This window comes from Protopterus annectens, chromosome 3.part1 (genome assembly GCF_019279795.1).
Source record: "Protopterus annectens isolate FY-2018-M chromosome 3.part1, PAN1.0, whole genome shotgun sequence".
Classification (NCBI taxonomy): Eukaryota; Metazoa; Chordata; order Ceratodontiformes; family Protopteridae; genus Protopterus; species Protopterus annectens.
The window spans coordinates 1,777,593,324-1,777,737,502 of NC_056732.1; positions in this window are offsets into that span (position 1 = coordinate 1,777,593,324).

A 144,179-nucleotide genomic window follows, 5' to 3' on the forward strand; every position below is an offset into this window, starting at 1 on the left:
ATTGTTATATGTTGCCCATATATATGTCTGCAAATCACATGCAACAGATGCAATTATATCACATATGGGCCACCTACTGCTAGCTGAGGGTAATCTTGTCTGAAGGGTGTGGGTACAGACAGTTAAGGTGTACATAGCTGTTTGTATGCTAAGACATATATGCACAATACAGTTATATAGTCCGATGTGTTGTTAGACATGGACTGTAATTCTCTAAGTGTAAGAACATGCCCAGTATGACCTTCTATAGTAAGAGTGGGACTCCATTCCAGAGATAGTTGTACTCTGGTCAGGGTTTTGTGTGCTACACTCATACCTCTCAACCTGTTAGTGCAAAAAACTGGACATAGCCTGCCAAAATGGGGGGACAATCACCCAAACATAGGGAGATACTGTAAATATTGCTCTTATAAATGCAGAAAATTGCTACAGTAACAGGGTTTGTTTTAGCAGACATTTTCTGACATATATGGCATCTGACACCAAAATGTATTGTGTCATTTCTTACTGACAGAAATCCTCAGATCATCACAGTGATTTACCTGAGAAATACAAGTTGTCTGATGCACAGACCAAAATTATGAGACAGACTATAGACATTCTCGCCCAATCCAGCCAGTTGAGAGGTGTGGCTATAGTCCATCTCCTCAGAGATATACTGGCTGGGGATCTCCTGCTTGTGTGGTATTCTTCTTAACTGAAAAGTCATATCCTGCTGTGGGTACAGAGTGCATTCTACTGAGCAGAGATGTCCATTATATGTGCGGTATATTCCACATAGCACTGTGATTTCCAGATATGTCAGTGGCAGAGCAGTATAGAGTAATGCAGTGAACCACTGACAGACATTTGTTTATAGGTTCATAGATTAAAAGGAGGTTACTAGGGTATTGGTCCTGAAGCCCTTATAACCCTAGCAGTTGAGAATGTAGCCCATGTTATGACATGTTAGCACCCAGAGACCCTGTCCAGCAAGGACAGAGGTGGAATCACAGGACTGTGTTTCCTGTTTCCCATGCACTTATACAGGGATCACTTCACAAGGGGTATTGAGGCACTTGACTTAATGTGGACAGGGAGTGTATTTCACAGATCGGGGAGTCTGTGGGGCACATATCTCTCACACCAACAAGCCCTGTTGATATCACAGACCAGGTGGATGCTGTGCCTACAGGTTGAGCGAGTGGGCCTTGACTTCCAGATGTGCAACACTCCCATCAAGGCAGGATCTGGATTGCTTTGTATGCCAGACAGAGGTCACCTCTGAGGAGTCTGTATGGAACTGAGTAGAGAGACAGTGCTTGTAACCTATCTGTGTATGATAGGTGTATGAGGTCCTGGTTTCTCCTGGTGAGGAACCTCTGCGTTCTCTCCTGCTTCTGCATGTGGTTTGTGAGGTACATACCAAAGGGGGCATTGTACAAAATAATTGTCCTTAAAAGGTTATAATACATGGATCTTGTGACTTCTTTGCCCCTGGATGAGATTCATTTACTTTTGAGTTTGCCCATCTATGAAGCTTTCTGTACAACAGAAGTTACATAGTGCTCAGAATTAAGGTTTCTATCAACCTGGATGGCCAAATGCCTCACTACTGATTGTGTATGTAAAACATTGTTGTTAATGTGATAATATATGGGGGCGTCAGTCTCCCCAAAGGGGATGATGATGATGATGCATCTGCAGGTGCTTGAGGCCATGTTTCTGATATCAGTCATTTGTTTTGGTGAAACCCTGTTGTAGTATGTCCATATCACTTTGGGTATTGATGACTGTTCCCAGCTTGCAGTCATCTGCCCACTTGGTCAGCCATAGGCTAGTGTTTTTGGTCTGCACCTCAGGGAAGTATATCCTGGACACCAGAGGCCCCAAGACCGATCCCTGGGGTATGCCACTCATTACAGGTGTACTGCTTGAGTTGGCTACCCCTATTATGATTATGGTTGATGATGATGGTATGATTAGGTTAAAAAATTTGGATGGTAATATTAATAATACAATTATAGGTTTGTTATGAAATTTATTTGGAAACCTTCTATACTATTTTTATATTATTATTATTATTATTAATATTTTTAATTCATTTTGTTTAGAGTGGTAGTATATTGTAACTTAAAAATTCAAAATTTTGGGATAAGTTAGTAGCTAAAAGTGTATATGCACTAAGGAGACATTACTAATCAACAAATAAATAAATTAATAAATTTGATACCCTTTTAATGGTAATTAAATAGTCACATATTTTTACATAATATATATGTTTTTATATATATATATATATATATATATATATATATATATAGTATATAGTTTATTGTTACCTATACTAATGTTTTTAAGGATATATTTATTAAATATTTATTAAAAACGTGAAATACGAATTTTTTATGAATTTTCTATGTATTAAGAACAACCTTATATATATATATTTTATATTTTAATCTTAATGTTTGAGATATGTAGTTACTATGTATCTTTAAGACACTAATTGGTTAATGAATGTTGATTAAGGCTACATTATATATGTGGCCAATTGATGCTGTTTTTGAGTTTCTGAAGAAGTTAAAGTACTTGACTTTGACGAAAAGTGTACGATATTTTAACGCACTTAAAGATTAAAATCCTATTTGAATTGATACAGCGGTGTGAACTGGGAACCTGTGTTTTTGTTTTTTCAAAAGTTTGTTACAGTTTTTATCGGTTGGTTTATGTTTTAACATGGACCCAGAATCATCACCGAACATTAATCCTACACCTAATCACAATGCGAGTGATGGGAACCTAACAGCATTAATAGAATTGTTGTCCCAGAAAGTGGACAACTTATCGCAGAGATTTGATGAAGCTACTAACATACAGGACCAGCGGAGTCACAATGTAGCTGATAACATACAACAAGACCCGCGTGGTCAGACTGCAGCTAGTAGGGTAGCGTTTGGTTCAGCAAACGCTAATCCGGTAACTCGAACTGAAAGGATTTCATTAAGAGAAGAGCCGGGTTTACCAACGGGGGCGAGTGTTCGTAGAAGCGATACTGCTGACGTAACCAGCCCAGGACATACAGCAAGTGTGAACTCCCAGCGAGATGGAGGTTCGGGAAGGACTGTAACTTTGAATACTTGGGTCCACAGGGCTTTCTCGTTTACTGGCGTGCAACCGGAGAACTTTGTAGAAGCTGAACAAGAGGTAAGCCTGGATTTAGCTTCTAAATTGAACAAATTTGATGAGAAACTAATTAAAGTGTGGAAATTACAACTGGAGATAGTGTATTTCTGTGAATGTATTAACCTCAAAGTAATACCGAAGGGGCTTAGACAATGGCAGTTCCCTACGGGGCTGGTGGATGGCTCCGTTTTCCATAAAGCATTGATTACGTTGTTTGACAAACATGGACTAGAACTGTTGGATCTTTTTTGTATCCACTATCAGGTTATGGTGGATGATTTATTGATGGAAATTGAGGAACTTGATTCTTCAATAAAGAGTGATACCAGCTTCTCCAGGTATCGTTTCGAATACGATAGGATTTTTGTTAGCATTGATGATTATTTGACTAAATTAAACGTTACTAAGATTAAAAAAATAAAACGCGACCTCAAAGTTTATGGGGAAGGTAAAGCATACCCCAGTCCACCTAATTCCCAAAAAATAATGACTGGTGGTAATATTACTAAAGGTAACTCAATTGCTAACAATAGGGTTTATAACTCAGAGGGAGAGACTGAGACTTTCATACCCTCTAGTACCAATATGGTCCATACTGGGGCTAACCAACAAGAAGGCCCTAGTAATGCCCGTTTAAGTGAAAGACTAGTACAGGGTAACGATTTCGCTACCACGAGTACTCCAGTACAAAATAAAACGGGGGGTGTTTCGAATGAAAGAAATTTTCGAGCTCGAGCCTCGAAACCCACCATGCAGAACAACAGAACAACAAGGAACAAGAAGAAAAAATGGTAGAAGATGGGGATATGGTCAATTTGTGTGACGACCAATTTTCTTGCAATGTACTTTCTAACCCAAGCCAAGACTTTAAAATTTTCAACTACACTGATATGTTTATCTGTCCAGAAACAATAAATTTATTATCGAAAGGGTACACCTTTGTACCCTCTGTTCAGTTTGATGTGGCTAACACCCTGTTAGATCTTAAGATTTTTATTAGGAAACTTAATTTATTGGCCTTAATGGGGGAGAACTTGAACAACAAATCTGATTTTTATGTTTCTAGTGTATATAACCCGCCTCTACATCCTCTTTTATTACTTTTTGAAAAAGTCAATGAAGTTGATTTAAGGAATTTAGAAAAAGTTAGAACTACAACTAGTATTGCTAACAGTTACAAGTACAATATAAGCAAAGAGGAGAGGGAAATTTTGGGTTTCCTAAGGCAAGTACCAATCCGTATTATGAAACCGGACAAAGGTGGGGGCATTGCCATAATGACTACTGATGACTATAATGCTAGGATGCTAAAGATTTTGGATAGTGACACCTACGAGAAGGCCTCTATGAATGAAATGAATGGGGCCTATAGGAAGGTTAAAGCTTTCATAGAAGAATTGTACATTGAGGCAAGAATAGATAAAAATTTGTACATATACTTACAGCAATTGGCACCAAGGACCCCAGTCCTTTTTGGAATTCCAAAAGTGCATAAAAATATGAATGACCCACCCATGAGACCCCTCGTGGATGGGAGAGATAGTATTACATATAATTGTGCTAAAGTACTGGATAAAATTTTACAAAAATATATCCAAAACGAGAACCAAATTTCGAAGGATTCTTGGTCCTTTCTACAAGCTATTAATAATTTGGATTTTTGTGCTGAAAGTTTTTTCGTCACAGTTGATGTTAGAGATCTTTATTCATCCATCCCACACACGATTGGTATTGAATGGGTGTCGTACATGTTAAGAATTTTGGATGCACCCACTAGTGAAATTAAACTAGTGGAGGAATTGATAGACACAGTCCTTTCCTATAATTATATAATGTTTAATAATGACATCTTCCATCAGAAAATTGGAGTAGCAATGGGCTCCCCATGTGGAGCAGGTTTGGCAAACCTAGTAATGGCATACTGGGAAAGGTCATTTGTCCTTGGCAACTCTGATTTTAAGGAAAATATACTGTTTTATACATGGTTTCTGGACGATATATTTATTTTATTTCAAGGAACAGAAGCTAAATTAAAGAGCTTATTAGAAATGTTCAATGAGAGTACCAACTTCCTAAGTTTTACATCTAGTTACAGTAGAGATAAAATAGTATACCTGGATGTTGACTTAAGGAAGGACTATAGTGAGAAAGCCTTTGTTTCTAAAATATACCGGAAAGAGACACACTCGAATATGTATTTGCATTTTACTAGTTGCCACCCAACTTACCATAAAAAATCAGTAGTTAAAGGGCAGCTAGTTAGGGCAGCCAGGATGACGACAAGAGATGAAGAGTTTATAAATGAATGTACCCTAATGTTTAATTTTTTCATGGAAAGAGGGTACCCATCATACTTCATCCAAGAGATTATTAGTGAAGTTCAGTATAAAAGACTAATAGGTGATTATGTCCCAATCTTGAAAAAAGGAAAAGTTAGTGGTCCGGGGCTGAATAACAATAATAAAGTATTGACCAACACCAGTGGGTTTATATGTACTTTTAACATGGATTCCCGTAATATAGCGAACATTATTACGAAAAATTGGGAGCTTTTAATTATTGATAAATACTTCAGAGATTTGCTCCCAGAAAGACCAAAAATAGTGTACAGGCGTGGGAGCAATCTAAAGGAAATTTTGGAAAGTTTTAGCCGACCATTTACTAATAGAGAAGGCATGTACAAATGTAATATGTGCAATTGTTGTAAATACATTGACGAAGGCTGTAATTTTACAATAGGCAATACGAAGTATAGGACTAAAGGGAGATTTAATTGTAGCAGTAAACAAGTAGTATACCTAACAACGTGTAAATACTGCCCAGCTTTCTATATCGGGAAAACCGACAGAAAGCTTAGTGAGAGAATATATGAACATATTTACAGTATTAACAGGAATAAAATGGAAAACGCATTAGCTAGGCATATAAATGAGTATACCGGACATGAATTTAAATTCAGAGCCATTGATCAGTTAATAAATGATAGAAGAGGAGGGCATGAGTCTTTGAAACTGGAGAAGAAAGAATTGTTATGGCAGCTTAGAACGAATGCTTGCCAAATGCCAGGGATTAATGAAATGAGTTCCATCATGTGTATTTTGAGGTTAAAAAATTTGGAAAGGTAATATTAATAATACAATTATAGGTTTGTTATGAAATTTATTTGGAAACCTTCTATACTATTTTTATATCATTATTATTATTATTATTAATATTTTTAATTCATTTTGTTTAGAGTGGTAGTATATTGTAACTTAAAAATTCAAAATTTTGGGATAAGTTAGTAGCTAAAAGTGTATATGCACTAAGGAGACATTACTAATCAACACATAAATAAATTAATAAATTTGATACCCTTTTAATGGTAATTAAATAGTCACATATTTTTACATAATATATATGTTTTTATTTATATATATATATATATATATATATATATATATATATATATAGTATATAGTTTATTGTTACCTATACTAATGTTTTTAAGGATATATTTATTAAATATTTATTAAAAACGTGAAATACGAATTTTTTATGAATTTTCTATGTATTAAGAACAACCTTATATATATATATTTTATATTTTAATCTTAATGTTTGAGATATGTAGTTACTATGTATCTTTAAGACACTAATTGGTTAATGAATGTTGATTAAGGCTACATTATATATGTGGCTAATTGATGCTGTTTTTGAGTTTCTGAAGAAGTTAAAGTACTTGACTTTGACGAAAAATGTACGATATTTTAACGCACTTAAAGATTAAAATCCTATTTGAATTGATACAGCGGTGTGAACTGGGAACCTGTGTTTTTGTTTTTTCAAAACATATGGATTGATACCTAGTTGACAGAGTTCATGTGCTATGGCCAAGTGGGGAATAGTGTGTAAGGCTTTGGCCAAGTCAAAGTGGCCAGTGTGGACCATATTTCCCTCATCTGGGCCTTTGTTGTCTGTCTCTGGAAAGTCAATCAGATTTCACTGACATACCTCCCCTTGAGAAAGGCAGGCTGTGTGGGGTCAAGTATTTGGAATTTGCTAATGTCCCTGTTAATGAGGTCCATGACAATCCATTGCATGGCCTTATAGATTAGGCTAGTTTGGCTGATGGGTCTTTAATTTCCTAGATCGGTGAATACTCCACCTTTGTGTAAAGGGTTGACAGTGGCTGTCTGCCTCATGGTTGTGACAACAGCAGTACTCAGGCTTTGGTTGAGCAGAGTGCATAATTGTGCTACCAGTTCATGCCTAAGTTCATGTAGGTTGCAGCCTAGGATATATTCAGGTCTCATGGAGGATGTCTTCTTGGCTTTGAGAGGGCAGTGATGCCCTGTTCCCTAGTGATAAGGGTTGGGTGGTCAGGTACTGGGGATGTCCTGCTTTACTGATGGGGGGGCAGATGGGAGTCATTTCCACTGAATCTGTCAGCCAGTAGATTGGCTATAAATAGAGCATTTGTGTATGTGGTGTCCTTGATCACCACTTCTGCACAGATCAGGGAGCTTCCTTTGGGAATGCAGACATATGTGAGGAAGGCTTTATGATTGTCTGTCTTAGATCTGGGTAATTTGGACTCAAAGTTTCCTTTAGTGGGTTTCACTGGTGTTCATTTGTTTGTTCAGGCTAAGGGGTGATTACTTTCAATTGTGCACCTGCTTCTTCTCGGTCCTGGACAGCAATGTTATCTTTTTGTTATATAGTTCCTTTATTGTAGAGGTTTCCAGACAGGTTTTACTCTCCCTTGCAGATGATGATGCTGTCCTGTCAGGTATTCTTGATTTCATGCATCTCTCTATATATGCTGGTATAGTACTTTTGTGTACATTTGGACATTAATTCCTGTCCCTCCAGTGGGATAGGGGGCTGTTCATCTGTTTATAACATCCCGCTGGTGGTTGTGATCAGCTTGGGAGACATTTTCATTTTACCATGGCTAGAGGCAGGGTCAGGAGACATGGTAATATCGAATGCGACCACTTTTTTCGGATCTTGTCAGGGAGGATGATATCCTAGGGGTACTGCAGTGGTTACTCATGTATCACATCTTGTGGAGGTATCAAGTAGCTGTCCTAAGGATTTAGCATTGATAAGTTGGAGGAATCTCTGTGCATGTCTGTTCTGGCATGGTTGGTTTTCCAATCAATGGTTGGGTAATATAAGTCAGCCAGAATCAGGGTAAAGGGTTGAATCTTGATAGATTTGTTGATGGCCAGATAGGTGGGGTGAGTATCCTGAGTCAGATATGTTGGCCTGTAGTTACCTATAATTTGCATAGGGGTCCTGTCAATGGTTAGCTGCACTTGGAGTGTCTCATGTGTATCAGACTGACCAGCCTGGAGGTGTGTCTGTGTAATATATATTTATACTCCACCTCCTTCGGTTTTGCTGCCCACATTTTGGGGTCTGGCTGTGTGATAGGATGAGTGATCAAGTAAGGATGGGTTGCTCTCTGCAGCTGTGGCTCAGGTTTCTGTGAATGCACAAATTTCACCATCTTTCAGGGTTATGAATGCTTGCAATAAGTGCATTTTCCCATTCAGACTCCTAGTGTTTAGTGACATGGCCATTAATTTGCATTTTGTTGAGTGTTTTATGTTAGCAGCATGGGCCCCATGATTTTCCCTAAAAAGGCACTATGGGGGAGGTAAGGGCCTTTGCCAGAAGCCTGAAGGCCAAGTGAGACAATCTCTAGCAAGGCAGTGTGGTCTGTCGATCATATGTTCCCAGGCTGCCAGGCAGTGGATCCCCCTGAGATGACACCAGTAACTAAGCCAATTGTTACTGACAATCATTTTCTATTTCTATTGAAACATCATTCTGGGTGATGGTAGAATGCTGCTTAAGGCTAGGAACATACCCACATGGGACATATATTCAGCAAGCTGAATCAAGTCTGTCTCCCTATAGTCCAGGGAGGTACATCGGATGTCATTCACACTACCATGGACTAGGACAAAGTCATAACAGTACCTGTTGTGGAGTGACTTGCGTGACTGTGTGATATGGTGGATTTTGGCACCTGACAAATAAGTAAGCATGACTTTCTCCTTATCCAGCCTGGTGAGAGGCACATTTGTGTGTCTCACAATAGAGTCTCCTATGAGTAATATGTTGGGTTTATGGTAAGCCCTTCCTGGTTGCAAGATGCTGGTGTGTGGACTATGCATGGTCTGTGGTATGTAGATTTGTGGAGTTCTCATGGGTTTTTGCTTCTGAGGTGTCCTTTGTTTGGGTTTTTGTTTTCTTGAGGACCACCACTTACATGGGTGTGTGTTGTGTAGTTGTGGGTGATGTTTACTGACTCTATACACTGCAGGGAACCTATGTTACTGCACAATTTGTTCTAATGTGCACATTCTCCATTTGTCTGGCCAGTGGTTCCCTTTCCCTTATGTGTATCTCTTTGTCTTTCTGTAGTCCAGTCATGGTCTTTGCCCACAGTGGCTGCTATTATGTATTTGTATTTCTGCTGTGAGTGAGGTAGACACCTTAACATCACACACAGAGTTATGGACTTCACACCCTTGAGTGTACCTTTTTTGCAGGTTGTCCATCATTGCACCACTACATCTACTGTGGGCCTCAGGCGGTTTGTGTTGCTATGTTATTATGAGGCTACATGTTGGCCCAAGCTATCAAACCATCACAGACTGACATATGGACAGGCTCATATATGACAGTCAGACACAGACCCACACATGGGGGCAGGGTGTTAATAATGCTCTGCCAAACATAGAAAGTTGGGAGACTGGTTTGGTATTTGCTTGCTTTTTCTTATGGGTATGATGTCTGCTTCTCCACTGTCTGCCATTGATGTTTTGACATGAACATTTTTGTTTTGCAAATAGTTTGGCAGGTAAATGCAATGTTAGGACAGGCAGAACAGATATATCAGGCATACGTGTGGTCCTTCTGTGACAGACTGTCATTCCCGGAGTATAAATGGTGGCCAGTGACTTGTCAGTGCTGACACAGTAAGGTGGCAGCCATTTATAACCTGGCAGTGCACTGACTTTCAGGTACCTGCTGTCCTACTAGGCACTGTGTAGGTTACTCCGAAATGTGTACTGTTCATATGTGTAGTCTCCTGTCCCTGACTTGTCCAGCTTTCCTGCAGTAATGGATATTGACTTCTGGACAGTGTGTACAACTCCTAGCGTAGGTGTAGCTGACATGCAAAATAGTTGGCACAGAAAGTCTTGGAACATGGACCCTGTCAACCACAGCAGTGTACCTTGGCCACTAAGACACAATAGTCAAGAGTAAGTGCTGCCCACTTCCTGACAGTATTGACCACACATATACATAGCTCATTGACCCCTGCATATTGTGGACATGCAACAAGTTATCAAGTTGATTGGGACAGCCCTGGGAATGTGTGCTCTGCTGCTATTACTCTACAAACATAAATGTTACTGCATTTCTATGGGAACACAGGTGTATTGGGGGGGCATACCTGTCAACTGTACACATTTGCAAAGACTGTGCAGACGTTGGCTAAGACCGAAGGTTAGAATGTAATGGCAGACATTTGAGTTTCAGACTTCCTACCCTTTAGAGACAATGCAACTGCAAGACCTGCTGTGATATCACTGTGTAAGTCCATAAGAGGAATACTTCATCATTGTCCCAATTTGTGGGTCTTTGAACCACAAGTAGATAATAAAAGCAACATTAGTTTATCTGAGTGGGCTTTACAGATTGACTCCATGAACACTGACAATTTGGTTGTGCTAACTAAAAGATTGTTAGCTAATGAAACCTTGTTTGGAACTGAGCAAAGTAAGCCTGCAACTAGAACTGTACAATTACCTGCAAACACACAGAAAATATCAGTAACTGAAATAGTACATAAAATGTAAGAAGAAATTGTATATTGCTAAAATTAACTAATAATGTTGCACCCAATGAAATGTGATTTTAGCCAAGCAGCTAGCAAAAAGAATACAAATGCCATGACTTTCAAAATGTAATTTCTAAGCAATGTGTCAATGATAAACTGTCCCAATAAAACGTGAAAAATTTACTGCAAAACAGTAAATCATCATATTGTCTCTGTGCCACTATTAAATTACCTAAATATAAAATATTGATTGATGGAAAGGAATTGAAAAGAGCTACCCCAAACCATGAACAAGGTCACACTTATTAAATAAACATGTCTGAAAATATAAAAACTATGATAAAAGAGCAGTAGAAGTGATACATGTTAACTGAAATATGAAAAAGTATACTATAACACACACAATTCAGGCATTGTTTGAAAATGCATTGCATTTCTATTGCTTTAGTGCCTAATCTAACAAATGATATAACAAGTCAGGACTCATGACTTTCCATAGTACAAAACAAAGTTGAAGCTAAAGGTTGAGCATATTAAAACAGTTTGTGACCTGAATAAACCCCATGTAAAATGGATGGGGCAGCAGCCTAAGGCACTACTCAGAGCACATCATTCTCAGTTCTTAACACATTCCTATAAGAATGGAGTGGGGAATTGCAACCTGCCACACTTTTAAAAATACAGACTTTTAAAGAAGAAAATTTGGATAGAGAGTTGGAAAAAGCATGAAAGGAACTAAAATCTAACAGTAGAAAATTGTTGTTAACTTAGTGAAGGAAAATGATTCAGAGACAAAAAGGAAAAAAATCCATAGTGTGTGATAATATATCCTGTCAAAAGACTCCAGCTACTAAAAAGCACTGAAAGATGCCTGTGAGGAGACATAAAAGGAAAGATGTATAGCAATAAATGTGCTCATTGAAGAAAAATACACTGAAAAGAGTTCCAGGTTTAGCTCAATAAACTCAAAACAAAGGGTTAATCAAACATAACTCACCAACAGGTATGTAGACAAATGTAATTTATTAAGGACATCCATCCATCCTCAAACCCTTTCCCAGTTTGCACATGGGGTTGGGGTGTCACTTCCACAGTGACAATCATCTCTCTCTCTCGAGGCACTCCTAAAAATGGAGAACATCGATATCTGTGCAGTAACTGAGACCTGGTTCAAGGCTCCAGAGAGCACCCCTGCAATACCAGGCTACAACTGTTACCACACTTTTTGGCCACTGAAGCAGGACCGAAACACTAAAGGTGGAGGAGTGTCAATATTCACCAAGGATATTCACGCCACCAGGCTAGTTGCCCAACACAATGCGTCTGAAATTCTCCAGGTGCAACTAACACTAGGTAAGACTGCAATCCAAATTGTAGCTTGCTACAGATCCCCCACCATACCCCAAGATTCTCACTACACCTTTCCAAACATACTGGAAAATATTAAGATAGAACCAAACACCCTAATACTGGGTGATTTTAACTACCCTGCCATTAACTGGGAAAGCTACTCATGTACCAACACCTTTGCCCAATGGTTCTTGGAATTCATAAATTCCAACGCCCTGGATCAACTAATCCATAGTCCCACCAGGGCTCCAATATCCTAGACCTGGTCATTACCAACATGGGAAATCGATGCTCCACACCTATGGTCACCCCTCGTTAGTCACGCCTGACCATAAGCTAATCACCCTTAACATCCACATCCCACCCCACCCCCAGTAAGGAAACCTCCATAAAAAACTTCTCCAAAACCAACTTCATGCTACTCAAGTCAGAAGTGACAAACTTCATGACACCCATGCAGACGGGAGCTGAAAGTTCAACTGCTGAATCCTACACTAAGGCACTGTACGAGCACATCCACTCATGCATAAATCATGCCATCCCAAATAGAACCAAGATGCTCTCATCCAAAAAAAGAAGCCAATCTGGTGGTCCCCTGCCATAAACAAACTTTACAACAAAAGGAAGAAACTGTTGCAGAAAAGAGGAAAATCCCAGGATGCAAAAAACATCCTTACCAGTCTCAGTAAGAAACTGAGATCCCTCATAAAATCCTCCAAAGCTAGTTACGAAAATAAAATTGCCAAAGATTCCAAAGACAACAACAAGGCATTCTATAACTATGTCAAGAATCTAAATGGCAATGCTCAGATATGCTCTGAGCTAAAACAGAATGGCATTAAATATACTGATCCCAAGGATATTGCTAATATCATGGCAGATCGATTCAGTGCCAACTTCACCCCCCTCTCACCCCCTAAATGGCCCATCTCAATACCGGAAGATTGCCAAATTCCGGTAATAACGGCCACACAGGTATAAAACGCACTCTCCAAAGCTAAGAATACAGCATCCATGGGACCAGATGACATCCCAGGCTGTGTACTACATGAACTACAATATGAACTGGCACCTCACCTAAGTGTCATGTTTAATCATAGCCTCACCTCAGGTTTCGTGCCCACTGAGTGGCGCACAGCTACAGTTATCCCACTCCACAAGGGGGGATCCACCTTGGATCCTGGAAACTACCGTCCCATCAGCCTGACAAGCCTTATATGCAAGGCCATAGAGCGTATTATCATGGAACTTATAAACAAAGACATTGGCAACCTTCAAACACTGGACCCCACCCAGTTTGGGTTCGTGAAGGGCCAATCTTGTCTCCTGAACTTGATTGACTTCTTCGAATCAGTCTCCAGAGCCATGGACAAGGGTAAGGTGGTCCACACAGCCTATCTAGACCTTGCCAAGGCCTTTGACACCATCCCCCATTCTGGAATCACAGATAAACTTACTAAGCTGGGCATTAATCCCTACATCACCCAATGGGTTGCTAACTGGCTTACTGATAGAACCCACACTGTAAAAGTAGCCGACTCCAAATCCAGCTCCAGACAAGTGACAAGTGGAGTACCTCAGGGTTCAGTCCTGGGACCGCTCTTGTTTGGCATCTACTTCTCTGAAGTACAGGCCAACACTAAGGGACTCTGGATAACAAAGTTTGCAGATGACTGCAAACTGGGAGCCATTATTGAATCCCCAAATAATGTGGATACTCTACAAAAGGGCTTTACAGAAACAGATGCTTGGTGCCAGAACCATGGGCTCAAGCTCAATGCCAAGAAATGTATAGTTATCCCCTTTGGGAAAAAACATGTATCCGTGAATTACCATATAGGTGGCAGTACACTAAACACCAAAAGTTTGATAAGAGACTTAGGGACACAGGTGGACAGTGGTCTCACCTTCGATAACCACATCGCCACAACAGTCAGGAAATCCTTCTATGTGGCACACCTCATCACTAAGGGCTTTTCATCCAGAAAAAAGGAGGTCATTGTCCCACTGTACTCATCCCTCATTAGACCCATTATATAATACAATGCTTCGGTTGGTATGTACCTCTCAAGACATCTGCAACAACTGGAAAGGCCACAGAAATACCTCACTAAAAGAATCACAGGCCTAAAGCAGATGCCCTATGCTGACCGCCTTAAAAAACTCCAGCTATACTCTGTCGCATATCGTCTACTCAGAGGCGATCTTTGCTTAACATACAAGGCCATGTCAAACCCAGAGCTGTTGGACATGCTACACTTAAAGAAATCCCAATCCCTCAGAGCCACACGCTCCAGGGATCTAAACCTTGTCATCACAATAAACAAAACATGCTGGAGGGATAGGTTCCTGACCCAGAGACTCCCCAGACTCAGGAATAGATTGCCCATACATGTCAAGCAGAGTGCCTCTTTGGTCCTCTTCAAAAGGAACCTTGATGATTGGATGGGAGAAAGGAAATTCACCCCGGGGATCACGTCAGTCGCCCTGTTAGACAGGGGTCCAGGGAAGTAAATAGTGTGGGAAGAAATAGCAAGGGAATTGTTATGGCTAGGCTTGTATAGGCCCTAGGGCTGATAGCCTAGTACCAACCTATGAACCTATGAAGCTATGAGCCAAGGTTTACACCACCAGGTGGCTAGCCCTGCCATTGTACTTCATTCACGCCACTCTCTTGCACACACACTCTCACCTTGGGCCAATTTAGTATACAATCCACCTACTGTATTTTTTTTGGAATGTTGGAGGAGACCAGAGGACACAGAGGAAACAAACGTGACCCCAGGGAAGACATGCAGACTCCACACAGAAGGCATCCCAGCTGAGAACCGAACCATAAAACCTCTTGCTGTGAGGCAACAATGCTAACTGCTGAACCACTGCAACCACTTAAAAATTAAGGAGATGCCAAAACTAAAAGCAGAAATAATTATAGTGAATTACCCTTTGTAGATGGAAAAAGACCTGTCTCTGTATTCTGAGTTGAAGAGCATACTCCCTCCACTGTATGTCTTTGGATTTCTGAAAGTGTTCCTGATTTGGCAAATTTTCAGTTAAGGAATGACAATTTAAAAAAAAAGGAAGAATGAGAGGATAGTATGTTAGGTCAGGCCAGAGAAAATATCATCAGAGAAAAAGGAGGAGAGACTGATAAACACCGAAGTCCTCTCCTATGCACATGCTGTGAATTGAAGAAAGGTGTATTATACAAGGCAAATAAAGACAAAGAAGATAGATTACACTATCTGTGAGTCACAAAACTTTTTAGAGCAGTTGTGATAAAAATGGGATGTAGTCATATTTCTGAAGGACACTTAAGGATGGACAAAGCTAAAGTTAAAATTTTATCTTGATTTTATTGTCCTCATGTAATGAAATGCATTTGAGAATATTTTGTACAGAATGTCTGGAGTATGTCAAAAACTGAAAGACTTTGTCACATTTTAGGTTCATAAGTTCAGTGATGCCATGCCTATTATTAAGGTCCTATTGGAGTAGCTAACCATGAATGTTGGAGATGTTTAGATAAAGTCTAATAATGGCTACCAGTGCATTCTAGTAATTATTTATGATGATGATGCTGTATTGCCTGAATTAGAATTTTTTTTGAGAATCCAATGCTATGTCAATAGACAGAAGAGCTAATGTGACTTTTTTTCCAGCATAGGGATACTCAAAGAAATATTCAGGTCAGGTAATTGCATTAATGTCTGGAGCAATTTACCAAATGTATAATTGTTTTAAAGGAACACTGTTAATATATTTAGTGCAGTACCCTCAAACTGATTATTTTTGGAGCAGCTAAATAAAAGTCTGAAGTCTTTGCAAAGGAAGGAGAAAGAACAAAGTGATACTTCTTTACCTTCTTTTTGCTATAAGTGAGGTGATCTTTGCTAAGTGAGGATTTACTTTATCTGATTTACTACATGGGAGACATCCCCCATGGCTTACTGAACTGAGAGCAAGGCAGACTTGGGAGGAAGAGAAACTCAGTACATAAAAGATTAATATACTTTACAAAACCACATGATACTGCTAGTGTTAGTGTCAGGGTGTTAATGTTAGTGTCAGTGTCAGTGTTGGTGCTAGTGTTAGTGTCAGGGTGTTAACGTTAGCGTTAGTGTCATTGCTAGGTTAGTCTCAGTGTCACTGTTAGTGTCAGTTAGCATCAATGTCAGTGTTAGTGTCAGTTCTCATATCAGCATTAGTGTCAGGGCTAGGATCAGTATTAATGTCAGTGTTAGTGTTAGTGTCCATGTTGGTGTAAGCATTAGTGGCAGATTCTGTGTCAGTATAATTGTTAGTGTCAGTGTTAGTGTCAGGGCTAGGATCAGTGTTAGTGTCAGTGTTGGTGTAAGCATTAGTGTCAGTATAATTGTTAGTGTCAGTGATGGTGCCAGCATTAGTGTCAGTGTTAGGTCAGTCTTAGCGTCAGTGTTAGTGTCCATGTTGGTGTAAGCATTAGTGTCAGTTAGTGTCACTGCTGTTGTCAGCATTAGTGTCAGTGTTAGTGTCAGGGCTAGGATCAGTGTTAGTGTCAGGTCAGTCTCAGTAATAGTGTTAGTGTCAGTGTTAGTGTTAGAGTTAGTATCAGTGTCAGTTCTCATATCAGCATTAGTGTCAGGGTTAGGATCAGTGTTAGTGTCAGTGTTAGGTCAGTCTCAGTGATAGTGTCAGTGTCAGTGTCCATGTTGGTGTAAGCATTAGTGTCAGAGTCACTGTCAGTATAATTGTTAGTGTCAGTGTATGTGTCAGCATTAGTGTCAGTGTTGGTGTCAGCATTAGTGTCAGAGTCAGTGTCAGTTTAATTGTTAGTGCCAGTGCTGGTGTCAGTGTTAGTGTCAGGGCTAGGATCAGTGTTAATGTCAGTGTTAGGTCAGTCTCAGTCTCAGTGATAGTGTCAGTGTTAGTGCCCATGTTGGTGTAAGCATTAGTTCAGAGTCAGTATCAGTATAATTGCTAGTATCAGTGCTGGTGTCAGCATTATTTATTTATTTATTTATTTATTTAAATTTGTTGACCGGGAGTGTTAGTGTCAGGGTGTTAACGTTAGTATCAGTGTTAGTGCCAGGGCTAGGATCAGTGTTAATGTCAGTGTTAGGTCAGTCTCAGTAATAGCGTTAGTGTCAGTGTTAGTGTCAGAGTTAGTATCAGTGTCAGTGTCAGTTCTCATATCAGTGTTAGGATCAGTGTTAGTTTTAGTGTTAGGTTAGTCTCAGTCTCAGTAATAGCATTAGTGTTAGTGTCAGACTTAGGTCTCAGTGATAGCGTCAGTGTCAAAGTGAGTGTTAGGGTCAGTGCTGGTGTTAGCGTTAGTGTCAGTGTTAGGATCAGTGTCAGTGTTAGGTCATTCCCAGTCTCTGTGATAGCATCAGTGTCAGTGCTAGTGTTAGTGTCAGAGTTAGTATCAGTGTCAGTGTTAGTGTCAGTGCTCGTGTCAGTATTAGATCGTTCCCAATCTTAGTGATAGCATCAGTGTCAGAGTTAGTGTTAGTGTCAGTGCTCGTGTCAGTGTTAGTGCCAGTGTTAGGTCATTCCCAGTCTCATTGATAGCGTCAGTGTCAGAGTTAGTGTTAGTGTCAGTGGTGGTGTCACCATTAGTGTCAGTGTTAGTGTCAGGGTTAGGATCAGTGTTAGTGTCAGTGTTAGGTCAGTTTCAGTCTCAGTGATAGTGTCAGTCTTACTGTTAGTGTCCATGCTGGTGTAAGCATTAGTGTCAGTCTTACTGTCAGCATTAGTGTCAGAGACAGTGTCAGTATAATTGTTAGAGCCAGTGTCAGTGTTAGTCTCCTCTGTTGGAAACAAATGCTTAGTAAGATGGCAAATACCCTCTGAGATGATAGAAAAAAATAAAGAAATGAGCTACAGAATATGACAGATGAGAAAGAGAAGACCAGAAAAGATATATCTCATAAATGTGCTAAACAGATGGATGGAAACCACGGCTTCTATAATCAGTTTAGGAGATGGATTAGATATTTATATTATGTTGCTATTTCTGTTATTCAAATAGCGAACGCTCATATTTGAACTATCATATTGAAAACATAAATTTGAAATTGTGTAGGTGCTTGAGTCACATTGAAATGCAGTAAGTGAATACAGTGGACAATATGCTTAAACTGGGAATTAATGAGGAGTCTCAGAATGAATGAACGAGTCCAGTTATGCTGGTATCTGTGCTAGACACCTTCATAAAATATTGTAGTGATTTCTGTAAACTGATTATGATTTTCTATGGCTGACTTGCTGGGAGAGGCTGAGGGGTGAGTATGGGAGCCCAATATTGAAATCTATGCATGTGACCTATGATCTCCCCAGTTTATTTGCCCCCCACATACACTGCAGTTAGTTTTGTCACCTATGGGTCTACTGCATACTTTGGGGAAGCCGGTATTGGGTGGACATTTCCTGTTGTCCCACATAGCTGTCAGTTCTCTGCTACTATCCCAGTAGGCCACCCCATTTCCTTACATACATACAGTGATACCTTAGATATGTCACTAAAATGTACTACTCCATTTATTGATTGTTAAGAAGAGTGACTTACCTTGTGCCTGCGGCAGTTGTGAGGATGGTGCTTCAGGGCTGACTATGTCAGATGCATGCAGTACACAGCCTATACATGGCAAGGTACAGGTAGTGTGATGTGTGTGGCATCCATTTTAAAGTGTGTGCGAGTCGGAGAGATGTGTCAGTCCCTGGGTCCCTAGGGTGTCAGTGTATGTGTTGCCTCTTTGCCAAGGCCAGGGCATACTGAGCATGCCTACATCTACCTACAGGGGCAGACTCAGGGGTTTCCTCCTCCGAGTCACCCTGTATCTGTGGAGACCTTGGCAATGGTGGGGAGCTGAGTGCCCCTTTCCTGTGATGCTTATGCTGCAGCTGTTTCTGCAAGATCATATTGTGTAGCATGGCACAACCTATGAACATGTGTGCTCATGTAGCTGGAGAGTACTGCAGGGCTCCACCAGATATGTCAAGGCAGCAGAACCGTGACTTGAGCAGCCCAAACACATGCTCTACAATGTTCCTAGTTTGTACATGTGCCTCATTATGGCATTCTTCAGTGGGTGTGTGTGCATTTCTGATGGGTGTCATCATCTGCGGTTCCAGTGCATACCCAGCATCTCCCATGAGATGGCCATATGGGATGCCCCCCCTGACAACTGCCTGGTACAGTTGTAAGGCATGCCAGATGTGGGAGCCATGATAACTGCCGGGGCTGCCGGCACACACATTCATGATAATAACCTGGGCATTGCATGTAACCTGATAGTTGATGGAGTGATAGCCCTTGTGGTTGACATACACCCTGCTATCTTCAACGGGTGGTGCTTTGATGTGGATGTGAGTGCAGTCTATGGCACCCAGTACCTCTGGGTACTGTACTACACAGTGGAAGAGACTTATATTGATGGTCCTCTCCTCAGGGGTACTGGGGAAATAAATGTGCTCATGGCATATCTTAGCATGACATCCAGGAACTGGTGGAGTACCCTGGATGCAGATGCCTGTGAGACCCCCCCCCCATGATGTCTCACATTTCCACCCTTTTTAAGCCCCACAGCTTGTCACACAAACAGTGTAAACATTGCTGAACAAAAAGGGCCCTCCCTTGAACATGAACAGATTCATCATTTCTTGAACCAGCTAAGTACAGCTAGTCAGCCCAAGACACACCCCCTTGCTTAGCTGTGCTTAGCTGAGTGCAAATAGAAGCTGCGGAACTCCAATGTGCTTAAACAAAGCATGACACACCCCCTTTTTTATGTCAGCTGCTTCTTCTTGCTTACACCACCACATTATGGCTTCTACACAATTAAGTACCCATCGACACAATCTCCCATTTTGCTATTCAATAACTTTAGCTCATTTACATACCTCTACTGGCTTATTCCCTAGTTACACCACTGCACCAGCGTCTATGTCCTTAGTAATAACTGTTACCTGTGATTGTTATGAGTCTGCATGCTGCCCAGTAAAATGGCAAAATTAATATTTCACATTTAATTGCCTTTTTACTAATTTTTTTTTTATTTTCTGCAGGATTGCATTTGCTCACTGCTGCCCTCCACTTAAACAGCCCCATATATACAAAAAAAAGTTTTGATTTTTACAATTTTTCAACACTTTGGCATGCTAATGACCATAGTTTTGGCCGTTGGCATGCCTAATGAACATAATGCATACTTTACTTTGAGTTGTCATGCCCCCGTTTTTATTTTTGCAGTAATGTATGCAGTTACTAACCGCATACATTTCTGCTGCAGACACGGTTCCGACACGAATGCTTGTCTGCTTCCTGGATCACAAATTCACCTCATTTGCATGGTTTTCATCAACAAATGAAGTGATGTGCATTAGTCCATCGCATCCATGCCAGAATAGTGCTGGGAGGCTCATACACACCCCCAGCCTTGTTTCCAGGATCGCACAGGCTCCAAACTCTATGTTTGAGGCATGCCACTATGCCTACACATTGTGAAGACTTTATTGAATCCTGGGGTTTGTTTTGTTAATGAGTTTTTTCACAGCTAAATACTTTCTGCAATGTGCATTACATTCTCCAATATATCATTTATATTCTATATAGTCCCACCGTTAGCTGTTTGATGTATGTAACACTTGTTGCCTGTTGCCTCTACAACATTGCCCTGTCAGCAAACAGTATGTGTATTTACAGCATATACAGCAAACAGCATATCTCTCTCTCTCACTCTCTCTCTATATATATATATATATATATACTGTAGATAGATAGATATGATACAGATATATAGATATAAGGGTCTACTTCACATGACTGAAATCTCAAAATACTGAAAACTAATTTGACTGAGTCTCATTATACTGAAAGCTTACAATGCTGAATGTCAAAATACTGAATTGCAAGCCACAGACATGCACACTTACAACACTAAAGACAAAGTCTTTCCAAAACATAAAAACTACTTATTTACCTTTTAACAGAAACTGGATAACACAAAACCAAACTATGTGGGGGGCTGCACACCCACCTATATATACTAACTCCAGGATGGCACTATAGTGGGAAAAAGGGCATATACCGTTGACTTACCTTACAGTATTGTACACAGTGCCACTACTGCCAGAAGTGCATGAAACATACACCATATTACTTTAGATACTTCCCATACAAATGTACAGAGACATACCCGCATTTAGAAAAACTACACCACTACTTCCTACACTACTATTGGTATTCTGACAGTTGGCACTTTAAGTTACAGTAATTTTTTTTTTATCACAAGCAAACACATTTCATGTCTATGGCTTAAAATTCAGTATTTTGAAAATTCAGAATTGTAAGCATTCCGTGTAATGAGACTCAGTCAAATGAGTTTTCAGTATTTTGAAATTTAGATATTGTGGTCTCACTCAAATGAAATTCAGTAGCTTGAGATTTCAGTCATGTGTCGACCCATATATAGATATGTTTATATATATATATATGTACATGGGTGATGCTGACTGGTTTCCATAATATAAATATGATTGTCTCCAAAACAATGAATTAATCTTTAAGCTCGACTGCTTCATTCACTTGGTTTAGTAGTTGTTCAAGTATTATGTGTCAGCCTTCCTAAACATTTCATATATTCAGTAAAGTGTATCATCTCCACATCTAATCTGACTGCACAAGGGTAATTTGATTTGGTTGCATTTTGTAAAACCACCATCTGAAGAATCTGTCCAATCAAATATGTTTAAATCTATAACCTTTTCTTAGATGGGGAGGAGCAAAATTTCCACAAACCATTTGCATGGGCTTTATTGCCTCTGCCCTTTTGACTAAGATAACAAACTGTGAGTTTATGAAATCTTGAAGTACTTTATGAAGTTGCAGGTTTGAGGAATATGGTTGTTGGATCACTGTTAAATGAAAAGCTGCCTGGTTAGCTGTCCTCTATATTTAGAAATGGTAATCACAGTACATCTCTGTATTCCTGTCATATCATTTTTTGCCATTTAAGATTTAATACTACTTTTAAGAAACAGGAATAATTTACATATTTACTTTATCTCTGTCTCTCTCTTACACACACACACACACACACACACACACACACACACACACACACACACACACACACACACACACACACATAAACCAATCTAACATAGTAACCTACCTGTCCGTATCCACTTTTCCACATAATTGCACTGTCATTAATTCTGATTCTTACACCCCCATGGGTATGGGTGTCAATTTTACCTACAGATACACACTGTATTGTACCATCTGACATTATCTGCTGACTTTCAAGTTCAAAAATTCCTGGGGGATCTCCATTGGCATCAAAAAGCACTTCTTCACCAGCTTTATTGTTGAAGTGTACTTTTTTTACATAGTGAAGCAACTAAAGGAAAAGAAATAGTCAAATCAGACTAAAAAAATTTGAATTAAACAAGTGCTCAAATTTAATCCGAGTACCCCATACTCTAATGTACCACTGAGGTTTGACAACGTTATTGCATATTCTATTTATATTTTGGAAATACATAATGACACATTTGTCATGTTTATTTATTTATTTATTTATTACTTAAGTTGTTAAAAGTTAAGCTAAATACAATCAAAAGCCTTAAAAATGCATTTTATAGCATTATAATTGCACATTAAAGCAATTTACTTAAACAAAAGCAGACCCCCAAACTGGATTTAAATACATTTACCTAAATAACATTTCAAGGATTTCCTAAAGAAGGACTCAAAGATCCATACATAAACCAGGGAACATAGCTAATTCCAAAAGAACAGGGCAAAATAAGCAAGGGGTAATTTATCTGAAGTCTCTAACTAATTCCTGGAACAGCCATCAGCAATTCTACTGATGATCTAAAGTATGTAAGTGTAGCAAAGAACACCACATACTCATTTTACAAAAACAACATCATAATGTCAACATATATTGCTTAACTGCTATAAATCCAGTGGATGTCATTGATGGAAATATTATGAAATGGACCTGTATTTTGCAAGCAAAAGACAAATTATATACAGCCCCCACAACTTCTGTACCTCTGCTCAGTTCTTGTACTCTCAATTGCCTTAGTCATGCTGTTCTTCAACTGTAAGATTGACCAGCCCACCAAAGCTTTAAACAAATTCAAAGCCATTTGAACAATATGCCTTTAAACTATAATATTAAATATTAAGTGATTTGATTTCAGAACACTCTTTCAAATCTCGTTCTTTTTCAATCACTGGGAAGCAACATACAATATTTTGCAGTGGACGTTTTTTCTGTTGCTACCACAACTCACTAATTTACAATCATCTCATCTCTGATGCCATAAAAGGACTCAGTAAACATAAAAATTGGATTTGAAAAATAACAGTTAAAAGTCATTCATCTCCATTAAATTCTAGTGCATTAAGTAATGTGAGAAAAGTATAGTGTTTTTGTTCATTTGAGTTATAGTATTTTCGCTAATTTTGCAATGAATGCATTTATAGTAGTTTTAACATGTACCTTTTGTCACTGTAAATAAATATATTATATTAAAAGTTTTTAATCTTTATTAGAGATTTATGTAAGTTGTTGTCTTTTTGGCTTTTCCTGGTTAAGGGTCGCCACGGCGGAACTCCGGTCCGCTAATGGTTGGCAGTAGATTTTTATGGTGCCGAGTTGCCAGCCCGATGCCCAACCTTCAGCAAAGGCACACCCATTCACACATGTCTTTCAGAGGCCACTCAACCAGACTCCACACAGAAGGCACTCCAGCCGAGAATCGAAAAGGAGAACTTCTTGCTGGAAAATTACACCCTCAAAAGACTGGGAGCCCAGTGCCTTAAAAATACTGATACTATCTAATATGGAAAACTAAATAAGTGAACAGCTATAAATATGGTGACATAACTTTCCTATAGCCATCTTTATTCCTCATCTTCCTAGGTAATAATTTTTGCTTTATGATCACCCGATCTTTTTTAATTGATGGAATGTCTGCCACATTCATGAACCTCTCAAATGCAATCAGTATCCCCTTTCCAGAAACTCCAGTTTAAGTATCTACTTAGGAAACATTTATTGTTACTTTCAAATAGTATTACTGCTCTCAACCTGACAATCATAACAGCATTTTTAAATAGCTCATTGCTCATCATAATGAATGACAAAAAGTAAAAAGTGATACTGGCATGCATATTTGTAGGACAAAAGAGTGAAGTAAGAAACAGAAGCACAGTAAGTCTTTGGCTAAAGATTAGAAAAAAAGTTTTCCAGAAACCAGCTATAGGCCATACACAAGGGTATTTGCAGAGGATACAAGCCCTCTGCAATCCCATTATGGGATAGTCTCTACTCCATCACCTTAAATGTACCAACTTCAATCCTACATGAAGTAATCCAAAACAACTGAAGAAATTAACAATTTATTTAAAAAATATATACTTTGGTGTACATAGTGCTTGCCTGGCTATGAACTTGCAGACAGAAGAAAAACCGGTGAACAGAAGTCCATTCATCTTAGTTGCTGATGCAGCTATATATGCACCTCATTCATGTCATGTGGAAACTTCCATCATCACCACGTGATAGCCACAGAGACTTCCATTCAGGTTAAAGAAGGATGAATGCCTGAAATCTGTCTCTGTTATTCAGTTTGATACTGGGTTGAGCCCTAGTCTTAGTGAGGAAAGACAGATGTCATAATGATCTTCATTTCCCAGGCAGCCCTTTGCTAAAACAGATGTTTTCCTTAATGTATGTTTCCTATGTCACATACAAACTACATACATGATACTGAAACAGAACCCCAACATGTCAACATTTAGCAGAAACATGTATACCATTACTTACCTGCCATGGTTGAAAATTGTGACTATCAACACATGATTGATTCACAAAGGGCCCCTCTCTAGGTTGGCATGTAATCATACTATGTAAGGCATGTGCCAGAGCATATACTGCATTATAAACCCGATATGCATATCTCATGTTTGATATATGAAATATGGTAGGATCTAACATTATCATCTTCTCTTCACCAGTACAAAATATATTGCCAGTCTCATCTCTGTCAGGCATTGCTGATCGATTGTTGTAGCTCACTGACCATTTGCAACTGAATGCCTTCTCCCAGAAAGTTGTAATAAAATTGTCATTTGAGAATGTGGATGGCTGAATGCTATAAAGGAAATCCTGAAACCCAGGCATTTCTCTCTCATTGAAAGCAATCCCTATTGTACCATTCACTACAGGCCAAATGTCTTTCTTAAAAACTTCTTTTGAAACAGTACATGATCTGGCTGTTGTAAAGAATATTTTTCCATGTATGTCATGCTTACTGAGTTCTTCCGTTAAAGGTGACCACATAGCAATGTTCACGTAAACCACAATAACATTCACTGAGTATTTCTTTATTTGCACCAGTATAGCAGAAACCTTATTCTGGAAACTGACAGTCGGAACGGTTTCCATGAAAGCAACACATCCACCAGCCATGATAATCTCTGCTTTCAGGTTTTGGATTCCCTCTTGGCTATAATCATCTTCAGAGGCTATGATTCCAATCCAGGACCAACCAAAATACATCAGGAGCCTAGCAGTAGCAGCTGTCTCTACCTTTCCATTAGGAATAGTTCGGAGGTATGATGGAAATTGAACCTTGTCACTGAGTGTGTATGACCGCCCTCCTGGTCCAATCTATAATACAAGTTCAGTTTTTTTTTTTAACACCTTTATTGAATTATTACTTGTGATGTAGACAAATTTACATTTATACAAAATTAATCAAACTGTATTAACAAATTAAAATCAACAAACATTATACTTCACATATATTGTTGTATATCATATAACGGGTCTATGTCATTTAATCGACCGTTCAGAATTTCTAATAACAGAAGTTCGAATGGGGAAGTTTGAAAAATAAAAATGTCGAATCCGCGGAAATACATATTCTTTCACAGGGAAAGAATTCGGTTGGCTGTTTCTATGGCTTCAACATTTTCTCCACTGTGGTGTGAAAGTTACGGATTGGGTTAAGGTAAGTGTGTGAGTGGGACAGACGTTGGGGTTAGCAAGCTGGTAAGGTAAGTGTGCAATAGTGACGGACGTTAGAGTTAGGGTGCGGGTAAGGTAAGTGTGCGAAAGTGACAGACTTTAGGGTTAGAGTGCAGGTAAGGTAGGCGTGTGACAGTGACTGTAAGTGTGTGACAGTGACTGACTTTAGGGTTAGGGGGCGGGTGAGGTAAGTGTGCGATAGTGACAGACCTTAGGGTTAGGGTGTGGGTAAGGTAAGTGTGCGATAGTGACGGACCTTTGAGTTAGGGTTTGGGTTAAGGTTAGTGCATAGATAGTTGTGTTATGTAAGGTTTAGTGTAGGTTTATTAGGTTTTTGGTGTGCTTGTGTTGTTTGTGTTATTCAGAACAGCATTTTTTTTTCCCTGGGAAATAATTGCTGTTCTGAGGATTTGATGTTGTCACATTTCACACTTCTAAGTTCAAACATATGGTGTTTGAAATTTTGGAAGTTTGATTATATGACATAGACCCTATATAACCTAAGCAATGTTATGAATGCACTGTCAGAGATGCTGGGTGGGTGGATTGGTGTGACAAGGGAGATCATTTTTCTGAGCTATGATACAGATTTGGAATTATTGCCTAGACATGGTAAGGCCTTGCTGCATCTAATTATGGTGGCTGCCAAAAAAGCAATTACTAAAAAATGTAAATCAAAATCTAAGTCAACTATATCAGAAGTAGTGAATATAGTTAACAGAAATAAAACAACTGAGATCTTCAGATAAATGTAGAAGCAAACTATATGGGAAAAAATGGGACTTGTGGGAATGAGACATACAGGGGAGGAATGAGGTTTAAAAGAAGGCAGGACTTAACTGAGCTACGTGATGTTTGAAAAGGACTGGGTAGATTATAAGTGATATATAATGTTTGCAAATGGGAGTGTGTCAGTATGGTTTGTGATGTAAAATGCTTGTAACTGGGATTGTGTCTCTGTGGTTTGTTTTCATTTATATAAAAGTATGATTGCTTATGTCGTAAGTGATGGTTTGATAAAGATGTTTCTTGTTTTTTTTTAAAAAAAGGGGCAAGAACTGAACAATTTAAGTTCAGTTTTATCAACTGTCTTATGGACCAAAAAAGTGTAACTGAACAAAATATTAGATAAAATAATAAGTATTTTATTCAGGCATGTTTAACACAAGGAATCTGACCCAAGAGCTTGATATAGAGTTTTGACTCAAGTTCACTGCATTTAATACATTTATTTCATTTATAATATTTAATTATCAAATTTAAAGTTTCTTTTCCCAGGCTTGCAATCCAACAAAATTATTTTAACACCTTTATTTAATTATCATTTAAGACATAGGCAAGCATACATTTATATAAAAGAAACAAACTAGTTAACATGTTCAAATCAAGCCAACATTACATACAGTGATCAATTTCTGCCTTCCCTTAAACCTTACCCCTCCTCAAAAACATGATTCTGTATGTATTGTTCCCACAATTTCCATTTTTTTTCTATGTAACTTGCTCCTATCCATTTCTAAAGATCCCTCTTCCAGTTCTCTTATCTCTAGTACATCATTCAATACTTCAAATACAGCTGGTCCAGACTTTGATTTCCATTTTCTAGTAATTGCTTTTTTGGCAGCCAACAGAATTAACAAGGCCTTACTATGCCTATACAATTTAGATCCTGTGTCCTAGCTCAAAAAAAAAAATAATAATTTCCTTAGTTACACCCATTTTCTCTCCAAATATTTTTCACAGAGTACTATGAAAGCAGTTTTTAAATTCTGCTAATTCATTGTACTCCCAAAACATATGTTCCCAGTTACCTCTATCTTTTCCATCACATCTTCAACAGTTGCCATCTACCTGAGGAAAAATTCTAAATCTTCTAGACTTTGTTGGATATTTGGTACCCATATATTTGCCCTCCAATTCTTTCATTGTGAATTGCTTATTCGATCTTTCTTAAAAATCTTTTCTAACCTCCTCCGATTAATTACTATAGTTAACATACAATATTTTATATTTTATATGCCCTACTAATTATCCTTTTTTAACAACAGCTTCTATTCTAGATTTAACAAAAAACTCTACCAGAGTAGTTCTTTCACTTAGGATTCTCCTATTAATTTATCTTTGCCTGACGTCAATCCCTAGTAGAGCAGGCAGTCGCTAGTTTACAGTTCAAATGTCTTCTTGGCCTCTTCTCACTCTGTTACCGTTTTCTTTCTCTAGTTATTTGCTCCCAATACATTGGTTCATTTTCCAGTTTCTCCAGTAAATTTCATCCCCATCTTGCCTATTGTCTGTAACCCTAATTGCATTCAAATCTATCTGCAGAATCTCCTTTCTCCATTCTTCTGATGGCTTAGTTCTTAGAATACATTCTGCTACTTTATAAATATAATATATTTTATACTTTATAAATATAATAATATTCTGCATGGTGACTTTTCTTCTCTTTAAGGATCTGCATCCAAAATCCCACTCTCTCCTTATTTCTTAAATTCACTAGCTTCATCATTATCCCTTTCTACTTTGAATTATAACTTTCTGTTTGTGTTATGTATATGAGCCTGAACCGTGTAGCTCTAAAATATCTCTTTAAATCATGTTATCCTAAACCAACTTTGTCTATCGGTAGGATCAACTTATCCCATTTGACCCTTGCCCCCTTCCCCTCCCAGATATAATTCTTCAACTCCACAACTTCTCTTCAAGTTGATAAATATGCCTGACCTGTACATAAAACTAAGGGGAATAAAATATTTTCATTGCTTTAATCTTGCTATCCATACCCTTAGGCAAGAGCTTCCAGAGTCTCAGTTTTTATATTATATATATTCCCACATATCCCTAGCTGTGGTAACATAATCCTAAATATTTCATTTTATCATGTCCCCATAAGTATGGGTGTTGCTGATCCAATTCTTGCGTGGTTACGTAGTTTACAGCTATAGCCTTTATTGTGTCTGCATTCATTGTATATCCCAAAAAGACATGAAACTATCCCAGAATGTTGCACAACACTAAGATGTCATATTTTGGTATTACCAGGTACAAAATAATGCCATCTGCAAATAAAGCCAGCTCTTCTTGATTACTATATCAGTTGTATCCTTGAATTTCTGAGTACCTTATTTTCTTTGCAAATGGTTCTAAATATAGCACAAATAACCAAGGAAAAATAAGAAAGTCCTGCCTTGTTTCTCTGTTCAGACACAATGTATCAGACAGGAAAACTCCCACTTTAATTTTTGCTTATGATCCCTCATATATCCTCCTAGTTAACCTTATTATTGGCCCAGGGAATGCACATGCTTCCATTTTCCTTCTAAATCCCATCTTACTCTATTGAATGTTTGCTCTGCATCAAGACCCACCAACAGCAGCAGTGTTTTCTTACTTTCTGCTTCTCTTTTGATCATCATTGTTCTATTACTGGTCTCAAATGTTTGCCTTAGCCCCACAAAACCACATTGATCCATATATCTCCATTTTCTCAACATCTTTTCCATTATTATAGCTATTATAGACATAAACACATTATGATCATGATTTAAAATTGAAATGGACCTATATAAAGCTGGGAATGATGGGTCTTTACCATCTTAGATATTACTGCCACCATAGCTTTCTTCCAGGATGTCAGTGCTTCCCCAACTTTTAAAATGCTGTTAAACAAAAACCTTCAATGTCTATCACTTTCTTCTCACCTAGCTTCCATACTTCCACAAGAATATCATCTATTCCTAGAGACTTTCCTGTAGATTAACTATAGATCACTGGGTCTACTTCACAAATCCAAAATTCCACTTACCCTTTCATATAACCGAGACAACAAAGCCGAAAATCCATAATACCGACATCCCAAAACACCGACATTTCACTGTATGTAAGTAACTGCTTTGCCACCATGGTGAACTTTACCCCTAACCCCCATGGTAGTGCGATCTCAGAGTTGGCATATTTAGTTAGGAGGGGTGTGGGGTGTAGCCCCCCACATAGGGGATGTGGGTTGGTGAAGCCCCACACATGGGTGGGGTTACTTACCTGGGGGTTGAAAGTCAGTGTTCGGGGAGGTCGGTCTTCTGAGTTTGTTGGCTTTGTCTTCTCAGTTATATGAAAGTCAGTTAAGTGGGATTTCGGGTTTGTTCATCTCATATGCTAACAGTTAATTATTGAGCCTCATCCACCACTAATCTTATCATAGCTAAGCTTTCCATAAATACTTCCATTGGTGCTTTAGCTGCTTTATATAAATTTTCATAAAATTTCTGAAATATCCTTTCTTTTTTCTGTTGCCTAAATTGTTGTAGTAAACGTTTTTGTCTTCTGAAGTTATTATCAAAAACAGTTAGTTAACAGCAATCTTTTGAAGCTCATGCAAATTATCCATATAATCCCTCATTTTCTCTTTTGAACTCTGTGTTTGTGCCTCTTCTTGTTCTCTGAAATCCCCCTTATTCTCCGAGAATTTAACCTTTGTCAACCCTTCTAAATAATTTTTGTTGCTGCCTAACCATATTTCTTTTACTTTTATTTCTACCCTATTTTTAAACTATTTTTAAACTCCACTCTCATTTTATCCTACTCACTAGTTAAAATTTCTGAAGAAAGTTCTTAATTTCCCCAAAAACTCTTGAATAATTTCCACCACCCAATTCCTTAAATTCTTCAATTAACAAGTAGACGGGAAAGCACCATTGTCTCCTTTGTACTTTATTACACTGCATTTTTGTCTTAGTTGTTACTAGTGCATAACCTGAAATAGTTACTGGATTTGTGTTGGAGCTTTCGACTCAATGCACATATCCCTATGAAATATAATTTCTGTCTAGCGTAGTCCAGTTATCGTACCTTGGGGAATAATATGTACATTCCCTCTGAGTTCCTACTACTAAATTCACAACTTCCATACCAAATATTTATACAGATTTCTTCAGAAATCTATCCCCTTTTGTTATATTTTCCTTTCTGGGTTACCCAGATACATCCTGATGGTGCAGATCAAGTTCCATTCCCCACTTATATGTAATATTCTCTGATGAAAGCTGAATATTTCTCCCACAATTTTCTCCATAATAGCAATTTTGGGTGGAATAAAATACATGCCAGTGTAATCATCTTCACTTACCAGCAGCCCTTTTCTACCACAAATCTATCATCATGATCTTTTGTCCTCTTCTATCACTATTGGAGATCCTCTAGTATTAGTATTACTACTCCCCTTTCCTTTTCTCTGATACACTGATGAAGTTCCCTCCTGAAATCCTTTTTATATCAAATTCGCATACTCATTTCTTTCCAATTGTGTTTCCTGTTGTATTGTTATTTGCACTCTGCATTTTTAAATAGAATTCAGTATTCTTTCTTGCTTTTTGTCTATTCCTGTGAGGCCATTCAGATCACAAAATAATATGTTTAGTTTAGCCATTTTGATAAGATGTTATTCCCACTCATATGATAGCTTATTTAAATATCCATTTCCAGGTTTTGTGTTGCATGTATCCACTAATGTTTGACAGGTTGATCTTTTATGCAGTTTTTTTTTGTCATCTCCATTTAAACCTATGGGACATTTTACAATATTTTTTAGATTAACAAAAAGTCTCAAAAAAACACATGCCAGAAGAGCCCCCCCCCCATAACCTATTAACCTAAAACAAACAAGCAAAACTCTCTACATCTTCAAATGATGAAGTTTAACCCTCCCAAAAGGAACAATTGCCCAAATCAACAGCTGCTCATAGAAGCAAAACCTAACCTAAAATTAGGATTATCCATGCTAACTCGCATGTTACAGCCCACGTTTCTATTTACACTGCTTGCTGTCTGATCTTGTTTCATCTTTATTCCCCTCTTAGATGTGAAAAACAACTCGTTTGTTTTCAGAAAACATTAACTTTTAGCCTTATTAAACATGTACTGGATATCTTCAAAAGAAATTAAATTATACACTGTTCTTTTAAATGCATTTAACTATTTAGTTATCAGAAAAGCTGCTGTCTCCTATTCACGCCCAGTAATTTTAAACTTTATTTTTTAATGAACTGCTTGCCCATGTATATTTTAATGTTATGTTTTTCTCAGTAAACGATACTCATCTTTAGTCAACTTGTTTCCATGGAAACATAAAATCGAAATGCATTTCAAAACCCATTTACATTCACAAAAGGAATGCAATTAGATTATACCAAGGGCATTAATCCAAACATTCACCTATGAAACAAAAGTAAAAGGAAAGCATTTCAACTCTCTCTCTCTCTCTATATATATATATATATATATATATATATATATATATATATATATATATATATATATATATATATATATATATTATAATCAGTGTTCTTTTATACCCAATCCCCCACCTTAACACCCCAAGATTAAAATCTATTAACTTAAATGTGCTTTTGCCCAGCGTTTCTTCTTTTTTTTACATTGTAATACCTACATTTCTTAAAACTGAAAAAGAGAGAAGAAAAGCATCTGTTTACTTTAGTATCTTTATAGCCTATAGCATCACTGAAAATACTTTTCTACGTGACATCCAATTTATATCATAAAATGTTTTATATAAATATTAAGAACAGAAGAATAAAATGCTTTACATTCTGTCACTTTTCTCCTCCTTTTCCATCCTTATGTCCTTTTAGTGTCCTTTCAAAGATTAATGACATGAAGGCATATGCCTGTCAGTCTCCCAACAAGTTTCAACAAATCAATAAAAATCCAGTCTTTCTCAGGCACTTTTTCTTGTAAAGTTGTATTTCACAAATGTGATTGATGCTTTATTGTTTTGCATTTATTCATTAATTTTTGTATTGCTGGTCTTGTTCATCTCCATCTCACATATCCAGACCAAGATACTCCTGATTGTTTTGTGCTTTTTTCTGTCTCTCAAACATTTTTCTTTAGAACTTTGTAAAAAAAGCTTAACTGGCAAAGTCTCTCAATCAGGCTTAAAATCATAAGACTGAGAAAGAGTCCCATCCAGTTTGATGGCTCATCTTGGGTCTATATTAAAACCTTGAAAGCCCATTTCAGCAAATACGTAAACGTCGACACATTGCGCGAACTGCGAATACACCAAACTCCATAAACCGCAAAATTCAAAATCTTGAATCGGTATAGTTGGCCCTTCTGCGGTATAGCTCTGTAAGGCAAGTGTGCAATAGTTATGGACCTTAGGGTTAGGGTGCGGGTTAAGTTAAGCGCATAGATAGCAATGTATGTAAGGTTTAGTGTAGGGTTAGAAGTAGGGTTTACTTATTTATGCTTTCATAACATTGGTAAAGTCTGTTCCTTCCATTTTCTCTGGTACAGCAGAAAATATGAGTTGTTTTCTAATTGTTCTGGCCTCTAATGCTACCATTTTTTGAAACATCTCCCCTTGAGCTGTCTCATACTTAGCCAGCCTTTTCCTCATTTTATGCTCTGAGGTTTGCAGTTTTATTAGTTCATCTGAATAGCTAGTCAGAACTTCTTCTATTGTTCCATCCTTTTGTTATTTGTGTTCAAATTTTTATTTAATTAATCAGCTCTGAGTACATTTGATGTATTTTCCTCTATTTCTTGTACCAAAGCTGGAGCTTGAACTTTTGCTGAACAGCTGCAGGACTCTTCCCAGATAGTGTTTTTTCTTCACCATTTCTGGTTAATTTTCTTTCATGTTCTCTAAATTTCTTCTTTGCTGGCATCCAGGCAGTATAGGCAGTATACTAGTGTACTTATTCATCCCTAACCACATTTTAATCTCTCTGAGAGCATCTTGGAAAACTCCCCAATAAAAATTATTTTAAGTTTGAGGTACAAGGCAGAATGTAGTCTTCTGTACCTCAGGATGTCAAAGTCACATTGCATCACTGTAGTTACTGCTAATCCCTCCTATTTGCATGTGTTTAGGCCTGGATTCTGTCTCCTCCCACATTTGACAAACATAAGGTAACCATTTTGTTACAGGACCTAAACTGGGACACTTGAGGGCCGCTACTAGAAACCAGGTCTGCAATCCCATTCTTCTGGCCCCCATGGGAGTGGAAATAGGGCTGCCATTTCATCTCACACTGGTGCCGGCAGGTTGGCCTTCCATCCTTCACCCGACACTGTGGGGATGCCACTCTGTGAACAGCACCACCCAGGCGGCAAGAGGCCAGATGCCAGGAGGCTCAAAGTGATGGATATTCATTGGCGCCTAGCACCATGGGAGAGAGAGACTGAAGTGTGCTGCAAAATGCACAGAGATGGGGAGACCCAGGACTATCTCTCCTGTGAGTTTGAAAGCCCTAGGTGCAGGGCAAAGGGGAGAGCCAGTGCCACAGAAGTCTGGATGAGGGACTGTCTGAGGTTTTGCAGCCCAGCAAAGTTCCATGAGGCTGGGAAGTTTCCCTGAGAGGCTCCAAGAGCACTTGTGACACTGCATGATTTGGCAGCAGTCAGGAGGTATGTAACCCTGGATAAGAGCTCTCTCTCCTGAGTAGAAGTTTAAGCCTGGAGGGGTCTAGCCTGATGGAAGTCTGGAAGGGAGACAGAGGTTGAAAGTGGCTAGGACAAGACAGCTCCTGCTTGGGTGAGGAGGTATGGACCATGCACCCTTGGGAAGGAAGTCTGGAAGGGATAAAGAGGCAGATAGTGGCAGGGTTTCGTGAGGGAGTCAGGCAGAGCTCCCCACAATGGAAGACCTTAAGGGAGTGACTGGTGGACAGCAGCAGAGCCTGGAGAGCTCCTGCCTGGGTGAAACAGATCAGGCAGAGCTCCCTATGATGGAAGTCCTTGAAAAAGCACCAGGGCAGATGGCGGAGGGGCCTGGAGAGCTCCTGGCAAAGCGGAGGCATCCAACTTCACCCCATAACCAACGGCATCCTTGAAAGATCTCAAATTCCCCAGAGCTGCTCTGGATGGGAAAGCAGCAGGATGGTGAAGCCTTCATGAGAGTGGATCTGCCCCTCAGTGGCTGAAGGGAGTTCTGGAAGGGCAGACAGGATAAGAGGGAAGCTTCCCTGAGAAGGTCCGAGGGCATGAGTGATCTGGCATGATTTGACAGCCTGCAGGAGACATGGAGGCAGGTCAAAGGGGAGGCTTGTAGGGGTTGGCCCTGACAGAGGTCAATAAGTGTGCGCCAAGCAGATGGGTGTGGTGCATGGAAAACTCTTAGCTGAGAGAGTGGGATCAGCCAGAGCACCACATGACAGAAGTCCTGGAGGAAGTGACTGTCAGATGGTGGCAGACCATGGAAGGCTCCTGCCAGGGTGAAGGCATCTGACCTTACCTCATAGCCAATGACCTCCCCAAAAAATCACAGAGTCCACAGAGCTGCTCTGGATGGGAAAGCAGTGGGACTGGCTGCCCTGGGAAGTCAGGTCACCATTCAGACTGAGCAGTCTAAACTGGGACATTTCTGTGTCCCAAAGACAATGTTCAGGATTCCAGGACAGAGACTTCCAAACCGGGACTGTCTAAGAAAAATGGTTACTGTTGGTCACCTTGGACAAACATGAAGCATCATGCATACAAACTATTGCACAAGTCAAAAGAATTAAGCATACCAAAGTGTATTATAACATAAACTGGAAAATGCACAATACAGGTAAGCTTTGTAAATTCTACAAAGATATGTCAAGATACATCAAGGTCAGTCAGCATTGTGTCATGAGGGATAAAGCTATGACTAGCAGGTGATCCAAGTTTTTATTAGTGGTTTGGGCACCTGTAGGCACTGGATGGGTAGATGACAGCAAGCAGCTGTTGCTGTTTCAGTCCTCTTGAAGGGAAAGAGGAGACTTTTGTTTCCTACTAGGGTGACATTTATCAAGCATACTAGGTTTCATGAGAGGGGTAAGATCCTAGGTAATACATGCTACTATTCTGCAGGAGCTTGTGACATAGCTCAAAACTGTCTGTGCACTTGTAATTCCATCTCAGAGGTTATTTCCATACTCTGTTGTCTGAATATCATTCAATTAACTATTTTTTTGTTCCACTGCTTGAATTTGCCTGTAGCAGACTGTGCACTTGTGTGGCTGTTGTTAATGCCTTTCTGGAGGCATGTCCCACATGTCAGACCATGTTCTATTTAGTTGAATGTCCCCTACTTAGAGTGTTTTTTTGCTCCTGTTGTCTTCACCTTGTTTAAGCTAGCGACTACCACAGCTAGCTCTTAGACTTTGTTTTCCAATGTGCTTTATCCTAAACTTATGTACATTCCCTTTACTTTTAGTGTTTTTCCTTCCACATGTTTTGCACTAGGAAGCCAGTCAGCTGATTTGTATTTTCCCTGTATTGCCTAACTGTGTTTCTGATGCTGAACTAAGCTTGTTTTACCAGATTTATGTCCTAAATGCACATGCATGTAGGAAGCTGAATTCCTTGTGAACACTGATAAACAAACCAAGTGGAAAACACTTGAAAATCACTAATAAAATCCGAAGAAATGCTGTGATAACAGAGACTGCAGGCACAAACTGGATAACATCTACACTTTATTCAGCACAAAATAACAACCACATGAATGCCTTGAATACAACCATGCGTTTTCGTCCACACAATTCAGACTTCATCAGATTAATCAATTAATTGTCTTAATTGCGTTTATACTGCTTTTAAAATGTTAAACCAATGAAATCCCTTAATTTCATTTTAAGTACACAAATCATTCCCTACATGGGCTCATAAATATTCATCACTACATTACATTCTATTCTTGTGGATTCAACTAATAAATACTAACTTTAAAATTATTTTTTAAAAAAACATCATAATGCATTTTATTCCATAAATACTTTAAAAACATCAATCCTAAATATTAATTAAAATATAATATAAATTATAATCTTTTAAGAAATAAGGTGCTTACAAATGCAATGTTAAAATAATTCCTTTCTTTACCGATACAAAATGTGAGGAAACACCACCATCTATTGTCACAAAAAATATTGCACTAGTTTTTTTTTCTCTTCTTTACATTTTTGTAGCCCTTATCTTTAATAGTGGCAAAATAGAAAGATAATCATTTAACCCTGGGAATTTTCCTGCTTCCAGGGTTACTTGCCACAATAATTCTTTACACTCTATTCTTTCTTCCCATGGGCCACCCCTAATATCATTCTTAATCTGTTCCAAAACCAAAAAGAAGAATTTATAACCTACACATACTTTAGAATGTTTAAATAATGCATTTGTTTCTTTACCTTTAGATATATCATAAATGTGTTCATATATTCTTATTTTTAGTGTTCTCTCTATTTTCCCCACATAAAAAGCATTACATTGTCCAGAGAAGGCAAGGTATACTAACCCCTTAGTGTCACAGTTATAATATCCTTTGCTTCTAATCCACCTATTTCTACTTTCCAAAAATATATCCCCCTTATTGATAATAAATTCACACTGATTACACCTTCCACACTGGAAGGTGCCTAATTTCCTTTCACCATTCCTGCAGGAGTTGGAATTATGATTATTCTTATTTTCTAATATATTCCTTATACTTCTTGAATTTTTATAAACTGCCTTAGGTATTATTTTAGGCACATTCTCCAAGTCAGTGAGGGAGATACATTTTTCCACTCTTTTTAAAAATCCCTCTTATGTTATAATTAGTTGCATTAAATTCCAAAACTAGTGCTTGTTGAAATTCACCTCTATTTTCCATCTCTTTACACTCATTATAATTATGTATTAAATCAGGATTATTAACAACCCCTTTAATAGGTTTAAATTTATTTTCTCTACCCTTTTCTACCTCCTTTCTAATAACATTAATAAATTCCCTAGGATACCCCCTATCTATGAACATATTTTCAAGAAAATTACATTCTTTAATAAAGTCACTATCAAAACTTGTCATTCTGCTACCTCTAACATATTGTCCCTTCACTATATTCCTTTTACAGTGTGCTGGATGTGCACTATTGTAGTGAAGGAAAGAATTACAAAAGGTTGGCTTTCTATGTATTCTAGTTTCCAATTTATTATTGTCAGTCTTATAAATTTCCAAATCTAGATATTGCAAGGTTTCATAAGACATATTATAGGTAAATTTTAGAAAGTTAGTACTATTATTTATATATTCTATAAATTCCTCAAATTCTGTGTTACTTCCTGTCCAAAATATGACTATATCGTCTAGAAATCTGCGATATAGCGTCCAATAGGAATTGAACTTTCAATGTAAAATAAATGTTTCCTCCCACTTTGACAAAATTATATTAGCAAATGTAGGAGCACAGGCAGCTCCCATGGCTACCCCCTGAATTTGCTGAAAAAATTCACCATTGAAAACTAAAAAAATATTCTGTAGAATCAAATCCATGAGGCCTGCACTTGCTACCTTTTCCATGTGGGATACATTTTTGTCATGGAAAACTACCTCTTCAAACATTTTCATACCTGTCTCATATGGTATACATGAAAAAAGATCAATAATGTCATTAGTAACAAATAATAAGTTGTCAGAATATAATTCTGGTGAAATTTCTCTTAATAAATCCCAAGAATCCTTTAGTATTATTTTATTACTAACCCAGATATGTTTAACCTTAGTATCCACAAATTTAGCTAAAGGCAATGTGTTTGAGCCATCCGCAGATACTATAGGTCTAAGTGGAGGGTCTTCAGAAGTTTTATGAATTTTGGGTATTCCAAAAATAATAGGGATTTTGGGTTTCTCTACATTCAAATAGGCATACATTTTTTTATCAATAACACATTTGTATAACATATCTTTTAATACTATTTCAATTTTATTTTATGCCAAAAACACTTCATTTTTAGAAACACAATTGTATTTATTTTCATCCCTTAATATTTGGTTCATTTTTCCCTCATAATGTATTATATCCATAATCACAATCCCCCCACCTTTATCTGGTTTCATAACACGTATTCTGGGGTTAATAGTCATATTATCCAGAATTATTTTCTCATCTATACTAAGATTTGCTTTATATTTAACTTTCTTGTCCATATTTCTCACTTCTTTTTCTAACATAAGTTCAAAATGTTTTAGTTGGGGGTGTATTGGGGGGTTATATATAGATCTACGTACTAATTCTTGATGATTGTAAGTAGTGTTATTAGTTATATGTTTGGAAAATATCATTTCTAAATTAATTTTTTTTTAAAAACATTTTTATATCTAAAATAGTCCTAGTTAGGTCACCCTTAACATATGGAATATATCTGAGTCCCTTACTCAAAAGACTGAAATGTTCCTTAGTCAATGGAATGTTACTAAAACTGCATATGGAAAAACCATCATAGGTTTTTCTAAATCCCTCTACCAATATTTCTTGTTGAGGGTTGGATTGACTAGGGACAGGGGTATATATATTTAATATCTCCCCCTCCCTCTTCTCCCCCCCACTTGAAAATTTCCCCTCCCATTGACTTCCCTGTAAATGGTATTCTCTTCCCTAACTAATAGTGGGAAGTCTAGGTCATACTCATCATTATTCCATGTGTCAAATCTTTTTTCAACATAATTATTGTTATTCACCCTTTTGTTCGATCCATAACCAACCCTATTGGAAAAAGGTGGTTTAGGATAACTCATGTTATTTTCATATTCTTGTATATCTCTCTTTAATTTATTTACTTTCTTATCAATTAAACCATTGCATTTAATATCTATTTCATTTCTTATTTTATAATATTTTCCCTCTATTCCCTTATACTAAAAATTAAATCTTCCTTAATGTATTTATCTAATTCATTAATTTCTTTCTGTAACAAATCCTGATTTCTATTATTCTCCTTAATAATTAATTTTAATACATCTAATCCACAATTATTAAAAGCTTCCAATAATTGCTTATGGAAGTCCGAGCCCAGTTGCACATTGTTGGGATATTTGTACACTCTAAGTCCCTTTGGGACAATATTCTTATTAATACACTCTAAAAGATATGCATTTTCTATACATAGAGTCCTATATTTCAACATCAATTTTGAATCCATTTTTATAGAAAAAGAATCAGTGTTTGGAGGTCCCTGAGGAGCTCCATTGTCTATTTTAAAACAATAGTTAACTTTAAGCCATTCAGTCGTCTCTTTATGTTGTTTATCAAACAAAGTACCTGAGTTAACCAAGTGCAAATTCGATCAATTAGAAAAAGAACCAGTATGGGCACCATCCATTGTTTCAGCACCCAATATTTCACCAGCGTTGTTGCACAAAATCCTTGGTGTGTCCTCTGGGTTAAAAGTTCCACCATTCGGTTCATTCGGGTCGCCGGCTTCAAAATGACTGCCAATAAGCTCCCTTTTCCTTTTATGCTTATGCATAGAGCACCTTTCGGTTCCGCTTCCTTTCGCTTCCAAAATGTTAGAATTTGACCCCACCAAGGTATGGCACAACGGAGTAAACAAATCTATAAGCTCAGTTAACTGGCCAATGAGCTTGTGCGATTGGCCCAGTTCGTCCTGCCCCTTAACGTTCATCGGGGAAACTCTCTCCATAATCTCTCCACAGTAAAAACTGATAAACAAACCAAGTTGAAAACACTTGAAAATCACTAATAAAATCCGAAGAAATGCTGTGATAACGGAGACTGCAGGCACGAACTGGATAACATCTACACTTTATTCAGCACAAAATAACAACCACATGAACGCCTTGAATACAACCATGCGTTTTCGTCCACACAATTCAGACTTCATCAGATGAATCAATTAATTGTCTTAATTGCATTTATACTGCTTTTAAAATGTTAAACCAATGAAATCCCTTAATTTCATTTTAAATACACAAATCATTCCCTACATGGGCTCATAAATATTCATCACTACATTACATTCTATTCTTGTGGATTCAACTAATAAATACTAAGTTTAAAATTATTTTTTAAAAAAACATCATAATGCATTTTATTCCATAAATACTTTAAAAACATCAATCCTAAATATTAATTAAAATATAATATAAATTCTAATCTTTTAAGAAATAAGGTGCTTACAAATGCAATGTTAAAATAATTCCTTTCTTTACCAATACAAAATGTGAGGAAACACCACCATCTATTGTCACAAAAAAATATCGCACTAGTTTTTTTTCTCTTCTTTACATTTTTGTAGCCCTTATCTTTAATAGTGGCAAAATAGAAAGATAATCATTTAACCCTGGGAATTTTCCTGCGTCCAGGGTTACTTGCCACCATAATTCTTGAATTCCTTGTGAGCTATGCCTGGTTTTAACTGCTGACTAACTCTGTATACTATTTTGGTCCATTGAATGCTCATAATCTGCTGTCTAAACCTGATGCATTTGTACATAATTTCCTACACTGTATTCTTCAATATGAATTTAAGCAATGCATATGCACATGCTTTAGCTATGTACTATTGTACCCTTAGATTACTGTTTATTTTCTCTGCATAGTTTTTGTGTTTTCTCTTTTTTTTTTACACTTAGCTAGCTGCCTTATTATGAATTATTGTACTGTTTTATTGCATTGTCTTTCCTCTATATCTCCCTAAATGCTGTAACTCCTATATCTCCCTACTCATTCTCCAGTCATCATTTTCAACCCTCAAACTCAAACCTGCACTCCTTCCCCTTCACCCAAACCACCCAGAGGTACCCTCCTTACTCTCTCTTATCTCACCTGCAACCACTTCCCTCATACTCTAAAATCACAGTACATTCTATAACCCGCTCCATCTCTACCAATCACTAGCCTAGTCTTATTGCTCTTGCTAAGATTACTGCTCTTACTAAGATTACTCCTCACCCTAACCCCTTCATCTCACTTTTATCTTCTTTTTTTAGGTTAGTAAGCTACCTCCGCAGTGTCAAAGCCCACTGAGCCACCCTGCCTGGAACTACCTGCAGTCAAGTCCCTTCATGGGAGCTTCCCTCCAAATTTGAGACTGTTTAAGTATGTCCTGCTTAATCTGTAAAAGGTTGTAGTTGCTACCTGAACTGTACGGTTGCTCCCATAGTGGCTATTCTCTTGCAAATCTGCAGGCCTCTTCCTGTTTTTTCTCCTTCATATCCTGCTCTCCCACTCTTCATACCTCCCTCTATTTTCTGCTCTCTGAAAGCACTCTTGCTTGTTGGGTCCCCTCCTCTCACAATATGTCTCTCCTCCTCTTCCCTGCTTTACCTGCCTATCCTTCCTGACCATCTCCAGTTACTAGATTTCTGTACCATTGCCTACAATCATACAGACCTATTCAGTCAATCTGTTGCTTGTGTTATCACTTGCCCCCCCCCTCCTCTCCTGCTCACATATCTGACAAAATTACCTGCTTTATCTAATTGTTTTCTGTGGTTTCTCCGTGGTTGTAGCCCCTGTCCGCTCCCCTACCCTAATCCCATTCCCACAGACCCCATTACAATTTCCTTTATACCAACACTCCCACCCCTTCCTTTCTTATCATCCACTCACTGCCAACTTTCTGGCATTAACCACTCCCACCCTAACATCTGTCATACTTAATCAAAATCACTTCCTAACTTCAACTATTATACCCACTCTACAAGCCCTCTACACATCACTCTAATATGCAACATTTCTCATTTCTACTACACTCATCCTACTTCTCTCTGCTCTAACCTCTTATCACTCCCGCCTTTTCTACCCACTCATCTATTCTTCTACCTCCAACACATATAATACTTATCCAACTACTTCCTCCTTTATTATTTCCCCAGGTCTGTTCAACTTCTCCACCACATGTCTTCAAAATGGTCTATACTTCAAATCCCCCCACCTACATGCTAATCTAAACCAAAGCTACACAAACGTCACTTACCTATTACTATACTCTCTCTTCTCACAAAAAACCTATGCTGCTCAGGAGACATCCACCCCAACCCAGACCCCTCTCCCTCTTCCCACAGTCACACACCCCTCAAGCCTGTCCCACCTCTTCCTCTCCACACACTTCTCACCATCCCCATCCTCATACACAAAACACATCCCTATCCAAGCACCTAACTATATACTCACTAAATATTCAAAGCCTAGCAAACAAAATCACTGAGCTGCACACCTGGATAGCCCATACCACCCCCTCATATTCTTTCCTTATCTGAAACTTGGCTCAAGCCACACATCATTAACAACAAGATACTCACACTGTGCTATAATATCTTTTGCTCTAACAGAGTTCCCAAAAAAGGGAGTGGTGTAGCCATCCTCTACTCCTATAGCCTCAAACTCTCACCATTCACCACACCTATTCCTGACTTCCACCCAGGTGATGTTATCATCCTAAACTGCCACCTAAGTCCTCACAAGAAATTTGCTGTCACTTCCATCTACAGTATATCCCCCTGGAAATAATCTGCCCATCCTAGAGAACATCCTATTCTGGTTTTCCCACAATATACCCTATGAAACTCTCATCTTAGGAGATGTCAAAATAGACTCGTCCAAACCTACAACTGACTCTCCTCAACTCAGTATCAACCTACACGGTTTCCACCAACTGATCTCATCCCCCACCCAACTCCATAAAAACTCATCTTCCAGCTCCACAATTGACTGGATTCTCACTAACTCCCCCCACCACTACCACAGCCCCAGTACCTTGCCAGACTCTCTTAGTGATCATCTCCCCACCTCTGTCATAAGCCTCTCCACCCAACCTTCCAAACCCCACTTTTACAGAGATTGTCACAAACTCTCTAACTTTAATATCTTCTAATTCAACTCCATTCTTTCCAGTACAGAATGGTCCATCCTTAAACAAATCCCTCTAAATGATGCTGTCAGTATGTTCATTTGCATCTTCCTGAATACCCTAAACTCCCTTGCTCCCTCTAGGAAGAGTAGAATGAAATCAAACTATGCTCCCCAGCTTTCCAGGGAAACTAGGTCTCTTATGCAAGAAAGAGAAAGTGCTTGGAAAGCCTGTACCAAAATAAAAGAACTACCCCTGCTACTCAGATACAAACAACTAAGGAATCTTGCTAAGAAACAAATTAATAAAGACAAAAAGTCCTACTATAACTCTGCTCAGTTCAATAGCAAATCCAACCCTTGGAAGTTTTGGTCTACTCTTAACAACATTCTTTAAGCTCCAGGCTGTCCCTCCAAACACTCCCCTTACCCACATACACCCCCTCAGGAAACTAGGAAACTGCTACGCTCCTCAATAAACACTTCATTGACAACATCCAAAAACGCATACCCTCCAACTCTAGCACAACTTCTCTACCAACCACTCCCAACCCTCCAAGCACAACTCTCTTCTCCTTTCACCCTTTTCCTACTTCCTACATCAAATATCTTCTTCTTAAGCTCAAACCCTGCTTTCCCTCAACTGACAATCTACCTCCTACCTTCCTCAAACTTGCTGCTGACTCCATTGCCTATCCTATATCTATTCTTATCAATAGAGCAATTCAAGTATCCACTGTTCCTACCCTATGGAAATCTTCCTTCACTACTACCTTGCATAAAGGGGGAAACTCCACACACTCAGCCATCTACTGACCCTTCACCATCCTATCCCCTCCTCTCTAAGATACTTGAAAAATGCATCCACTCACAGCTTCTTAACCACCTCCTCCAGCCTTCTGACTCCCACTTAACACGGTTTCTGTCCTAAATGCAGCACAACTACTGCCCTCCATCCTTCACGCATACCATCACCAAGGCCCAAGATAACAATAAACTCATATACTGTCTCTTCCTAGACCTTTCCAAAGCTTTCAATACAATCTCTCACCCTTTACTGCTATCTAAACTTGCTGATCTCAACCTATCTTTCATCTCTCCTGCCTGGTTCTCTAGTTACCTATCCTTCAGGCAGCAATCTGTTAAATGGCTCTTATCCATGTGTCCATTCATTCCTGTCCTAACTGGAGTACCACAAGGTTCCATCTTGGGTTCCCTTCTGTTTAATGTCTTCACCAATGATTTTTATACATCTTGTAAACAATCCTTCCTCATCCAATATGCTGACGACTGTACACTCATCTCCATCTCAAACAATATCTCTTAACTCCATGCCCTAACCCAACATTCCTTTCTATACACTAAACAGTGGCTGTCTGATAATCTACTTATCCTTAACCCCAAAAAGACCAAACTCTTCCTCTTTCTACCCATTCTCTTACTCACCATAAATCCACCTTTGCCATTACATCTTCTAACAATACAATAATCCAACCCGATACCCACACAAAGCTCCTATGAGTCATCATTGATGATGAACACAAATTCAACCTGCACATACTTCAATGGATAAAAAAAACACACCAGAAACTAGGGTTACTCTATTGCAATGAAAATAATGCCAGACTCTCCTTAGCACAGGCACTCCTCCTCCCCTCCCTCCTATATGCCACCCCAGTTCATAGCAACATTCAGGCCACAACCCTGAACAAACTTCAACAAACTTACCATAAAACAGCCAGATTTATCACAAACTCTCCATACAATGCACATCACTACATTGCACTAAACTCTCTCCAATGGCTAGAACTCCCCCATCTCCAGCTATCACGATTTCAAATGTTACACTCCATTCTATACAAACCTTCGTCCTGTCCATCTCTGGTCTCTACCTATTCTCCATATTGGACCCTCCATACTTTAAACCAGAAACTACCTGACATCTACCAACCTAAGAAAACAGTAGGCAAACTTCTATATAAATACTCTGCTGCCCATGCTTGGGACGAACTGCCCTTAGACATATGTTTCATCACCAACCCATTACACTTTAAAAATGAATTTAAACTTCATCTACTCAACTCCACAACTTGCCCCTGTCAAAACCCAACTTAAGCTCTCTACATCCCATATACGTATCTAAATAATTTTCTCACCTTTCACCTAGTACCCTATATATTTGGGTACTTAATAAATTCAATCAATCAATGATGATGCACAAAACTCTTATGTAAATTTACATGTCCTCTGTAAAATATTATGTGTATATTGCTTTGTGCATGCATTCCACTTTGTTTCTTCTACTTGCTGTACAACAATTTTTTTGTAATTATTTTTGTCTCAAATATTTTTATTTACAGTAAACTGTTAGTGAATGGAGATTTACTGTAAACTGTTTGTGAATCGGAGCTTTTCTCCGCTGGTCTCCACTAAAAATGGGCCTCAAGCCCAGTTTGACCAACCCAGTTAACAAATGTCAATAAATAAAAAGTAAATAAATAGGAGGACAGCAAGCACAAGAGACTGTGCATGTGGAGGCAAATCTCTCCTTGAAGTCAGCAGATGGTGCACTTCCACAAGCAGCTGAAGGGGAGTGGTGTTGTCATGACTGGTAAGATGGTAGGCTTATGTACAGAGCCAGTACCTAACCCACTTCCTATCAGCTGAATTTTGCTACTGGGGAATGAATGTTCTGATCAGGCTTCCTGGGCCTGAAAGAATGGGTCACAGGGTTCTTGGTTAGCCTGAGATGTCTGTTCAACCACATCAGAGAAAACAACTTACAATTCAGATGCTGGCAGTGGAGCAATTGGGTGAGGTCCAGTTGTGGAAGATACCTCAAGTTTGAGCAGTAGGAGGTAATATAAGACAAAGCAATGGAAATGAGAAGCAGTGCTATGAAAGTGAAAATATCAGCTGCTTATACACAGTTCATGCATGATGTAATTTGATACAAGGTGCAGTGAGACGGGATGAAGAGAATGCTCAGATGTACCAGCAGATAGAAGGAGAGAATGGGGATAGATGGCAGAGCACATCTTATTTATGAATTAGCAGTGGTAATCAGGTGAAACACAGTGGAGATATCTGCTGCACACTGAGACAGGCTGTAACACTGATGGCATTTCTATATGAGGCAGAGCTCTGTTATTCTTCTAAACAAGAGCTTCCTAAGTAGTACTGTGTATGCAGGAACACACAGGTCACCTTCAAAGACATGTGTCATATACACTTTACAACAGCAGGACAGCAGAGGTGCTCCATCTTGCTCAATAATGAATTTTACTTGGTTCTTCAAATCGTAGGCACAAGCAAATTACTGCAGCTTATAAGAGACACACTAAGCATATTCCTTTAATCTGCAACCGGAATAGTAGAGACTGTTTCCACAAAAAAAAAAAAAAAAAAGCTGATACACCGGATTTTATCTATCTATGTAAGCAGTATGCGCTACATAACAGACCATGACCACACTGTAATGTCCACCTTGATGGGTGCTCACATCATGGAACATTTGAATAGAAATATTGGTACCACCCAACTATTCACTGTTATACAATGTAGATAGTAACATCATAAATACATGTAACAAACACATTGGTTGTGGGAACAATGTTGACATTAGGTGTATAAATGTTTAGTACAATGTTGACATTAGGTGTATAAATGTTTAGTACAAGACGTTCTACCAAGGATGCATAGATGGATTCACATATGAGGTACCAAAACACCCAAAGATAATTGTGATATGTTAGCAACATGGTGAGACAATTGCTGCACATTCACAGAGATATCATGTGTGGTTCAGGTATCTATCCACTCATGCTTTATTCCCTTACCAACATGAATAACCACCATTGAGAATGCTGTGCATAGAGCAGGTGCAAATAGACTCATAGCGAAATGACTAGTTATAGAGAGAGTTTAGGGCCACCTGATGAAAAGATTCAGGTGCCTGGAAGTTATTAAATGTGTGCTGTAGTCTCTCCCAGGAAAGAGTGTGTTACAGTTGTTAGTTTGCCTCATGATGCACAATGTCTGTTTGCTGAAGAGTTTCACAACAAGATAGACTACGTTTGTCATAGTGCAGATACACAGCTTGGCTTAAAGATTGCTTGCAGGGTATACCCAGCATAGTTATAGGGTGTGTGTGTGTGTGTGTGTGTGTGTGTGTGTGTGTGTGTGTGTATGTGTGTGTGTGTGTGTGTGTGTGTGTGTACCATTTGACATTTCATCTCCTTTTCACCTTCAGAAAAATATCATTGCCAGCATGATTTGAAAGTTAAATGGCTACTTTTCAAACAAACAGAAGCCTTGAGCCTTGTAAACGTCTTCAAATGGAGTCTTTTTCATTCTTCTCTAGCAGGCTTTAAAATAAGCACTTATAAATGTCCAGATTTTTGCTTCATATTTTTGGTCTTTTTTCCATAAAATGTGAGGTTTTCTAGCAAATTACTGAGGATTGAAGTTACTAGATAATGACATATATTTGAGTTTCAGACTTCATATCATTCAGAAAATGCATGGTAACATAAATCCTGTTATTCTATTAACTTTCTAAGTTTATAAGAACAATATTTAAAATCTGTCCCAATTTTTGGTCCTTTGTCTCCCATTATTTCAGGCTTTGTCTAGATTTTTGTGCTAAGAGGTTGATCTTCAATCAGCTCACCCTACCTCTTCTGCCTTCACGCACTGCATATGAGCCTCTTCTTTAGTAGCAAATTTTTCTGTACTCACCCCCAAACTATGGGAAGCATTCCCCCCTTTATAAAAAGCAATGACTCCTCCCCAAGTTTTCACGATGATTTAAAAAAAAAATACTAAAACTGCCAAAGACAAATGCTACCTATTCTTTATTTTTCTCTCTGTAAGTAGCCACCTCCCACCTCTTCAAGATTTCACATTTTTCTTATATTTATGTGTATTTCTACCTCTTCATGACTAATTTATGCCTATGCCCTCTCATAACTTATTCCTCTTTAAAAGCATTTTCCCTTCTATTTTAAACTGTACATATTGTAAACATTTTCATACTTTTATAGAGAGAGTACTGTAAACAGATTTTGTTTTTTACTGTAGTTACTGGGAGATGAGGTTACTGCAATGTAATTAGGTTCCGCCTACATATCCTCACATTTTGCTGCTGTTTGTGAGCATGCAGTCCTTGTCTTGGTCTAAAATGGTATATTTGTAATAACGTCCAACCCTAGTTAAAAACAAACAAAACAACAATAAATAAATAAACTGAACGAGGGGAAATTTTACCAGTACAATAAGGAAAATTGATTCCTCTTCCTTCAGTAAGTGACATGTGATGTTTAATATCCACCTTACTGGCTACCAGCTCAGATAGACAGGACATCATTTTGATATCTAAACATAAGGACAACCCATCAGGACTACAGAACCCCCTTATTCTACACTGCAGTGTGCGAGTACTTGAATATACTTGTACTATATGAATCTAAGCACACAGTGTGGAGTAGACCTCATAGTCTTCTCTGCTTCTTGACATCAAAGGACAGTATGTTACTTGACATTGAGTTTATTATGGTCAGCCAAGGACCTCTGATGGAGTTGTGCATAGTGTGGCATATGTCAGATGTAGTAAGGTTAAATGCCATTGTCTCTATTTTTCATGGCAGTAATATACAGCTATTAATAGACTTACCTATGTGAACAATTTCTTTGGAATAGCTTAACTGTAGGGTAAGCTGTAATGTTCATAAACTACATAAACTGTACAACAAAGTGTACTTCCGTTATATGTTCAGCACAGAGATAGTGCTCAAGGCTCTATCCCTGTATTCTGTCTTCAACAGGCTTTTGAGAGGAGATCTATGCCTGGCATACAGGGCATTGTTAGAGCCCATTCTGATGGACCTCCTGCATATCCACAAAACAAACAGTACCAGAATTACCCATTCTAAAGACTTAAACCTTGTCTGTGATATAAATAGGACCTGCTGGACAGATAGGTATGTATCCCAGACACTACCCCATCTATGGAACAGGCTCCCTATCCATGTAAAGCACAGTTTTTCTCTAATCCAATTCAAGTGCAACTTGGACAATTAGATGGGAAACTGGAAATTCATCCCTGGTTTGGCACCTATGTCTCTGATGCAAACAGGTAACCTGTAAATGGTTCATCTTCCAGGCCCATGCTTACACTTATCAAGGGTATCAGAACTTGTCAGAGATTTGGGATGCATAGCTAGGCTTAAAAAGGCACTTGTGGTCGTTAGCCTAGTAAACACCTATGAATCTAGTACAACTGCTAGAGATCATATAGCCATTGCTATTTACAGAGGTGTAGCCAATGATACCTACAAAAAAGGTACATGTGAAAATGGTACTGTGGCCACTGATAGCCATATCCATGCAGTGCACTGGTAATGGTAGGGTAGTATGAAGAATGTCCTTCTTCCTCATGCAGACTGCATGAACTGGCAAGTGCTTGTCACTGTGTGAATTCTGTCCACAGCACCATGCAATGGCAAAGGAAGACAATGCATATAGATTATATCAATAAAAGTCATGACTGTGACCTGCGTATGCTGCTGAACAATGGCAATATATATATATATATATATATATAGTATATATAAATATTCTCCAAGTTTCCTAAAATGAAATAAAGAAAAGGAAATACCTGAGGATATTTGTAAATTCCAAGCATTCTTGCAATTGGAATGGTCACTGAAGTCACAACATCACCAACAATCCCAGTAACAAGTGGCCGAAAATGACAATGGTAATTCAGAATAGGAGATATTTGACCTGATAACATCCACAAAACTCCTTGGAGCCCTCGCTCTTCAGAATAGCAGGAGTCATAAATTTGATATCCTAATGTAATATTTGATGATTGGAGCAGATCGATGTTGATCTCATGTATAGCAAATATCATGCAGAGCACTTGTATATAGCGCTCAAGCGACAGTCTGAAAGTAAGTCAGCAAAGCAAATCTTTCAAATACTTTAAATGGAAAGCTGTAGAATCTACATTTAGCATTTTATTTCATAATGTAGGAATCAATACTACAGATTATAGCTATAATCTAAAAAGAGCATAATTTATATAAGGAACAGAATGTTATCACTGAACAGGAATAAGTTGTTCCTTCAAAAATTCCAATTAGATAAAATCCTCTCGTCCATAAAAAAAGTTTCCCCTAGTATCTACTTATGAAATGAATCCTAAGAAGTTAATTATATACCCAATTAACCCCCTGGGACATAAAGAATTTTATTTTGCAGAGGCAAACATTAAAGTGCAATATATGCTGAAATATTTAGGTATAATCTTTAACCTTACACAATCAGATATGTTCAATAACAATATAGTTAAAACCTGGTCCAATATAATAGGTAACATTAACAAATGGGAGAAGCTTAAACTGTCTACCTTATCAAAAGCTTCAATAGTCAAAATGAATATACTGTCTAAGATTTTATACCATTTGAATGCCACCTTCATGAAAATTCCAGCTACTTTCTTCAACAAGATGAAAGTTTGACTAGCAAAATTCATATGGTACCCAAAAAGTACAAGAATTAACTATAATAAACTAATACTATCAAAAGAAAAAGGAGGTCTTAGCCTTCCTGATTTTCAACTGTACTACAAAATTATTAATGCTAGTCACATCATGCAAATAGCAAGCCATGACCCAACAGGCAACGGATGGTATCCACTATGGATTAAATTATTTCACCAAAATATTACAACATCTAAAGTTAACTCAAAAGCGATTCCCTTCTTAAATCAAGATATCCTTTAGACAACAAAAATTCACCCAATCTTAATTAATAGCTGTGAAATTTTCAAGAAATTACTGATATCAATAAATCTTAGACACGATTACTCTGCTACAACCAATACATAACAAACCAGATATAAAACTAGCAAACTCCATAGTAAACCTAGATAAATACCCATTAATAAAAAATATATACAGTATGGGATTTCTACCAAATACAAAACCTCTCAGTGGATAATATAATAAACCTACTCAGAGCAAACAATAAAGTGATAATTAAACAAATCCTATACTTAGTATAATAACCAAAGATATCAATATAATTGAGCAAAATGTCAAATTAGCACAACAAATTCAAAAATTGGTCATAAATAAAAAAGAAAATGCTCTCAAATACATATAAATTTGTAGCAAAAATTAAATATTAAAATATAATACTTTTCTCAAAGTTTTGGGAAGGAAAATGTAATACCACAACAGACAATCAGAAGGAATCAGCTATTAGAAATACTATGACACTGACGCCATATAAAAAAGTAGTATACACCCAGATCATGATTTTTAATAATGCATGCCATACACCTGTACACCTAAGCAAATTCAATTCATCTAAGACACCTTACTATCCCTTCTGTCCTAATAAAGAGGAGGATACCCTATACATCTTCTGGAACTGTGAAACACTTTATAAACTCTGGTGCTCACTAAGATTATTCTTAGAAATCTCAGGCTATTCAAAATTCACTTTGTCACGGGAGACAGCAATACTGCATATATTCAAAAGCAAGAATAATAATTTCTTTACTCACTTAATAATAACACAATGCACCCTATTAAAATCTTACATAGCAAAGAACTGGATAGACAGATCAAGACTAACCTGGTCAGAATACAAAAGCGTGGCCAAAAAACATATATTGGCTAAGAAACTTTATACAAAAAGTCAGAAGAACCAAACATATTATGAGAATTACTGCAAAACACTAACTGATATATTATCATAAATTGCAAGACAAATGCTAATAAAACAAAGATAGTAAACACATCTCGTAGTTGGAAGTAGTAACAGCATTGTCTAAGGCGATAATTCTTTGTAAATATGTATATAAGGTTTAGTAGAGTCGACTGATTTCTTTGTATAGGTTGGTGTTATGCTTTTAAATATGCTCTCATTTGTCACTATAATGTACAAGTGAAATGTTATAATAATATTACCATGACTAACATATAACATAACCATTTCCTTGTGTTTATCCAATACTGTTGTTGTTGTTGTTTGTCTTTCGGCTTTTCCCAGTAAGGGGTCGCCACAGCGGAACTCCGGTCCGCTAATGATTGGCAGTAGATTTTTACGAAATGCTGAGGTGCCAGCTCAATGCCCAACCTTCAAAGAAGGCACGCCCATTTATGCACGCATGTCTTTCAAACGCTACCAAACCGCTGGGAGGACATGCAGACTCCACACAGAAGACACTCCCAAGCCCAGCCGAGAATCAAACGGGAGAACCTCTTGCTGTGAGGTAACAACGCTACCCAATACTATATTCCTAGCTATTTTTAATGTTATTTAGTAAAGTGTGTATTATCTATTGAATAACTTCCTCATGTTAAACATTCTGTAACATTCACCTGTACCACAGTTACATCCTGTTTATCTCTCTACTTGTATTTTATGTGAGACAATATTCATTAAGAAGTTATTTGAAAAAAAGAATTCCAATTAGAATTCCCATTAATGTATTCAGCGAGCAAGGTATGTTCTTATTTGATGCAATATTTTCTCACTAAGTGTGTAAGTTATGTTTTAGTGCTGTTATATATTCTTCTGACTGCATATAGCATAGAAAAACTGTGGGTATTTTGTTTCCATTAGTATACAGTCATATACAAAAGTATACATAATTTACTGTCAAAGAACAGTAGAATGGTCTGGTCATGTTTGTTAATATATACACTGTTACAGAGGGTAACCTATTATTCAACACTATTGCATCTTATGTGTTTTAATCTCTGTGGTCACCTTCCAAAAGTGTTGAGGACATTGCCTACACATCTACTGTTCCATGCAACAGAGTTGCTATAAAGGGATCTGAGTTACAATATTGACTAGCCATAATGTTTCTATTCATAACATCGAGCCTGTATGGATCTGAGTTACAATATTGACTAGCCATAATGTTTCTATTCATAACATCGAGCCTGTATTAGTGAAATTACACTAAATCAATGTGCTGTAAAATCAGAAGTTACAAACAATGCACAGTGCAAGTGGGGGATTCAGATGGTATATATAATTAACAGTAGTAGAAGGTGCATCTCCCCACAGTGATGGAGTGAATGGGACTTGCCCCCTTCAAAAACACATATTTTTCATGTTCTAACTTTCAGTTTTATGGCACTTCAACATTGTTTCATTAATATGACCTTAATGTTTTAAGTGTTAACATTCTGTCTAGTCAATTTTCTAACTTAGACCCTTATAAAGAGTTGGAAATACCCATTAGGAATTAAACAGTTCGGAATTCTTAGAAAATACTAATTTGAGCTACAGTTTACTCAAAATGTTAAGTCAGTACAAATTAAGTATTCAGATGCTACTTTAACCATCACTATCGAGAAGACATTATGTACTAAGATCTACAGAAAGCTCACATCAGCAAGGAATTTCCTCTATGATAAGAACTTTCATTCTGTACACTTGTTGAAATCCCTTTCCTTGTGAGCTAAAAGAGAAGTAGCATTTCTACATACAAGAGGATTAGTACATTCTTCAGATGTTTTTAAACAGCTTTTACAGTTATGATGACGTGACGTCCTCATACTGGGATGGATAGATATGATGCTGTGGGACAAGCAATTACTTGAAATGATAAGCCCAATTATTTCTGAAGGGATGGACCTGAAAATGATAATAATTGTAACATTTTTTAAATTTCCTTTAATATTTTATCAGCAAAAATTGGGTGTAGAGAAAAATGTTAGATCTTCAAACATATTTCCTTTATCAAGCTGGACGCTACCTCTTTTATTTCCTATGGTAAGGGTACAAGAGTTTCAAAGTCTTTTTGGCCCATAGTATATTTATAGGCATGAATAGATCTAGCTCTGCATTTGTATGTATTATTAAATAATTGCTGATGTGTGTGTCTTCGTGCTTTGCCATTTTTTCCAGCTTGGTTGAAATCTTATATGTTCTATGTTAGATGGACAAAATTCAGTGCTGTGAAAGCGCTTACACATTCATTAAACCATTTGCACTTTTCACGTTGGAGTTTGACTCTTCATTGTTCCTGCCATCTACTGGGCTTGTGTTCTACATTGTAAAACTAAGAGACAGTATAAGATTAGGCAACAGGAGAACATCAGGGACACAAAAAAGAAAACAGAAAGCTTGTGAAGCCCAAGGGTGCCAACTTTTTTGAAAAACATTCTAGTTCTGATAAAACCTGAATGGAGCTGTGCTTGAACAACCAAGCTGTGGCATCAGAGGAGGCAAATGTGTTTTATAAATGAAGTATTCTGATGTGAAAATATAGAAACAACAAGGAGCACAGTTTGGTATGGGTACTTGACTGAAATCATTTGTTTAGTGGTTCTTGCCTGATTGCCAGTCTGTAAAATCTACTGTTTTTCTTAATAGGTTGTATTATCCCTGGAAGCTTTTCCAATAAGAAGCTGGGAATTTTTATTATAGATTCATAGATCCATAGGTGTTTACTAGGCTAAGGACCACAATGGCCTTTTTAAGCCTAGCCATGTATCCCAAATCTCTGACAAGTTCTGGTACCCTTGAAAAGTGTAAGTGTGGGCCTGGGAGATGAACCATTTACAGGTCGCCTGTGTCCATTAGAGACATAGGTGCTAAACCAGGGATAAATTTCCGGTTTCCCATCCAATTGTCCAAATTGCACTTTAATTGAGATAGGGAAGAACTCTGCTTCACATGGATGGCGAGTTTCATATTTTAATAAAAAAGAGCTTTGATGTAATGTGATTTTTTTTTTATATAAGTTATAGCTGTTATTAAAAGCATTATTTCTTTATGTGTCAGTCATATGCAGTTTTTTCTCAATTCCATTGCTATTTATTATGTTTTGTAGGATATTCTTCCTCAGTGGTATGGTGCCACATGAATTTTACTATCATAGTCCTTGGCCACCTTGTGGGACACTGCCATTATTACATGTTGTGTCTTTTGGTTTTTCCCGGTTAGGGGTTGCCACAGTAGAACTCCGGTCCACTAATGATTGGTAGGTGATTTTTACATGTCGAGTTACCAGCCCTGATGCACAACCTTCAACGAAGGTACGTCCATTCACACATGTCTCCATGCAGAAGATGCTCTAGGTGAGAATCAAACTGGACAGCATCTTACTTTAAGGCGACAACGCTACCGCAGCACTATCCTTTATTACATGTTGTGCAGTAAAAAACAAACATTTCACTTAGATTTAGCCACACTATACTTTACAGACTGTGTATTCTAGTAATGACAGATGAAAGCTTCAATAAAAGTATTATTTATGATTTACTAAACTCAGCATTCGTTACATGATATTTATTGGTCTTGTACTGTGAGCAATTGAAGGCTAGGAAATAGATGTGTTAAGGCAGCTAAAGGAACACAGTCTTATGTTTGCATTTGAATAGTATACCCTACCAAGCATATATATACTTAACTTGCTTGTTTCTACCTACAATCACAGTACTGCTAGTTTTTGTATCATATATAGATATGATTGTGTCAGTGAAATGCATATGTGTTTTCACTTTGTACTTGTATCTGAGATTGAATCAATATTTGTATCTGTATGTTGTACATGTATTTTACAGTTATTTTTACACGCGGAGCTTTTCTCCCTAGGCCTCTGCTGAAAAATGACATTTTGTCCAGTCGGACTTTCCTTGTATACAAATGTAAAATAAAAATAAATAAAAAAAAATAGTTCTCTTATATATATGTACATGTATATGTATATGTATAAGTACCCATGTGTGTTTGTGTATATGTATGTATGTATGTGCATGTCAGTGTGCAAATGTGTGTTCACGAGTGTGTAAGCATGTCAGTGTGCATGTGTGTGTGTGTGTGTGTGCGTGCGTGCTTGCATGTATGTATATATATATATATATATATATATATATATATGTGTGTGTGCATGTCAGTGTGTATGTGTGTGATTGTGTGTGTATGTGTGTCTGTGTGTGTTTGCGTGTATGTATATATAAGCATGTCAGTGTGCGAGTGTATGTGTATTTGTATGTGTGTGTGTTTGTGAATATGTATGTATGTATGTATGTATGTATGTATGTATGTATGTCTGTATGTGCATTTTAGTGTGCATGTGTGTTGGATTGAACATTCTAAATCATCCCTAGGTGTAAGTATGTGCATGTGTGTGCGCCTTCTGTGGAAGACTGGGCTCTGGGCTGGCAACTTGACACCGTAAAACTCCACTGCCAATTGCTCTGCAGACCATTGTGCCACTGTGGCGCCCCCTAACCATGAAAAAGCTGAAAGGAGAAGTGTGTGTGTGTGCGTGTGTGTGTGTGCGTGTGTGTGCGTGCGTGTGTGTGCGTGCGTGTGTGTGTGTGTGTGTGTGTGTGTGTGTGTGTGGGTGTGTATTCATATATTTGCATATGTGTACATGTGTGTGTGTTTGTGTGTGAGTGCACGCGCGTGTTGGTCTTTTGCTCGCATACCTAGTTGTAAACCTTGTTAAAGACAAGATAACAGTCTTGCATTAGCATCATGGAATTTTTTAATGGCTGGATCCCTTGCAGTAATGAGTTCCTATTTGCTGCAATTCACTGAATTCACATTTCTCCTATGTTATAGCCTGTCTGCATGTCAACTAAATGACATGTTCTATTTTGCCAGAGAGAAAGGCAGTGGCAAGGGTTATTTAGATAAATTATAGTAAGTAGTGGATTTGTCTGATCATGGTTAGATATCCACTATACAAAATATTTGTAGAAATGTGCATGAGGTTAATAAGCTGTATGCATAAAATGTTATTTTTCTTAGAAACCAGAGATGAGATTAAAGCTTATTTTTCTGTGAACATTGATTGTGTGGAGGCCAACACAAAGCCAAAATCCATTTTGCCTGATTGCTACCTTTGAAGTAGCTAAATTGATTAAAACTTTATACTAAGACTTTTTTCAGTGACTGTTGTCTGCTGACAAGGTTCATGAAGCAGGTTCACAGCTGTATGATGACTTGCCATCTGAAATTGCTGATGCAGGAAACAATAGTAGTATAGCAAAATTCCCACCAGAGAATTGCTGACATTCAAAACATAGCTTAGAACTTGCTATATAGTCACAGTCTTAAAGGGCAATGAAATGTGCTCTAGTAAGAAAAATTATAAGTAAAGTTTTAATTGATTATGCAAAGAGGAACAAAAAAAGGCTGGTGATATTGGTATGTGTCTCACCATTTATGCAAAGTCTTGAGCAATTATTATCTATACAAGACTATTGTGTACTCCACAGAGATATTTAACAATGGATTTAGTATGTGTCATATATCAGGATCCTAGTTTCATAGGTTCAAGAGGTCAAATAAAGATAATGTGACTGGGTATAAAGCTTAAATAACCTTGAGAAGAATTTTATTATACAGCATTTGGGAATAAGGTTGCATTATTTGCTAAGAATAGTATGATAACTTTCCCCATGGTGCAGAGGATTAAAATCCTTAAGATTTCACAGAAGACCTGCATTTGACTAACAGCACAGGTGCCTGAGGGACCTATCAGGGGAGGGTGAGAATGAGTCTTCTGCACAGTCACACCCACAGTGGAGGAAAGGAGGCCCACAGTGGAGGAAAGGAGGCCATCCAGGTGTACTGCAATAGCAGCTTTAAGAGCATGATGAGCTCCACACTGCAAGTTGCATACTACTTTGTTGGAAGGTTGTGCATGCCCAGATGTGCACTTGCACCTCATGAAGGCAGCCATTGCAAAGTACACAAAGTTAATGCAGGGTGGTACAGCTTAGGACACACCCGCTGATAGCAATATGACACTGCATCTGTGTCTTCTCCACACCCTCTCCGGATGTGGGTCAGGTTGAACCCAGTGGAGGCTAAGGCAGGTCTGGTAGACCAGGAGAGAAGCTGGTATCAGCTGTTGGTTGGCTATAAGGAGATATAAAAAAAAAGAATGGCATGTTAAAAGAATGTGGCAATAAGGCCAAAACTGTTTGGTTGTATCTACCTTATAAAAGACTATTCCTTGCATGAACATAATTAGTACTAGAATCTAGTTGCATATAAATTGAAGCTTTAACAAGCAATGTAATCATTAAACACCCAAACTTTGGTAAATATAGTTCTATAAACACAATAATGAAATTACAAACTGCTGGGATATTTAAAAGAAATGTAATCACTTTTCCAATAAGGATGTGTTAAATATTCATAAAAATCTTTTTGTTTGAAATTTATATCAGGCTGACACATGATGATTTTGGAATGAGTACATGGCATCACTGAGTTGTGATTAAATGTTCTGTATGAACAATGCAGTATTTTTAGCAATTTAAGGGATTCAATAAATTCTACATGGTAACATTGAGTTTTAGATTCAGTAAGCATCGTTTAGAGGTGCGTACCACCACACTAACAACATAAACTACTAAACATAGTGTCATGCTAATTACAGCATAAGCAGTTAAATTGCATGCTAATCAACCAATCCAACATGGTGGATCTATTCAACAAGCTGTAAAGCAACTGTGTACACTCTGTGCTGTTTTTTCCTGTTAATTCCAAAACTTTGGGAATACAGCCATAGAAGGGAGTATAAGCAGAAAGAATGTTAGGGCCTACTGCTGCTTTAATTCATTTGTATGTGCAACAGGCCAAAGCCAATGCTGCTGCTGCTGACAATAGGCCTAGATCAAGAAGGAGAAGAGTTTTTAGGCCCTGTTTAACTTTTCCAAACTACATACTTGACTTGGAAATTGTGGAGCACTACAGGGTGGATGGGGACACAGTACAGAACTTTGCGATATTTGCAGTCTTCAACTCAGATTCTGGGACAGTTGAGGGGAACTCATCACAATGGAGACAAAGGTATGTGCAGCATTTAGAATCTTAGCTACAGATACCTTACAGAGACCAACAGGGGACATGCTGGGGGTGTCAAAGGCATCAGCATCCAGGATCCTCCATCAGTTCCTGAATGCAATGCTCCGACATGCCAGTGACTGCATACATTTTCCCTGTACTCCTGAGGAGAGGGCTAGAAATATGCAGGAGTTTTACCATGTAGTGCTGGGTGCATTAGACTATACACATATAGAAATTAAGGCACCAGCCAGGGAACAGAATAGGCTGTACATAAACAGAAAGGGTTACCACTCTATCAACTGCCATGTCATATTTAATGCCAAGACAATAATCTTGAATGTATGTGCTGGCAACCCAAAACAATCCAAAAAAATCTGGAATTCTATTACATCACTACTAAATCCAGGCACAAAGAGCAACCCAAATCCACATTCAGACAAACCATATCAAGAAACAGCCACTCTTTTTAATTCTCACTTCATCAACACTATAGCTCACATCACTGTTACCTTTCCCTAGGTCTATAGCAGGATACATCCCGCAGCGCCATCTAACCTATCCTCTTGCTCCTCTTCCACCTCAGCCTCTTACTCATCTCACAATTCCTCCACCCATCCCTTTTAAACCCAGTCCCAACCACCATAATAAAAAGATTACTTCTCAAGCTTAAACTTTTCTCCAACACTCCTGAAAACCTACCATCACAATTCCTAAAACTAGCAGCCAAAGCTATTGCCTACCCTATTGCCATACTTCTAAATAGATTCATCCAACGATCTTATGTCCCTAAGATCTGCAAAAAAGCATTTATTATGCCTCTTCATAAAGGTAGCAAAAATGTGATATCTCAAATTTCAGACCTATAGCCATTCTTTATTCTATCTCAAAAATCTCGGAAAAATGTATGTACAGTCAGATTCAAAACTTTCTACTTCACAATCAATGCACATCTCCCACACAGCACAGATTTAGGCCAGGTTATAGCACCACAACTGCCCTCATATCTATCATGGATACTATCAATACAGCCAGAGACTCTGGCCATATCATCTCATCCCTATTCCTAGACCTCTCAAAAGCTTCCACGCTGTCTCTCATCCCCTTCTACAAACCAAACTTTCCAAAATTTGCTCTTCCACCTCCTCAGTCAACTGGTTCTCAAGCTACCTAACTGATAGACAACAAGCTGTCAAACGGCAAAATTCCCTATCTCCATATATCAACGCCTGCACTGGAGTCCCCCAAGGCTCCATATTATGATCCCTCCTATTCAGCAGTTTCATCAATAATTTCCACTAGGAGGATTACTTATTCAGTATGCAGATGACTAAACTATTATTTGGTCCACCAGCTCCATTTCTGGTCTACAACAAATAACTCAACATGCCTTTACCACTACTGAGACCTGGATGTATAATAATCATCTATCACTCAACCCAAAGAAAGCCAAGCTCATGCTTTTCACCCCAAAAAGGTCAGCCCCTTAAACAAGCCGGATTCACTATGCTCTCTGAAAAACACAGTAATTGAGGTTGTTACCCACAAAAAACTATTAGGTGTAATTATAGATGAACACCTAAAATTTGATTTGCACATACATCATAGTATCAGCAAAACTCACCAAAAATCTCGGTATCCTCTAAGGCATAAAAACTTCCTTCACTCCTCCACAAAACAAGCTCTAGCTTCTACTTACTTATTACCATCTTTGGGGTATGGTGCACCCCTACTTACTAATCTCCAATCCTCCCTAAAAGCTAAACTTGACACTTGTTATAACAAAATCTCCAAATCTGCAACTAACACTAAACACTATATCCATCACTGTACTGCTCTTCATTCTCTCAACTGGCTTGAACGACATCACTACCTCTCCTACCTGCAACTAACAACTGCAGTACACAAACTAGCCTTCAAACCATCACACTGCTTTGCCCTTATTACATTATTCACTTTCTACCATCCTAAAAGGCCTCTGAGATAGAAGAATCAGAACTTTCTACTGGTAAATAAACCAAACCTGACAGCTGGCCAGCTTCTATATTCTTATCAGTCGCCAAATTATGGCATGCCCTACTGTTAACTATTAGAACCACTCAAAATCCTTGTTTTCAAAACCTAGCTACTTACCTTCTCTCTGGAAGTGCACATGCACCTAGTCTCCTCTCAAACCCTGACTATCTCTACCTTTGTTGACTCTGATTTTCAAAATGAACTATGTATTTTTGCTGTGTATTAGCCTATATCTACTACCAGAAATGTCTTTGCATAGCCTATCTTTTTACCTCTGTTGACTCCTTACATTTGTCAGTTTGTTAGTAATACAACCAACTGTTTAAACATGCTACCTTCATTGTATAATGAACTCTTTTCATATGTTAACTTGTAATTGTACTCACTCTATATGTATTTACTCCATGTATAGGTATCCATATGTGTATATGTTTTTTGTTATTTGTGGAGCTTTTCTCCCTGAACCTCCACTGAAAATGAACTCATATTGGCCCAGTGGACTACCCCGGAAAGCAAACATAATTAAATAAATAAATAAGCCCTGGCAATTACAATGACTCACATATGTGGCACACCTCCCAACTGTACCAGATGTTTGGTAAGGAGAATATCCCACAGGGCCATTTACTGGGGTATGCAGGCTATGCACTGGAAGTGTGGCTAATGACACCCATCAGAAATCCACACACACCCATGGAAGAATTGCATAATGAGGCACATGCTCAAACTAGAAATATCATAGAGCATGTGTTTGGGCTACTGAAGTCACTGTTCCCATGCCGAAATGCATCTGGGGCAGCCCTGCAGTACAATCCATGGACATGTACAGAAATATTCACAGTATGTTCCATGCCACAACATCATCAACTTGAACAAACTGCTCCAGCAAGATCTGTAAGTGGAAGGGTTGCACATCCTACCACCAATGCAAAGTCTCAACAGCCACAGGCAGATGAGGAGTCTGAGGGAGAACCACCAGCTGCTGTGGGTGGAGGCAGACATAGGCATGCTCATTATGTCCTTGCTTTGGCTAAGAGACAACACATAGGACACTCACTCACCACCTAAGGGCCGAAAACCTTCCTGCTATGCACGTACATATAGTAAAATTGGTGCCAGGCAACACTCACAACCACATTGTTCACCCCCAAGAAAACCACTCTCCTAACCAAGAATTAATTCATTATTGACTCTCAAATCAAAACAACTATGGAGGTCATTTCCCATACTAAACTACTAGGTGTAATCTTAGACAAAACCTGAAATTTGACCTGCATGTGTATAATAGTATCCAAAAAACCTCATCAAAAGCTAGGTATCCTCTAGAAACATAAACACTTCCTTAGCTGCACCACAAAAACCCTTGCCTTAACCTACCTTCTACCCTCTCTCATATATGGTGCTCCACTACTTACTAATATTCAGTCCTATCTGAAATCCAGGCTTAAGACCTGTTACAATAAAACCAGCCAAGTTTGCAACTAATGCCAAATACTCCTCCCATCACTTTTCCTCCTTACACTTACTGAACTGGCTCAAACTCCCAAAACACCTTACATACTTACAATTAACAGCAGCCCACAAAATTATCTTCCAACCCTCAGACCACCCAGCCCTTACTGTAGATCAAAGTGTGCATGTATCTTCAAGAGCTATTCCAGTCTATGGCCATGTGCATATAAATACAGAGCATGTTAGCAAGAGTGCCATTTTGTAGTGTGTAGCCGAGGTGTAAGCATGTATGTGTGTAGCAGTCAGTCAGTTAGCTAGTTTGTTTTAAGTTTAATGTTTCTATTCTCCATCCTGATATGTTTGTGTGTAATAAATAACTTACATGAACACTCAGCCTCATCATCTTATTTGAGTACACAAGATGAGCAACATGGTGTCAGAATGGGATCCAGTGTAAAACTTCTTCATGAACATGAGTTGAAATTGGAGGAATATACAGGAATGAATCATCTGAAGCTCAAATGACTCACAAATAGGTCAGAAAGATAAATCCACGTACTACAATTCATTCTTTTTTTCTCAACAAATATAAAACAAAGCATTCAAAACATTCAAAATGACTTTCTAATTAAATGAAATGTTTAAACTGAAGATATATTAATAAAAGTACTTGAAATGCTTATAAAAGTGCTTGAAATAAATTTTGAATCACATAAAATGTATAAAAATAGGCAAACAGTATTTTTTCACTATGCGCTTCTTTTTCATATTAGCTAAAGTTATTCAAAGTATCGGAAGTATACTAAGTGTTCGCCATTGTGTGCAGTATTACAGTACAGTTATTTCACAGAAAAGAGTTTATGGTGAAGCTGAATATTTTAAAAATACCTGGTGGCATTTTGTTGGTATTGAAGAAGGATTTTGCAGACCTACACCACGTGTATTTGATAATAATGTGGCTGAAAACTGCATAGTGTTTGAGCAAGACTACAATATTTTCATACAGGCTGCTTTTTCTGACAAAGACACATACAAAGGCATTTATTCTTCTTAATTTAGCTGGTTCAGAAGCCATTGAGAGGCAGCATTCATTTGTGTATGCCGCAGCTCTGTATGCAGGGGAGGGGGAGAACAACTATATTGTAGTACCGGCTGAAACCCTGGAAAACCCTGAGTGCTTGAAACATAAATTTAGAGAAATGTGTAACTCCCAAACAAATATTACAAACGAAAGGCATATATTTTACACAAGAGATCAAAAGGCTGATGAAACTTTTGCAGCATATAAAACTGATTTGAGAAACAAGGCAAAATGTGCAGATCTGGTGATTTAAGAGATGGGTTGATAAAAGACAGGCCTGTGTGTGCTATTAAAGATGATGCAGTGAGAAAGATTTTGCTTTGGTACAGTGATTTAACTTTGAATAAGGCCATAGAGAACTGTCAGATATATCAGCTTACAGAAAAGCACACAAATATGCTTACAAATGAGAAATCCATGCTTCCAGTGTCTTCCATTGCTAATGTTAATAGTATGCAGCATGAGATTAAATGATATAGGCCCAAGATCAAGGTCTCTTCAGCAAAGCCCAGAGCAGTTTCAGGAAAACCCAAGACACACTCAGTAATGTAGAGCGGTGGCTCAACAAAACCTGTGGCAAGCCTCAGTCAACTGTCGAAATTGAGCCGAAGCAAGAGAAGTGCTTAGGTTTTGGTCAGCAGTGCCGCACATGTAAAAAGTGGAATCATTTTAAAAGGTTCTGTACATCTAAATGGGCACACTCTTATTAAAAGAGAACAGTCAAAGGGGCAAATTGATCAACTAAAAAGCTATGACCCGACTTTTTATGCTGATGGTGTGTCTGTGCTAGGCGAAACAACTGATGCAGTAGATTTGTGGGCAAAGAATGAAGTATTTTGTACTGTTCAGACCTGTAGAGCTGAAGGTTAATACCGGTTCAAAGTGCAAAGCTATGTCAGCAGAAATGTTTGCTAAAGTAACTGATGGTGAGATGCTTGATCTGGCAAAGTGTGCAAAACTTGTTGCTTATGGAGGTGAAGAAAATCAAACCAAAGTATCAGTAGTGCTTTCATGTTACTCTGCTAGGAACAACTATGACTTGCAATTTTATGTAGTCAAAAGGCATGTGCAGTCATTATTAGGCCTCAGAGACATTTTGAAAATGAGACTGCTTTCATTTAGTGCAGAAGTCCATCATGTAAGCATGTGTAACAATGAAAATTTCACACAAACTATATTTTCTGACTATGCTAATCTTTTTTAAAGACAAATTAGACAAAATTCCAGTTGTGTATTCCATGAAGTTAGACCATGAAGTAAGCCCAGACATTAGACCAGTGCAGAAAGTTCCAGTAGTCATACAGGGTAGAGTCAAAGCTGAGCTAGACAGAATGGTACATTTATGAAGAATTTGTCCAGTAGAAGAATTAACTGAATGGGTATCTTCCATGGTGGTAGCTCCTAAGAAAAGCTCTGATGATATTAGAATATGTATTGATCTCAGACTTGAACAAAGCATTAAAACAACCTCATCATCCAATGCGTCTGCTCGAAGAAGTTGCTGCTCTTATGCCAAATGCCACTGTTTTTTCTGTCTTAGATGTGAAAAGTTCATTTTGACAAATTTTGCTTTCTCGAAAATCTTCATTGCTTAGTACTTTCAGTACACAATTTGGAAGGCACACATTTTTGAGAATGTCAATTATGATAAATTCGCAACTGAAGTCTTTCAACGTGCAATGGAACAAATTTCTTCTGGCTATCCATGTGCTGTTATAGTAGATGATATTCTTGTATGAGGCAATGGTGAAGTCGAACATGATAGAAACTTTTGGAAAGTTCTAGAACATGTTCATGAGGTGAATATTAAGTTAAATCCTAACAATTGCAAATTTAGGCTATGAGAAGTTACTTATGTAGGTCACTTGTTTACTAGTTCAGGCTCACCAGATCCTACCAAGCGATCTGCAGTTCTTGAGATGCCAACTCCAGACAATGTCACTTCCTTACAATGTTTTCTTGGCATAGTCAACTATTTGGGCAAGTTCAATCCAGATTTGAGTGCACTTTCAGCACCACTCAAAGAACTGACATGCAAAGATGTAATTTGTCCTGGTTGGAACAATACCAAAGAGCATTTGATGTCCTGAACTCAAAAATTGCCAGTTCACCCACCTTCAGATATTATGATGTTCACAAACCTGTAACTCTTTCTTGTGATGCCTCTAAGTTTGGTCTTGGTGCAGTCATTCTTCAATATGGTAAACCAGTAGCCTATGTATCTAGTACTCTAACCCAAACTGAGATGCAGTATGCTCAGACAGAGAAAGAGCTCTAGGCAATTGTGTTTGCATGTTCGAAGTTCCATGATTATATTTATGGCACACCTATTCAAATTGAGACTGACCACCAACCTTTAGTTACTATGTTGAAAAGGCCAATGCACACAGCTCCTGAGAGATTGCAACACATGATTTTGAAATTGCAAAAGTATAATTTTTACTTGGTTTATACAAAAGGCAATCTTCTTTATCCTGGTGATACTTTATCCAGATCGGCCAGAAAAAAAAAAAACACTGAACAGCATGAAAATGAGAAACTTGATTTTGAAGTAATGGAAGTGAGAAATTTTTCTCCATACATCCTGATGAATTTAGAAATAATAGCTTCAGATCCAGTTCTCTGGAAGCCCAACCACTTTATCAGTCAAGGATGGCCATCAAAACAATCTTGTTTACCTCTAGAAGTGTAGCAGTATTTTCCTAACAGAGACGATATTTTGAAGGAAGATAGTATCATCATGAAAGGTCCGAAAGTGATTGTTCCAAAATCCTTGCAACAAGAGTACATTAAAATCTTACATCATGGCCACCCATGAGAGGACAAGTATTTTGACCTTCCGTTTTCCAAGACATTGAGAGATAACTTTCAGCTTGTTCTATTTGTAATAGTACTAAGCCACATCAACAAAAAGAACCACTTCAGCCAAACCAGATTCCTGAACTACCTTGGTCAACAGTAGCTACAGACATCTTTGAGTGGAATGGTCTGCATTACTTGGTGTTAGTAGACTCTTGTTCAAATTGGTTTGAGACTGACCTACTTCCTAATCTCACATCCAGTACTGTCATTGCTAAGTTAAAGAAACAATTTTTCTCTACTTGGTAGTCTGCACAAAATTATTTCTAACAATGGTGCACAGTTTACCAGTCAGCAGTTTAAGAGATTTGCTCAAATGTGGGACTTTGCTCATATTATGAGTAGTCCTGAATACTCTCAATCAAATGGCTTTACAGAACATGCAGTACAAAGTGCAAAACAGCCGTTGGAAAAGTCTAAATGTGACAATATCGATGTTTTTCTAAATCTGTTTAATCTTAGAAACATCCATCATGATAATCAACTTGGTTCGCATGCCCAGAGGTTAATGTTGAGACAAACCAGAACTACACTACCAATCAGTATGCCAAAAACAGCAAAGCAGTAAAAGCTTAACTCCTAATGAAATGTTTGTCCCAAAACTCCTATTATGATAAAACCAGCAAACCTCTGAATCCATTGAAAGAAGCAGAGATAGTGAGGATGCAGACAACAAAAGGATTTTACCAAATTGGACTTGTGAAACATTTGTGTGAGCAACCGAGATCATACATCATTGAGTCACAAGGGATGGAATTCAGATGGAATCTGAAGCATTTACTCCTGGTGTCCAAGTCAATGTTATCACATCTTGCCTGTAATAAAGACTCTAATTCTCAGAGCGATTTGTCTGATGTTCCTTTTCCAGAGAACATGTCATTGCCTGTTCTTATCCTTGAAAGCATCCCTGAAAATGCTCAAGAAGAACATTCCCTAATTGCTGTCCCTGTTGCTCAACCAAGTTCTAATTATTACATTACATGGTCAGGTTGGATCTCAAGACCTAGTCTCATATACAACGCATCCTGGACATAATTGCTGTTATTTGTATATATCTGTATAATTTGCATACTCATATAATTGTTATTCTTTATTTGCATGACCAACTAGTCAAAGAGGAAGGATTTAGATCAGAGTGTGTATGTATCTTTAAGAGCTATTCCAGTCTATGGCACTTGCATATAAATACAGAGAACGTGCTAGCAAGAGTGCCATTTTATTTATAGTGAGCAGCTGAGGTGTAAGCTTGTATGTGTGTAGCAGTCACTTAGTTTGTTTTAAGTTTAATGTTTCTGTTCTCAAGCCTGATGTGTTTGTGTGTAATAAATGACTTAAATGAACATCCAGCCTCATCGTCTTATTCGTCTACACAAGATGAGCAACAATTACTTCTGTATTTACTCACTATCATCCAAATAGGCCTCTCAGATCTGAGAGCTAATTTCTCCTGAAATTAAAAAAAAACAAACTTTCCAGCTGGCTGCTGTTATACTCTTTCTCACTTGCTAGTGGAATGCCCTACCATTACCCATAAGGACTACTAAAAACCCTTCTTCTTTCAAAACATCTCGATGCCAACACCTCTCTACTCTATAAAACCTGTTTTCCGAGTTTATGATTACTATGGTCTATATTGATATGGCCTATATTGACTTACTCTCTTTCTAGCTAAAATCTTTTACCTATTTGCGTAACTACTCAAAGAAATGCCACCAGTGTTTACTATGTTGTAATATCAATTACACCCATATTGAATTGATTTGACTCACATGTAAATCTATGCTAGTATTTACTGCTACATTTCTATTGATGTTCTTGTGGAACTTATCTCCGCAAGCTGTTAATATACTTACTATGCTATTTGATGTTTCTGATATTAACATGATTACCTTTTGTGTATTCAGCTGCAACTCTTGGACTGTATGTGCTTGTTAATGTGGAGCTTTTCTCCCTGGGCCACCACTGAAAATGAGCTCATTTTGGCCCAGCGGACTATCCCAGTAAACAAATGCAAATAAATAAATACATACATTTACCTCCCCATGTATTGGCTGTGTACTGCTTGCATCAGGCAAAGTCATCCCTGAACTAAAACCATGTCAACTGCTGCATTTACAAGGTAAGTCATGAACCTGGAGTGTATTATAATAATTTGAATGAGTGGCCATATTCTTGCATTTCACTAATTAGTACTGTAAGCAAGTAAAAGGTGGGAGATTGTTACAGAAATGATCTTAACATGTGACAGCAGAGACTCATGTGACTTATATGTGTCCATTATTAAATACTAGGCCTCAGACATCAAAGATTCACACAGTTATACCTCACAAAAGTACTGATGACCACTGCATGCCCTCAGTCTAACACCTTACATGTGTAGTGGATAATCATTAAAGACAGAAGTTAGAAAGTAATGATACACATTGTAGTTTCTGACTTCACAACCCTCACAAGATCATTCACAATAAAGTTGGGACATTTTGATGCTATCAACTGCTTAATTTTCCAAGGCCAATATAACTCAAAAGGTACAATTACCAGTTCAACACCACAAATGCAGATATACTAAACACTAAGTTAGCTATGCATCCTGAGCATCAGACACAAAGCTTATGTATCCCTCAATCCAAAAGATAGAAAACAGGGATATGCACATTTATCAGCATTTGCACAGGGTGTTGTGTAGGGTGGCAGGAGGCCAAGACTAACAAAAAAGGTCAGTGAGTGTGTGTGAGTAAATAAGAGATGCAGGCAGACATCTGTATAAACCAAAAAATGGCCAGTGAGACAAAATGAGTTTCACGCTGCACAGCTGAACCATGTAACTGGTGTGTGTGTGTGTGTGTGTGTGTGTCTGTAGGGTTCCTCGGATAAAATTGGTGTGTAAGTAGTAGGCTCTGTGTGCTGGGATATGAACAGGTGTGAGCTGTGCATGGTAGAGGTGACAGTTCATTTTGTTGTTGCCCCTGACCACGAGAACTATGTCTACCAGGAGTTGCACTGGCATGTCCATGCCCATGGTCAGATGCACTCCTGCTACCTGAATGTCACTGATGTCTGCTGGATGAGCTCCTGCCACATCTTGGTGTGGACAGCACACTCATTAACAGAGCAATGGAAGTACCAGCCCTATTTAACTGTGAGTTGGTATAACCACACTGACTAACAGCAGACAATGTGGCTGACCTGCACCACGAGGATGCATTTCCTCTATGAGTAGATGTTCCATCACAGACAGCACTTGTTCCATGACAGATACCTCTCATTCCATCACAGACATCCCTCATTCCAATGTGTCATTCATTTGATCCATTGACTTAGGAACATGGTGGAAGCAGTCACACATGTCAGCATGTGCCACCTCTACAACCTTGAGCATTTGTCTGGAACACCTACAGGAACATACCAGTGCCTCCATGATGACCCTAAGTATACATTGAGTGGCATGGGAAGAGACTGCTTGACCAGGGGGAGGAGGAACAGCAGGCCTGCTCTGAGCACCCCATCAACCCTCCTATGTGGCACCTCGCCCACACTTTGGCTATGGCCAGACTCAACAGGCACTGAAGCAACCGCACTTCCCTGCTCAATGGCTTTGCCCTTCACCTGTCTAATATGTGAGGACTCACTGAAATGGGTAACCATTAGACTACTGGCTGTGGCTGATGAAATTGCAGGGGATGGCTGTATGTCAACCTCAATGTCAGATTCAACTTCTGTGCTCCCTGACTGTTCCTCAGTTTGGCTACCACCATCATCAGAGTCTGCTGATACATTTACATCAGGTGGCATAGGGCCCACACTTCTACTGTCATGATTACCTGTTATAAAAAGCAACAAACACAGGAAAAAAATAGTACCTACATTAGTATAGTCCAATATATGCTAACAAACTAACAGTGGTGCCAGTATTACAGATAGTACAGCAATGCACACAACAGATCTGATATCAAAAGCACACACTAAAATATTTCTTTAAATTGCTCAGCAGTACTGACATAAAAATATTTACCTTACCATCTGCAAGTGAGATTCTCCTCTGCAATCCAGGTGATCCTGGTAGAGTTAAGCAAAATGTAAGGACACCATCACCATAATTAACAGTAACTCAGGGAGTAATACTTTTACCCCTTTATATGTCCATTAACTATACTTTCAACAAGAACGTGGATGACAACTGCAACCTAAGCTAACTGTAGCAATCTTCAATACTCGCCAAAAAAGAATTAATGTAATACAGAAGTAATGTATTGATTTCAATTGTTTTGCTATACAACAGCACTTAACTGCTGAGATACCAAAACCTACCTGGAATATCTGACATCCAGGACATGCTGTACTGTACTTTCCTGGGAGCTGTCTGGATTGCTGATATTGACCAGGAACTCTTTGAGTGTTACTGGTGGCTGCATAGCAGGCCCTCCCCTGGTAACCATCTGGTCATGGCCCACTGCAGCTGTTCTCCTCCATGCAGATGTAATCAGTCAGTGGCTCTGTGGTGCACCTGCTTGTATGTCCTGCCATGGCCACCCACAGAATTCACATCATCAACAATCAGGCACCAAATGTGCATCCTGTGTGCCATATCTCTCCATTCCCTTTTCAGCAGAAAATCACGATGTTGCTAAAGGTGTCCACTATCACCTGATTCTCGGTATCAGTAAATGGGGGTCTCTGAGGATTGACATGCCTGAGTAGCATACTTCTAGGTGTCCTAAAAGGCAACACAAGGATAATACACATAAGTATCACATAACTACAACATAACTGTTCCCAGATAAAACAGAAAAGGTAGCCACTCAGCATTACCCACTAGAGAAACATAAAACAGTATAAAGATGTGAAATATGAACAACAGGCTGGATGCAAAACAAGGAGAGTAACGATAGCAGCATATTCTTGTCTGTGGTATAACAGCAACTCAGCTTTGCTTGCCCCCCCCCCCCAAAAAAGAATAGTTCATCCTTGTTTGTGCAGAACAGTCAACAGCTTTGCTCACCTCAAAAGAATAGGCAAATGACACATTTTGCTAAAAAATCTTTCAAATGCTAAAGGTGCTATCAAAAGAACTGTCCCTGAAACATTTGTACAAATTTATCACAGAGCATTCCATGTTCATGTATTGGCAATTTTACCTACCTGTAAAATGGCTTGACAAACATGTCCATGCCATCATTATACATCTAAGGACTGCATACAGATAAAAGTATAAAAGCCTTTGCTTTAGATTCTTTTTAAATACACTGCAGCATATGTAGCATGTAGCTGAGAAAATGCAAGCACACCTTCTGAAGTTAGGTACTCATCTGTACAGATATATCCTAAAGAAATAGAGTATGTGCAGTCTTCTCAACATAAACACGTCTTCTCATCATCAGTTTGCCTAGCTACATGGTTGCCTTTTTATATGGTGTACATTCAGGGCTGTTAGCATGATGAATATGCAAATGATGTGTGAACTTTTTAGAATTGTTGAATCCCAAATACTTAGATCCATGTAGGAGATATAAACATAGTGCAGACACTCCCTCAGTGTTTGTTTTTAATGGATTGCAGCTGTGAATGATTACAGTTTGGGAGAAGAAAAACAAAACAGTAATGCAGGCTGCCTTATTTCTACTGGGTGTGTCAGGCTAGACTTATAAAGTGTTAGATTTAAGGTTGAAAATGTAAGTAAGCAGCTCACAATTCACAGGTTGTGTTCCTTAACACCCAACCTGCCCTTCATTTGTTGGCAACTACACATGATATTATTTCTAGTTAATATCCTCACACACATTTAGGCCAATGACATAGAATGGCTTACACACTGCATGTCTCAGATTAATGGTCAGATAACTGAAGAATTTATTTATTTTATTTTACATTTGCTGACTGGGTATATGCCAATTTTTAGCAGAGGCCCGGGGAGAAAAGCTCCATATATTCAGACATATGAGATTTACATAATATAAGAGTGCAATCTATCATATCAGATGAAAAAAGAAACAGTATAATTATAGTAAAGACACGTTCAACAGGAGAAATGACCTATATATATCAGAGTATAATATCACAAGGAAGGCTCCATATATTCAGACAAGCAAAATTTCACATAATATAAGAGTATATTCTAGCATTTCAGAGGGAAAAAATAGCGTATTTATAGCAAAGACAGTCTGACAGGTAATAACATATGTCAGAGTATAATAATATAAGGTGCAAGACATTTGCCTAGTAGTATTAATTTCTCACACAGAGAAAAGAGTAAACATTGTATTGCAATCATCTGCTAGTTAAAGGACCACTATGGGTAAATGATGAAAAAACATATATTTTTTTATCTAGTCATGATTTTCTGCACCTCCCAAAGCTGCTTTAATCCAAAAAAGTATTCATTCTTAATTTTATTTTTTTTGTTCTCCTGTCTGCCCTCATCGGGGCAGACATACCATTGAGACTATTTTCCCCTTGATAGGCTAAATCTGTCCCAAAATGCAGTCTGACAGCTCTGATTGTGAGAACAATTAGCCCTACCTTTTCTTGTCAGATCAGGCTTCCATTCAATTTGAATGGAAAACCTGAAAAATAGTCCCATGTTTAACAGTCAGTAGATCAAGTGCCATTGACTGTCCTGCACTGAGTTTTACAAATGTTGTTCCTACTGATGCCCTACACATTTTCTGAAAGAAGCTTGGAAAAGTGTCACCTATTTACAGAGATAAAAAATACTTTTTGCAAAGAGCAATTTTGTTACTGTCAGTTCCAGACCAAGTTACTCCTCCCATCTCCACTCCTTCTATGAGCCAGAGTCTCAGATTTCCAGCTAGGCTAGGTTCAGCTAATTAGCAACTCTGCATGACAATAGACATCAAACAAATGTCAATCTGGTGTGCCACTAAAATTTCCCTAATGACTATTTCCTCCTTACTGTTGACTTAAATATCCAGGCTAAGTGGGAGAAGAAAAAACACTAATCTGAATTCAACTTTTTGTCTACTATATCAATTTTCTCAAATGGACACAGTGGAATATCTGTTTTGGAGTGTGTGTAGTGCTTACTGGCTGGCCACATACTTATTTTTGCATAGTTACTGTAATATAACATAACATTAACTATACTGCCAAACTTTACCTCACAACTGAATATTTTTTTTCTTAACAATAGCCTTCCTAGGCTCTTATGTCAGCCACTACTTTTTGTTACAATTGCTTTACACAGCCTTTTTTTTTTTTTTTTTTTTTGTTCAGGCATATCTCTTATTCTTTCAGCAAAAAACTCAACTCGCTGAGAAAGCTTCAACGTTATAAAGCTTTTCTAAGTAGCAGTACTACTCCTTTGGTTCAGATCATACAGAGTGTATGAAGTGACATCCACTGCATGATAATTATTCATACATTGCAAGAATTTTCATTGTTTGTTCAAGACAATCCAAAACCTGATTCAAGAATCAATTTTGATTCCACCATGTCAGAAGAAAGGTGTAATGCCAAATTAGGTACACTTGTGAGGAATGCTGGTTTGACACAATACACTGTTCATAGGTTCATAGGGAGGTACTAGACTATTGGCCCTAGGGCCTATATAACCCTAGCCAAGAAGGTACCCTGGCTTTTCCCATCCAAGAAAATTATTTTCCTGTGCCACTGTCGAGCAGACCCACAGAAGTTATCCCCATGGTGAATTTCCTATTTCCCATCAATCAAGATTTTTCTAATGAGGAGCTTTGTTTGATATAGATAGGTAGTTTGTTATAGAGTATGGGAAGTCTCTAGGACAGGAATCTATCCCTCTAGCATTTTATGTTTATTATGGTGACAAGGTTTAGGGCCTTAGAGTGTGTAGCTTGGAGGGATTGGGATTTCTTTAAGTGGAGCATGTCCAACAGCTCTGGGTTTGACATAGCTTTGTATGTTAGGCAGAGATCACCTCTGAGTAGACGATATGCGGCGGAGTAAAGCTGGAGATTTTTGAGATGGTCTGCATAGGGCATCTGTTTTAGGCCAGTAATCCTCTTTGTGAGGTATTTCTGTGGTCTTTCCAGTTGCTGTAGATGCCTTGTGAGGTACATACCAAAAGGGGCATTGTACTGTATAATGGGTCTGAGTGACGAGTAGAGGGGAACAATGACCTCTTTTTTCTTGGATGAGAAATCTTTTGTGATGAGGTGTGCCATGTAGAAGGATTTCCTGACTACTGTGGTGATGTGATTATCAAAGGAGAGACTACTGTCCACCTGTGTCTCGAGGTCTCTTATCACACTTTCGGTGTTATGTTTACTACTGCCTATGTGGTGGTTCATGGGTTCAGAGTTTTTACCAAAGGAGATGACAATGCACTTTTTGGCATTGAGCTTGAGGCCATGGCTTTGACACCAGGCATCTGTCTCGGTGATGCCCTTTTGTAGGATGTCCACATCGGTAGGAGATTCGCTTATTGCTCCTAGTTTGCAGTCATCTGCAAACTTTGTTAGCCAAAGACCTTCTGTGTTAGCCTGTACTTCAGAGAAGTAGATACTAAACAGGAGAGGACCCAGGACTGAACCCTGTGGTACTTCACTTGTCACTGGTCTGAAGTCGGATTTGGAGACTGCTACTTTCACAATGTAGGTTCTGTCAGTGAGCCAGTTGGCAACCCATCTTGTGACATAGGTATTTATACCTAGTTTAATGAGTTTATCTATAATTCCAGAGTGGGGGAGGGTGTTGAAAGCCTTGGCAAGATCTAGATAGGCTGTGTGAACCACGTTACTCTCGTCTACGGCTTTGGTGACTGCTTAAAAGAAATATATCAGGTTTAGGAGACATGATCTGCCTTTTGCAAAACCCGAACTGGGTGGGGTCCAGAGTTTGGAGATTACCAATGTCTTTGTTTATAAGCTCCATGATGATTCATTCCATGGCATTGCAGACCAGGCTTGTCAGGCTAATGGGGCAGAAGTTCCCGGGGTCCATTGTTGTTACCCCCTTAGTAGAGTGGGATAACTGTTGCTATGCACCATTCAATAGGCACAAAGCCTGAGGTGAGGCTATGATTGAACATGGTACATAGGTGGGGTGCCAGTTCACTCAGTAGTTCATGTAGAATGCAGCCTGGGATTTTGACAGGTCCCATGGATGCTGTGTTCTTGGCTTTGGAGAGTGTGGTTTCTACCTGTGTGGCCATGATTACCGGAATTTGGCAATCTTTTGGTATTGAGATGTGCCCTTTAGGGGTTGAGAGGGGGGTGAAGTTGGCACTAAATCAATCTGCCAGCATATTAGCAATATCCTTGGGATCAGTATATTTAATGCCATTTTGTTGTAGCTCAGAGCAGATCTGAGCATTGCCATTTAGATTCTTGACATAAGTATAGAAGGCCTTGTGGTTTTATTTGGAATCTTTAGCAATTTTATTTTTGTAACTAGCTTAGGTGGATTTTATAAGGGATCTCAGCTTCTTACTGAGGCTGGTAAGGGAGATTTTTTCATCCTGGGATTTTCCTCTTTTCTGCAACAGTTTTTTACTTTTGTTGTATAGTTTGTTTATGGCAGGGGACCACCAGATTGGCTTTCTTTTTTTGGAGGAGAGCCTCTTGGTTCTATTTGGGATGGCACAATTCATGCATGAGTGGATGTGTTCGTACAATGCCTTAGTGTAGGATTCAGCAGTCAAACTTTCAGATCCCGTCTGCATGGGTGTCATGAAGTTTGTCACTTATGATTGAGGAGTATGAAGTTGGCTTGGAGTAGTTTTTTACGGAGGTTTTCTTTACTGGGTGGTAGGTGGTGGGATGTGGATGTCAAGGGTGATTTGCTTATGGTCATGCCTGACCAATGTGGGGGTGACCATTGGTGTAGAGCATCTATCTCCCATGTTGGTAATGACCAGGTGTAGGATATTGGAGCCCCTGGTGGGACAATGGATTAGCTGATCAAGGGCGATGAAATTTATGAATTCCAGGAACCGTTGGGAAAAGGTGTTGGTACCCAAGCAGTTTTCCCAGTTAATGGCAGGGTAGTTGAAATCAGCCAATATTAGGGAGTTTGGTTGTGTATCTTAATATTTTCCAGTATGTTTAGAAAGGTGTAATGAGAATCTTGGGGCATGGTGCAATCTGTAGCAAGCTACAGTTTGAATTTCAGTCTTACCTAGTGTTAGTTGCACCTGGAGAATTTAAGATGCATTGTGTTGGGCAACTAGCCTCGAGGTGTGAATATTGTTGGTGAATATGGACACTCCTCCACCTTTAGAGTTTCGGTCTTGGTTTGGTGGCCAAAAAGTTTGGTAAGAGTTGTAGCCTGGTATTGCAGGGGTGCTCTCTGGAGCATTGAACCAGGTCTCAGTTACTGCACAGATATCGATGTTCTCCATTTTGAGGAGTGCCTCAAGAGAGTGCATTTTGAGGGTTACACTTCTAGTATTGAGTAGCATTACCTTCAGATTTTGCATGCTTGTATCTGTTATGTTGGGGGTTTTGTCATTTGAACCTTGTCTAAAAAAGGCACTACAGAGGTGGCAAGAGCTTAAGCCAGTAACCTGAATCCCAGGGGTGTCAGGTGCACACCATCTGTGGCAAAGCATCGTGGTCTGTTGATCATGTGCTCCCAGGCAGACACATACTGCATCCCCTTTGAATGACACCAGATGCTTAGCCAATTGTTGAAGTCAATCATTTTGGCCTTATACTGTGGTATCATTCTGGGTGAAGGCAGGATGCTACTCAGGGCTAGGGTCATACCTGCCTAGGCCACATGATCCAAGAGGTCTTCCATGTCTCTCACCATGTAGTCCAGGGAGATATGTCTCAAGTCTTTCACTCCAACATGGAGAATGACAGTCGTATTTGTACATGTTGTGGAGGGGCTTGAGTGCTTGCATTTATGTGGCAGATCCTGGCACCTGACAGGCAGCTGACTGTAATTTTCTCCTTGTTCAGCCTGATGAGTGGGACATCAGTGTGCCTGACTATAGAGTCACCTGTGACTAAAGTGTTGGGTACATTTTCTTGCCTTAGGAGCTGTTGTTGGGTGGCACACTGGTGTTGTGAGCTATGTGTCACTTTGGTTGTGACTGGTGACCATTATATATACAAGTATTCACAGGTACACAAATAAAACATTTATCGAAGTGACCCTTCCCTTAATATATGCAAGGAAGTACAAACATAAAAGTGCGACATTTACTCACATGAACCCCTACCATTAATATGCCACAGTATGGAGAATAAACAAAAAAAAAACAGTTTATGACAAGGCAATGCCTTCTGTAATATGTCAAAGTAAGCACAAATGCTAACATGAAACATATTGACAAGTGATCCTTCACAGTTATGCCCAAGTACCTGTAAACACAGTAATGACACATTAACCAAGAGTCCCCTTCCTGAGTATGTTGAGCCTACACAAGCACAATTGTGAAATGTTTAGCATAAGGAGCTTTACATTATTTGGGCATTTATGCTATAACAGTGAATTGAATCATTATTCCAAATCACCCCATGAGTAATATGTCAATGTATGCAGAAGCACTAAAAAAGAAAACTATTACTCAAGCAATCAGTTCAGAAATATGTGTCACCATGTGCTACTCTCTAAATGAATCTATTTCCCAGGGGACACCTACAGTAACTAGCCGAGTATGCAGTGGCACAAAGCAAACCTTTACCTAAGGTGCCCTCTTTATTAATATGCCTTAGTGTTCCAAAAAACAAGCATAAAACATAAGTCCCAGTAAGCTTTATATGCCAGAGTAGTGAAATTAAACAGTTCGCCAAGCGAGCACAACAGTAATATGTCCAGTCCTTGCACAATTACTGAAAATGGAACCCTACATATGCACTAATATGGAAGTCTGAGCATATGTTAAACACAGCAACAGCCACCTCACAGCAAGAGGTTCTCTGATTCGATCTTCAGCTGGGGTGCCTTCAGTGCACAGTAAGCATGTCCTCCCTGTGGTCGTGTGATTTTTCTATGGGTGCTGCGGTTTCCTCCAACATCCCAAAGACATGCTGTAGGTGTTTTGGTCACTTTAAATTGGCCCTAAGTGTGAGTGTGTGTGTATGTGTGCCTTCTGTGGAAGGTTGGGTGCCAGGCTTGCAACTCGGCACTGTTAAACTCCACTGCCAGTCATAAGCAGACAAGTGATCCACTGGGGCGACCCCTAACTGGGAAAAGACGAAAGAAGAACAATTCTTATACAACATTTTGTAAATTGTAAACCATATCAGATATGGCTATTAGGAGAGCAATATGCATGTTATATTCAGTGTGTTGTTAAAAGGTACTTATCTCTCACTTCATTTTGCATTTCTGCCCATGTTTTCTCCAAAAAAATTGATTGTCTATTACCATGGCTGGGATCAACCCCATTCCTAACTCATTGTTTGATTAAAGTTCTTGAAAATAATAAATGTTTCAGTCTTTGATCTCAGCCAGAAGTGCTCTTTGTTCAGCCACATTGTGCCCAGTAATGACTCCTGCAATTTGTACATATAGCACTGTGCGTATCAGGGAATGATGTAGAATGTAACTATAACTTCAGGTATTTGGGAACTGGCCAAGAAAATAGATATGTTTTAAACTCCTTTCCACCTTTATGTAGGAAACAGGAAAATGTGAATGCAAAGCATTTACCAATAAATAATATTTATTCATTCATCAGGTTTTCTAACATGGAAAAAAACAGTGGACTGAGAAAAAAAATGCTGACTCCAGTAGACCTTGCAATGTTTACAGACTGACAAAGAGCAAGTTTTAGAAAATTCCTAGAAATTAGGTTGTCCACTACAACACTTTTTATGCCATTCTATATGTCCAGTATTACTCGGTGCTTGTAAGTATGCCATCTCCTGAAAAATATAAAAATTTGAAACATTTTCATGTGTGCTGAGTTTCCACCTAATATGCATATCCAGAAAGAGGCCAATAGTACAAGGAATATTGAATAAGTACAATTATATTTTATGTTGATTTAGGTAATTTATTTAACTAATTATTCATCAATGCAGTCAGGCATGATAGCTTAAGCATAAGTTATAAGGAATGTAATTAGTGAGGCTGCCTGTGTTGAAACATGAAAATAAACTGAGAGAAAATAAAATCTATTTGTAAATATACATTTATTAAATTCTTAATTAATCGTTTAGGTACTTAATGAAGTTATCCATTCAGTTACTGATTTCATTACTTGAAGAAAAAGTGATGTCTACCCTTGGTAGAAGGTTTGGGCAGTGAATTTAGCTGTTATAGGCACGTTATAAAGCATATGCACCTAATGGACTGTGCTTTGAAATATGCAAGTACATCTCAATCATTCACAGGTTCATAGGTTTTTACTAGGCTTGTGACCACAAGGGCCTTATTAAGCCAAGCCTAGCCATGCATCACAAATCCCTGACAAGTTCAGATAGCCTTGATAAATGTAAGCCGTGGCTTGGGCGATGAAATAGTTGCATGCAGTGGCCTGGCAGATAAACCCTTTATAGTTTGTCTGAGTCAATTAGAGACAGGGGTGCCAACCCAGGGATGAATTTCCTGTACAACATGCATCTGTTTCACATGGATAGGGATACTGTTGCAGAGACAGGGTAGTCTCTGGTTAACAGACCTGTCTCACCAGCAGGTCCTATTTATATCCCAGGTAAGGGTTAAGTCCTTAAAACTGGCAATTTGTGTGCAGATTCTGCTGTGGCTATGCAAGACGTCCAGAGTAGAGTACGGCAATGGCCTGTATGCCAGGCATAGATCTCCCTTCAATAGTCTGTAGGAGACAAAATACAGGGACAGGGCCTTGAGGCAGTCAGCATAGGACATTTCACTTAAGCTCTGTATTCTTGTAGTGTGAAAACTATGTGTAGTTCCAAATTTTTGGATATAGCTGTTAAGGTACATACCAAAGGGGGCCACTGAACTCCTGATTTTCCACACATCGTAACTGTACTGCAGCATATAACAATGATATGTGCAACATATCCGCAAGACTCATTCCATGCATATCGCACATTTCGATTACATATAACACATGTGGGTAAGGAGAACAAGACACAAAACTAATATGCTTACTGATTTTAAGAAGAAGATATTACTTTTATGAAATGATAAAACCACAGTGCAAAAATAAGAGCACAGCCATCATGCAACAGCTTTTCAAAGGCAATAACACTTTAGCCAAACAACTTCTTCGGGAGACTCATTCCCTTGGGCTTGTATATTCTCCATATGTAGCATTTTAAACACAAATATTAAAAAAAGTAATTTACGAAAGCCATCTCAAACCAAAACTTAAAGTCTACCAAACACACTACAAAACTCTTTTAATCACCACCAACCGAACAGATGCCCTAAGTGGAATGTAGTATGGAAATATGTCTTCAGGCAAACAGTTTGTCATTTTATCTTTGACAGATCAAATCCAAATATTAGATAACAAAAGTAATGCACTGTTACATGCAATGATGTGCATCGCCTTTCAAATATAGTCACATTCAAATGACCAGAAAATATTGCACCAAATACAGTCACATTCAAATTACCAGAAAATATTGCATTCATCAGAATAAAGGTTTTGGGACATTAAAATGTAGGAAGCTATGGTCCACATATAAATGCATTGCATTTGGTATACACGTTCAGCACGTGGTAGACAATGGTTACTTTCAACATTAAAATAACCTGCAGAAGACTCTATACACTGTAATAATACGCACGCTGCATGCAATACTAACCTATTACAACACAGCAGAACAAGGCAATTGATGCTTAAAGCTTGAATATATCTATCACACACAACAGCATTAAAGCACACTAGAACTACACTAAAAACGCTATTCACAAATCATGCGGAATTGAATCTGGGAGTTACAAAAGTAATGGATTTCCAGTAGGCTGTAATTATGTACTGAAACACTCTTGGGCAAAACAGCATCCTTAGGTGATGCACAGCTAAAATAATTCTGATAAAAACAACAGATAAAAACATACATCTGTTTTTATTTTTCAAATGGTTGAAAGACAGCAAACATTAACTGAAATTTGGTATCAATATGGAGAGTCATTTCATAGCTTCATAGGTAAATTCTAGGTTATTACTCTGCTGAGTATTACATGCCTAGCCAACAAACAGAGGTCATGATTAAACTCTGTACCTTGTATGGTTGAAATAAAGACCTTTACTATTGTGCCAGTCTCTACCCTATGCCAACTGTTCCTCAAGAGTATGTAATATATTAAACTATAAATTATTTTTCTAAGCTTAACTTACAATAAAAAAGAGAAACTTTTTTTTATCTTTTGAAATGCATTACAAAACAAAATGTACGACAAAACAGTTTAACCGATAACACACTGCTGCTCTACAATTATTACGCTGCATATCCAAAGTAAATGTATTCTGCATAATTACTCTCTCTAGATATTTATACAGATAAACACACTTTCAGGATGAGAAAAAGTAAATGACTTTATTAAAAAAATAATTGTTCACTTCGAAAACCTGTTTTAACTGAACCCTCAAGTTAAAATTAAAATCTGCCTTTGTCCACTTTAATTTCATGGCAAAGAAATGTACAATAATAAATAAATGAATATGTAAACAGAATTACAATCCAGCAAACAGGAAAAAAAATGCAGATATGCAGCCCAGACTGCAAGTGGTCTCCAAAATTACAGACGAGAATAAAGCAGCGTGCAGAAATCACAAGTACAGGAGCAAAAGCATTCATGTAACTGATTCTAATGCCATCAACTTTTCTGATTTCTTTAAAAAACTGTAGTGCAGCTATTTTATACCTTACTGCCACTTAACATCCAGAGTTACACATTATGCCTGTCTTCAGTATTGAATACAGAAAACAAGTCGCTCATTATTCCCCATTTGACATTTAATTGTAAATACTCACAAGGTAAAAGAAAGCAGGATGATCCTGGAGCTCTCTGAGATTTATTTTATTTTTTTTTTGCTATTTCACCACAAAATGGCAGCTCTTAGAGTAGATTTTGAATATGTCTGAAGTCCTTAGAAACAGAACGATCCACTACAGAAATAAAGACATGCAGCAACAGATTTATAAGAAAGAAGTTCCTGCCTGTGTCTAAGGCTTGTTTTATTCACTAAGAAGGGTGCGATTGAATGCAAATGAAGGGAAGTCATGAACAATTAGTGAGTGGGGGTGTACTGGGTAAAAAAATGAAGAGTGAGTGTGTAGACGTAGATTCAGCAGAAAAGTTCTCTCTTTCTGATGGGCGACTTGTTGTTGAAACCGCCAGGCGCGAGAGCAGGTTAGACTTTAAAATGGATTGCAGTACCGATAAACGATCAGCAGTAACATCAAAAACAGTTGAAAAAAAATGTTTATAGAGATCGAATGGCATTTTAAAGTGACGGGATGATTTTCAAGGGGGAGAAATAATGTTCAAATACAGAAATGATAGGCAGTTTCCCATAGTTGTCCTTTAAAGGATATGAAATAGTAATGAAATACTGATAACTTGTTGACAGCTAATAGTAGAGCTGGCAGCTAATTAGTGGCACAGGAGAAATGGGGGGTTAGTTGGGGTATGGACAAGGACATAGCCAGTGAGATTTTAGGTGTGCTTTAACAGCATTCTTGAAGAGACTGCTGGAAGGGAGGGTAGTTATGACAGTGGGAAGCGAGTTCCAGATTTTGGATATGGAGTAGGAGAATAGCGCTTCCCCTGCAGAGTTGTTGGGTTTGGTGACTTGGAGTAGATTTTTGTTGCAAGAGTGAAGGGGTCTGGAGGATTGGTAGGGTTGGAGAAGTGTATGAAGTGAGGGAATTTTAAGAGGGTGGTTTACAAGTTTATGAGCAAAGGTAAGTTGGGTTAGGTGTAGGAGTTGAGGGAGCTCAAGCCAGTCTAGGTTTCTAAGGGAGACACAGTGGTGACTGCAGTGGGAGTCCCCTGATGCAAATTTTGCAATTTTATTGTAGCAAGCTTCGAGTTTCTTTAGGTCTGATTGTCGAAGATTTGTGAGTATGGGTGATGCATAGAGTAGGGTTGAGATTAGTTGGGAAGTTGTGGTAGAGATTCTGGTTGGTTTGGTTAGGTATTGTTGGTTTCTATGCAAGGCACCCAGTTTTTTGTGGACTTTTTTATTGTGAGTGATATGTGAGTGTGAAATTTGAGTTTGTTGTCAATCTGTACACTGAGTAGCTTAGTGTGGGCTGTTGATGAGATGGAAGTGTCTTTGGCAAGTATGTTGAAATGGGGGATGTTTGGGGTAGATTGTGAGGGTTGAAAGATGAGGAGAGTTTTGTCTTATTTGGGTTGAGGAGGAGTTGAGCATTTAATAGCCAACTTTCTACAGAAGAGAAAGATGCTTGAGTGATCTGTTGTAGTTCTGTTAGAGTTGGAGATGAGCAGATGAGAGTGGAGTCATCTGCATACTATATGAGGGAGGTATGTTTGCTGGCAGTGTGCAGGCCATTGATAAAACTGGAGAAAAGCAAGGGCCCAAGGATGGAGCCTTGGGGAACCCCAGGAGTAACAGGGAGGTGAGGGGACAGATCATTGTGCCAGACAACTGACTGCTGGTGGCTGTGTAGATAGCTGTGGAACCAACTGATGGCAGGTATGGAAAAGGAGAGGTTGGAGAGTGCAGAGAGTAAAAGATCATGTGATACAATATCAAAAGCCTTCAACAGGTCAAGAAATACAGTAGAGGAGAAAAGGCCATTGTTGTTATGTTGGAGAATGGTGTTAGTGAAGGAGAGTAGAGCAGTTGTGGTGCTATGGTGTGGTCTGAAACCATGCTGTGTGCAGGAGAGGAGATTATTGTCTTGGAGATAATTGGAGATCTGTGAGTTGATACATATTTCGAGTATCTTGGAGAGAGGCGAGAGGATGGCAATGGGGAGATAGTTGGAGATGTCAGTTGAGGGGCCACCTCTGTGTAGTTGTTGATGTGGGATATTTTCCATAAGGTTGCCACATAGGACTCAGATATGGAGCAGTTGATTAATATGGAGATGGGATAAGCTAAAACATCAGCTGCTATTTTTAGGTATTCTGTGGACAGGTTGTCAGCTGCTAGTCTTGTGGGTTTAAGTTTTGTCATTAGTTTTTTTATGTTGGAGGTGGGTACTGTGGAAAGGAAGAAGGGAGAGAGGGGTGGAGTTGGTTTGGGTGTGGGGGGTGTTGATGTAAGAAAGTGTTTTTTAGTTAGAGATAGAACGGTCTCTGTAAAATGTTTGTTGAAAGAGTCAGCTATGCAACAGGTGGAGAGAGGGGTGGTTGGTTGGGGCGTGTTTACCTTCCCCGGGCAGAGGATAGAGTTAATTGTGGACCAGAATTGCTTTGGGTTGTTTTGGGAGGAGTTTAGGATGTCTGATAGAAAAGGGCTTTGTCTACTTTTACTTGCTTTTTGACTTTGTTACGTAGTTCAAGGAATAGTTGCTTATCTGAGTGGTTTTTGGTTATGCACCATTGTTCCCATATTTTATCCCTGGATTTCATAAGGTGTTTGGTGTTTTTTATAGCTTGAATTTTGGTGCATTTTTTTGGGGGGGGCATGGGAATTTAGGATGTTGAGGAAAGTGCTGTTAAAGTAGTGGACTGCTTCATCTAGGTTGAGGTACTTTAGGGGTGACCAGTTTATTTTTTATAGGGAGGTAGTGAAGGAGCTGGAGTTGAATTTAGCTTTGTAGCGAATGTGTCAATGGACAATGGGTTTGCTGCTATTTATGTGGTGTTTTAGTAGGAAGGTTGGGGAGTGGTCACTTAGGGAGTCAGGTAAGGAGCCTGCCAGGTAAGAGTGAGGATCTTTGTTGACTAGGGCCCAGTCAAGAATAGTGTGATTATTGGAATTTTTATTTATCCTGTTTGGGGATTGTATAAGCTGTGAGAAGCCATGGAGATCTAGGTGGATTGCTGGGGGTTTACTATTGAAGGATAGCCAGCTGATGTTAAAGTCACCGAGTATGATGGTTTCTTGGTGTAGGGATAGATTGGCCCAGTTTAATAGGTTTTCAAGGGGGGTATATTTTGGCCTGGAGGGAAGTAGCAGCCTATTAAGTTGATTGCTTTCTTAGGATTTAATTTTAGGATAGCATTAAAGATTTCTTCCATGTCAAGCAGGGGAGCTGACTGGGTGAGAATTTGGATATTGAGGTGATGTTTATACATCAGTGCCACTCCTCCTCCTTTTCTGCATATTCTGTCCTTTCGGAGGATGTTATATCCAGGTGGGAGTATTTCTTCACTTTTGATGTGAGGTTTAAACCAAGATAAGGATGTCAGGAGAATACAGGTGTATGTATGTATGCCTGGAGGTCTTGGATTTAGTTACAGATGCTTCTGATGTTAAGAGACATAAAGAGGAGGTCTGTTGGCTTTTTATTAAGTGTGATTTGGGTGATAGGGGAGCTATTTGGTGGGGGGGGTGTGGAGATGTTGGACATATAGCAGACAGAGTTAGGGTGCACATCTCCACTGAGAGTACGTTTAGAAAGAATGCGAAGGATATGTTTTATATATGCAGCGAAATGCTTGTTGTATTTTAAGAATGATTTGCACTTAGATGAGGTGCAGGCTTGCTAATTAGGTATGTGTGGTAGAAGAAGGCATTTTGGGATTGGAGTAGTGAAATTGTGTGGTGGGAATTTGAGAGGGGTAGTTGACAGAGTGCAATGGAAGTGGTTGGGAGAATTGACTGAAATGTCTTTGTAAGATGTAGTAAATGTTAGAATAGTGCAGCAAAGGATATAATTGTAGTAGTTAGTGACATGACTGTGTTGGGATTAGAATGTATGATAAGTAAGACGGAGGAGTAGAGGGGTGGAGATTATGGGAGGTATGAGTTGATTGGTTGGATATTAGTGGGAGCGGTCTTTTGCTAGATTAAATTTGAGTACAGCTGGGGTGGGAGGGATTTGGGGGTAGGGGAGGAGCAGAGTGAGCAGAGCAAATGGCGTGGGCTAAAACCTTTGGCAAGGATTGCAGGGTAACCGGCTAAAACCTTTGGCAAGGATTACAGGGTAAGTGGTAAATATAGCAACAAAAACAACCACAGAGGTTCCAAACATGGCAAATATGATCTTTGCTTTGTTTTGTTACTTCATTTATTCTAAAAGATACAGACTGGTAAGCGCTTTCACGGATACAAACTCTGCTTCATCAGACCATGTTAAACACATTGTAACAGATGACTATTTAAATGTTACAGCAGCCAGTCAAGTTCAAGTCTAAAAGGGGGGAAAAGGTCAATCTATATCAGATACATACTGTAGTACAAGATAGACTTGCTTAATGCTGACAGTTGAAAGCAGCTCAAATCCACAATGTTAAAAACTATAAGACTAATACAACCTAAAAAACACAATACATATACATACATATAAATACAGATTATTATAAAAATAGATAGCAGCATTTATTTAAACAGCGACTAGTAATAAAATCGCCTAAAAAATCATGATGATTCCTTGCTATATCAGCATAAACACTAATGAAAACAAAGCAGTCGATCTATTGAAAATCTGAAATCAGAGGTAGTTGAACTGGTATAACTAATATATATTACTAATAAAAACTGCCTAATGCTAAATGTATGGTTAGCAATAATAGAAATAAAATGGTGTGTAAAACTTTGTAACACACATGTGCTGCCAAATGCATAATTGAGCGATATAATTACGATCATGGAACATCGCGATCAAAAATTGATGTTATCATACTAATAAGCAAGGGCTAATGATGTTTTAAAGCTCTTGCCTTAAATGAAGGGTTTTATTGATACCTTGCTGTTCAAACCTGGGGGTTTGTCAGCTTGTAGCTGAATAATCCATTTCTGTTCTATGGATTCAGTCTTATTTAATAGATCACAACCTCGAATATTGGCATGCACTAACTCTAAAGCAAAGAACTTGAACTTATGACTGGGGCCTGTCTCATTAACATGCATAGCTAAAGCACTGTATACTGTCACATGTCTAATGTCTCTCAAATGTTCAAGGATCCTATCCTTTAAAGCTCTATTTGTCTTACCTATGTAATAAGAGAAACAAGTGATGCAGAAACAGAAGTACACCAGTTCCTTGGTCTGACAAGCGGCATAGAAACTAGTGTCAATATTAAAACCAAGTTGGGGGTGAAGGAAATGACCCGCAGTGTGTATGCATATACAGGCCATACACCTTCTACAGGTGTAAGTACCCTTTCTGTCAGATTGGGCATAACTAGGAGGATTCAATGGTCTATAACAAAGTTGATTTTTGAGAGATTTGTTTTTCATAAATGTAAAATTAGGCATACATCCAATCAATCCTTGTAGTTCAGGTATATTTAGAAGAATATCCCAGTTGGCACTGATAGTATCACATACCATGCTGATGTTACTAGCATAGGTCATTGGCATACTAAGCTTATTGCCAACATTCGTAGGGCTGCAACTCTGATCAACAATTTGTTCAGGAGTCTGTACAGAGGTACAGCTGTGATTGATACTAAAATATGGTTTGCATCTGCCTTCCTTCTCATTCCAGGCTTCACATATTTGTGTCTCAATGACATTTCTCCTGTATTCTCTTTTTATAAACTCTTCCTTGAGTAGGATGAGTGCCTTTTCTAACTGATCATCCTCGCTATGTAGACGCATGATACAGAAAATTTGTCCCCGAAGCACATTTAGTTTGGTATGATTGGGATGCATGCTATTGTTGTGTAGAACATTAATTCTTCTAACACTTTTCCTATAAACACTCGTGGACATGGAATATAGGGCATCCCTGCTGATCTGTACATCTATAAACTCTACAAGTGCAGAGGAATATTTATAGATAAATTTAAGAAAGGTATTCACTCCATTAATATACTGAAAGAACTCCAGCAAGGATTCTTCAGGGCCCTGCCACAACAAAAAAATATCATCCACAAAGTGCGTATAATATCTAATCAATGTGCCAAACCTGTCATTGGATAGAATGTACTAATTTTCCCAATTAACCAATGTTAAATTGCCCATAGCCATGCCAACTTTTTGCAAATAAAAAACGTCACTGAAAACAAAAGCATTGTTCTCCAAAATAATTTCTAGGTGGGTACAGAGAAGATGGACTTTTTCAGTGGATATATTATGTGTAAGTAGTATATGTCTAACATCCTCTATCCCCCAATCATTTGGTATGACAGTAAAAAGAGAGGCGATGTCTAAGGTAATGAAGAAACCTGGTCCTGCAATAACATCAACATAATTACTAAGCTGAGAAAGAAAATATTTTGTATCTCTTAATACGGTCTTGCATTTGTCTAAAACCACATGTAAATTCTTTTCTACATAGATCGACAAAGGTTCAGTGATCCAGCCTCTACTGGATACTATAGGTCTCATTGGTGGTTTTGCTTTATTTTTATGTATTTTAAGGAGGCCATATAGAATGGGAATAGTGGGATTTTCTACCTTAAAATAATCAAACAATGGTTCTGAAATTAAACCAGTCAACAAAAGGTCAAAGATCAAGAATTCTACTTTTTCAATGATTCCTTTCAGTACCACTTCTGACAAAGAAATATAAATGTGTCAGTCTCTCCCAGTAATTCCATCATAGCAGATAGGTACATATCCTTATCCACCACAACAATACTTCCCCCTTTGTCGGCTGGTCTTAACTCAATGCTCTTCATATTTTTTAACTCAAATAGAGCCTGCCTTTCAAGATATGTCATGTTGAAAAAACAGTCATTCTGTTTACCAGTAAATTTCTGTCTTAACTGCTTTTCACATATGTCCATAAACGACTCTACGGTAGGATTAATAAGAGGTACAAAAGTGCTTCTTTTTTTAAGAATATTCTCATTTCCTGTATTGTTCTTAAATATAGTTTTAAGGGTAAGGGTTCTACCAAACATCTTAAGGTCACATAAAACATCAGTCAAGTCAGCTCTTTGGGCTGGAACAAATGTTAGCCCTTTATTTAAAGCAGAGATCTGTGTTTCAGTCAGCTTAGCAGATGAGATATTAATTACAAGACCTGCTTCATTCTTTTCCCGGTCCTCGATACATCTTCTTTGCTCTGAAGGCGCCGAATCCTGGGATTTGTGTACCGATTCCTGGATCTGCCTCATATCGGTAGTGGATCCTTCAATAAAAAAGGTGCTTCAGCTGTATTAGTTATAGCTGATATTCTCATAGTCCTCAGAGTTATTCTGAGGTGTATGTGCCTGTTTCCGTCTAACAGGAGCTTCATTGTTTGCAGGGGCAGCTACAATAGTATCTGTATTATTCACTACATTAATTGTAGTATTACTATTAGTACTTGGTTCAGACATCAAACATGATACACTCGATGTAGCACTGGGATTGTGAGATGACTGTTGAGAGTGTGTAGGTCCTGAAACAATTGCGCGAGTAGTCTCAGGCATCTGCCCACTCACTTCCTATGACACATTGTGAAGATGAATGGATTACTGGTCTCTCTCTGGACCAAGAGAAAACATTGCCGTTTGCAAAATCAGATTTATTCCTTTGAATCTTTTTGGCTTTGACATTTGCAAGTCTCTTGTCATATGCAGAGATATTCTCAAAAAGAACATCCATCTTATTGCCAATAGTATCCACAGAATATGTATCAAAAATGTTATTCTGCATTGCTTCTATCTTTATTTCTCTTAAATTTACCTATAAATATTCCTTTACACTTGTAGACTTTTTAGATGTACAGATCAGCAGGGATGCCCTATATTCCATGTTCACGAGTGTTTATAGGAAAAGTGTTAGAAGAAATAATGTTCTACACAACAATAGCATGCATCCCAGTCATACCAAACTAAATGTGCTTCGGGGAATCTGTCCCCGTATCATGCATCTACATAGCGAGGATGCTCAGTTAGAAAAGGCACTCATCCTACTCAAGGAAGAGTTTATAAACAGAGGATACAAGAAAGAAGTCATTGAAACACAAATACTTGAAGCCTGGAATGAGAGGGAAGGCAGATGTAAACCATATTTTAGTATTAATCATAGCCCTACCTCTTCACAGACTCCTGAACAAATTGTTGATCAGAATCGCACCCCTATGAATGTTGGCAATAAGCTTAGGATGCCTCTGACCTATGCTAGTAACATCAGGATGGTATGTGATACTATCAGTGCCAACTGGGATATTCTTCTAAATATACCTGAACTACAAGGAGTGATTGGAAATGAGCCTGATTTTACATTAAGGAACAACAAATCTCTCAAAAATCAACTTTGTTATAGACCATTGAATCCTCCTAGTTATGCCCAATCTGACAGAAAGGGTACTTACACCTGTAGAAGGTGCATGGCCTGTATATGCATACACACTGGGGGCCATTTCCTTCACCCCCAACTTGGTTTTAATATTGACAGTAGTTTCTATGCCGATTGTCAGACCAAGAATCTGGTGTACTTCTGTTTCTGCATCACTTGTTTCTCCTATTACATAGGTAAGACAAATAGGGCTTTCAAGGATAGGATCCTTGAACATTTGAGAGACATTAGAAATGTGAAAGTATCTAGTGCTTTAGCTATGCATGTTAATGAGACAGGCCCCAGTCATAAGTTCAAGTTCGTTGCTTTAGAGTTAGTGCATGTCAATATTCGAGGTGGTGATCTATTAAATAAGACTGACTCCATAGAACAGAAATGGATTATTCAGCTACAAGCTGACAAACCCCCAGGTTTGAACAGCAAGGTATCAATAAAACCATTCCTTAAGGCAGAAGCTTTAAAACATCGTTGCTGTTAGTATGATAACATCAATTTTTGATCACGATGTTCCATGATCATAATTATATCGCTCAGTTATGCATTTGGCAGCACGTGCGTTACACAGTTTTACAGACCATTTTATTTCTATTATTGCTAACCATACATTTAGCATTAGGCAGTTTTTATTAGTACTATATATTAGTTACACCAGTTCAACTACCTCTGATTTGAGATTTTCAATAGATCGACTGCTTTGTTTTCATCAGTGTTTATGCTGATATAGAAGGAATCACCATGATTTTTTAGGCAAATGTATTGCTAGTCACTGTTTAAATAAATGCTGCTATCTATTTTGTATTTATATGTATGTATATGTATTGTGTTTTTTAGGTTGTATTAGTCTTATAGTTTTTAACATTGTGGATTTGAGCTGCTTTCAACTGTCAGCATTAAGCAAGTCTATCTTGTACTACAGTATGTATCTGATATAGACTGACCTTTCCCCCCCTTTTAGACTTGAACTTGACTGGCTGCTGTAACATTTAAATAGTTATCTGTTACAATGTGTTTAACATGTTCTGATGAAGTGGAGTTTGTATCCGTGAAAGCGCTTACCAGTCTGTATCTTTTAGAATAAATGAAGTAACAAAACAAAGCAAAGATCGTACTTGCCGTGTTTGGAACCTCTGTGGTTATTTTGCCCTGTTTTAACAGGTTTCTGATTGTAAATTATTTTGCTTTATTTGTCCTTTAAGAGGGCAGTGAAATTTGGGGGGGCTGTTTTAAAAAAAAAAAGGGAAAAAAAAAAAAACCCTTTTTTTTTTTTTATAAAGGCCATTTTTTGAAAACCTAAAATTTGGAAAAACTTTTTGGCCTTTGAAAAAAGGGCCAAAAGGTACATCTCAATCATTCACAGGTTCATAGGTTTTACTAGGCTTGTGACCACAAGGGCCTTATTAAGCCAAGCCTAGCCATGCATCACAAATCCCCTGACAAGTTCAGATAGCCTTGATAAATGTAAGCCGTGGCTTGGGCGATGAAATAGTTGCATGCAGTGGCCTGGCAGATAAACCCTTTATAGTTTGTCTGAGTCAATTAGAGACAGGGGTGCCAACCCAGGGATGAATTTCCTGTACAACATGCATCTGTTTCACATGGATAGGGATACTGTTGCAGAGACAGGGTAGTCTCTGGTTAACAGACCTGTCTCACCAGCAGGTCCTATTTATATCCCAGGTAAGGGTTAAGTCCTTAAAACTGGCAATTTGTGTGCAGATTCTGCTGTGGCTATGCAAGACGTCCAGAGTAGAGTAATGGGCAATGGCCTGTATGCCAGGCATAGATCTCCCTTCAATAGTCTGTAGGAGACAAAATACAGGGACAGGGCCTTGAGGCAGTCAGCATAGGACATTTCACTTAAGCTCTGTATTCTTGTAGTGTGAAAACTATGTGTAGTTCCAAATTTTTGGATATAGCTGTTAAGGTACATACCAAAGGGGGCCACTGAACTCCTGATTTTCCACACATCGTAACTGTACTGCAGCATATAACAATGATATGTGCAACATATCCGCAAGACTCATTCCATGCATATCGCACATTTCGATTACATATAACACATGTGGGTAAGGAGAACAAGACACAAAACTAATATGCTTACTGATTTTAAGAAGAAGATATTACTTTTATGAAATGATAAAACCACAGTGCAAAAATAAGAGCACAGCCATCATGCAACAGCTTTTCAAAGGCAATAACACTTTAGCCAAACAACTTCTTCGGGAGACTCATTCCCTTGGGCTTGTATATTCTCCATATGTAGCATTTTAAACACAAATATTAAAAAAAGTAATTTACGAAAGCCATCTCAAACCAAAACTTAAAGTCTACCAAACACACTACAAAACTCTTTTAATCACCACCAACCGAACAGATGCCCTAAGTGGAATGTAGTATGGAAATATGTCTTCAGGCAAACAGTTTGTCATTTTATCTTTGACAGATCAAATCCAAATATTAGATAACAAAAGTAATGCACTGTTACATGCAATGATGTGCATCGCCTTTCAAATATAGTCACATTCAAATGACCAGAAAATATTGCACCAAATACAGTCACATTCAAATTACCAGAAAATATTGCATTCATCAGAATAAAGGTTTTGGGACATTAAAATGTAGGAAGCTATGGTCCACATATAAATGCATTGCATTTGGTATACACGCTCACGTGGTAGACAATGGTTACTTTCAACATTAAAATAACCTGCAGAAGACTCTATACACTGTAATAATACGCACGCTGCATGCAATACTAACCTATTACAACACAGCAGAACAAGGCAATTGATGCTTAAAGCTTGAATATATCTATCACACACAACAGCATTAAAGCACACTAGAACTACACTAAAAACGCTTATTCACAAATCATGGAATTGAATCTGGGAGTTACAAAAGTAATGGATTTCCAGTAGGCTGTAATTATGTACTGAAACACTCTTGGGCAAAACAGCATCCTTAGGTGATGCACAGCTAAAATAATTCTGATAAAAACAACAGATAAAAACATACATCTGTTTTTATTTTTCAAATGGTTGAAAGACAGCAAACATTAACTGAAATTTGGTATCAATATGGAGAGTCATTTCATAGCTTCATAGGTAAATTCTAGGTTATTACTCTGCTGAGTATTACATGCCTAGCCAACAAACAGAGGTCATGATTAAACTCTGTACCTTGTATGGTTGAAATAAAGACCTTTACTATTGTGCCAGTCTCTACCCTATGCCAACTGTTCCTCAAGAGTATGTAATATATTAAACTATAAATTATTTTTCTATCCGTAACTTACAATAAAAGAGCGAAACTCTTTTTTATCTTTTGAAATGCACTACAAAACAAAATGCGACAAAACAGTTTAACCGATAACACACTGCTGCTCTACAATTATTACGCTGCATATCCAAAGTAAATGTATTCTGCATAATTACTCTCTCTAGATATTTATACAGATAAACACACTTTCAGGATGAGAAAAAGTAAATGACTTTATTAAAAAAATAATTGTTCACTTCGAAAACCTGTTTTAACTGAACCCTCAAGTTAAAATTAAAATCTGCCTTTGTCCACTTTAATTTCATGGCAAAGAAATGTACAATAATAAATAAATGAATATGTAAACAGAATTACAATCCAGCAAACAGGAAAAAAAATGCAGATATGCAGCCCAGACTGCAAGTGGTCTCCAAAATTACAGACGAGAATAAAGCAGCGTGCAGAAATCACAAGTACAGGAGCAAAAGCATTCATGTAACTGATTCTAATGCCATCAACTTTTCTGATTTCTTTAAAAAAATGTAGTGCAGCTATTTTATACCTTACTGCCACTTAACATCCAGAGTTACACATTATGCCTGTCTTCAGTATTGAATACAGAAAACAAGTCGCTCATTATTCCCCATTTGACATTTAATTGTAAATACTCACAAGGTAAAAGAAAGCAGGATGATCCTGGAGCTCTCTGAGATTTATTTTATTTTTTTTTTGCTATTTCACCACAAAATGGCAGCTCTTAGAGTAGATTTTGAATATGTCTGAAGTCCTTAGAAACAGAACGATCCACTACAGAAATAAAGACATGCAGCAACAGATTTATAAGAAAGAAGTTCCTGCCTGTGTCTAAGGCTTGTTTTATTCACTAAGAAGGGTGCGATTGAATGCAAATGAAGGGAAGTCATGAACAATTAGTGAGTGGGGGTGTACTGGGTAAAAAAATGAAGAGTGAGTGTGTAGACGTAGATTCAGCAGAAAAGTTCTCTCTTTCTGATGGGCGACTTGTTGTTGAAACCGCCAGGCGCGAGAGCAGGTTAGACTTTAAAATGGATTGCAGTACCGATAAACGATCAGCAGTAACATCAAAAACAGTTGAAAAAAAATGTTTATAGAGATCGAATGGCATTTTAAAGTGACGGGATGATTTTCAAGGGGGAGAAATAATGTTCAAATACAGAAATGATAGGCAGTTTCCCATAGTTGTCCTTTAAAGGATATGAAATAGTAATGAAATACTGATAACTTGTTGACAGCTAATAGTAGAGCTGGCAGCTAATTAGTGGCACAGGAGAAATGGGGGGTTAGTTGGGGTATGGACAAGGACATAGCCAGTGAGATTTTAGGTGTGCTTTAACAGCATTCTTGAAGAGACTGCTGGAAGGGAGGGTAGTTATGACAGTGGGAAGCGAGTTCCAGATTTTGGATATGGAGTAGGAGAATAGCGCTTCCCTGCAGAGTTGTTGGGTTTGGTGACTTGGAGTAGATTTTGTTGCAAGAGTGAAGGGGTCTGGAGGATTGGTAGGGTTGGAGAAGTGTATGAAGTGAGGGAATTTTAAGAGGGTGGTTTACAAGTTTATGAGCAAAGGTAAGTTGGGTTAGGTGTAGGAGTTGAGGGAGCTCAAGCCAGTCTAGGTTTCTAAGGGAGACACAGTGGTGACTGCAGTGGGAGTCCCCTGATGCAAATTTTGCAATTTTATTGTAGCAAGCTTCGAGTTTCTTTAGGTCTGATTGTCGAAGATTTGTGAGTATGGGTGATGCATAGAGTAGGGTTGAGATTAGTTGGGAAGTTGTGGTAGAGATTCTGGTTGGTTTGGTTAGGTATTGTTGGTTTCTATGCAAGGCACCCAGTTTTTTGTGGACTTTTTTATTGTGAGTGATATGTGAGTGTGAAATTTGAGTTTGTTGTCAATCTGTACACTGAGTAGCTTAGTGTGGGCTGTTGATGAGATGGAAGTGTCTTTGGCAAGTATGTTGAAATGGGGATGTTTGGGGTAGATTGTGAGGGTTGAAAGATGAGGAGAGTTTTGTCTTATTTGGGTTGAGGAGGAGTTGAGCATTTAATAGCCAACTTTCTACAGAAGAGAAAGATGCTTGAGTGATCTGTTGTAGTTCTGTTAGAGTTGGAGATGAGCAGATGAGAGTGGAGTCATCTGCATACTATATGAGGGAGGTATGTTTGCTGGCAGTGTGCAGGCCATTGATAAAACTGGAGAAAAGCAAGGGCCCAAGGATGGAGCCTTGGGAACCCCAGGAGTAACAGGGAGGTGAGGGGACAGATCATTGTGCCAGACAACTGACTGCTGGTGGCTGTGTAGATAGCTGTGGAACCAACTGATGGCAGGTATGGAAAAGGAGAGGTTGGAGAGTGCAGAGAGTAAAAGATCATGTGATACAATATCAAAAGCCTTCAACAGGTCAAGAAATACAGTAGAGGAGAAAAGGCCATTGTTGTTATGTTGGAGAATGGTGTTAGTGAAGGAGAGTAGAGCAGTTGTGGTGCTATGGTGTGGTCTGAAACCATGCTGTGTGCAGGAGAGGAGATTATTGTCTTGGAGATAATTGGAGATCTGTGAGTTGATACATATTTCGAGTATCTTGGAGAGAGGCGAGAGGATGGCAATGGGGAGATAGTTGGAGATGTCAGTTGAGGGGCCACCTCTGTGTAGGGTATGATGTGGGATATTTTCCATAAGGTTGCCACATAGGACTCAGATATGGAGCAGTTGATTAATATGGAGATGGGATAAGCTAAAACATCAGCTGCTATTTTTAGGTATTCTGTGGACAGGTTGTCAGCTGCTAGTCTTGTGGGTTTAAGTTTTGTCATTAGTTTTTTTATGTTGGAGGTGGGTACTGTGGAAAGGAAGAAGGGAGAGAGGGGTGGAGTTGGTTTGGGTGTGGGGGGTGTTGATGTAAGAAAGTGTTTTTTAGTTAGAGATAGAACGGTCTCTGTAAAATGTTTGTTGAAAGAGTCAGCTATGCAACAGGTGGAGAGAGGGGTGGTTGGTTTGGGGCGTGTTTACCTTCCCCGGGCAGAGGATAGAGTTAATTGTGGACCAGAATTGCTTTGGGTTGTTTTGGGAGGAGTTTAGGATGTCTGATAGAAAAGGGCTTTGTCTACTTTTACTTGCTTTTTGACTTTGTTACGTAGTTCAAGGAATAGTTGCTTATCTGAGTGGTTTTGGTTATGCACCATTGTTCCCATATTTTATCCCTGGATTTCATAAGGTGTTTGGTGTTTTTTATAGCTTGAATTTTGGTGCATTTTTTTGGGGGGGGCATGGGAATTTAGGATGTTGAGGAAAGTGCTGTTAAAGTAGTGGACTGCTTCATCTAGGTTGAGGTACTTTAGGGGTGACCAGTTTATTTTTTATAGGGAGGTAGTGAAGGAGCTGGAGTTGAATTTAGCTTTGTAGCTTAATGTGTCAATGGACAATGGGTTTGCTGCTATTTATGTGGTGTTTTAGTAGGAAGGTTGGGGAGTGGTCACTTAGGGAGTCAGGTAAGGAGCCTGCCAGGTAAGAGTGAGGATCTTTGTTGACTAGGGCCCAGTCAAGAATAGTGTGATTATTGGAATTTTTATTTATCCTGTTTGGGGATTGTATAAGCTGTGAGAAGCCATGGAGATCTAGGTGGATTGCTGGGGGTTTACTATTGAAGGATAGCCAGCTGATGTTAAAGTCACCGAGTATGATGGTTTCTTGGTGTAGGGATAGATTGGCCCAGTTTAATAGGTTTTCAAGGGGGGTATATTTTGGCCTGGAGGGAAGTAGCAGCCTATTAAGTTGATTGCTTTCTTAGGATTTAATTTTAGGATAGCATTAAAGATTTCTTCCATGTCAAGCAGGGAGCTGACTGGGTGAGAATTTGGATATTGAGGTGATGTTTATACATCAGTGCCACTCCTCCTCCTTTTCTGCATATTCTGTCCTTTCGGAGGATGTTATATCCAGGTGGGAGTATTTCTTCACTTTTGATGTGAGGTTTAAACCAAGATAAGGATGTCAGGAGAATACAGGTGTATGTATGTATGCCTGGAGGTCTTGGATTTAGTTACAGATGCTTCTGATGTTAAGAGACATAAAGAGGAGGTCTGTTGGCTTTTTATTAAGTGTGATTTGGGTGATAGGGGAGCTATTTGGTGGGGGGGGTGTGGAGATGTTGGACATATAGCAGACAGAGTTAGGGTGCACATCTCCACTGAGAGCGTTTAGAAAGAATGCGAAGGATATGTTTTATATATGCAGCGAAATGCTTGTTGTATTTTAAGAATGATTTGCACTTAGATGAGGTGCAGGCTTGCTAATTAGGTATGTGTGGTAGAAGAAGGCATTTTGGGATTGGAGTAGTGAAATTGTGTGGTGGGAATTTGAGAGGGGTAGTTGACAGAGTGCAATGGAAGTGGTTGGGAGAATTGACTGAAATGTCTTTGTAAGATGTAGTAAATGTTAGAATAGTGCAGCAAAGGATATAATTGTAGTAGTTAGTGACATGACTGTGTTGGGATTAGAATGTATGATAAGTAAGACGGAGGAGTAGAGGGGTGGAGATTATGGGAGGTATGAGTTGATTGGTTGGATATTAGTGGGAGCGGTCTTTGCTAGATTAAATTTGAGTACAGCTGGGGTGGGAGGGATTTGGGGGTAGGGGAGGAGCAGAGTGAGCAGAGCAAATGGCGTGGCTAAAACCTTTGGCAAGGATTGCAGGGTAACCGGCTAAAACCTTTGGCAAGGATTACAGGGTAAGTGGTAAATATAGCAACAAAAACAACCACAGAGGTTCCAAACATGGCAAATATGATCTTTGCTTTGTTTTGTTACTTCATTTATTCTAAAAGATACAGACTGGTAAGCTTTCACGGATACAAACTCTGCTTCATCAGACCATGTTAAACACATTGTAACAGATGACTATTTAAATGTTACAGCAGCCAGTCAAGTTCAAGTCTAAAAGGGGGGAAAAGGTCAATCTATATCAGATACATACTGTAGTACAAGATAGACTTGCTTAATGCTGACAGTTGAAAGCAGCTCAAATCCACAATGTTAAAAACTATAAGACTAATACAACCTAAAAAACACAATACATATACATACATATAAATACAGATTATTATAAAAATAGATAGCAGCATTTATTTAAACAGCGACTAGTAATAAAATCGCCTAAAAATCATGATGATTCCTTGCTATATCAGCATAAACACTAATGAAAACAAAGCAGTCGATCTATTGAAAATCTCAAATCAGAGGTAGTTGAACTGGTATAACTAATATATATTACTAATAAAAACTGCCTAATGCTAAATGTATGGTTAGCAATAATAGAAATAAAATGGTGTGTAAAACTTTGTAACACACATGTGCTGCCAAATGCATAATTGAGCGATATAATTACGATCATGGAACATCGCGATCAAAAATTGATGTTATCATACTAATAAGCAAGGGCTAATGATGTTTTAAAGCTCTTGCCTTAAATGAAGGGTTTTATTGATACCTTGCTGTTCAAACCTGGGGGTTTGTCAGCTTGTAGCTGAATAATCCATTTCTGTTCTATGGATTCAGTCTTATTTAATAGATCACAACCTCGAATATTGGCATGCACTAACTCTAAAGCAAAGAACTTGAACTTATGACTGGGGCCTGTCTCATTAACATGCATAGCTAAAGCACTGTATACTGTCACATGTCTAATGTCTCTCAAATGTTCAAGGATCCTATCCTTTAAAGCTCTATTTGTCTTACCTATGTAATAAGAGAAACAAGTGATGCAGAAACAGAAGTACACCAGTTCCTTGGTCTGACAAGCGGCATAGAAACTAGTGTCAATATTAAAACCAAGTTGGGGGTGAAGGAAATGACCCGCAGTGTGTATGCATATACAGGCCATACACCTTCTACAGGTGTAAGTACCCTTTCTGTCAGATTGGGCATAACTAGGAGGATTCAATGGTCTATAACAAAGTTGATTTTTGAGAGATTTGTTTTTCATAAATGTAAAATTAGGCATACATCCAATCAATCCTTGTAGTTCAGGTATATTTAGAAGAATATCCCAGTTGGCACTGATAGTATCACATACCATGCTGATGTTACTAGCATAGGTCATTGGCATACTAAGCTTATTGCCAACATTCGTAGGGCTGCAACTCTGATCAACAATTTGTTCAGGAGTCTGTACAGAGGTACAGCTGTGATTGATACTAAAATATGGTTTGCATCTGCCTTCCTTCTCATTCCAGGCTTCACATATTTGTGTCTCAATGACATTTCTCCTGTATTCTCTTTTTATAAACTCTTCCTTGAGTAGGATGAGTGCCTTTTCTAACTGATCATCCTCGCTATGTAGACGCATGATACAGAAAATTTGTCCCCGAAGCACATTTAGTTTGGTATGATTGGGATGCATGCTATTGTTGTGTAGAACATTATTTCTTCTAACACTTTTCCTATAAACGCTCGTGGACATGGAATATAGGGCATCCCTGCTGATCTGTACATCTATAAACTCTACAAGTGCAGAGGAATATTTATAGATAAATTTAAGAAAGGTATTCACTCCATTAATATACTGAAAGAACTCCAGCAAGGATTCTTCAGGGCCCTGCCACAACAAAAAATATCATCCACAAAGTGCGTATACCATCTAATCAATGTGCCAAACCTGTCATTGGATAGAATGTACTAATTTTATCAATTAACCAATGTTAAATTGCCCATAGCCATGCCAACTTTTTGCAAATAAAAAACGTCATTGAAAACAAAAGCATTGTTCTCCAAAATAATTTCTAGGAGGGTACAGAGAAGATGGACTTTTTCAGTGGATATATTATGTTTAAGTAGTATATGTCTAACATTCTCTATCCCCCAATCATTTGGTATGACAGTAAAAAGAGAGGCGATGTCTAAGGTAATGAAGAAACCTGGTCCTGCAATAACATCTACATAATTATTAAGCTGAGAAAGAAAATATTTCGTATCTCTTAATACGGTCTTGCATTTGTCTAAAACCACATGTAAATTCTTTTCTACATAGATCGACAAAGGTTCAGTGATCCAGCCTCTACTGGATACTATAGGTCTCATTGGTGGTTTTGCTTTATTTTTATGTATTTTAAGGAGGCCATATAGAATGGGAATAGTGGGATTTTCTACCTTAAAATAATCAAACAATGATTCTGAAATTAAACCAGTCAACAAAAGGTCAAAGATCAAGAATTCTACTTTTTCAATGATTCCTTTCAGTACCACTGTTGACAAAGAAATATATATGTGTCAGTCTCTTCCAGTAATTCCATCAGAGCAGATAGGTACATATCCTTATCCACCTATTGCTTTACTCTCCCCCCTGGCCAAAACCCTAGAAAAATGTATCCATACCCAGGTACTAAAATATCTCCTATTCAGCAACATCCTGTCACCTGCGCAGCATGGTTTCAGACCTGCCGATAGTACCACTACAGCCCTCCTCTGCTTCACAGACACAGTTAACCGTCTCAAAAATAAAGGCCTGCAGGTGTCAACTCTTTTTTTGGATATGTCCAAAGCATTTGACACAGTCTCGCACCAATTCCTGCTAAACAAACTAAACCAATATCACCTATCAAATTCCACTCTTACCTGGTTCCAAAGCTACTTAACTGACAGGTACCAAGCTATGAAATGGGAGCATTCTCTCTCTCCTCAGCTGCCCATAACTTTAGGAGTCCCACAGGGTTCTATTTTAGGACCACTACTATTCACAATCTTCACAAATGACCTCCATACCTCCACACAGCATGCATCTATCATTCAGCATGCAGATGACACTACCTTAATCTGTGCTGCACAAAACATTCCCACCCTCCTGCAAACAACTCATCTAGCATTCTCTGACATTGAAAACTACCTTACCAAAGCCCAACTTATCCTCAATGCAAAGAAAACTCGGCTTATGATTATAACCAGTTCTAACAAAAACACTGAGAGTCAATTCACTATCTACTCCACAAATGCTACTCCAGTCACTCCAGTGGCACAGGCTAAGCTATGGGAATAACCATAGACTCCCACCTAAAATTTGATAGTCATCTCAACTTAACTATTAAAAAAATACATTCCAAACTGGGATGACTCTACAGTATCAAACCATTTCTTACCAACAACACAAGATCAGCCATTGCACACTCCCAACTTCTATCCACCCTACTCTATGCATCTCCCATTCTGACTAATCTCAACAAAACTGAACTAAGCAAAATGGAAGCTTGCTGTAACAGAATTGCCCACTTTGCTGCAAAATGGTCATATAGAACTCATCACCGCACTGCTTTTAGACAGCTCCACTGGCTTGAACTACCCAACCTCCTAGCCTACAATCAGTTTTGCCTCTGTCATTCGATCTATTACCTCCCCAATAAGTGTCCTGCCCTCAAAAACCTAGTACAACATCACTCAGCCAAAAGGCCTCTTAAATCATCAAGCAAACTACTACTAGAAGTCACCAACAGCTACAATAGCTTTGGAGATGCACTATATTGTAGTTCAGTGGCTAAAAACTGGAACTCTGTCCCCACTACCATTCAAAACACATTGTCCAAAGCCTCCTTTAAAGACCTCATCAGGCAACATCTCAAGCAAAGTTGGCAGTGCCATGATTGCTCCCCAGGCTAGTGAAAGCGGATAAGGTACACATACTAAACCTAGAGTACTTGATAATAGTTTTCAATCTCACAAACACTGGCTAATCTACAATGTGTGTACTGTACCTGTGTACTATGTATGTATTCTACCTATGTTCCAAATTTCAGCTGTACACCACAAATCTATTAATTACCTTAATTTTTAAATTAATATTTTGTTGTCTGTTCTCTCCATTGTAACTGTTGATGTGCTGCATACCACTGAAAAAACATGTCTTTTGTAATTTGTGTGTATACTGATCATGTCTAAATAACTAAATGTACCTGTAATTTTTCTATGTGGAGCTTTTCTCCCCAGGCCTCTGCTGAAAAAGGGCCTTTTCGGCTCAGTCAGAAACCCCTGGTTAACAAATGTAAAATAAATAAATACATCATGGCATGGTTTGCAGGCTCTGTGTTATTTTACTGAGAAACCCTGTGGTCTCTCCAGGTGCTGAATGTGTCTGGTGAGGTACATGCAAAAGAGAGCATTATATTCTATGAGGTTTGAGTGCAGTGATGTCATACAATCCTAAGATCTGAATATGATGGCATAACTCATGATGTCCACAACATAGGCTTTTGATACCAGTGTGGGCAAATGGTGGTTGAAGTTTAGATTGCTATCTACATGTGTTTCCAGGGCTTGCATCAGTGTGTTTCAGCATAGCAGTACTGTTGTCATTGTTGTCATTAACATGGAAATCCACTTTTCACATGGACAACATAATGAAAGACACATTTCTGCATTTATTTGTATATGGTGTGCTTTTGTCACCATTCATTTGTCTGTGTTAGCTCCTCCTGTACTATGTTGTCATCATTGGTGACAAGAATCAGCAAACTGGGTAATCCAAAGGCTCTATACTTTAGCCTGAACTGTTGAAAAATTGAGTCCAAACAGTGAAGGGCCAAGCACAGATCCCTGGGGTTTGTCGATGGTGAGAGCTCTACTGGCACAGGTTGATTCACCAACATTCACATTATGTGTTCTGATGATGAACCAATTGGTTACACATCTAGTGGTGTAAGGGTTAATCCCCAGATGGGAGGGTTTCTCAATGATACTTGCATGGGTATTAAGTTCAAACCCTAAGCCTGATCAGGATAGCCAGTATGCACTGTCATACCTTCATCCAGGCCTATCACACAGAATCAGTGGGCTGTGGCAACATCAGAGATCACCTATGGAATGACTCAACACATACACCTTCCAGATTCGGTTGAATATATACTTCAACACACCCTCCATATGGGCTATGTCCCCATATAAGGGTGTACATCAACATGCATCCATCTGAGTTGGGGGGGCAGCATGTGATGCATGCATGTATAGAGACATCCTAACTCTCCTCGATTTTATTAATTTTATTTATTTTTTATTTTACGTTTGGTTATCGTGCATGTCCGATTGGACATAGGTCCTTTTTTTAGCAGAGGCCCAGGGAGAAAAACTCCAGTATTACAATTACAAATATTACAGAACCTGACAAATATGTGAGAAATTATTAAAATATTCACAAGCAATACATTTCTCTAAATATAAATATTTACATAATATATACAGTTTAAATGAGAGGCAGACTAGTTTCTGGACAGTTGAGGTCAGATATTGGAGTAAGGTCACTTAAAGATAGGTAGACCAACATTTCATCATGGACCTCTTCTACATGTACACTAGTAATATTCCAGCTGTGTGCACAGACCTGCGTGAGTTCTAAATGTTGCATCAAGTCCATTACATCTGATAGATCTCCTCAAAGAGGTCACCGAGGGCATGCATGATGACAACAGTATCATCTTGTGGAACTTAAACAGGTCAAGACATTTAACACAAATCCACACTGAGGTATTCATTCAACACTGTCATATGTGACCATAAGCAGCTATATCGCCAAATGAGTAGACTAGTGTATGACATGTTGCATCTCCCTATGTTGAAATGTGTGACGTGACTTATAGCTCAGGTGCAGTGATCAGGTCCATACATCAGGGCTGTCTGCTAGGCCCTTTCTTGTCCATTAGTTAAGTAATGGACATCACAGATGACATACACATCCTGTGTCCAGAAAGCTGCCTGAAGGACTACAGATTGTGGGCAATCATTGACTCCAACTGTAATATTAGTATAACACAGACAGTATCAACATATACCAAAAAATGCTGCCACAGATATGACAGCACCTGCATTTACAAGAAGCATGGGGGGATTTGTTAAGTCAGAAAACAAACACAATACCCAAGTATAATGTGGACATCACACATTATAATCAGACCAACAGGCATGTGACTCCTGCCCTGGGTTGATGGTAAGTGGTATATCCACCAGCATGTGATCAAAGTGCTGACTACTCCCTTGAATGTCACACAAGTGCTGGCTATGTAAAGGACATTCACATCAGAGGCCATAATACCTTCCTGGTTCCCAGCCTTCATCACACCAATAACTGTGTTCCGTGCACCTCCCTACATATCTTCCAGAGATGTGTAACTGGTGTACCACCTTTGTCATAGTGAGCTGTTACACAGCTTATTGGCCATACCTAGGTATTCTTTCTGTGGAATATATACAACTGCCTAATGCTGTGGAACACCAATCAAGTTGTCACACCAGAATTATTTATTTTATTTGTATTTATTTATTTTACATTTGTTTACCGGGGAGATCCAACTGGACATAGCTATCTGTTTTCAGCAGAGGCCCGGAGAGAAAAGCTGCAGAGCAATTGTTAAAAATACTATACATAAAATATTTACATGTGCATTGTAGTTTAGAAGTACAATTACAAGACATAACACATAGTGACAAATGATTGCATGATCCTACATTAGATAATTACATAAGCATAGTGGGTATGACATAAAATTAAAAAGTATAGCAAATAGTAACATATGACATTCAGTTTGTTTAGTAGGGATAATGTTGAAGATGTGATGAAGATAAAAGAAGAAAGAAAAAGAAGAAATACTAACCAGTTTTTTCAGCTTAAGCTGGGGAGAGTTAGCGCTAATGTGTTTGGGAAGGGAGAGAGGGAAGTAGACGGCTGAGAGTTGTTATCTAAAGTGTGATAATATACAGTGTATCTGTGGGAGTTTTCAAGAAGAGGTAGGATAATAGGTAGGGGAAGGAATTAGAATATGTCAGCCAGGTGCTAGGCAGTTACATGTCCAGGAGTTGTTTAGGTGGGAAGTAAGCTGTTTTTTGAAGATGCTGTTGTTAGAGTGTAACCTGATTTCTAGTGGTAGAGAGTTCCAAGTCTTGGCAATGTTGCTAGAATACAGGGAGTCACCAGAGCTGTAACGGGTTTTGGACACTGCGATTAATGCCTTGTTAGTGGACCTTAGTTCTCAGTTGTTGGAGGAGAGAGTAATCAGGTTTAGTAAGGCTGGAGTTGTGTCAGGCTGGTACAGTATTTGGTGAGCTAGGATAAGTTGGCTTATGGCTAAGGTGTTTGAGAGTTCTAGCCAGGAGAGTTGTTTTAGGGCTTGACAGTGGAGGGTGCAGTAGGAGTTTGTGGTGAATTTTGCTATTTTGATGTAGCATGCTGATAGCTTGTTTAGATTGGTCTTGTTTAGATTAATTAGAGCAGGAAAAGCATATAGTAAGGTAGAGAGAAGATGGGTATGAGTTAAGGTGACTTTACTGTTGTTGATTAAGAAGTTTTTACATCTGTAGAGTGCCTAGTTTTTTGTGAACTTTGCTTATTGTTTGATTTATGTGTTTGTCAAATTTCATGTTATTGTCAATAAGGACCCCTAGTAATTTGGTTTGTGTGACAGGGGGGATAGGAGTACTATCTGACGCGGAAATAGAGAATGGGGGAGTAGGTATTGTTGCTTTGGAGGGATGGAAGAGCATAAGGTGGGTCTTTTTAAGATTTAGTATTAGCTGGCAGTTTGATAGCCAGGTGTCAACAGATGTAAATGCTTCTTGGGTCTTAATGTGAAGTTGTTGGAGGGTGGGGACAGAGCATATTGAATCAAGTTTGTTAAAAGAGTGCATGTGTGCTACATGTTCTGCTTATGTATACACTATATACATAGGTGTTTGACAAAATTAATGGCATGTATATCATTTGTGACAGTGTGGGATGTGTTTTATATATATAATATATATATATATATATATAGATATATATATATATATATATATATATATATATATATATATATATATATATACATGTATATATATATATATATATATATATATATATATATATATATATATATATATATATATATATATACACTACACATGTATATAATATACACATGTATAATATGCACATATTTAATCTTAAATAATTCTAGAAAATTTGTTCCCTGGAATTCCAAAAAAAAAAGTTCACTAGTCACATTACTTGCCTTTCTCAGGTCAGTCAATTACTATGAGTGCAATGATAAAAATATTCATTATTTTCATGTGCATCATTTGTTTGTCTTTTAATTGCATACTATGCCACACTAGTGCTGTCAAACCTTATGGTGGTAGCATTGTCACTAATGACCCATGCATTGCATTGCAAAAGGCTCACCCCTTTAGAATAACACACATTTTCAGGCACCGACGCACACATATAAACATTTTTGATTGCACCACATACACACATGCTCACAAAGACACAGATTCACACACCACACACACAGAGAGTCCCAGAAACTCCCATACATTCACACACACACCAAACCATCAACAAACACGTTTCCTATAGTCAAACATACTCATGGAAATGCTCACCATTTAACAAATACACACATACACATACACATACACACTCCAAAACAAACCCACAACCAAACTCGTGATTCCCTTCCTAACACCACTACTGTGACCACTCAAGCAGGCACACACCCACACCTATACACTCATTCATGCAACTTGATTCATGCCCCAGCAGTTATGCACTCCCTCATCCAGACACACTCACACATTAACACATCTCCCACCATATCCTCACTGAACTTAAACGCACCATATGTATTTCCATAGGAGTGAATAGTGACCACTGTGTTTTCATGACAGTCACTATTTCCTCCAAAATGAAATATTAGAATCACTTGGCCATGCAAATCAGGAGCCTCTGGCATTTCTGCAAGAGAGCATCTACTAATTATTATACCATGATCCCCCCAAAACGTGCACGCTGATTGGCCAGCGTGCCCGTTGTCATCGAGTTATACTAATGGAAAAGGTCACGCCAGCCGGACTTTTCCATTAATTATATTTTTCGTTTTTTTCGCTATAAGAAATGGGTTTAACATGTCACATTAAAAAAGACAGCTAAACATGTCCAACCATGTTAATATTTTAGCTGTCTCGCTATGTTAAATGTTAACTTTATTACTACTCAAGGGCACGGAATGACTAGTGTCTCGTGAGGAGAAAGCAAGATCTCCGTTGCTTTTTACTAGTGTCTGTATTTTAAAAATAAGCAACGGATGTCCGCTTTTTTTTTTCTGTTTATGTTCAGGATGTTAAACCTGTTATTTTATTCGGAAACTTTAAGCTATGTTGAAGCTCATTTTGCCATGAGACATAAAACTTAAGGCGAGGAGCGCGCGCTTTCAGAGTGCTTTAACTCTGATGCGCGCGCGTAACAGACATTACATCAGGAACACTACGCGGCTGCCATTTATCTTTTGGAAGGCTTTTAAACAGGATTTATACATAGTAATAATTTAAGAAAGTAACAGTTTGCTTTTCTTACGGGGCTCGCCGACCAAACTTTTGTTACCTCTGGTTGAAAACCGCATTACACAAATTTACATTACACCATAATATTAGCTGCTGCTGGACTCTACAATTATCAAGTAGCTCTACTCCTTCCTGATGCTTCCACGTGTGGAAAACCTCAGCCATATGGTGGTCTAAAAATCAGACAGCCATGCTGTAAGGGGAAAAATGGCCTTGTTAAGACTGCTCTCCCACAGTAAGCCTTTCTGAAGGACAGCTATTGTTCTGGGAGATTATGTGGTGATGAAAAAAATGTTAGCTATTGCTTAGTTTATGAAATAAATTTATTTAGGAGCATTGTTTTATTTTGGGTCTGCTAGCTTTCTGTGAGTGATTATGACAGTACTACAGACCTTCAGTAATCCATGCAGTACAGTGATTTCTGCAGCACAAATTATTCAAATGCACAATTTATAAAACTGTTACTTAAAATAACTTTAATATCAGTATGTAATCTGTTGTTTGCTGTCTCTAAAATGTGAAACACATCACTTTTTCATATATAGTGGCATCCTAAGATAATTTAATTCCACACATTGGATGTGGGTTTGTGTTGGAGTGAATCAGACCTAAATCTACAGCATCCACTGTCTTCAACATACACTAAGTATATTTTAAGCTTGCATTGCACTTTTTTTAACTGTATTTTGCTTAATTGCTGCTTCATTTTTGCTATTTTTGCTGCTGTGACTGATTTTTTCCACACATTGAATTAATGGTAGCTATGTATTTCATAACATAGGCTAGATTCAGATTTGCTGCATCTAGTCTGTTTGGTATTACTTGAGCACTAAAACCAGCCATCCTACATTAAGAAGGCCCTCCTGCACTCTTGTGGCAGAAGTGTGTAGCCCAGGACCCATTTGAGTTGGGAATTGCAGCAAAAAGGCTCAGGTTTGGGCTTTCCTATAGCTTCATTTGTGATAAAACTGTTTAACTTTGCTAGTGTTTTAAACCCCATGTTTGCACATAACTGTGCAAGACACTGCAGGGTTTAGGGCTGCCATGTATAGACGAAACACAATTTTCACTGGATGCATGCTAGACTACCCCCTTATCTCCAGTGCCTCTCTCTGCACAATGTATTTGCACATTGCTACCTAGCGAGGAACTCAGTTGTGCATTCTGAGGCATTGACACAGTCTTCCACCCTTAGCCCTCCACAGAATAGCTGCCTTTTTTAGTCTCAAAGCAAACTCTGGCCCATCTAGTCTATTCCCACTAGTTACTACAATATATACCTGCCATAATGGATGGACAGTTTCCCACCATTTCTCCAGCCAACCTGATTAACATGGGCATCCTGAGGCAATGTAGTAATTTCTTCATGTATGGCAACCACTTGCTCCTAAAGCAAACAAACACAGCATGTGACAGACATAACTATACCATGAAATTAGAATCAGTCCTCCTACATAACAATATACAAGACCTGCAACAGGTTGTCAGCACACACAACACCCCTCTCACACAAGATAAGGTCAAGAAACATAGACCCACATATGCGGAGTTACACACTAAGAGCCTACCAAAAGACCAGAGACCTCCCAAGCTCAAACAACATTTACATACTGGTACAAGAACAGAATCTACTACTACAAATAGCAACACACATAGCAGTGTCTCAACAATTAATCCCCTAAGGCAAAACACCTCAAAACCTAATGTTCTGGTCATAGTAGTGAGACACACAGGTGTCTGTCTCAACAGGTTGAGCAAGTAGAAGGTCACAGTCAGCTGTCTGTTAGGTGCCAGGATCAGGAAAATCATGCACACACTCAAGTTGCTTGGCAACGAGTACATGTTGTTGTGAATTACTTCAGACATACTGTCTGGATTATATGAAGAGAAACATGACCAAACTCTCACGTTATGTGTCCCAGGCATGTATGTCCCTAGCCCTAAGCAACATTCTACCTTCACCTAGGATTATGTCACAATACAAACAAAAAAGATTGATTTCAGCAACTAGCTTAGCTTATGGTGTCACTCCAGGGGGATCCAGTATCTGCCTGACTGGAAAGACATGGTCAACTGTCCATACTGCTTTGCCAGAAATGGACTTCACCTGTCTCCTCAAGGCTTTTGGATACTGGCAAAGATGCTTGCCTCCCCCATAGTGCCTTTTTTAGGCAATGTCCAAACAACAAAACTTCTGATGTAAAGAAATACACTAAAGACAAACTCAAGGTCATGCTGCTTAATGCTAGGAGGTTAAACAGTAAACTGCATTCCCTGGAGGCACTCCTCATCTTGAAAGATGCTGACATCTGTGCAGTCACTGAGACTTGACTCAAGGCCGCAGAGAGCACCCATACTGCACAAGGATACAATGCTTTTCACATATTCAGACCACAAAAACCAGCGTGAAAGAACCAGAGGTGGAGGTGTATCCATCTTCATTAAATCCAAATACACCATGAGACTGGTGAAACAGTACAACTCTCTGGAGCTACTGCAGGTGTGATTACTATAGGTAAAATACCCCTCCACAACATCGCTTGCTGCATGTCCCCTACCACGAGCAACGAGAAGCACACCACCTACCTGGACTTGCTAAAGTCACTCAATATATATAGTCAAAATCTTGGTCATGGGAGATTACAACCATCCTTACATTGACTGGGTGACTTACATAGGTACAAACATAATTGCTATGAGGCTCCTGGAGACTGTTAATTCAAATGCCCTGGAAAAGTTGGTCCACACCATCACAAGGGCTCAAATGTCTTGAACATAGTCCTCACCAACAGAGTGATCACTGCACTACAGTGTGTATTGGTATCTCTGGTAAGGTCAGACCATCAATCTGTCTCATTTAAAGTAAATATCAAACCTAACACACCCACAGGAGAAAAAAAAATGAAAAGTTTATCCAAAGCAAACTATTGCTTACTAAACAATGATATAAAAAGTTTCAAAGCTCCAGCCAACATAGCCAACAATGACTCCTATGCAGAGGAATATACAAATGCCCTATACAGCCACTTAAACAAATGCATTGATTTGGCTGTGCACAACAGGAACACAACCAGGTCTTCCCAAAAAAACACGCCACATTGGTGGACTGTAAGTGTCAATAAGCTATACAACAAAAGAAAGAAAGTGATATCTAAGAATAGGAGGGGACTTAGTCAACAGAGGAAGAATGTCCTCCACAGCTTGAACAAGCAAATCAGATATATTGTTAAGTCCTCTAAGTTTAGGTATGACTCTAAATTAGCATCCCTAGCTAAAGACAATCACAGGGCATTTTTAGCTATGTCCAAAACCTAAAATGGAATGCCAGCTGTTTGCCGAACTTATAGTGGACGGTACCACTCACACCAAACCTGAGGAAAATGCCAACCTGCTAGCCGATAGTTTTGGCAATAACCTCAGCCTCCTGTCCCCACAGACATACTGCAAAGCATACCTGTCACCAGTCTTCTACCTAGTATCTCCAAAGAGCAGGTCATATCCACACTCTCCAAGGCCAAACACATGGCATCTATGGAACCAGATAACATCCCAGGATGCTTACTAAATAATCTAAAGCAAGAACTAGTGGAACCAAGCAGCAAGCTCTTTAGCCATAGTCTGAGAACTGACTTTGTCCCAGCAGAGTGGAGAACAGCAACAGTAATCCTCTTGCACAAAGGGGGTCCACCAATTGACCCTAGGAACTATCGACCCATAAGCCTAACCAGCCTTATCTGCAAGGCAATGAAAAGAATTATGATGGACCTTATGCACAAGAACATAGGTGACCTACAAACCCTTGACACAGTCCAGTTTGATTTTGTCAAGGGTAGGTCTTGCTTATTAAACCTAGTGGACTTCTTTGAGAATGCCACCAAAGCCCTGGATGACAGCAAAACAGTACATATCATCTATCATGATTTGGCCAAGACTTTTGACACAATCCCCCATTCAAGTATCATAGAGAAACTCTTCCAGCTGGGAATTGACCCATACATTATTATATGGGGAGCAAACTGGATCACCATCAGAATGCACACAGGCAAAGTTAGGCAGTCCACCTCCACCAGTAGACTAGTTACCAGTGGGGTACTACAAGGATCTTTACTGGGCCGCCTACTGTTTGTAATCTATTTCTCTGAAGTCCAGTGAAGGTAGATGGCCTGTGACCTCCAGGTTTGCAGATGACTGTAAACTGGGTGCAATCATAGAGTCCCCCAACAATACTAACATATTAGGAAAAGGATAAGAACGGAGAAGAATTCATACCAACTCACACACAAGAATTTATTAAACAGTTAAGCTCTTTTGTTCCTACTCTTTTTTGAAACTTCTTCAGAACTAATAAAAACACCATTGAAAACAAGTTATATAATGTCTTTAATTAAAGTTATCTTGGCCTAAATGGTTCATGTTCTATAAATTCGATTTTAAAATTAAGATGGTCTATAAACTCGATTTTAAAATAAACACATTTTAATATTGACTAAAACACATTGAACAGTGAGCGCTTTCATCTTGATAAGACTTCTTCAGACTGAATAATGAAATTAAAACATTCACTAAATATAAGATGAAAACGCTCACTGTTTAATATTTTTTAGTCAATAAATTATCGTTTAGTTATAGTCCAGCTTTTTATTTTGTTTTCCAGTTATTTCTTTTTTTTTTTTTGAGTGTTTTTTACATTTTTAATATTAGTTAATTATTTTATGGAATGTTATATTATTGGTTGTTTTTAGTCATGTGTTGCTGACAATGCATTATATAAATTGTTTTTAATGGTGTTTTATTAGTTTTGAAGAAGTTCCGCAAAACAGTAGGGACAAAAGCACTTAGCTGTTTAATAAATTCTTGTGTGCAAGTTGGTGTGGATTCTTCTCCTTTTTTTATCCTGTGGAAACACGGTTCTTAGTTTGTGTTTTTTTTTCTTTTGGATATTACAGAAAGGGCTGATACAGATAAATGATTGGTGCCAAACGCATGGACCAAAACTTAATGCAGAAAATGCCTCATTATCGTCTTTGGCAAAGAAGTAGCTCCTGCTTATTATGATAAAGATAGCACCCCTCTAAGCCCAAACTCAGTGGTTTGAGACTTGTGAACCCAGGTTGATAGCAATCTAAACTTTGATCACCATGTGCCCACAGTGGTAAGAAAAGCCTTCTACATTGTACATCTCATAAATAAGGGCATTGCATCCAAGACTAGGGAGGTTATAGCTCCACTGTACTAGACCTCAACAGACCACTAATTGAGTACAATGCTCAGTTCTGTCTGTACCTCACCAGAGACTTGCAACTGTAGAGACCACAGAGGTTTTTAACGAGAAATATCCAGAGCCTCCAAAACATGGCATACATGGAAAGACTGAAGTCCCTGTACTCTTTATCATACAGGCTTTTGAGAGGTACCTGTGCCCTAATGGAAATGCTGCACATCCACAAATCAAATGGGACAAGAATAACTCGCTCCAGGGATCTCAACCTAGCCTATGACATTACCAGAACCTGCAAGGGACACATATATCTCTCCCAGTGATTGACGCTCCTGTGAAATAAGCTCCCCCTCCATGTGAGGCAGAGCTCCTCAATGGCCCTATTTAAGCACAACCTTGACAACTGGATGGGTCACCATAATTCACCCCGGCGGTGGCACCTATGTCCCACAAGGCCAGTGATAATTGGTGTTGATCATAGAATTGGTCCGCTAACAATGACCATCTAACTATGGTCAATAAGACTACTTGGGTTATTACATGGCTAGGCTTATAAGGGCCCTAGGGCCATTATCCTAGTAACCTCCTATGAACCTATTTAGTAATTTCCTGTTATGGGAAACACAGACACTATGTTGTGAGATTGTGTTACTCTAATTAAATCAAATTTTGTCAGCAGTTTTATCATGGCTACATGTTAAAATAACTATTATACCTTGTAAAATGAGCATGTTTAGAAGAAGTATTATTATTAGTATTATTATAATTGTCATTATGATTATTATTATTTTTTTTCTGGTAGTACAATGTTCATTCACCAGCTCTTAGAATGATGGACAAGTAAAATGGTAGTCAGGATTGTTAAGCCAATTAATGAATGTCTAACACATTGTGTTAGACACCATAAAGAATGCCAGGCACAGTGATAAGTAGGTTTAGCTGCAAGTGCAACATCTTACCTTTTGTCACTTGTCATCCTGGCATAGTTTGTCTGAGGTGCTGATACACAAACTGACTGGACAATGGTGACTTGTATGAAGTATGCTGCTGATATAAAAGCATATGGAGACAGAAAGCTTGACAACTTGTTTTTACTGTTGTTGTTGAATAGTAAAAGTTAATATTTTGAATGGCAATTTGAAATTATTTGTGTATCTCTCACAGGCAAGTACTAGGATATCTCTTCTTACTGAATTAAGTCACATTTTATGACTAGTCAATTCCCATTCAGTCTTGAGAATCAAACCCAGTACTTTGTGTCTGTGAGCTAAACTCCTTAACCATTATGTTAGTCCCCCATCCCCTCTAATATTGTACCTTGTGTCTATGAGGCAAATACCTTAACCATTATATCAACCCAACCCCCTACCTACCTACCTACCTATCTATCTATCTATCTATCTATCTATCTATCTATCTATCTATCTATCTATCTATCTATCTATCTATCTATCTATCTATCTATCTATCTATCTATCTATCTATCTATCTATATCTACCTATCTGTCTGTTCATTTGCCTCTTTTGCCTAGATAATATCCATGTAATACATAATGAACAATGTGATAGTTATATGTGTCTTTCTCTGTCTTCCTTGTTGTTTATCTTCCCAAATAAGCATCCTGCAGAAATACTGTGAAAATACATACTCACTTTCTGCACAGCTTCATGTTAGGTGGTGTTGTAAACAATAAGTTAGAATAGGTATATTCAGTATTAACTGGAAGAATTCCACCAAGGTTAACATCTCCATCCTTAGAAAAGCCGTCAAGGACTGGGCTTCGTAAAAAACAACCTCTGTTTTTTTCTTGGTTTGTAAATAATGCCAGATTCATCATCCAAAATATTATATTCCATCCTATTTTGAAATCCATTCTGTTCTTTTTCATAAATTCAGTCTCCTAAACTTCAAATAAATAAAACAGCATTGATTTCCACAATAAGCCAGATCTACCTTAACATGTACAAGTAAAGAAAATAAATCAAAAAACAAATTAATTATTCATTAGCTACTTTTTGCTGTTTAGTCATCATAAACTAAGTACACTTCCCATTTGCCATAGTGTTACTAATTAATAGTGTAGTGGAAAGACGGTAACTTTTTTTTTTTTTATATTATCCATTTAAGGGCATTCAGACCATAACTGTGAATGCACAATCAGTTCCTGTGAATAGATGAAATATTTGACCTGACCCAGTTCGGCTTTGTTAAGGGCAGATCATGCCTACTAAACCTGGTTGACTTCTTCGAGACAGTCACCAAGGCCATAAATGAGGGAAAGGTGGTTCTCACAGCCTACCTTGACCTAGCCAAGGCTTTCGACACCATTCCCCACTCAGGTATTACAGAAAAACTCACCAGCCTGAACATAAACTCCTATGTCGTGAGATGGGTTTCCAACTGGCTTACAGACAGAACTCACATGGCAAGAATAGCGGGCTCCAGGTCCAACTCTAAAGCAGTCACAAGTGGTGTCCCGCAATGCTCGGTCCTGGGACCCCTACTGTTCTGCATATACTTCTCAGAAGTACAGGTAAACACAGGAGGACTATGGCTAACCAAGTTCGCCGATGACTGTAAACCGGGAGCCATAATTGACTCTCTGGCTGATACAGACATCCTCCAAAAGGGCCTTATTGAGATGACACCTGGTGTCAAAGTAATGGCCTCAAGCTAAATGCCAAAAAATGCATAGTCATCCCATTTGGGAAAAACAAAACACCCAAGAATTACCACATAGGTGGCAGCCCCCTTAATACAGAAGAGGTAATAAGAGATCTGGGGACCCAGGTAGATAGTAATCTCTCCTTTGACAATCATATTGCTAAAGTAGTTCAGAAATCCTTCTATGTGGCCCATCTAATTACTAAACGGTTCACATCTAGAAATAAAGAGGTTATAGTGCCCCTCTACTCGTCACTCATTAGACCCATCAGAGAGTACAATGCCCCATTTGGGATGTACCTCACAAGACACTTCCAACAGCTGGAAAGACCACAAAAGTACCTCACCAAGAGGATTATTGGCCTCAAATATATGTCCTATGCAGCCTGACTAAAAAAACTCCGGCTGTACTCAGTAGCATATCGCTTACTCAGAGGTGATCTCTGCCTGACTTACAAAGCCATGTCCAACTCAGAATTGATGGACATGCTCCACCTAAAGAAATCCAAGTCACTGCAAGCCATGCACTCTAGTGAGCTAAACCTCTCCACATCAATGAATAGAACATGCTGGAGGGATAGATTCCTGTCACAGAGACTCCCCATTCCTTGGAACAAAATTCCAAATTACATCAGGCAAAACCCCTCACTAACACTTTTCACGAGAAACCTTGACGAGTGGCTGGGTAAAAGAAAATACACCCCTGGGATCACTTCATTGGCTCTGATTGACAGAAGATCAGTTAATTAATCAATGGGGCGGCGAAAGCCGACACACTCTGGCTAGGCTTATAAATGCCCTCGGGCAGATAGCCTAGTACCTACCTATGAACCTATGTATAGAAAAATGGTAGAGAAAGCCCTAGAAAAGAAAGAGAAATGTAAGTATCAAGAGATAATTTAAGAGTGCAGCGAATGACTTAAGTGTTATGAATAAAGAATCAGTTGAAGTGAAAAATTTATTGGCATTTAACAGTGATATGATAAGATCTGCTAAAGTCTATGACAGTGATCCAAGAAGGTAATGTGCATGAGGTAGGATGCTCTAATGTACGGCTAAAAGACAGATCAGACAAAACAGTGTATGTGCTTCATGTAGGCAATCAGAGAATGCAAGCAGTGCTAAAGAAGATAACGTGCATTGAGAACTAAGTAAATAGCATTCTTGGAACGAAACTGCTGCCCTTCGAGATATCTTTCTATGCAGCACACTTGATTAGCAAAGATATCACCTCTAGAGCAAAGGGGGTTAATAACCCCTCTGTTCTCATCACTATTCAGGCCCATAATTGAGTATAATTCCCCTTTTGGCATGTACCATACAAAGCACCCTGCATAGGTTCATAGGTTCATAGGTTCATACTAGGCTATCTGCCCGAGGGCATTTACAAGCCTAGCCCATAGTTTTGTGGCTTATGCCACCCCTTTAGTATGGGGAACTATACCCATTATTTTGCTGTGCCTCTGTTGAGCAGTGACACTGAGGTAATCCCTGGGGTATATCTGCGATCTCCCATCCATTGGTCAAGATTTATCTTGAACAAGGCCAGCGAGGTGCTCTGCCTCACATATACCGGGATTTTATTCCACAGCATAGGGAGTCTTTGGGTGATGAATCTATCCCTCCAGCACGTCCTATTAATAGCCGTGTCGAGGTTTAAGTCTCCCTTGTGACTCTGACAGAGCTAGATTGTTTGAGCTGAAGCATATGCACCAAATCTGGGTTTGACATGGCCTTGTATGTTAGGCAAAGGTCACCTCTGAGCACTGAATAGAGCTGGAGTTCTTTCAGTCGGGCAGCATAGGACAGATGTTTGAGACCCTTTATCCTTTTGGTGAGGAACTTTGTGGCCTCTCCAGCTGCTGCAAGTGTCGGGTCAGATACATTCCGAATGGGGCATTGTACTCAATCATTGGTCTGATGAGTGATGAGTATAGGAGACTATGACCTCCCTTGATCTAGATGAGAATCCCTTCATGATAAGGTGGGCAATGTAGAAGGTCTTCCTAACTACTTTAGCTACATGGGTGTCAAATGACAGACTACTATCAACCTGGGTCCCCAGGTCCCTGATAACTTCTTCTGTGCTCAGTTGATTGCCACCTATTTGGTAGCTAGTAACCTTGTTTTTCCGAAGGGTATGACTATGCATTTTTGGCATTTAACTTTAGGCCATGGCTCTGGCACCAGTTATCCGCTTCTGTGAGACCCTTCTGAAGGATATCTGTGTCAGATGTGTTTTCTACTATGGCACCCAATTTGCAGTCATCTGCAAACTTTGTCAGCCATAACCCTCCTGTGTTTGCTTGTACTTCGGAAAAGTAGATGCCAAACAAGAGTGGGCCCAGGACTGAGCCCTGTGGTACACCACTTGTGACAGGCTTTGAGTCTGACATGGCGCCAGCAACTCTGACCCTGTGGGTTCTGTCACTCAGCCAGTTTGCAACCCATCTTGTGATGTATGGGTTAACATTTAAGCTGATGAGTTTTTCAATGATACCCGAGTGGGGTATTGTATCAAGGCCTTCGCCAGATCGAGGTAGGCTGTATGGACTGCCTTTCCTCATCAATGGCTTTGGTGACTGTTTCAAAAGTCAACCAAGTTTAGAAGGCATGATCTGCCTTTGACAAAGCCAAACTGGGATGGATCCAAAGTCTGCAAATTCCCTATGTCTTTATTTATGAGGTCCATTATGATCCTCTCCATGGCTTTGCAGATAAGGCTTGTCAAGCTAATGGGCCGGTAATTTCCAGGGTCGGTGGAGGCACCGCCTTTGTGAAGTGGGACCACAGTTGCAGTGCGCCACCCCTGGAGTGTATCCAGAGGTAAGACTATGATTAAACAGCTGTCCTAGCTGTGGGTTTAATTCCTCGTTGAGTTCGTGGAGCACACAGCCGGGGACACCATCAGGTCCCATGGATGCTGTGTTTTTTGCTTTGGAGAGAGCAGTTCTCACTTGGGCATTGGAGATGTTTGGGAGGCTGCAATCGCTTGTATAGGTATCTCTCCTTTTGGGGGGGGGAGAAGTTTGCACTGAACCTGTCAGCCAGTATGTTGGCAATGTCTGTAGGATCAGTAATCTTCACATCATTTTGAACTAGTTCTGAGCATATCTGGGAGTTTCCTCCCAGGTTTCTAACATAGCTAAAGAAGGCCTTATGATTGTCTTTTGAGTCTTTAGCTATTTTTCTCTCAAAATTTGCTTTGGATGATTTTATGAGAGCTCTTAGTTTTTACTTATAGTGATCAAGGGTGTCTTACCTTTTAAGGATTTTGCTCTATCTTGTAGTAGCTTCCTCCTTTGTTGTAGAGTTTGTTTATGGCTGGGGTCCACCAGACTGGACGCTTGCCTTTGGTACAAAGAGTCTTTGTTTTGCTTGGGATTGCCTTATCCATGCAGTCCTGCAGGTGCTGGTAGAAGGCATTTGTAAGTGATTCAGCGGCTTGAGTACTGTTTTCTGCCGGCTCGGGGCACTTAAAGGAGGTCACACTAGTCTTTAGAAGTGTGAAGTCGGCTTCGAGAAGTTCTTTACTGTGGTCTTTTTTATTTCAGGTGGGGTGGGATGAGGACCTCCAGCGAGATTAGTTTGTGATCTGATCTCACCAGTGAGGGGTATACTTCGTGTTGAACATTGTGCTCCCATGTTCGTGATGATGAGATCAAGTATGTTTTCTCCTCTTGTGGGGATGGTGACTAGTTGTTCCATGGCATTTGAGTTTATGAATTCCAGGAACTTTTGGGCTAGGGTGTTCGGGCTTGAGTAGTGTTCCCAGTCTATATTAGGGTAATTGAAGTCACCTAGTATGATGGTGTTTGGTGATACATTTATCCCCTCTAGTGTTTTCAGGAAGGCCATGTGAGGTTCCTGAGTTTGTGAGGGTGGCCTGTAACATGCTACAATTTGTAGAGCATTTGGAGAGACCTCAGAGGTTTCTAACTAAGAAGATCAAGGGACTATAACACATGCCTTACACAGACCGACTAAAATCCCTATCACTATACTCAATATCGTATAGACTTATTAGACAAGACTTATGCCTGGTTTACAGAGCAATCTCTGCTCCAAGTTGGGACCACAATATGGCCTACAACTTCAATAGGACGTATTAGAGGGACAGATTTGTCTCCCAGCAAATTCTGTGTCTTTGGAATAGGCTGCCAACTCATGTGAAGCAGACCACCTCTATGACACTGTTCAAAACAAGCCTGGATGAGCAGGTGGGGCACCATAAATTCTTACTGGGGATAGTGCCCACAACCTCCGGACATGGGCAGTCATTAATAAATACAATCCTGGCTATTGACTATAGTATATATGGTATTACATTGGGATGAAATGACTAGGCTTGAAATAACCACTGGGTCGATAGCCTAGTAGCCTCCTATGATCCTATGATCCTATGACCTAAAGAAGAATAAGATGTGAAACAAAGGACTCTGGTATCAACACAATGAGGGAGATGTTATGTGATTCACACACTGGCTGTTCTTAACAATGAAAGAATCCATCACATGTTGAAGCTAAACTATGAAAATGGTGATCAAACCACTTGGTGAAGTTCTTCCATTTTTATAAGATGAGTGAGTGTCTACTGCATGAATGCAAGGCAAAGAATACAATACAGTTTCATGGCCATGTAATCAGGTGTCTGATTATTCGGTGTACTTATATTGATAGTGGCAGGTTTATATTTTTTTTAAAAAATAAATACGGAGACTATGGAGACAATGGTAATAACACTCAAGTATTCTCACAGAGGTATAGAAAGGCCTGACGTATTTCTCTACAGTGTCCCACAGTGGCAATTTCTAAAACTGTTTGAATGTAGGTCAAGAACCCATGCATAAACAGGTGATAGACTAGTGAATCCCCTAATGGTTTGATAACTTGAAAGAAAATATACAGCCAATCAGATCTAATCTAGAGCTAAACCAGCTGTAACAGAAGATGTAGTGAGTAATGTAGTTAGAAGAAACAGAGAGAGAGAGAGAGAGGAGAGCAGAAATTGTGAAACCATGTCAAAAACAAGACAGAGGCAAACCAGAGTCAAAGGTATGTCTAAAATAGCACCGGGAATGACCTGCATTGTGAAAAATCACAATAGTTGGTAGAAATGATAATAAAAGTAGAAGTGATAAGACAAATACAAGTGAGTCAGACATATGGGTGCTGCAACAACACAGGTATCAGACAAAGGTTACCCTTTCCAGTTCACCTAAGGACAAAGGAGATAAGAAAAGGGAACAAAAGCCAGAAGTGAGTAGAGAGAGGAATGATATATATCTAAGACATGACGAGGCTCTGGGTGATAAGAGAATGGATGAGTGGAAGTGCATGAAAGGGAGAAATAAACTAAAAGTGCATAAAGAAAAGGAGAAAGGAGAGAAAGTAGTGCATATACTATGAGTTAAAATGGTGTTATGGGGCAGAGCCTGGGTGGTTAAGTGAAAGCAGCACTATCTCATAGCTCTCCAATAATTCTAAAAATTGTCAAGAAAAAATAATTATAAAAGTATATTTCTTCACAGACGTCTTCATAAAGGCTTTGTCTCCTCTGTTACTGAATTTTATCAAGTTGCTTGATAATTTTCCTCTTAAAATACTTAGGAGACTTCTCAGCTTATAGTAAAGATGAGCACCTCGAAACATTCTTATATAGACCTTGATTATAGAAGAACATACAGCAGATAACCGCCACAGTTCAGGAACTAACTTTGAAAATAAATGGGCCTCAGATAACTTAGGTGATTTGAGAGAAAATTCCTTAAAACAGGCAGGCATTCTCAAGGAAATAATGCAACAACTTTAAATTAAAATTACTGATGTGGAAACTGCTTTAAATGATGTGGAAGGAAGACTAAAGGAAGAACAGATAAAAACTGAAGAGCTACTGAAACAAAACACATGGCTACTAAACAACTTAGATGACCTTGAAAACAGAGAAAGATGCAACATATGAATATTTGATTTACCTGCAAAAGCTGAGGGAGAAGACCTATCTTTTTTAACAGCTTGGGTTTGTGGTTTGCTAAATCTAGAGGAAAGATTTCTGTAAGGTAGACAGAGTACATACATAACATGGGCGGCCATGGTGGTGCAGCAGTTAGCGTTGCCTCCTCACAGCAAAAGGTTCTCCGGTTCGATTCTTGGCTGGGGTGCTTTCTATGTGCAGTCTGCATGTTCTCCCTGTGGTCGCGTGGGTTTCCTCTGGGTGCTCCGGTTTCCTCCCAAAGACATGCTGTAGGTGGATTGGACACTCTAAATTGGCCTTAGGCATGAGTGTGTGCATGTGTGTGCCTTCTGTGGAAGGTTGGGTGCCGGGTTGGCAACTCAACACTGTGAAACTCCACTGCCAATCATGAGCAGACAGGGGATCTGCTGTGGTGACCCCTAACCGGGAAAAGCCAAAAGAGGAAGAAAAAGAGATAGTACATAACGCCATAGCTAAGCCTATGCCCACGACTACATCTCCTCCGAGATTTATACTGATACACGTTATATTATTTAGAGACAAGGAACTGGTTCTTAAAACAGTATGAGAAACAAAAACTTGAAATGTAGTCTTCACAGCATAAGGTATGACAATGATTACTCAACCAAAAAAAAAAATCCAGTTAAGGAACAAATGCATGTCACTAGTGGAACTGCTCAAGCAAAATGGAATTAAGTCTCAGATAATTTTCCTGGGGAAAATAAGAATGCACTTAACTACTGGAACTAGAATATTCAACTCCATCAAAGAAGCAACTTCCTTTGTAAAGAATAACAATATGAAATCCACTGCAGAATAAATGGACTGGTCATCTCCCACCTTGAAGAGATTTTCAGGAAAAAAAAAAAACTCACGGACTGGTATGAAGAAAATAAAAACAAAAAAATGATCTAACTGCAAATTCTAACACAAAATCATTAAAAACCTTGCAGATAAATTGAACTAAATATAGTGACTTTGTCTGCTGATGTATATTGAAAAAAGCAAAGGTTCTCAACTATATAAACTCCTACATTACAAGAAAGCATGAAACACAGAAATGAGTATACAGGTAAATACACTTAAAACTAACTTAAGCTTACTTACACCTGATGCCATAACATATGCTTTAATAATTTCACTATGCAAAAGTAAGTAGCATGTTAGAATAGCAAAAAGAGAAGTTTTTAATTGTCTTATTTTTTAAATGTATCACTCAAACATCAGAGGTAAAATCTTTTACCCAAATTTAACATGGTACTTTATCTGTTTAAGCACTTTTTATAAATTTGTTTGCTTGGGACTTTGGTTATGGACCCAGATTTAGAATAGTTTGGAGGGGTTGTGTTTTGAAATTGGAGAATGGTGGATTGTTTGAAGGGAAAGCTGGGAGACTTTGAATCATACATTCAGGATGAGCAAATGATCATCATTCTCATGGTCATATATTCACATGGTCAAAACTTGCCCCGCACACTCCCTTCCTGCATTCGACTCATGCCTTACTCCTAGATTGCTCACTCTGCTTTACTTCTCTTCAGACGAGTGAGAGAAAGTGGCCTCTAGAAACGCAAAACTCCCCACTTTTAAAAACAGTAGAATCAAGGTATGTCTATAGTGCACTTGCCATCCTCCAGATTATCCTAGCAGTTAGCTTATAAAAGATGCACTTCCATGAGGGGAAAAATGATATTAATAGGAATAGGATTTGCTTCTTCTTTACTTTTGCACTATCACTTGATTAAATTGACATTTATGCTTTCTTGTCAAGGCCTGGGCTAAAGTATATAATACGGAACTCACATTTATTGTCATATAAGGTGGCTGTGCAGAGCCATTGCTTTTTGATATGTAAACCTGCCTTATACATGACAAAACTTACGTATACCCACTGATTAAATAGTTGAGTATATGCCCTTTTCTATCTGGGGAAATTGACGAGTTGGAGGTTGGTGATTGCTATCGCTCATGTACTGCATCTAATTTGGTACACGGGCTTACTTGGAAATATAGTTTCTCTCATAATTATTATGATAAAAAAAATCAAAGGGACTTATTCCATGATGATTCTTCAACGCTGTTGCTATTTTGTCTTGCCCTTAACCCATTAGGCTGTTCACCTAATAGATTAGGTTATGGTTACTGCCTAAATCCATGAAATGAGCCTTATCTCATCTCATCTACATCCTGTGGATTATTTAAAAATGTATAGTCCGTCAGATGAGGATTTGAAAGCACAACTACAAATGGTTTAACAATTCTCAGATGATATAAGAATGACATTTGGTTTTGAAAACAGGTGTAAAAGCAACCCTTTAAAAAAGTAAAGGTGCAACACAAATAAAGTATCAACCGGGGAAAGGAGTGTGATAAAAAGGGACTTGAACTAGAGGGAGTGTAGAGGTATTTGGGAATAGATAAAGAGTCAGAAGTTCACTAAAGAATAGTTAAAAAACTGATTTGACATCTAGGAATAAAGTCCAAGTTATACATCAAGATGTTCCTTCTGTTCTAACTTACAGCTTTGGTGTGATTGACTGGCCCCAAAAAACAATGACTCAGTCAGACAAGAAAATAAGAAAAATGTTTCATGCATATCAAATAATACTTAAAAAACAGTGCATACCAAAGTATACATCTTTTATTCTGAAGGAGGTCCTAGAGGAAAAATATGAGAGTACAGAACATAGTCAAAATGTCTAAACCTATGAGGAATTCTAGGATAATTATGGCACCTAAAAGGGGAGGAGAAAGGGGAAAAAAAGAGAGGAAAATGGAAATTATAGGCCTATCACTTTATTAATGTAGATATCAGGATTTTTGGCAAAGGTACTGAAAGAAACACTGGATGAATTATTGCCATGTGTGTGTATGTATGTATGTATATATATGTATATTTTATATATATATATATATATATATATTTATATATATATATATATATATATATATATATATATATACACACACACACACACACACACACACACACACACACACACACACACACACACACACACACACACACACACACACACACACACACACACACACACACATCTATGGATAGAGAGATATATAATCAGTGCAGAAAATGAATTTGTGAAGGGAAGGAAGAAATCAGAAAAATACTGGTGGTACCTGCTAGAATTTATGCATAGGGAAGAAGAGAAGCAAGAAGGAAAATGAGGCATCATGATCTGTGATCTACGGACTGCATAAAGTCTTAGTTTGTTAATGTCAGTGGTTATGGCTACAACATTGGAGACAAAGAGACATTCGAAGTTTATGGAAATGGATGAAGTCCAGATAGTGTGATTAGGATAAAGGAAGGGGGTAGAGGTAAAGAAAAGAGACAGGATTCCCTAAGTACACAGGGCTCTCTGTTAGGATCACAATGACAAAGACTATAGAGAAAACCTTGATGAATTCTGAAAAAAGGTAAGGTAAAAAGTAACTCTTCAGATTGGGGGTGCTTATACATTCCTTGAGAGAATTAATGAAATATGGAAAAAAGAGCCTTGAGACAAAAAGCTGCATCAAATACAACATGGCATAGAGGTCCTAATTGTTAAAGTCAACATGAAAAGACTGAGCAAGGCAGAAATGTGAATGAATAGGAAAAGGTGTCTGGGGCTGTCTCATATCCATATGTGTGCACAGACATGTAACATTATTCACTGGAGGGACACAGAAGAGAAGGACGTTACGCAAAATATAGTGAGAGTGAGGGAGATATGGAGAAGCTTAATAAAAAACATGAATGGAGTGACACTAAAAGAATATGGATGCATGAAGTGGGGTAAATGAGAATCCCCCAAAAGCTATAGAGAAAAAGGGTGGGGACAAGGAGAGGGAAGAATAACGGAGAAATCTGGAGGTGAAGCTAGGCAGCTCAAGAGGAAGATTTGGTATTCAGAAAAGAGGATGATGGGAAAGACTTACAGAAATGCAAAATACTAGAGGCCAAGTGGTGTTACTACCTGGCAATCAGGTAGACCTTGAAAAAGAATACAGAGAGGGCAAAAGGGGAAAAAGGCAGAAAGAGAGGGACAAAAGAAGAGAGGTTATCACTGCAAAGGAAATGTAAGGGGTTAGTGAGGCAAAGGATCAAAAAAATGCAAGTTCAAATATAGGATCTGGGTCATCAAGCTCCTACAAGGATATTAGGCAATGTGTTTTTCACCAAATTGTGACTATGAATAAGTGAAACTTTAAGAAATAGTAGACAACTTTTGAGTTCTTGTAGATGATGACCTTTCATATCTTACTCACCCAGTTGACTTTTGAGTTCTTGTAGATGATGACCTTTCATATCTTACCCAGTTAGCCACTAACATCTATAAAGCATATATAGTTGACTTTCTGATCCCATATAGGGTTGGAAGCCACCATGGAGGTAAATGTCCACTTGCATAGCGTATTTATCATATCAGTCCACTGTTGTCTACAGCTTATTCACATGCCATCATGTACAGCTTGAGAAAGTACCAAGAGGCCTGAAAAAGAGAATCACAAGGCTTTGTGCCTTGCATTATAGCCAGTGACAACAGCAATTCTTTTTTCTATGTGCTATCACTTTCTTGGAGGAGAGTATTTGACATAAAGAACATTAATGATCTTTACTATTTGAAACCCCCCTGCTTCATTATCTCTCTTTGTGATGTGAACACTAGAAGACGCTCACCATTAATAAAAATTAGGAACTATGCCTATGTTTACTTTCAGAAATAAAAAAAAATCACATAAAAGGCTACTTTGTTATAATGACTGTAGAGATATGAACCATTTAAATAAATTGGGCGCGTTCCCATGTGACAATTGTCATTTTTGCTACTTAGTAGACTCAGAAAATACATTTATGCACCCTGTTACTGGGAAAATATATAAATTTAATATCTTCGCTACTTCTGAAACCAAAACTGTAGTGTATTTAACACAGTGAGTAATATGTAACAAATTCTATGTAGGTAAAACTAACTGTTCACTGATGGAAATAATGAGAGAACATATTACAGACATAAGAACATGTAACAAGAATAATTCCCTAGCAAAACATATAGCAGATACAAGTCAAGATCATTCTTTTAAGTTTATAGTGATAGAAAGTTGTTAGAGAGAATGGCAGAATGGGTGATGTTCATAATGAGACTGAATATAGGGAACTGTTTGGGCTATTGCACTTACAGGCAGATAAAGAAGGAGGCTTAAATGACAAGGTCTCTTTAAGACCCAAATTAAAGAAAAGGAAATTCCATTGACTTATTTTAATTAAATCATGTGTTTTTTATGGTATTGTTCTATTGGACATTACATTTTTGAATTGTTATATAATAAGCTTGTGTCATTGTACTTTTATGGTCTGAGGAAGTAGATTTTTCTTCAAAAGTGCTTACCTATTTCATTGTTTTATCTTATCATTAAAGTTTGCCAACTGCCTTTTAAGCACATTGCCTTCATTTTTATCCAGATAATTTCATATACCAAAGGCTCTCATACAGTATTATAGGAGGTTAGTAGGCTAATGACCCTGGAGCCTTTTTAAGCCTGGTCATTCATGCCCCAATTTTCCCAGTTATCAATGACCATGGAGCAGAATGGCTTTGATATAGATTTTAATGCTTATGAAATAAGATCCCTCTCTCATCTAAACTCATCCCATCTATCATTGCCTTTAAGGGGAAACTGGATGACTACACATAAAACTTTATGTTCCAAAAATGGATTCAGCACATCAAGAGCCTTGATGACTAACAGGATTTGGACTTGTTCATGGGACTTAAAAACCTACGAGGATATATATTGTAATATGAGGTGTATAGTATTCAACTGAGTCCCATAAATGCATGATTGTAGTTGAATCAGTAATATCACACATTGTAGCTAGACTGCTTTTAGTCTTGTATATTTTTAGAGATAGTAAATGTTTCCTCTCACCCCCCTCAAGACTCTGTAGTATCAGAGTTAGTTTATATAGTATATTGGGGTTGGGGGGGGGGGGCTGCAGAACTGGTTGCCATTCTATGAAAACACATACCTTGATTTTATTATTTAATTCCAGTATTGCAGCTGCTGACTTTATTGCACTGATGTTTTGGGACATAATTTTATTCTGTTCTGCTAGAAGTATTTCAACTTTATATATACAAGAAAAGTCATGATGCTCATTCCATTCAAAAAATGCCACTAAAAAAGTGAAGCACTGAGAGAAGCAATGAAATCTGAGTATAATAACATAAATTACAAAAACGTATGGCACTCTTATTAGATTAACCAGGGTATGTGCTATACTACTGCCTGTTAGTTTGTGCTCAGATGGTTAACCCTATGCACTGCTAACGAGAGTTTTCCTGTAGTCCTGAGATACAGTCCCTTAGTCTTCATTTGCCTAATGAATGACTCTGACCAAAGTTACTTCAGCAGGCAACATTCTTAGGCATCCATGGACAATAGGCTTCAAATCAGACAGATAAAAACTAAATTTTAAAAGTCTTCAGCAAATGGTTACTGGTGTGAGGTTTTACATTTTGCTCCTTACTTACATGTATTTATACACACACATATATATATATATATATATATATATATATATATATATATATATATATATATATATATATATAAACTAAAATGGTATGGTAACAAACAGCCTATTGATAACTCTTCAGTGTATATCCTAAAGTGGGTGCATTGAGGCATTGAGTTTGCTCATAAAATTATTTTTGCCTAGGAAGCTATGCAAACTCATTTACTATATAACTCATTTACTATATTCAACAATGTTAAATAGTGTTACATGTGCTTTCATAACCACACGTCATTTCAATGACATGTACTGGAGATGACCTCATTCATTCTTAAATTATTGCTTATTCTTTTTGTTTGGTGCACAAATTCCATACAGCAGTCTCCCAGAAAACTGTGACACTTGTCTACACTGTGTTTTGTGCACCTTTGTGGTGTTATGGGAAAAAGCCTTTAGGCATAACAACTACAGAAAAAGGCTAACGTTCTTGAGTCAGCCATTTTTGTTTCCCAATTTGCCTCACTGCAGTAGACAGTATGCATGGCTGTATAATCTGTACCTGAATTCCGTTATAATCCTAATTTCTTCAGATGAATAATCCATACCTATACTGCTGTGTAATCCCCAGTATCAGCATAGAACAAGTCCTACTTTATTTTTGAAGTTTGCTTTTATCTGTCTCTTAAATTCGTTATTAGATACAGCAGATATATCCTGTAATGGTAGGCATGAGATGTGCAGATTTAAAATCTGCCTTATTCTGAGATGAAATCTTTGGCTGGTGAATAAACACAACCAAATTGTTTTGTACTAAATGCAAACAGTGTTGACATGCTAGACAGTACAAATGGATTGGTGATGAAGTGCTGGTTTAAACACATTAAATGTAGGAAAATATAACACTGAAGGTTCTGTCCCCCATACCATGCATTTTATTTTAATATATGAACAGGTTTACACCACTGTCCAGATTCCAAAAGAGCTGCTGTCTTTTGGAATGGGGTCTAATATATCATGTACCCAAATGCCTTTCTCTTTATCACCTGTTATACATTAAAAACATCTAACACTTAAAACAGAATACATATCTGAATGTTTTACACCCCATCAACAATCATACATTCAAACTGCAAGCCAAAGAGATAAATGTTCCTTGTCACATTCAGTCAAGTAGTTGTCATACAGATTACTCCAAAAAATGGTTGCTCATATCTTATTATTTGTTTCACTTGCAAACATTACAAGTAAATAAATGAGTGATAAAACTATTATAGCAAACTGATCAAAACAGATGGTATGCCATTTATATAAGTGATATTACTAATCAGTTTCAGCAAGCCTATCTGCATCAGTATTATGATTCAGTTTTGGTGGTACTAACAAATTAATCTAAAGCCGAAATAAATGCAGCAGAAAAATGAGCTTTAAACACAGTTTTAATAGAGATTAGTGAAATGCTTACCCTAAATTATTTATTGTTAATGTGTCTTACCTTCATCACTTTGAACTGTCATACTACAAAGCAATGCCTCCTTTCCATTCTATAGGTTGTGAGTGTAGTTCTAAAGAACAGAGATTCTATTTATAGGATTCTCTTTGCCTCCAAATATTTGCTTAACTGGCTGATAACAAGAGGGATGACTCTATGTTATGCTTTGGACTTATTTACCAAAGTTCAATTTATTATAATCAGCTGTAATTAAATATATAATTATGCATATACCGAAAACTAAAGCTCTCAAGGGAAATAATTTTTCATTTATTATATTGTATTACAACAACAGAACAATTTCATTCTCAGTTAGCCATTCATTATTTCAATTTTACTATAAAATGTAAAGAATTTTGATTGGGCTTACTGAAAGAAATATGGACACCATCATTCACAAAGAATGCTTAAAACAATGTCTGTTGTCTGTCCTGAGTAATTTAGATCTTTAACATTATTGTATTCCTGACTACAGCAATTACATATTATTGCAGTTTTCACCTGTTTCTGTAAAAAATTAAAAAAGGCATGTACTTATAACAGGAGCGAGTGAAAGCGCTTAACTTTTTTATTAATACATTTTTTTAATTTGTTTTAGTCCATTTTTGTTCTCATTGAGACCAGCTTGGCATGTCAAGACACACAGGGGATCAGCGTTCCTTTTATTGAGTTTGTTTGTGTTTTTCTTGAATGCTGAAAATCTTTGGATAACAGCAGTTATGAAACTGTAGTTATTTTTAACTGACTACAGCGAAGTGGTTTCAATTAAATCAAAAGAAATAGCAAAAATGATGAGTATCTTATTTTTTCTTCATATTATTTCATTGGAAACAATATAGCCCAGGCAGTCCCTGAGATACGAACACCCGACTTGCATACAAGCTGGACTTACAAACTGACTACCATAAACGTATTATCTTAATAAATTTGATTTACTGTACATACAATGATTGATAGATATGAAGGCATAATCATGAAAACATTATGCACCTTCAGCAGTTTGCCAGCTTGAGGAAGCAAACGTTCCGCCATACAGTATCTAGCTTACAGTATATTTTTCTCTTACAGGTATTTGCAGCACCCTTGTAAGAATGCCTCAAATTGTAAAATTGATGGTAGTGCAGGTGAAGCCTCAAAGAAAAAGAAAACAGTCACAATTGAAAAAAAATGGAAATAAAATCATCAGAAAGAAGTGAAATGCCATCAGTCACTGGCAAAGCATTAGGCTACAGTCTATCACTAATCACAACAACTGTGAAAGATAAAGTGAAAATAATGGTTCATGTGAAAGGCTCTGTGCTGATGAAAGCTACAAATGGTTTAATTGTTGAAATGGAAACGTTACTGATGATTTGGTTAGAAGATCAAAGTCAGCATAATATTCCTATTAGCCTTTTTACTGATTTAAGAGTTCCTGAAGGTTATAAAGAAAATGATGAGTGTGATGGAGAATTTGTAGCCAGAAGGGGCTGATTCAATTGCTTTAAAGTGTCCACCTACAAACATACACAGCTGATAGACCAGCATCAACTGTACCAGCATGCACATTCAGATAAAAAGGATGTATGACACTCACATCTGCCTGTCTCCTTACACACCCCAAGACACATTTAAATAGTACACTGCTACAGAATCTGAAAGTCTGTTAACAATGGCCAGACATATTATGCAAAACTGTGGACAAATATCAATCCAATTAGTGGACAGTATTTCCACCTGCTCTCTGTGATGCTGTAACTCCCATACCTCGATAATGTCCTCCTCACAGGCCAGGAAAAGGGGCAAGGCCCACATGAAGGCCTTAACTATAGCACTGTGTTGCCATACCATTGGATAATGGAAAGGCAACCCAGCTGTTCTAGATGCAATTAGCAAGGAGTCACAGACTAGGGCAGAGGTAATCACCTGTTCATGCGCATTACCTACAAAAGGCAAGCTGCTGCCTATGGTAAACAGGTCTGACATTTTCTTCATGAAGACAGACTGCGATTATCTAGAATACTAGAACTGGATTTCTTCTCACAAAGGAGAACAGCACTATACCAGGTACATCATAGAATTAAACATGTAATGGAATGCAGATGTGGGGAAGACGTCTTGGGAAATAGGAATGTAAACAGTAGGTCTCAGCAACATTTCCTGGACTGATACGTTGCTGTTAGTTTGCTGTCCAGCACCTATAGCCACCCCTGATGGCTCTGTCTGCAGTGACATAGATCACAGCTCTGACCCCTGAGTCGCCCCAGCACTAGTCAGCTCACGTACAACTGCTACTAGATTTTCTGTTGTACAATACTGATAGTAAGTACTGGTGGATACAGCTGGCATATCACATCATGTACTGTCAATGAGCCCCTCTCAGTCTGTGAATGTCATACAGGATTAGTTCAAAGATTGTCCAGGTCTCCCTAACCATTCCTCATGTACTCTGGCTAGGTCACTGTGTACTCCACACCTGTATCTCATTGCCTTATCGAAACCTGTGGCTAGAATACCTGGTGCCCCCCTGCAGCAGGACAGCAGTTTATAGGTACTAGTAGTTGGGGGACACTGGCTCTGGCTCAGCAGCAGTGGATACATATTGAGCATACAATGTAAGGGAATGGATACAGTACCAGATATTCATGTACCATTACTTTGTTCCCAGGGGTCTGGCATGTCACAGACAAATTTCCCACACTCTGGGGACAGCCATCATGTATTGTCCAACTGGTGTCCAGAAATACACATTTGTCTGGCAGAGAGTCTACATCTATCAGGCACATGTACACATTCCATGAACATCTGGGTACTGCAGATGTCATACACCTATGAGGAGGACACCCTACACCAGATATGCACTGCTCTCAGTTGTTGTGCACCTCAGATGTTGCTGGAATGTCCACATGCACTTGTACTACCACTCCCCTATTTGTCAGTTGTAGGCTGGATGACATGGTACTGTAACGTTGCCCATAGGGGGCACCCAACAGTCAATGGCAGTGATGGGTGTGGGCAAACAACAAAACAGTATGTCACAGCACTCAGGTCATATCTGGCACTCCTGGTAACATATGAGGTTACTAGGCTATGGGCCCTGAACAGCCATATGCCTAGGCCAGATGTTAGCCATGTGTATACAAGTCAGTACCTGATGTTCCTGTCCAACAGGGACACAGCTGGTATCCCAAGGGGGTATGTGCAGTTAACCATACAATTATCCAGGTTATGCCTGCAAAGGTGTAAGTAGCTACCCTGCCTAATGTGGACAGGGTGACCATTCCACAGCAGGGTGATTATGTGGGACACACATCTGAGCTGCCAACAACCCAGTTCAGGACACACACCAGGTTGAGGGCATGTGTATGTGTTCTAAAAGAGTGCAGCATGACATCCCCTCATGCCGCAGTCTCAGCAATGTGGAATCCATGATTGCATTGCATGCCACACTGAATTCATCCCTGAAGTGTAATTATGACACCAGGTAGAGGGTTGGCCTTATAGCCTATTAGTGTATAGTAGATGTTTAATGCTCTGGTATTCCCTGGTGGGGAACCTCTGTGATGTCCCCAGCTGCTGCATGTGCTGTGTGATGTGAATGATAAACACTGAATTATACACATTAACGGTCCTTATGGGGGGGGAATACGGGGATGTATATACCCTATGACCCATGATGATATATCCTTATGTATGACATTGGGCATGTAGACTGTTTACTTTACAATGGAAGCAACATTGCATTGAAATGTCATGTTGCCAAAGACCACCCACAGCACCCTCATGACTGATTGCATGCCTAAGATGTTGTTAGTATTGTGAGACTATGTGAGGACATCACTCCCCCCATAGGGGTTCACACTGCATGTCCTGGTATGTGGCCTGAGGACATGTATCTGACAAAAGTCATGTGTCTGTGTGAGACCCTCCTAGGCAGATGGCCACACCACTAGAGAATCCAGTGACGGCATACAGCATGCAGTCATCTGCAGGCATGTTTAGACATAGCATAATGGCTGTTAGATGCACCTGATATGTGTACATCAGACATAACAGAGGCCCAAACATGGAATAGCAGCTGACACAGCTAGTTTTGGGCCAACCGCTTGAGGTGGATGTCCCTATGTGGAATAGGTGTGTCGTGTCAGTGCAACAGTGTGCTACACCTTTGATAACATATGGTGTGATGAATACTTAGCAGTGTTATGTCTATAATGGCCACATGGATTATACTGTTACAGAGTTTGTCCAGGTCAAGGTAGGCAGTTTGTGCTGTCACCCCCCCCCTGTCCATAGCTTTGGTGACAGTGTCATAGAGGTCAACTGAGTGTAACAGACATGAATCCTTCCTTGACAAAGTCTAAGTTTACGTAACAGAGTGTGGGCAGGTCACCAATGCCCTGGTTAATGGGGTTCACTATAAATTATGCTATGGCCTTGCAGAGCAATCTAGTTAGGCTGCTGGGTCTATCATGTGACTGACTGGGGGAAGGCCCACATTAGTGTAAAGGAGTGAAGGTAGTCAACCATCAAACAGATGGGACAAAGGCGGTACTCAGTCCTCCTTTGAATACTGTTCTTTATGGTGTTGCAAAGTTATGCTTGGGGTCATGTAGGGTGCATCCTTTGATGTGATAGGATCATGTGGCAGATGTATGCTATGACTATCACATAGCAATGGTGACCTGTTCCACACATATAGAAGACAGGGGATGCACTGTAGATATCCTGATGTACTGATGTGGAACACAGGGGGTATGACCTACACTGACTCTGTCAGGCATCCACTATCCTATACCAACAGCACTGGTATAGCTGGTGTCCCTGAGCACCACAGGTGAGCAGCTGCAGGTGCATTCTGTGCTGTTGGAGAAATATGTGTAATACGGGTGATGACTGTCTGTAGTGGAAGTGGGCAATGTAAGTTCTGTGTTTGTTATGCAAATTTGCAGGATGGATCCCATTCTCATGTACATGTTAAGGAGGCATTCCTCCAAAATGGGCACCTGCCCCTACTTTGTGTCAGAGAGTGGTATGTCATCCCTGTTATGGACAGTATGTGCTGGAGGGACAGTAATTTAAAATGAGTGGCTTAAAGCCAACACACTGGCTAGCTGCTTATAATGCCTAGAGCAGATAGATCTCTATGAACCTATATGTCCACCAGACAAAGGTACATATCCCAGCAGAGGATGATGTAGGCCTGTCTGGTATAGCTGACTACATGCATCTATACAAATGCACATATAGGACTTGTGTGTATATGTGGATATTGGTGCCAGTCCTTAATGAGGGTTTGGGGGCTGTGAGGCTGTGTATACCACCTACACAGGAGGATGTATTTCATGTTGGAGGTGTATATATGGCTGCCCTAGCTAGATGTGTATTGTGGAAGATTGTAACTGCAAACGTGACTGCATGATGGTTGCTTTGCCATGGAGGGTGACACCATAGGGATGCTGCAGTGGTAACTTGTGTTGTGTGATATCAACTGCAACACACCTTCACCTTATCTGTGGATAGCCTTGACTGCAGCAAGGTGTTTGTGCACCCACTGTTGATGGCTTACTGGCCATTTGTGTGCTACCATGGGTACGTCTTACAATGTATGTTAGGGTCATTCAACTGACCCAGGATCAGGGTACAGACCTGATTCCTAATACAGTTGATGAGGTCTATATAGGCAGAATGGGCTTCCTTGTCGCATGTGGTGGCCAGTAGCTAGCTGTGATTTGAATAGGTTTGTGCTGGAAATGGTGAACTGCCCCTGCCATGTTCCCTGTGCATCTTACTGCCTGTAAAGTATGGAGGTGTGTATGCATCTCATAGATATGGAAACCCCATGTCCCATGTCAGTACTGGCTACACTTTGGCTTCAGCAGGTATGATAGGATGGTTGACCATCTAAGGCTGGGGTACTCTCTGCACCTTTGAACCATGGTCTGTGTGACTGCATAGATGTTTTCAGTTCTCAGGGTTAGGACTGCTTGCAATGAGGGCAAAGTCATGTGTACACCTGTAGTGTTTAGCAGCATGACCTTCAATGCAGGCTGCACTGATACTTGTATGTTGGTAGTGATACATTCACCAGTGTTACTAATGGAGTCACTATGGGGCTGGTGACAACCACTGCCAGATGCATGTTGATCAATGAAGACAGATGGAGGCCATCTCTCACAGAGCATCGTGGTCTGTTTACCATATCATCCCAGACTCACAGGTACTGGAAACCCTGGAATATCACAGGAGAAATCTGGACACATTAAGGGCAATCATTCCCTGATTGTATTGAGGCATCTGTCTAGCTAACAGCATAATGCTCAATAAGGCTAGGGACATACCTGCCTGGGACACATAACCAGTTTTCTCATTCATGTATCACTGCATACAGACCAGGGACGTACATGTCAGCTCAGGTCAGGCACACCAACATGTACTGTGACAGACCCATGACAATACCTGTTGGTGAGAGACAGCAGTGTATATGCAATATGGCAGACTTTGTCATCTGACACAATACTAATTGTGACCATCCACATACACTGCCAGGTCAGAGGCACACCAGTGTGTTTCCACTGGAGTCCTTATGTGTAACATGTTTGACATGGGCTGACTCGTGCTTAGCTGTGGGACACAGGTGCGTGGTCATGCATGTTATGTGCTGTGTACGGCTGGAGTTTTCATGTGTGTCTTTGCCTCGGAGATCTCCTTTGTTTGTGGATGTGTATGTTGAGGACCACTGTGAATGTTTATGCATGTTGTGTAGGTGTGTGAGGTGTGCTGATTGTGTTGACAACCTGTTTGGGGACAGATATGTGGCCTTGACAGGCAGAGAGCATGGACTGCAGGTTCCTACAGTCATTGCATCTCTCACACAGTGTGTTCCTTGGTGTTATTTGTAGATGACTGTCCATTCGTGTACATGAGACAGGTGCTACACAGTGCCAGAATACCAATATCAAATACACTTGCTGGGGAAACTGTAGGACATTGACCAGCCATATAGTCCAGAATCTGAGGGAGGAAGGCCAGGAGACCTGAGGGTGGATGTACAGACCAGGTGATTACTAATACATTAGGGGGCTGACACCACAGCAGGCCATATAGACAGCCTATGACCAAGCAGTAATCAGTGCAACAGCTACATGGAGTGCAACACCTCATAGCACATGCAGCAAGTAGAATGACACATCAGGATCAGGGGGGTAATGCATGCTGTAATGCCAGTATGTTGCCAGCTCCCACATATATACTGTGCTGATAGATGGCAGGGGTATGATGTGGGTTTTAGAGGTGGATAGTACTGCCAAAAGTGGATGAGCAGGGTCTGTACATAATGGTGACCAATGTATGCAGTCCTGAGATTTGTCCCTCTGTTACTGTCTTTTAGGTGGGATGAACAGACGACACAACCCACCATTATCAGAAGCTGAGAACGCTGCAATTATCGATGCCCTGAGACTCCATCACCGGGTGCTGTTTTCAAGGAGAAAGCAAAACTGCAACAACGTGCTGCCCTGTGGGCAGAACTGGTAGCAACAGTGAATAATGTGGGCCACTGGTTCAGGAGCTACAAACAGGTCTGACACCATGCCACTAATCTCATACACCATGCATGACAAAGGGCTGCAATTGTAGCCAGGGACCATGCTGGCACAGGGGGACAGCCTGCTACTGAACCACCAATCAGCCACGGAGGAGTTCCTGGCAAACTTTGGTTTAGCCACCAGCTCACGGGAAACCATTAGTACATATGTTGTGGAGGTGGGTGGCACAGATGCCACAGCTGAGGAGCATCCAGGTAAGGATCCAGTGGTCATCGCATTAATACTGTAGCATTCATAGTGGCAGCCTCTGCATACCTGTATGCATATGTCAGGTCAATCTATATTTGTGGGTGGGGTTTTCTAATGCACACATGTGCACACATATTGTGAATGTCAGCAATTTAGGTAGTATCACAGCCTGTACTGTACATGTTCATAAATGCACATATTATCCTGTACCAATGCCACATGTGTGTGTACTGAGACTATCTCTCCTCCACAAATCCATAAGTACCTCTGATGTGGCTGGGGAACATCAACCTGTAGCCAGTGAGTATGTAACTGTCATGTTATGGCTCACCTATACCATAGGCATGTTAAGTTCTGCCATGCACATGACTGTTAAGCTTAGTCATATTGCAATACATGCATGTTCACTTGTGGTGAGATTCACTGCAGTGCATCACTTTGGTAATCACAGGAACATATTTGCAGGAGCTGTAACATATTAGCACGTACTTTTGTATAGGTATAGCCACGGTGCTACACAGAGGTACATTACTATTGTGTACCCGGGTGCACTGTGTGTTAGGTGAAGATCCATCACATACTCCGACATGTCATGTATTTCACAGGTGTATAGTAATAGAAACATTAACTGGACATAGCTGCATTGCATGTTGTTGAGGCCTGTCCAGAGTGTGTCTGTTGTGGTCTGATTGTGTGTTGTGCATGGCATCAATCAGAAGATGTGGTCTGCATAATGCCTTTGTGAAACCTCATCTGTATGTGTGTGTGTGTGTGTGTGTGTGTGTGTGTGTGTGTGTGTGTGTGTGTGTGTGTGTGTGTGTGTGGATCAGCAAACATTATAGTGCAGGAATTAATGTAATCATGTTGACTTCCCCTCACATGTGATCATGGGGTTGGAGTGTGCCCCCCTCACAACCTGATGTTAGTGTCTCATTGGACTCTGATGATGATGATGGTGGCCATTGTGAGGCACAGGTATGGTTGTTGGGGGCTGAATCTGTACCATTGGTTGACATCCCATTTTCATCCCCAATGTCCCTGCACATGGTCAGTATGCCCACACATACCCAGTCCCCAGCAGCCACAGATATTGTGCAGTCAGAGGGTGGTGGCATTGAACAGGGTGGCGTGGTGAATATAGCATCTGTGACTGTAGACGCTAGCTATAGCCAGAGAGCTGGCAAGGTCCCACACTGGCAGACTGACAGGGATGCTCTAAGGAGGACAGCTGCCCATCCAGACCCTGTCAGAGGTGTCGCAACACGTGTCACCCAACACATATTTTGGTCCATTATGGAGGCACAAGCACATTGTGAATAGTATGACTGATGGATGCTCAGGGTCATGGATGTGACACTGCTTGGCATGCATGATTCCCTGTCCAATACTGAGTGGAGCAGTACTGATTTGAGGCTCTCTGCATGGAACAGGTGTTGAAGGCCATGGATAACCTTCGTGAATGTTAACATAACCTTTCCAGTTGCTGCAGGTGTGTGCATAGGTACATACCAGAACGGCCATGCTGGTAATGTATTGTACTGACTGAGGACTATACATAGGTAATATCCACCTTTTGTCTAGATGCAGTCCCTTCACCTATGTGGTGAACCACGTACAAGGCTTTTCTGACCACTGCCACTACTTGTTGCCTGAATACGACAGTGTTATTATCCTGAGTACCCAGGTTTGTCAGTGCAGTCTGTGTGTTTATGTGGTTGCCGTTGATGTGGGATATAGTGAGGCCATGTCCTTGCCATATGGTATGATGGTACTGTTATCTGCATTTAGCTTGAGGCCAGGACCTTGCCACCATTCCAAACCCACTGTATGACCCCCATTGCTGTGTGTTAACAGTAGTTTGTCTGTCAATGACAGACAGCACACTACTTACAGTCGACACAGCCTTAGGCAGTACCTACATATGTGGGTGTTGGCAGTTAACATTCATGCCTAGATACATGTGGGACATTGGTGGCAGCACCTACTTACAGGACCTCTACATGTCAACATATTGCACACACATAGGCAACACAGAGTAAGGTTGCCGCCTTATCCAGTGTAGACTGTGGGACATATCTTGTAGTATCATGACAGTTGGCAGGACATATCATACCAATGGCAAGTGCAATGGACAGGACTTCCCTTTCTTTGTTAATATACAGCTTCCTTGTGTTACATTACCTTAGCTTAAGCTATTTCTCATAACATTAAGCTGCTTCTGAGGTGAATTAACTGCTTTGTGCAAGTAGTAGACAACTTTAGGAAATGTATGTTGTCCTACAGCCTGGGGACCTCTGTATTGTTTGAGTTGTCATCATAGGTCACACCTGGCCAAACATGGACTGCAACCAGTAGGGTGGGACAGATGGTGACCATATCTCTTACCTGTATATATGTCTGCAGACTGTCCTGACGTTTGCCACATATTTTTGTTCTGTTTGTCATTATGTTGTGGTTTTCTGGCAAATTTGTAACAAATCATGAAAGACATGTTAGAGAAGAATAAAGGATATATACATGTCAGACTTCATACCATTCAGAATATGCATGTGAATGCACAACCTATTATGCTATCTACTTTCTGTGTTTGTCATAGCAATTTGTAAACATTGAGCCTAATATTTGGCCTTTGTCCCACTTTTCTGTATGGCTTTACGCAGACATCTTTCTGTGAGGGGTTGAGAGGTATGCTGGTGGCTGTAACACAGTCACACTGCTACAAGGAGATATACATACATACACAAACACACACACACACACACACACACACACACACACACACACACACACACACACACACACACACACACTCATGAACTGCCCATGTTTGTTGGGAGTAGAATCCCTACCTGCCTAGTTTTACATGCGATAGTGCTATATACATAATGCAAGTGCCACAGAGCTTATATAGTTTTTCAGTGCCTGCCATTACTATTCAGGTGGATAACATTTGCAAGTTCTGTAAGGATTGCCACTGGAGGGGTTAACAGGCCCTTAAAATGGCAGAGCCATCTGAAACACACACACACACACACACACACACACACACACACACACACACACACACACACACACACGCACACACACACACACACAAACACACACACACACACACACACACACACACACACACACACACACACACACACGCACTGCTGCATGGTGACATGCATTGAAACACACATGCGCACAGAGTTGCCACTTTTAAGACTTGAACACCTACCTATCTAGTTATGTACACTACATACCAACATGAGTATTGCACGTGCCACACTGCTATTGTGTTAGAAAATTTGTAACTGTGCTTTTAAGGTGGATGACATCTATAGGGGCCCTGACTAGATTGGCAATGGGGGTGTTAGTGTGGAACAGGTGAACAAAATGGTACAACCATCGCACACACACACACACACACACACACACACACACACACACACACACACACACACACACACACACACAGGCAAGACAGCCACCAGGGAAATGCATACAGACACAAATACACTCACACATTTGCCAGTATTCAGATTAGAACCCCTATCTATCTAGTTGGCATTTAGTATAGTGCTACATGCATATTGCATGCACCACAGAGATTATATGCTGGGGGCATACCTCAGAACTTCTTACAGCAATTAATCTGGACAAAGCCTTCAGGAATGGTGGGATAAACTCCCAAAAATAGGGACATCTCTCACATATTGTCCTTACTAACCTAGACAATTGATAGGGTAACAGGTTTTGCATCAGCATGAATATTCAGAGGGTATGAAATCTGAAGCTGAAATGTCTGTCATGATTTCTGACTTCTACTGTCACTGATTTGCAAATGTTTTCACAGAAACCCCCATTGTTATGAGACATGGGCCACATATATATGGCAAACATAGGGACATTCTGCATAAATCTGTACAGATGACTGGTATGGCCTGGAGATTTTCAAATGGTGCATCTAAGGTGGATGACATCAACAGGCCCTTTAAAGTAATGTCATGGGGAGGGGTCAACAGGCCTCAAAATGGTATAACCAACACAAACGACAGTTACAGGGGATATGCTTCAGACACACACACACACACACACACACACACACACACACACACACACACACACACACACACACACACACACTCACACACACACACACACTATTACAGTTTGCTGTATTGAGATTCAAACCCCCATCTACCTAGTTGTATGTATTATAATGCTACCTACTCATCACATGTACCTCAGAGCTTACATTCCTAGAAAGTGTCCAACAGTGAATCTAAGATGGATGACATGAACTGGTTGGAACAGGACTCAGAATGGTATAAACAACATACACATACAGAGGTATGCTTCTCACAGAGACACATATACAGTATCACAGTTAACAGTATTGAGATTAGAACCCCTACCTATCTAGTCATCTGACTAGAGTGCTACATACTTATCACATGTGCCACAAAGCTTAGATACCTGCAGATTGTCAAATGGTGCATCTAAGGTGAATGAGATCAGCAGACCTTGTAAAGTATGGCAATGGGGAGTTTACTGGGTGGAACAGGCCTCAAAATGGTATAACTTACAAACACAAACACACACAGTTGCCAATGCTGAGATTAGACCCCCCCTTTATGTTTTATAGTGCTACGTACTTAACACATGCACCATAGAGCTTATATAGCTGAAGAATGTTCAACTTTGCTTCTAAGGTGAATTACATCAGCAGGCCTTGTAAAGTAGGGCAATGGGGGATTTACTGGGTGGAATAAGCCTCAAAACGGTATTACCTATAAACACACAGTTGCCAGTGCTGAGATTAGAACCCCTACCTATGTAGTTGTACATACTATAGTGCAATGCATTATGGAGCTTATATGGCTGAAGAGTGTTGAACGATCCTTCTAAGGTGAATGACATTTACAGGCCCTGTAGAGCAGTGAAATAGTGGGTTACCAGGGTGGAACAGGCCGTAAAATGTATTGCCATTGCACACACATAGGCAGGAAATACAGACAGCCACAAGGAGATATCCTTGAGAACACACACACACACACACACACACACACACACACACACACACACACACATACACACATGGACTGAGCTTCCATCGCTAGGATTAGAACCACAATCTGTCTACACTACAATGCAACTCAGTTATTGCATGCGTCACAAGGCTTACTCAAATGAAGAGTGTTTGCCACTGCTGTTGGGGTGAATGACATCAATAGCTGCTGATAGGTAGGCTACAATTGTGGAGGACACTAGTATCAGGGCCATAAAATGAGTGACCATTACACAGACATAGACCTGGTGGGCATATGTATTCTGCTGTAAATGTAATAGATAGAGAAACACACACACACACACATGGTGGGTGATGTCAGATTACAACCCCCACCTCACTAGTATTACACAATGGAGCTCA